Source organism: Pongo pygmaeus, chromosome 9, assembly GCF_028885625.2.
Source record: "Pongo pygmaeus isolate AG05252 chromosome 9, NHGRI_mPonPyg2-v2.0_pri, whole genome shotgun sequence".
NCBI lineage: Eukaryota > Metazoa > Chordata > Mammalia > Primates > Hominidae > Pongo > Pongo pygmaeus.
Genome location: NC_072382.2, coordinates 10927090 through 11047560, shown reverse-complemented (window position 1 = coordinate 11047560; position 120471 = coordinate 10927090). Strand labels below are relative to the sequence as shown.

The 120471-nt window shown below is 45.1% G+C and overlaps 2 protein-coding genes across 5 annotated transcripts; one reads left to right on the top strand and one right to left on the bottom strand.

The window, feature by feature from the left end:
• Positions 1 to 6485: 6485 nt before the first annotated feature.
• Positions 6486 to 85293, top strand: RTN3 (reticulon 3). Of its 3 annotated transcripts, XM_054441265.2 has the most exons (9): positions 6619 to 6938; positions 29954 to 30010; positions 43809 to 46139; positions 75413 to 75620; positions 77955 to 78093; positions 78518 to 78587; positions 79121 to 79167; positions 81553 to 81611; positions 83529 to 85293. In XM_054441265.2, the coding sequence occupies exons 1-9, from the start codon at positions 6797 to 6799 to the stop codon at positions 83572 to 83574; spliced, it is 3099 nt and encodes a 1032-aa protein (XP_054297240.1). In that variant the 5' UTR covers positions 6619 to 6796; the 3' UTR covers positions 83575 to 85293. The 3 variants fall into 3 exon arrangements, with proteins under 3 accessions (XP_054297241.1, XP_054297243.1, XP_054297240.1); XM_054441268.2 differs by lacking the exon at positions 43809 to 46139 and having other exon boundaries at positions 6612 to 6938; XM_054441266.2 differs by lacking the exons at positions 29954 to 30010; positions 43809 to 46139 and having other exon boundaries at positions 6486 to 6938.
• A 1-nt stretch (position 85294) lies between these two features.
• Positions 85295 to 94578, bottom strand: ZFTA (zinc finger translocation associated). 2 transcript variants are annotated; one of them, XM_054441269.2, is made up of 5 exons: positions 93846 to 94578; positions 91179 to 91676; positions 90228 to 90614; positions 89407 to 89958; positions 85295 to 89238 (listed from the first exon to the last, which is right to left on the bottom strand). In XM_054441269.2, exons 1-5 carry the CDS (start codon positions 93982 to 93984, stop codon positions 88790 to 88792), a joined length of 2025 nt encoding a protein of 674 aa, XP_054297244.2. In that variant the 5' UTR covers positions 93985 to 94578; the 3' UTR covers positions 85295 to 88789. The 2 variants fall into 2 exon arrangements, with proteins under 2 accessions (XP_054297244.2, XP_063527829.1); XM_063671759.1 differs by lacking the exon at positions 90228 to 90614.
• Between the last annotated feature and the right edge of the window lie 25893 nt (positions 94579 to 120471).

Genomic DNA, 120471 nt, shown 5'->3' with positions numbered 1-120471 from the left:
GGGCTCCATGGCTCACGCCTGTAATCCCAGCACTTTGGGAGGCCGAGGCGGGCACATCACGAGGTCAGGAGATCAAGACCATCCTGGCTAACACGGTGAAACCCATTCTCTACTAAAAACACAAAAAATTAGCCGGGCGTGGTGGTGGGCGCCTGTAGTCCCAGCTACTTGGGAGGTTGAGGCAGGAGAATGGCGTGAAGCCAGGAGGCAGAGCTTGCAGTGAGCTGAGATCGCGCCATTGCACTCCAGCCTGGGCGACAGAGCGTGACTCCATGTCAAAAAAAAAAAAAAAAAGAAAATCCTAATAGTAGCTACCTATATGTGTATAGAGGAGTGGAAGGAGTTAGTGATAAAACTTTATAATATATATATTCCTGAATATTTGTGTACCTATATATGAATGATCTGTGACTACAAAAAATTTTTTTTGAGGTAGAGTTTCACTCTGTCGCCCAGGCTGGAGTGCAGTGGCGCAATCTTGGCTCACTGCAACTTTTGCCTCCCAGGTTAAAGCAAGTCTCCTGCCTCAGCCTTCTGAGTAGCTGGGACAACAGGCATGTGCCACCATGCTTGGCTAATTTTTTCGTATTTTTAGTAGAGACAGGGTTTCACCATGTTAGGCAGGCTGGTCTCCAACTCCTGACCTCAGGCAGTCTGCCTACCTCGGCCTCCCAAAGTGCTGGGATTACAGGTGTGAGCCACTGCGCCCGGTCTTCAACTGTTTTAAATTAAAATATATAATTTAAAAAATTTAAAAATAAAATAAAATATATATAATTTTTTCTAAAAGTCAAGAAAATATAGGGTAATTAGATGGCTTAGAAGTTAAACTGGGAAATTATCTGTATAGGCCGAGCGCAGTGGCTCATGCCTGTAATCCCAGCACTTTGGGAGGCTGAGGTGGGCCAATCACCAGAGGTCAGGAGTTCAAGAACAGCCTGGCCAACATGGTGAAACCCCATTTCTAGTAAAAATATAAAAATTAGCTGGGCTTGGTAGCGTGCACCTGTAATCCTAGCCCGTGGGGAGGCTGATGCAGGAGAATCGCTTGAACTCAGGAGGCGGAGGTTGCAGTGAGCTGAGATCATGCCATTGCACTCCAGTGTGGGCGACAAGAGCAAAACTCCGTCTCAAAAATAAAGAAATTATCTGTATAAAATACCAGTCCTGGCCAGGCGCGGTGGCTCATGCCTGTAATCTCAGCACTTTGGGAGGCCGAGGCAGGTGGATCACCTGAGGTCAGGAGTTCAAGACCAGCCTGACCAACATGGAGAAACCCTGTCTCTACTAAAAATACAAAATTAACCGGGTGTAGTGGCGCATGCCTGTAGTCCCAGCTACTCCGGAGGCTGAGGCAAGGAGAATCGCTTGAACTCGGGAGGCAGAGGTTGTGGTGAGCCAAGATCGCACCATTGCACTCTAGCCTGGACAACAAGAGCAAAACTCCATCTCAAAAAAAAAAAAACAAAAAATACCAGTCCTTACCATGTACTCACACACGCACACAAAAATACCAGTCCTATAAAGACAGGGCCAAAGAATAAGATACCTAGGACAGTGCCTCAGGTGTTCAAGGGAACTTCAGAGAAATGGCCATACTCCAGCGTGCTCTTTATTTTATTTTTCTTTCTTTTTTTTTTTTTTTGAGATGGAGTCTTGCTCTGTTGCCCAGGCTGGAGTGCAGTGGCGCAATCTCAGCTCACTGCAAGCTCTGCCTCCCGGGTTCACACCATTCTCCTGCCTCAGCCTCCTGAGTAGCTGGGACTACAGGTGCCCGCCACTAAGCCCGGCTAATTTTTTGTATTTCTAGTAGAGACAGGGTTTCACTGTGTTAGCCAGGATGGTCTCAATCTCCTGACCTCATGATCCGCCCACCTCGGCCTCCCAAGTGCTGGGATTACAGGTGTGAGCCACCGCGCCTGGAGTTATTTTATTTTTCAAGATGAGGTCTCGCTATATTGTCCAGGCTGGTCTTGAACTCTTGGGCTCAAGCCATCCTCCTGCCCTGGCCTCTCAAAGTACAGGGATTACAGAGGTGAGCCACCGTGCCAGCCAGGGAGCACTTTAAAAATTCCATCTTGGGCCGGGTGCGGTGGCTCACGCCTGTAATCCCAGGACTTTGGGAGGCTGAGGCAGGCAGATCATGAGGTCAGGAGTTCAAGACCAGCCTGGCCAATATGGTGAAACCTCGTCTCTACTAAAAATATAAAAATTAGCCGGGCATGGTGGCACGGGCCTGTAGTCCCAGCTACTCGGGAGGCTGAGGCAGAAGAATCACTTGAACCCAGGAGGCGGAGGATGCAGTCAGCTGAGGTCATGCCACTGCACTCCAGCCTGGGTGACAGAGTGAGACTCCATCTCAAAAAAAAAAAAAAAAAAAAATCCCATCTTGGACAAAAAAAAGAAAAAAAAAATCCCACCTGAGCCATTTCCCACCAAAAACTTCCACTCAATCCCCATTATTCTTAAGACAAAGCCTCAGTTCTTTAGTTCAATACTACTGCTTCTCCACACACTGGCCCCAACATATCTTTCTCATTTTAGATGTTATCCCTATATCTTCCCTCCTGTCCTAATTCAAGCCTTCAGCTCCAGCCAATTTGGTCTAACCAACACCCAAGACACCTTATACACGCTCACACGTCTGAGGCTTCAGCCACCACATATGGCTGTGCAGTCTGAGTGTTACACCAAGACAGCTTGTGGAGACGGGCAAGAGGGGATCAAATCTAGGTGAGGTTCTGCTAGACAAATCAGCATGGAACTGTATCATGGGCGGGGCTGGGAGAAAGAGGTTCTTTTTTTGCGATTCATCTGCCCAGAAGAGTACTTTTTTTGTATACAAGCAACCCCTGTGTTTGCTTCATACCATCCTTTTCTGCTTTTAATGACTTCCTTACAACTCCAAACACCTATCTAACTTTGAACATCTTCATAAAACCTCCTGGCCGGGCGCGGTGGCTCACGCCTGTAATCCCAGCACTTTGGGAGGCCGAGGCAGGCAGATCACGAGGTCAGGACATCGAGACCATCCTGGCTAACACAGTGAAACCCTGTCTCTACTAAAAATACAAAAAATTAGCCAGGCATGGTGGCACGCACCCGTAGTCCCAGCTACTCGGGAGGCTGAGGCAGGAGAATCACGTAAACCTGGGAGGCAGAGGTTGCAGTGAGCCGAGATCGCACCACTGCACTCCAGCCTGGGTGACAGAAAAAAAAAAAAAAACAAAAACCTCCCTAAGCCACTATAACTTCATGGTAATTCCTTCCCCTCATTTTTTTTGTTTTTGTTTTTGTTTTTGTTTTTTGAGGTGGAGTCTCACTGTGTTGCCCATGCTGGAGTGCAGTGGCATGATCTCGGCTCATTGCAACCTCTGCCACCCAGACTCAGGCGATTCTCATGCCTCAGCCTCCCGAGTAGCTGGGATTACAGGTGCACACCACCATGCCTGGGTAATTTTGTATTTTCAGTAAAGATGGGGTTTCTCCATGTTGGCCAGACTAGTCTCAAACTTTTGACCTCAGGTGATCCGCCTACCTTGCCCTCCCAAAGTGCTGGGATTACAAGCCTTTTCTCTTTTTTTTTTTTTTTTTTTTTTTTTTTGAGACAGAGTCTCGCTCTTGTTGCCCAGGCTGGAGTGCAATGGTACGATCTCGGCTCACCGCAACCTCTGCCTCCTGGGTTCAAGCGATTCTCCTGCCTCAGCCTCCCCAGTAGCTGGGATTACAGGCATGCACCACCACGCCTGGCTAATTTTTGTATTTTTAGTAGAGACAGGGTTTCTCCATGTTGGTCAGGCTGGTCTCGAACTCCCGACCTCAGGTGATCTGCCCAGCTCAGCCTCCCAAAGTGCTGGAATTACAGGCATGAGCCACTGCGCCTGGCCCCCCTCTTTTAAATTCATTTAATTTACTTGCCATCTAATCAAAGCACTATGATTTTATGGTATTTGGGGTTATTTTTAGTTGCTATTTAATTTATATTATTTAACTTTATGTGAGTATGTTTTTTGTCCTAACTAGCTTGTAAGCTCCTTGAAGACAAGACTAACATATTTTGGAGGTCTCTTCAAAATTCCCAGGATTGTATTATACACACAGCACATGATCAATACACATTCATAGAACTGGCCTGGCATAGTGGCTCACGCCTATAATTCCAAGCATGGGAAACTGAGGCAGGAGGATCACCCAAGGTCAGGAGTTCAAGACCACCCTGGCCAACATGGTGAAACCCCGCCTCTACTAAAAATACAAAAATTAGCCGGACTTGGAGGCACGTGCCTGTAATTCCAGCTACTCAGGAGGCTGAGCCAGGAGAACTGCTTGAACCCGGGAGGCGGAGGTTGCAGTGAGCAAAGATCGCACTACAGCACTCCAGCCTGGGCAATAGAGCAAGACTTCATCTCAAAAAAAAAAAAATTTCCGAAGGGTCTAAAAAGACCAGTAAGACCACGTGCATATCTTGCTTTTTAACTTGTCTGCTGCTACATATTAAGAAAATGGACTTCCTTCCAGCTGGAGTCCCCAGATTGTAGCAAGTGCTGTCAGAGTTAGGTACTAGCATCATTTATTTCCTTATCTAGCACCTAATAATGTAGATTTTTGTTTGTTTGTTTTGTTTTAAGGAGCGGAGCATTTAATAGACAAGAAGGAAGGAAGAAGAAAACAGCTCCCCTAATAATGTAGATTTTTTAAAAAACATATGCACGTATCAGAATGGGTAGATAACTGGCTTGGTTATCACATCTGCTATTATTTCCCTTTGCCATCCAAGAGACAGTTTGCTGCATTATCAGCTGATGCTGTAAGTGCCAGGGTAAGACATTAGCCACAAAGTTATTTTGGGAAATATTTTTCTATGCCTTTTTCAGAGCATTGCAAAGGCCAGGAGTCATCCTCCCACCCTCTGGGGCTTTACCTGACCTTAAAAACTCAAGGGCAGATGTAAGATGTAGTACACAGCTTGTTCTAGAAGATTTCCACTGGTCAGATCGCCTTTCCCCTCAGTGGCAGCTTGGCTGACCACCTCCTGCTTCATGAGGTTGCATCTTTACAGGATCTGCTGATCCTGCAATTGTACTTTGGGTCATCGATTGCTGCTTTAGCAATAACAGTCTACAGCCTTGATTTTTATTATTTCCAGGATACAGTCCTCTTTTTTTTTTTTTTTCTGACGGAGTTTTGCTCTTTCACCCAGGCTGGAGTGCAATGGTGTGATCTCGGCTCACTGCAACCTCTGCCTCCCGGATTCAAGCAATTCTCCTGCCTCAGCCTCCCAGGTAGTTGGGATTACAGGTGCCTGCCACCACGCCCAGCTAATTTTTGTATTTTTAGTAGAGACAGGGTTTCACCACGTTGGCCAGGCTGTTCTTGAACTCCTGACATCAGGTGATCCACCTGCCTCGGCCTCCCAAAGTGCTGGGATTACAGGTGTGAGCCACCGCGCCCAGCCAACAGTCCTCCTTTAACAAAGACTATGCACCTTTCCAATATTTTGACCAGATGTAGGGAGAAGGCTTTGAATTTGGCAATCCAGCCCAGGACAAGCAAAAAATGAACAAAATCCAATTTACGCTAGAAATCTGGTTTTAAATACATGTTCTACTAAGGACCCCTTTTAGTCTACGAATAAAATTCAATTACGTGTATTTTGTGCCTTATTCTGATTTTTTTTTAACTTTTTTTTTTTTTTTTTTTTTTTAAGGCAGGAAGGTTCTCGCTGTGTGGCCCAGGCTGGACTCCAACTCCTGGGCTGAAGTGATCCTCCCTTCTCTGCCGTAGCAGAGACTACGGGCCTCTGCCACTGACTGCGGCCTTATTTTGAATTTTTAATATCTAATTTTATCATCCCCCATAATCACAGCCAACATTTTCTTATCTCCTGGCTCTTCTTCATCAGCTCAGCCTTTTTTTTTCCCCCTCTAAAATATGTCGTCTCTATCTGACAGTCTATTTGGAGGAAAAGAAAACCTTAAGACCCAAGGTGGACCCTTCTCTGGCAACAGTAACGAGATAAGAATACGAAGCAGATTCCGCGACTGCATTGCAATGTGATTGGAATGAGTAATCGTTTTTCATTCTGTATAGCATCTTTCTCCACCTACCAAATGGGGGGCCGTGCCATCTCTGCCTCTCGGTGAGGAGATATTACGACACAGCCAGAGAGATTCACAAAGCACCTTGCAGAGTGGGCCTACTCTACACTCTGGTTTTCACTTTTTATTGGAGTCACAGGTGGGAATGCATCAAACAAAAGATATAGGCTCTGGAATGTATGGGAAAGAGAGTTTCCATGGGCTAATGGAAGCCCAAAGAAATTTCTACCGTTAAAATACATAATCTGCCGACCCTAAAACATTCACATAAAGGGTAGGAGGGAATACTACCCAGCAGCTCCCCCGATTCGGCCGCAGTCGTGGGCGGGGATTGGGGCTTTGGGTACGCCCTTTGCGTCTGGTCCCCAAGGGACGCTCCCCAACCCTCCGCGCGCGAAGCGCCGCGTGAGGCCCGTTTTGCCCCTCCTTCCCTGCAAGAGCGCAGAGCAGCGGTTCTTGCGCCTGCGCCCTGCGCCGCTGCGCGCTTTGGCACCCGCTCGGAGCCCTTTGTGCGCATGCGCGCTCGCGCTCCCGCCCTCTCGCTGCGCTCGGCTGAGTCGGTCAGTCTGTCGGAGTCTGTCCTCGGAGCAGGCGGAGTAAAGGGACTTGAGCGAGCCAGTTGCCGGATTATTCTATTTCCCCTCCCTCTCTCCCGCCCCGTATCTTTTCACCTTTCTCCCACCCTCGCTCGCGTAGCCATGGCGGAGCCGTCGGCGGCCACTCAGTCCCCTTCCATCTCCTCGTCGTCCTCCGGAGCCGAGCCGTCCGCGCCCGGCGGCGGCGGGAGCCCAGGAGCCTGCCCCGCCCTGGGGACGAAGAGCTGCAGCTCCTCCTGTGCGGGTAAGGCGCGCGGGGAGCCCCCGCCCTGGGAAGGAGGGCGAGCGGTGGCCTGGGGGCTGGGGGGATTAAGAGGCGAGGCGGGAGGAGGGCGAATTACCCTCAACTACTGACGGCTTCAGCCCCCCGGGGACGAGCGTTTGGAAAATGGGCGAAGGGGAAGGGGAACCTAAGGTTGTGCAGGCGGCGAGGAAATAGCGGGGTGTGAGGAAAACAGGTTGGGGGCGGGGAGATAGTCTAGTGGGCGTTAACGCCAAGACTGGGCAGGTGGGGAAAAATACCAGCTCGTGGGATAAAATGGAGAGTTGCTCGATGCATATGGTGAACCTGGGTGATTTAGTGGAGGATGAGAGAGATTGAGAGGATACGGGCAGGTGGGTGGTGGGAGAAGCAATTTGTTACGATTTTTGAGGGGATGGTGGTGAAAGGGTTGCACTGCAGGTTTGCAGACAGGTATTGACATAATCAAGCATTCATGATAGTCCTCCAAAATATTTTTGGCTGCCCATGGGGAAGATGAGGAAGTTTAATGGAAGCATTGTAGCCCGTTTTTTTGTTTGTTTGTTTGTTTTCTTTTTATTGTTTTCGGCTAGACTCCATGAATGCCGGATTTTTCTGAGGCTCCGAGGTAGAAGGAGGCGTGATGAGAATAGCTCAGGGAAGATTTGGGAGGGAGCTGCTGATGGTCCAAGATGGATCCGTGGCTGCATCTGCAACAGCCTGCTCTTCCCTGGCCCTGCGTGGGGGTGGGGACACGCAATCAGTCGCTTATATTCTAGAAAATACAGTCATGCTAAGCTATCAACATGTTTTGATTTCATGTTTTCTGTGGGTTACTATTGATCGAAGTATAACAAAGGGGGGTGTTTACTGCAGAAAGGGGGAGGGGGAGAACATTCAGACAAAGCAAGGGCTGGTTGAGTCCCCTTCTCCCATCTCTGTGAAAGACTAAGAGCGAAGCTGCAGACCTCCTTTAGTTTCCATTGTATACACGTCTGCCTGCTGGTGGGAGCTGCCTGGCAAGCTCCCCTTATGCAGAAATCTGCAGTGCAGATGCCTTCTTAAGGGGGGGGAAAAAACCCACCATAGGCAGGTGGTAGTTCTTAAAGGAACGGAGTCTTTGAAGGGAAAAAAAAATGCGTTTTGTCAAAGGCAGGGCCGTAAATTCGGGAGAGTAGAGATAATTTTGCTCTCTATTTAGTTATGTTAAAGGATTTTGATAATTTTTTTTAATGTTTCGTTGTCTCCTTTGGCAGAATCTTGGGTTCTAAAGAAAAAATTTCTGATCTTAGCCTTAAATGTATTATTCTCTACGTGTTTTTCTAACAGTGAATTTTCACCTGTCTGAGAGCTTTGGAGCCCTGTTGGATTTTTCAGTGTGGTTATGGCTATTTCAGTAGAAACAGGCAGTATCAGGAAGCTTTTGCAGATAAAAGAATGAGGCAGCAAATTTAGAACCTTGTCCCCTTTAAACCACCAACCGTTTTTCCAAATTTTTGTGTTCTGGGCTAAGGTCCAGATGAATAGCGACTTCCTTATAACTTAGCAACTTGATCTTTTTGCTTTAATCACTTGTCATTGCTTACTGTTTGGTAGGCCCTTTTGTACGTACCTTTTGGGTTTTCTTGATTTTTCATTTTTGATTCAGACCTAGTTTTAGAAACTTGGCTCTGTAAGCTCAAGATAAGATAGATGTTAAGTGTTGAAGAGTCATTCTAGTTAGCAGATTTGAAAATTTAGTCCTAGTTTATTTGTAACTAAATGGTGAAATCATTTGAGATTCACCTTTTTCATTCTTTTAATGCACTTATGGAAGAACTGGCCTAGTAGGCCAATGAAATAAGAGTATTTTCTTCACAGACACACAGGCATACCGCAGCCTAATTGGCACCTAAATTGGCAATACGAATTTAATGATATAACATATTTCTGTTTGGCTTACCTTTTTTTATGTCATCTACCCTTGTCACAAGTTTTATCTATTTATTGTGTATTTTTTGCACTTCTCTTTATGATAGTGGAAAAGGTGCTGAAATTATGTGTTTTGTCGAAAGTAGTAGAATTTATATCGTGAAGTGCTGTTCCAAGTACATGAGTTTGCATTACATTTTCCGAATAATATTAAATGCCGCAGTTTCCACTCGTTATTTATTTCTCTTTTCTGTTCTTTCTTTTTTTTTTGAGACAAGGTCTTGCTCTGTCACAGACTGGAGTGCAGTGGAGCCATCTTGGCTCACTGCAACCTCCACCTCCGGGGTTCAAATGATTCTCATGCTTCAGCCACCCGAGTAGCTGGGATTACAGGCGTGCGCCACCACACCTGGTTAATTTTCTTTTTTTTTTTTTTTTTGAGACGGAGTCTCGCTCTGTCGCCCAGGCTGGAGTGCAGTGGTGCAATCTCAGCTCACTGCAACCTCCGTCTCCCGGGTTCATGCCATTCTCCTGCCTCAGCCTCCCAGTAGCTGGGACTACAGGTGCCCGCCACCACACCCAGCTAATTTTTTGTATTTTTAGTAGAGACGGGGTTTCACACTGTTAGCCAGGATGGTCTTGATCTCCTGACCTCGTGATCTGCCCACCTCGGCCTCCCAAAATGCTGGGAATACAGGCATAAGCCACCACACCCGGCCCACACCTGGTTAATTTTTATATCTTTGATAGAGATGGGGTTTTGCCATGTTGGCCAGGCTGGTCTCAAACTCCTGGCCTCATGTGATCTGCCCTCCTCGGCGTCCCAAAGTGCTGGGATTATAGGTGTGAGCCACCGTGACCAGCTTTACCCATTATTTCTTAGTGAAATTTTATTACAGAATTTGTATTTCTTAGATGTGCGGTAGACACGTATCACTATTAGCACTTAAAACAGTGATATATAGTAGTACTTGGTAAGTATTTGTTGAATAAATTATCAAATTTACGAGCTAGAAAGGCACACTTGAGAAATAAACTAAAGAGAGACTCTTTTCGGAGTCTTGCTCTGTAGCCCAGGCTGGAGTGCAGTGGTGTGATCTTGGCTCACTGCAACCTCTGTCTCCTGGGCTCAAGCCATTCTCCCACCTTAGCCTCCTGAGTAGGTGGGATTACAGATGTGCACCACCACGCCCAGATAATTTTTGTACTTTTAGTAGATATGGGGTTTTGCCATGTTGGCCAGGCTGGTCTTGAACTCCTGACCTCAAGTGATCCGCCCGCCTCGGCCTCCCAAGGTGTTGGGATTACAGGCATGAGCCATTGAGCCTGGCCGAGAGACTTCTATCTTAAATGCTTATCCATTGCAAATGTGCATTCATATTGTCTAAAAAGCACTAATACAGTTTTGGTGGGCCCAATGCAAGATCCTCATTTGTCGGGTCACTACTTGAACATAAAAGTTTACCTTAAGATACTGCAATGTGGGGCCGGGCATACTAGCTCACGCCTGTAATCCCAGCACTTTAGGAGGCTGAGGTGGGTGGATCACCTGAGGTCAGGAGTTTGAGACCAGCCTGACCAACATGGTGGAACCCTGTCTCTACTAAAAAATACAAAAATTAGCCGGGCACAGCGACGGGCACCTGTAGTCTCAGCTACTCGGGAGGCTGAGACAGGAAAATCACTTGAACCCAGGAGGCGGGGGTTGCAGTGAGCTGAGATCACACCATTGCACTCCAGCCTAGACGACACAGCAAGACTCCATCTCAAAAAAAAAAAAAAGGTACTGCAATGTGTTGTAATCATTTTTATTGCAGAAGCCTTTCCTCTTTGCAGGATGTTTTTCTTCATGTCACAAAGGAAGTGTCTCAGGCTTTTGCATCATGAAAATAAGGTGAAGTTTGTTATTCCAAAATTTAACTTATTTAAAATGTAGATGCTAAAAAATTACCTTGTTTAAAAAAAATCTGCACGTGTTACTGTCATCCTCCAGCTTCATGTTCTTTCACCAAGCTCCTCTTGGTTTTGGAGACTTGTCTTGGTTTTAGTTAAAGAAAAGTAAGTGATTGCTTGGTGTCCTACAGAAAACAATTTTGTCTTGACCGACCTGTCCAGTAATGAATTTTAGAAGTGTTAGTTACTGCATACAGGTCAAGAATGAGTGATGGCACTCTGTACTTTAGTGCCTTAGGTTCTAATGCAGCCAGCAATGTAGTATGCTTAGAGATGGGGATCAGGGGTCAGGATGGCTTCCCAGATTTCTGCCTTTCAAGGAAACTGAAGATATCAGAGGCAAAAATTTGAGGTTGAGGTAAAAGAGACTGAAATATTCAGTGTTCATTTCAGAGCAACAGTTGCCTTTATTAGGCCTCAAGTATAGAGATACGTCTATCATCTGAACTTTAAAAGTACTTTAATAGTTTGCTTGATGACACGATGTTGAAATTCTGTAACTTGGCCGGGCACAGTGGCTCACGCCTGTAATCCTAGCACTTTGGGAGGCTGAGGCAGGCGGATCACGAGGTCAGGAGATCAAGACCATTCTGGCTAACATGGTGAAACCCTGTCTCTACTAAAAATACAAAAAATTAGCCGGGTGTGGTGGCAGGCGCCTGTAGTCCCAGCTACTCAGGAGGCTGAGGCAGGAGAATGGCGTGAAGCCAGGAGGCGGAGCTTGCAGTGAGCCGAGATTGCACCACTGCACTCCGGCCTGGGGGACAGAGCGAGACTCCGTCTCCAAAAAAAAAAAGAGAACAAATTCTATAACTTGCTAGAGACTGCTTTTTATTGTTGTTACGAAAGTTGGCTGAGTCTGGTGGCTCACACCTGTAATCCCAGCACTTTGGGAGGCTGAGGTGGGTGGCTTGCTTGAGCTCACGAGTTTGAGACCAGCCCTGACAATAATGGTGAAACCCCATCTCTACAAAAAGACAAAAGAGCAAGAATTAGCTGGGCATGGTGATGTGAGCCTGTGGTCCCAGCCACTTAGGAGACTGAGGTGGGAGGATGGCTTGAGCTGGGGGCAGAGGTTGCAGTAAGCTGAGATTGTGCCATTGCACTCCAGCCTGGGTGACTGAGCCAGAACTTGTCTTAAAAAAAGAAAAGAAAAGGAAAAAAGAAAATCATGATGCCAAAATAAAACTACATTTTATATTGTTTGTTCATAGAAATTAGCTCAAAGCAAAAACAGCTTGGGCAATTTTTTGAAAAAGGTTTTGCTTTAATATTTCTTTCCTCACTCATGAAACTTAGTTGTTCTGTGTACTTTTTATGGTTTCATTTTCACACTTTGTTCTAACATATTAATCAAATGTGAATATGTAATTTGTGTTTTGAGTTAACTCTTAAATAAAAAGGAATGTGGCCGCCTGTCCAACACTGACATCATTTGAGTGTTACATTCATGTCAGATTATCAGTGGCAGTGTAACGTGTTAAAACACAGACTTGAGCTCCAGGAATGCCTAGATTTCAATCCTGGCCCTGTCTCTTAATAATTATGTGATCTCTTGCAAGTCCTGAGCCTCAGTTTCCTTAACTTGGAAATTGGGATAATAGTATCTACCTTGGAGTTGGTATGAAAATTAAACACAATTTGGCTGGGTGTGGTGGCCCACACCTGTAATCACAGCACTTTGGGAGGCCAAGGCGGGCGGATCACCTGAGGTCAGGAGTTCGAGACCAGCCTGGCTAACATGGTGAAACCCTGCCTCTATTAAAGATACAAAAAATTAGCTGGGCATAATCCTGTAATCCCAGCTACTCAGGAGGCTGAGGCAGGAGAATCACTTGAACCCAGGAGGTGGAGGTTGCAGTGAGCCAAGATAGCACCATTGCACTCCAGCCTGAGCAACAGGGTGAGACTCCATCTAAAAAAAAAAAAGTAAACACATTTATAGGGCTTAACACAGTGTCTTGCCTGTAGTAAATAACTGTACCATTAATGTGAAGAAATGAAATATAGATCAACAATGTGACCTAGACACATTTGCTTTGTACCCTTAAATCCTGACCTTTATTAAATAACAATACCTAATGTTTGACAAATCCATTTGTAGGTTACAAACTACTTGCACATATTAATAGATACAACATAGCAGTTCAAGTACAAATGAGAAATCTGTCTTCCTCACAATCAAAGACTATTGTTATGCCTTTTTTCCCTTCCCACATGTGAGTCAGTTGTTTCAGTTTGTCGCCCTTCACATTAATGTCATAAAGCTGCCACCCGCTTCCACTAAGGTGGTCTGTTAAAGAGGTAGAGGGAGGAGCCAAGATGTTTCCCAGGAGGCTTGGCATGAATCAATATGCTTAAATACTTATGCAGATTCTGACTAATAAATGTTGTTATGATACGTTAGGAAACCCCGTTCAGCACAGAAGCAAGCATACAGGAGGCAGCAAGAATGGTCATGTCAATATGGCCTGCAAATGCCTGCTGACTTGGATTGTTTTTATTCTCCAAGAATAAGAAGTGGGTTTTTTTGCTTTTTTTTGGTTTTTTTTTTTTTTTTTTATGAGACGGAGTCTCGCTCTGTCGCCCAGGCGGGAGTGCAGTGGCGTGATCTCAGCTCACTGCAAGCTCCGCCTCCCGGGTTCATGTCATTTTCCTGCCTCAGCCTCCCGAGTAGCTGGGACTACAAGTGCCCACCACCACGCCTGGCTAATTTTTTGTATTTTTAGTAGAGATGGGGTTTCACTGTGTTAGCCAGGATGGTCTTGATCTCCTGACCTCGTGATCCGCCCGCCTCGGCCTCCCAAAGTGCTGGGATTACAGGCGTGAGCCACCGCGCCTGGCCAAGAAGTTTTTTTAATGCTGTTTTTGTTTATTGTCAAATTCACAAGTAATGGAACCACTCTGATCAAATTAAACAACCAGTCTACGTACATTTAGTAGGTGCACCTTTACCCTAAATTGGCATTTCTAAGGGGTTATCAAGTGGCTGGTAAGAACCTCAGTGTTTTTATTCTTGGTGTTTTAAAGATGGGCTGAAAATAAAAACCAATATTACTGCTTTTATCAAATTCTCCTGTGAGGAAATAATATATTTATCCTGATATAGGAGTTACCTGTCTAGTCCTGTGCATGTTTCAAGCCTTGTAAAATGAAGTTTGGTCATGAAGGAATTGGTGACGTCTTGTTGAAGGGAAAAGGGAAAGTTGAGCTTTCCAATTTTGTTTGAGCCAAGAGTATATTTTGCAGAAAGACACTTCACTTTACCCATAATCCTAGAATTTACCATTTTTGTAATTCTGAACAGAATTACAAAGGCTTCATTAAGTAAGTAGGTTTTCTAATACAAATGTGCATATTTGTTGTGTGCACTTAGCTTATAGTTTGTGTTAACTTTATTGTTGATGATGAATTTGGCCTCCTAAAGTATACAAACTTGTGAAAAATTCATCAATTTTGTAGTATAACTTTTTCTCTTAATTTAGCTAATCCTCTCTGTATTGTTCTAATTTTGGTATATGTGCTGCTGAAGTAAGCACTCATAGTAAAACTTTTTAGACAAAAATTAGCAGGTCGATATTTTGTTCTTATAATTGACTTATTCAGAAGTTGTCCGGAAAACTGACTTAACCTTCTATTCTGCTCATTTATGACAGCTACTAGTTGTAGAGTTATTTTGGATCATAGGGTATGGTGTTGATGTTTTGAAAGAAATGTGTGTGTTAAATAAGTTTAGCTGTAATCAGTATTGCTTGTGATTGCATCATTGAAGTCTTCTGGGCATCTGTGAGTTTTGTAAGACATGTTACTCTGTGATATTGCAACCTCAGAGAGAATCTCTTTAAATACTGTAACAGGGTTTGCATTTCCATTTTATGTATGGGAGAAGATTATCAGCAAGTGGCCTGCTCTTGTGATTTTTTTTTTTAATTTCAAAGCACTATTCTTACCTGTTTTCTCCAATCAACTGATTTATTATCTCCTATAACCATATCATCGTAACCTAACGAGAGGAGACAGTGAGCTTATCAGCAAGTGGCTCACTCTTGTGATTTTTGATTTTTTTTTTTTTTTTAATTTCAAAGAACTATTTTTTTGAGACAGAGTCCCCCTCTGTCGCTCAGGCTGGAGTGCAGTGGTGGGATCTCTGCTCACTGCAACCTCCGCCCCCCGGGTTCAAGCGATTCTCCTGCCTCAGCCCCCTGAGTAGCTGGGATTGCAGGCTTGTACCACCATGCCCAGCTAATTTTTGTATTTTTAGTAGAGATGGGGTTTCGCCCTGTTGGTCAGGCTGGTCCTGAACTCCTGACCTCAGGTGAACTGCCCCCTCTTGGCCTCCCACAGTGCTGGGATTACAGGTGTGAGCCACCACGCCCAGCCTCAAAGAATTATTCTTACCTGTTTTCTCCAATCAACTGATTTATTATCTCCTGTAACCATATCATCGTAACTTAACCAGAGGAGACAGTGAGCTTTTTGACGTGTTCCTCATTGGTAGCTTGCCCTTCAAGATATATGGAAGGACATTCTGGAAAACCTTTTGTTATGAAAATTTTGTCCTGTTATTTGAACATATTTCAATGGAGGGCATTGTCTTTATTTTACGTATGAGATAGAAGTACTTGATTTTCATGATATCTTACATTTGTGTACTGCTTTATGATTTAAGTTGTGCCCATATGTTACCTTAATTCAACAACTGAGCATACATGAAAGCTCTTTGGACAGAAAGGTAAATAAAATATAGATCATTCCTCTAGAGGCCATATTCGATAGAGGAAAGACTTGTATTATGTTTATCTGTGAGGTAGACAGGTAGCGATATAACCCCCTTCTTACAGATGGGGACTCAGGCACAGAGAGTTTAATGCCCACGCTTTAAGATTTGAAGCAACATGTAGTAAAAGTGGCTCAGTTACCCTTTTGAATTCAGTGATCAGTTTAATTTAAAAGCTTTAATTTCTAGCTCCATGGTTCTTAAGCCAGGTGCCTTTTTATTTCACTGCTCTACAGAAACTTTTCTAGTCAAGTTCACCAGATATTTTCCACATTGTTAAATTCAGTGGTCACTTCTCCATCCTCCTCTTAACATGCTTTCACAACAGCTTTTGACATAATTGATTATTCTCTTCTTGAAATGCTTTTTTAATTTGTCTTCTCACTCTCACTGGCATTTTATCCTCTGTCTCCATAAAATTCACCATTTTAAGGTGGGTTTTAGTGTATGCACAAGGTTGTACAGCTATCTCCATTATCTAATTCCAGAACATTTTTATTACCCCAAAGAGAAACCCCATATCTGTTAGCAGTCATTCACTGTTCTTCCCTCCCCTCAATTCTCTGACAACTATTAATCTACTCTCTGACTCTGTGGATTTCCTTATTCTTGAGATTTAATATTGCTAATTCTTTTTTTTTTTTTTTTTTGAGATGGAGTCTCACTCTGTCACCCAGGGTGGAGTGCAATGGCACGATCTCTGCTCACTGCACCGTCTGCCTCCTGGGTTCAAGCAATTCTCCTGCCTCAGCCTCCCAAGTAGCTGGGATTATAGGCATGTGCCACCATGCCCAGCTAATTTTTGTATTTTTAGTAGAGGCAGGGTTTCACCATGTTGGTCAGGCTGGTCTCGAACTCCTGACCTCAGGAGATCCACCCTCCTTGGCCTCCTAAAGTGCTGGGATTACAGGTGTGAGCCACTGTGTCCGACCTAATTATTTTTATTTTTGTAGAGACGAGGTCTCACTATGTTGCCTAGGCTGGTATTGAACTCCTGGGCTCAAGCGATCCTCCTGCCTTAGCCTCTCAAAGTGCTGGGATTGTAGGCATAAGCCACAGTGCCTGTCCCAATCTTTCCTTTTAAGTTTGTTCTTCTCAATCTCAATAAATGGCCATTCTGTTCTTTCCTTCTTTTGCTCAAATCAAAAACCTTGGATTTTTTATCATTGATTCCTTTCTATCCCTCATACAAGCCGTCAGCAAATGCTCTTGATTCTACCTTCAAAAAGATACCCAAAGTCTGACCAGTTCTGTCAATCTCCATTGCTACCAGCTTGGTCCAGGCTAGCTCTCTTGGATTATTGTAGATGCCTCCTATCTGGTCTCCCTGCTTTCTCCCTTGCCTCTCTTCAGTCCATTTTCCACACAGCAGCTGGTGTAAGCCTGTGAAAATGCAAGCTGGATCATGTCACTTATGGGCAAAGTGCTACAGTGGCTTCCTGTTACACTCCGTAAATGCTGATATCCTCAGAAGACTTATTAATGAATACCGTGTGATATCTGGCCTCAACCTCCCCCTTTCTCACCTGGCTTCAGCCATACTGGCCTCCTTGTCTCACTCTGTCGCCCAGGCTGGAGTGCAGTGGCGCGATCTTGGCTCACTTCAACCTCTGCCTCCCAGGTTCAAGCAATCCTCTCACCTCAGCCTCCCAAGTAGCTGGTATTACAGGTGCGTACCTCCATGCCTGGCTGATTTTTGTATTGTTAGTAGAGACGGGATTTCACCATGTTGGTCAGACTGGTTTTGAACTCCTGACCTCAAGTCATCCATCAACCTCGGCCTCCAAAAGTGCTGGGATTACAGGCATGAGCCACTGTGCCCAGGTTTCCTTGTTCTTTACACCAGAAATAACCCTCTACCTCGGGGTTTTATTTGCTGTTCACTCTGCCTAGAATGCTCTTCTTTCATTGCAGTAGACGCAGTGTTTATGTCCCCACCCCTGCAATCCGGCCAAATCATATGTTAAAACCTAACCCCCTGGCCGGGCGCGGTGGCTCATGCCTGTAATCCCAGCACTTTGGGAGGCTGAGGCAGGCAGATCATGAGGTCAGGAGATGGAGACCATCGTGGCTAACATGGTGAAACCCTGTCTCTACTAAAAATACAAAAAAAAATTAGCTGGGCGTGGTGGCACGCGCCTGTAGTTCCAGCTACTCGGGAGACTGAGGCAAGAGAATCGCTTGAACCTGGGAGGCGGAGGTTGCAGTGAGCCGAGATCGTGCCACTGCACTCCAGCCTGGGTGACAGAGCGAGACTCCGTCTCAAAAAAAAAAAAAAAAAACACCTTCAGAAGGAAGAAATGTTTTATAGACCACTTTGGTTTTCTTTTTTGCATGTCATGTGGCAGTTAGTACTTTTTAATGGGAACAACTTGACCAAATTTGTCACAGTTTGTCACAGAATTTTGAGACCTATTAAAAAAGTTCAATGAGAAAGAAAAAAAGAGAGAGATGGGGTCTCACCATATTGCCCATGCTGGTCTTGATTGAATTCCTTGGCTTCTCGATGTGCTGGAATTACAGGCATAAGCCACCATGCCCAGCTTCCTTATTGGTTTTGTCCAGCAACTAAAACAAGCCCTTGGCTCATAAGAGGTGTTCAATAAATATTTATGGGAAGAATGAGTGGAGAAACTCTTCCCAGAAAAACATGCATATTAACAAAGTATTGTGGCCAGATGCAGTGGCTCACGCCTGTAATCCCAGCACTTTAGGAGGCTGAGGCGGGTGGATCACCTGAGGTCAGGAGTTCGAGACCAGCCTTCACCTGAGGTCAGGAGTTCGAGACCAGCCTGACCAACATGGAGAAAACTCGTCTCTACTAAAAATACAAAATTAGCCGGGCATGGTGGCACATGCTTATAATCCCAGCTATTTGGGAAGGCTGAGGCAGGGGAATCGCTTGAACCTGGGAGGTGGAGGTTGTGGTAAGCCGAGATCGCGCCATTGTACTCCAGCCTGGGCAACAAGAGCAAAACTCCATCTCAAAAAAAAAAAAAAGTATTGCATAGTTTTCACAGGGTTCATGAACTGCTGTCAAATTCATTCATAAACTTCAGGTTAAGAACATTTGGTTTTTGAAAGTCAAATTGTAAACTTTGTTACATGCTTATAATTTGTAATTTCTATAAGATCTCTATGGAAATGGATGTATCCATTTAAGTGCTGAGGAGAGAGTTTTCCTGTAAGCCCATAAAACTATATCTGTAATAAAAATATGTTTAAGGTTAGCCTCTTTTATTTCTTCTGGACTGTAGGTATTTTCTGCTAATGACTTTAATCCAGAAAAACATCTTTTCATAACCACTTGAATGCCACATTCTGGCATATTAGAAAGAGACTCTGGCCGGGCACAGTGGCTCATGTCTGTAATCTCAGCACTTTGGGAGGCCAAGATGGGAGGATTGCTTGAGCCCAGGAGTTTGAAACCAGCCTGCACAACATAATGAAACCCCATCTCTACAAAAATTAAAAATAATCTGGGTGTGGTGGTACATGCCTGTAGTCCCAGCTCCTTAGGAGGCTGAGGTGGGAGTATCACTTGGGCCCTCAAGGTCGAGGCTTCAGTGATTGCACTACCACTGCACTCCATCCTGGGCAACAGAAGACAGAAGACCCTTTCTCAAAAAAAAAAAAAAAAAGAAGGCTGGGGTATTAAGATATATTTGTAACCAGTTTATTAATTAATTGTGGTTTTTTTTGTTTTGTTTTTTTTTTTTTTGGAAATGGAATTTTGCTCTTGTTGCCCAGGCTGGAGTGCAATGGCGTGATCTCGGCTCACTGCAACCTCTGCCTCCCGGGTTCAATCAATTCTCCTGCCTCAGCCTCCCAAGTAGCTGAGATTACAGGCATGCGCCACCACGTCCGGCTAATTTTGTATTTTTAGTAGAGACTGGGTTTCTCCATGTTGGTCAGGCTGCTCTTGAACTCCTAACCTCAGGTGATCCTCCTGCTTTGGCCTCCCAAAGTGCTGGGATTACAGGTGTGAGCCACCGTGCCTGGCCTTTTAATTTACTTTTAAGACAAGGCATGGCTCTGTCACCCAGGCTGGAGTGCAGTAGCATGATATCGGCTCACTACAATGTCCATGTCCTAGGTTCAAGCCGTCCTCCCACCTCAGCCTCCCAAGTAGCTGGGACTATAGGCGTGGCTATTTTTTGTATTTTTCTAGAGACGAGGTTTCACCATGTTGCCCAGGCTGATCTTGACCTCATAAGCTCAAGTGATCCTCCCACCTCAGCCTCCCAACATGCTGGGATCACAGGAGTGAGCCACCGCGCCCAACCTTTAACCAATTTCATATCTGCGTAGTCCATTTTGTTTCTGTCAGGCTTTCTAATTTTCTTTTGCAACAAGACTTCTGCTTTGTTCTTCCTCTTAGATTGCATATGCATTTACTCTAATAAATGGTACAAAGAAAGCTTTCCAACTCTTTTTAGTGATGTAACAGAAGAATGGGCATCTTGGAAATTAGCACTGTTTTGACGTATATGAGAGGGAACTGCTGTCTTAGTAACTACTACATTAATAAGACGAATGTCCAGTTACTAGTTACTACTCAGTCTAGTTTTGAAACAACAAGCTAAATCTAAAAATCTCTTAAGAGTTTGGGTTTCAACAAACATTTATGAAGTTCCTGTAATATTCAAACCTCCATATTTCATGACTTCTGCTATATGCTGGTCAACCTGAAAGATACGAAGATATGTAAGAGGGCTTTAACCCTCAGGTGCTTCCAGTCAGTTTGTAATTATTTTCCGACAATAAATAAATTGAATTATTTCATTAGATATTCTGAGAACTAAGACATTAATAATTTTTTTTCTTTTTTTTCCCCTGAAATTCCTGAGCTTCAACTAGTTGGTCTGTTTTTATAGTAGTTATGTTAGCTATAAATGAATAAATAAAAATCAGCCTGCCAGTTTGTGTAGATTCTCCCCTTGAGGAGGTGGAGCTTAACTCCTCCACCACTTAGGGGTGGATGATGAGCTTAATGACTTGTTTCCACAGAGTACAGTGTGGAAGGGTGGGGAGAAGTACTGCTTCCTCCACCCAGGTGGAGAATCCTAGCAAGTACATCCTCTGCCAGTGATCAGGTTAATATCATCAGATGATAAGTCATGTTGATAGTCTGTACTCTTGATATGCTGTGATGAGCATGGCCCTTGGTATTCTTCCCGAAAAGCCATCACTCCAGTCTAACCATGAGAAAAACATCTGACAAACTCAAATTGAGGGACATTCTGTAAAGTATCTGACCAGAGTCTTATTAAAACTGTCAAGAGAAGACTGAGAAGCTGACAGTCCAGAAAAGGCTAAGGAGACATGATGACAAAATGTGATATGGTATCCTGGATAGGATCTTGGGAAGAGAAAAGGGGCATTAGGGAAAAATTAAAGGGGATCAAGAAAGAAGGACAGAGTGAGACCTTCCTTCTCTAAAAAATAATAAATCATAAGTAAAAATTACCTTTGTAATATTCTTTTTTATTAGAATACGATGAACATCTCTTAGTGTCAATAAATTCCCATCTACAACCCAATTGTTAATGACTGTTATCCTATTGTTTGGATATACGAAACTTAGTCTAATTATTAGACCTTTGTTAAGTTTCCTTTAAAAAAAAAAAACCTATTTTAAAGAATATTGTGATGAGGCCGGGCTTGGTGGTTCATGCCTGTAATCCTAGCACTTTGGGAGGCTTAGGCGGACAGATCTCGAGGTCAGGAGCAACATGGTGAAATCCCGTCTCTACTGAAAATACAAAAATTAGCCAGACGTGATGGTGCGCACCTGTGATCCTAGCTACTCAGGAGGCTGAGGCAGAAGAATCACTTGAACCTGGGAGGTGGAGGTTGCAGTGAGCCGAGATCACACCACTGCGCTCCAACCTGGGCAACAGCACAAGACTCTGTCTCAAAAGGAAAAAAAAAAAGAATATTGTGATGAAGCCAGGTGCGGTGGCTCATACCTGTAATCCCAGCACTTTGGGAGGCTAAGGTAGGAGGATGGCTTGAGCCCAGGAGTTCAAGACCAGCTTGGACAACATAGTGGGACCCTGTCACTATTTTTTTCTTTTTGAGACGGAGTCTTGCTCTGTCGCTCACATTGGAGTACAGTGGTACCATCTTGGCCAACTGCAACCTCTGCCTCCTGGGTTCAAGCAATTCTCCTGCCTCAGCCTCCCAAGTAGCTGGGATTACAGGTGCCTTCCTCCACACCCAGCTAATTTTTGTATTTTTAGTAGAGACAGGGTTTCACCATGGTTGGCCAGGCTGGTCTCAAACTCCTGACCTCAGGTGATCCACCCTCCTTGGCCTCCCACAGTGCTGGGATTACAGGCTTGAGCCACCACGCCTGGCCCTTGTTGCTATTTTCTTTCTTTTTTTTTTTTTTTTTTTTTTTTTTGAGATGGAGTCTTGCTCTGTTGCCCAGGCTGGAGTGCAGTGGCACGATCTTGGCTCACGGCAAGCTCCGCCTCCCGGGTTCACGCCATTCTCCTGCCTCAGCCTCCCGAGTAGCTGGGACTACAGGCGCCCGCCACCACACCCGACTAATTTTTTGTATTTTTAGTAGAGATGGGGTTTCACCGTGTTAGCCGAGATGGTCTTGATCTCCTGACCTTGTGATCTGCCCATCTCGGCCTCCCAAAGTGCTGGGATTACAGGCGTGAGCCACCGCGCCCAGCCCCCTGTTGCTATTTTAAGAAAATTTTAAAAATAAGAATATTGTGATGAATAATCTTATAGCCACATATTTGCACGAATGACTGGTTATTTATTGGAATTAGATTTTCAGCAGGTCCACTTATGCTTTTTTTTATTTTTATTTTTTTTGAGATAGAGCCTCGCTCTGTCGCCCAGGCTGGGGTGCAGTGGTTCCATGTCAGCTCACTGCAACCTCCACGTCCCAGATTCAAGCAATTCTCCTGCCTCAGCCTCCCAAGTCAAGTAGCTGGGATATGTGCCACCACACCCAGCTTATTATTATTAGTATTATTAGTATTATTATTATTTTGAGACAAAGTTTCACTCTTGTACCCCAGGCTGGAGTGCAATGGCGCGATATTGGCTCACTGCAACCTCTGCCTCCTGGGTCCAAGCAATTCTCCTGCCTTGGCCTACCGAGTAGCTGGGATTACATGCACCTGCCACCACGCCTGGCTAATTTTTGTATTTTTAGTAGAGACGGGGTTTCACTATGTTGGCCAGGCTGTTCTTGAACTCCTTCCCTCAGGTGATCTGCCCGCCTCGGCCTCCCAAAGTGCTGGCATTACAGGTGAGAGCCACCGCGCCCGTCCCACCTGTGCTTTTTCAATCCCATATCTTCTAGCAATTTTGTGGGCTTTGTTCCAGAAAAAATTGTTTCTTTTTTATGTATTTTCAGACTTTTTTCTTCTATTGGCTCCTTTGTGTCTCTCTGTAAATATACTTGTCATTTTCATTTCTAAAAAACTTTCTCTCAACATTGCCTCTCCCTATAGCTGCTGCCCAGTTTTTAGTTCTTCCCTTTATCACCTGTATTTCCCATACTTTTTGTTTTCAGTGTTTTTTAAACTTACCTTCACTCCTCAGTCTTCAGTGTCTGTTCCCTCCCCCTCTACCACTCTCATTTTAGTCATCAATGCCAAATTAATTTCTGTGACCCTTTTCATAGTCTTTTTTTTTTTTCTTTAAGATAGTGTCTCACTCTGTTGCCCAGGTGCCGTGGCTCAATCTCAGCTCACTGCAACCTCCGCCTCCTGGGCTCAAGTGATCCTTTCAGCTCAGCCCCCCCAAGTAGCTGGGACTACAGGAGCAAGCCAGCATGCCTGGTTAATTTTTGTATTTTTTTGTAGAGATGGGATTTCACCATGTTGCCCAGGCTGGTCTTAAACTCCTGAGGTCAAGCCATCCACCTGCTTCAGCCTCCCAAAGTGCTGGGATTACAGGCATCAGCTACTGCGTCTGATCGTTTTTCATAGTCTTAATTTAGCCATTCAGTGGCTTTGACTCTTAACCATTCTCTGAAGCATTCTCCAAATGGCACCATTTTTTCCTTTCTTGACTTCTTTCTGTTTTCTTCACCAGTCCTTCTTTCTTGATCCCCTTTAAATATACATATTTTAAAATTTCTCTTCATGCCATCTGGTAAGGTCAACTGGACAGTCTCAGCATACCTGGGAAACTTAACATGATCTAAGATCACTGGGGAACCATTGACTCCAGATACTGTCTTGTACATGAGGCAAGGCTGGGAGAGGTTGTTCTGACTGACTGCTAGCACCTGCTCCCGAGCTCCTACCACTGGCCCCTTTAAATATTGAGATACCTCAAGATTCTTTCGTAAAACTTCTGTATTTCTTCCTGGATGAAGGTATTCACTGCAGTGATGTCAGTTCTCACCCAAATGTTAATTCCCAGATCTTTATCTATAGCATTTACCTCTCCTGAGCCTGTCTCTATTACTGAACTGCCTGTTCAACAGTTGCTACTTATATATGCCTTAGGCAACTTTTTTTATATTGAAAGTTAATGATATAAGGGATTCCTGGCCGGGCACAGTGGCTCATGCCTGTAATCCAAACACTTTGGGAGGCCAAGGTGGGCGGGTCACTTTAGGTCAGGAGTTTGAGACCAGCCTGCCAACGTGGTGAAACCCCACTAAAAATACAAAACCCCTGCTAAAAATACAAAAATTAGCCGTGTGTGGTGGCGTGCACCTGTAATCCCAGCTACACGGGAGGCTGAGGCATGAGAATCAGTTGAACCTGGGAGGCAGAGGTTGCAGTGAGCCGAAATCACACCACTGTACTCTAGCCTGGGCGGGCAACAGAGCTGAGACTCCTTCTCAAAAAAAAAAAGAATTCCTTCTGTGTTCCCAACCATGGCATTTCATTTAGTCCCTCAGTGATCTTTTACTTCTCCAGTCTTCAACATCCAGGCAGATGGTCTCAAGACCTGTCTTCTCTCTTGTCAGCAGTCCTCTCATTCCCATCCTATCCTCACTGCCTTAGTGCGAGCCCTTATCTCTTGCCAAGATTATGCAGTACCTTTTCAGTTCAGTCCATGCTCTACCCTGCTGCCAGAGTTCTTTCTAAAACACGTGATATTGTCACACCCTTACTTAAAAAGCTTCAGTGATTCCTTATTACACAAAGGATATAATCCAGATTACATGGCATTTAAAGCCATTTGGAATCTGGCCAATTGTTCCTTCTCCCCAGAATGCCTTTGCCTTCCTTGTTCACCTCATGAACTTAGATCTTTAAGACCAAGTTTACCACCTCTTCTGAAACATTCTTAATTTACCATAGTGGCTGTCTCTGCTGCATTCCCACAACTCATACAGTTTTACTGGTGCATATTTGATTTTCAGCTACTTGTGGGCACTGTTTTACCAGCACTAACACAGGTCCCGGACTTCGCCACTTAATGAAAATGGTTTCATTAATGGCATTTGAGGATTAAGATCATTCTGGGGTTTAGTTCCCTGTGACAGAAATACAGAATATGAATACAATGTGGTTTTGTAAGTTAGAAACCTCATGGAATATTGTTCCAGCCATTACCAGTTATCTGTGTTCTGCATCTGCATAACAATTTGCATGTTGAAATTTTCCATTAGGAGGGAGTGGTGTTAGGTGAAGGTGAAAAGGCAAACAGCTGTCATGTTCATAGGCTCTTTTTTGGCATTGGGCTTGAAGCATTTGGTTTTTCAGGTTTGTTGGGATTTAAACTCATCATTGGCAGAGATTTAATGTTGATAGTAAATGCATATAGAAATGGATCCATCTGGAAACATAGAGATAGGAAAACATGATTCTTTTACTTTTTTTTTTTTTTTTTTTTTTAGGTAAGGTCTCACTGTTGCCCAGGCTGGAGTACAGTGGTGTGATCATGGTTCACTGCAGCCTCAGCTTCCTGGCCTCAAATAATCCTCTCACCTCAGCCTTCCAAGTAGCTGGGACTACAGGCTTATGCCACCACACCCAGCTAATTTTTTTTTTTTTTTTTTTTAATTTTTTGTGGAGACAGGATCTCACCGTGTTGCCTAGGCTGGTCTTGAGCTCCTGGGCGCAAGCGGTCCACCTGCCTCAGCCTTCCAAAGTGCGGGGATTACAGGCGTGAGCCACCTCACCTGACCTGTTTCCCTGCCCCCATCCTTTTTTTTTTTTTTTGAGACGGGATCTCACTTTGTCACCCAGGCTGGAGTGCAGTGGCATGATCTCAGCTCACTGCAACTCCCCTGTCCTAGGCTCAAATGGTCCTTCCACCTCAGCCTCCTGAGAAGTAAAGGATTAATTGAAATTTGTTATTTTTTGTTTGCTCTTCTTCATTGGTCACTGTGTATCCTGATAAGAATTTTCAGGCCAGGCTTGGTGGCTCACACCTGTAATCCCAGCACTTTGGGAGGCTGAGGCAGGCGGATCACGAGGTCAGGACATCGAGACCATCCTGGCCAACATGGTGAAATCCTGTCTCTACTGAAATACAAAAAATTAGCCAGGTGTGGTGGTGCGCGCCTGTAGTCCCAGCTACTCAGGAGGCTGAGGCAGGAGAATTGCTTGAACCCAGGAGGCGGAGGTTGCAGTGAGCCAAGATTGCGCCACTGCCCTCCATCCTGGCGACAGAGCGAGACTCCTTCTCAAAAAAAAAAAAAAAAAAAAAAGAATTTTCAGCTTTTAGTGCTCATATATAATTTGTTTCTTACATTACTTCTCTTCCAAAGTTTTATACTTTCTAAACCCTTGCTGTTTGAAGTATTGATATCGTTTTGTTGTTTTTTTCCTGATATCAGATGTACAGCTCTTTTCCAGAATGTCATATAGTTGGACTGGGCCAGTATGTTGCCCTTTCAGACTGGCTTCTTTCACAGACCAATAAGCATTTAAGGTTCCTTCATGTCTTTGTGTGTCTTGATAGCTCATTCTAGAATATGTGTTAACGTCTTCTCAATTTCTAAATTTAATCAGCTAAAAAGTCCCATATCTTATTTAAATCATCTACATAAAGTATAATGAAACTCAGGGTATGAGCCAGAGAGTAAAATTTATCTCTATTTGTGAACAATTCTGCAGGCTTTATAGGAAACAAGGTGCCGGAGACCCCTCAGTTTCTGGGGAGGCTTCAGGAAGCTTCCAATCATGCAGAAGACACAGGGGGCGCAGGCACGTCACATGGCAAAAACAGGAGCAAGAGAGCTACCCTTGATTAAAGTATCACTTAGACCTGGGTGTGGTGGCTCATGCTTGTAATCTCAGCACTTTGGGAGGCTGAGTGGGAGGACTGCTTGAGCCCAGGAGTTCAAGACCAGCCTAAGCAACATGGCAACACCTGTCTCCAGAAAAAAATAAAAAATTATCTGGGCTTAGTGGTGTGCACCTGTAGTCAGTGCTACTCAGGAGGCTGAGGCAGGAAAGATCACTTGAGCCCAGGAGGTCAAGGATGCAGTAAGCTGTGATCGTGTCAGTGCACTGGGCAGCAGAAACTTTGTCTCAAAAATAAATAAGGAAAGGACAATTTTTTAATTTGTAGGAGTAAATGTGATACTTCATTTTCATATAATTAAAAAGCAGCTTTATATTTGAAACTAAATAGTTTTCATGAATTAGTACTTATAGTTATATCCCAGTCCTTTAAAGCAATCTTCTAGCTTAAATATATTTCTAATATTTGTGAAAACATTTTTATAATTGCAAGATAAAAGGGAGTTCATATGTAAAGTTCAGTATTCAGGGACAATTTTGGAGGGTTTTGTTTTTCACATGGCTTTTTTATTCTTTTTTCATCATTTTTATTGAAAAAGTCATTTTATGTTCTTAGTGTGTGGTTTTTTTTGTGTGTTTTTGGTTTTGGTTTTTTTTTGTTTGTTTTGTTTTTTCTGAGACAGAGTCTCGCCCTGTCGCCCAGGCTGGAGTGCAATGGCGTGATCTCAGCTCACTGCAACCTTTGCCACCCGGGTTGAAGTGATTCTCCTGCCTCAGCCTTTGGAGTAGGTGAGATTGCAGGCACGTGCTACCACGCCCAGCTAATTTTTTGTATCTTTAGTAGAGACAGGGTTTCACCATGTTGGCCAGGCTGGTCTCGAACTCATGACCTCATAATCCATCGGCCTCTGCCTCCCAAAGTGCTGGGATTACAGGCGTGAGCCACTGCGCCCAGCCGTCCCTTTGTTACTTAACAAATGGGAGCACACTGCTTTTTAAGCACACTGCACTTTGCTTTTTTTTTTTTTTTTTTTTTTTTTGAGACAGAGTCTTGGTCTGTTGCCCAGGCTGGAGTGCAATGGCGTGATCTCAGCTCACTGCAAACTCCAGCTCCCGGGTTCACGCCATTGTCCTGCCTCAGCCTCTTGAGTAGCTGGGACTACAGGTGCCTGCCACCACGCCCAGCTATTTTTTTGTATTTTTAGTAGAGACGGGGTTTCACCGTGTTAGCCAGGATGGTCTCGATCTCCTGACCTCGTGATCCGCCTTCCTCGGCCTCCCAAAGTGCTGGGATTACAGGTGTGAGCCACTGCGCCTGGCCTGCACTTTGTTTTTGAAGTTTAATTCGTAGATGGACTATGTCTACGTATACACTTAGCCCACCTTATCTCAGGTTGTACATCTGTGGATTCAACCAGTTGTGGATCAAAAATATATTTTTAAAAAACAACAATAAAAAAACACAATTTTAAAAAACAATACAGTGTAACAACTATTTACATAGCATTTACGTTGTATTAGGTGTCTAAAGAATACTTAAAGTATAAGGGATGATGTGTGTAGGTTATATGCAAATACTATGCCATTTTATACATAGGACTTGAGCATCTTCAGATTTTGGTGATGGGGGGTGGTGGTTTTAGAACCAGTCCCCCTCAGATACCAGGGTATAGCTGTACCTCATTCTTTTTCATGGCAGCAAGTATTTCATAGTTTGCATGTAACTTTAAAAAAAAATAACCTTAGGGGCCATGCTAGTCTTCTGTGTATCCCTCCAGTTTTAGTATATGTGTTGCCAAAGCAAGTGATAGGTGTAACTTTAGAGTATTCCTAATATTTATGACCAGAGCTTTTATGAATATCTCCATACACATTTTTTTTTCTTTTTTTTTTTCGAGACGGAGTCTTGCTCTGTCTCCCAGGCTGGAGTGCAGTGGCGCGATCTCGGCTCACTGCAAACTCTGCCTCCTGGGTTCACGCCATTCTCCTGCCTTAGCCTCCCCAGTAGCTGGGACTACATGCGCCCACCATCACCCCTGGCTAATTTTTTGTATTTTTCATAGAGACGGGGTTTCACTGTGTTAGCCAGGATGGTCTTGATCTCCTGACCTCGTGATCCGCCTGCCTCAGCCTCCCAAAGTGCTGGTCTTACAGGCATGAGCCACCACGCCTGGCAACACATATCTTTGTACATGTATGCAAATATGTCCATAGTATATATTCTTAGAAGTGTAACTGTAGAGTTAGTATTGTGCAGGGGGACCGGGAGGAGAATATGTGCATTTTAAATTTTGATACATGTTGCTGAATTAGAGGAGTATAATTTTATTTTATTTATTTATTTATTTTTTTTTTTTGAGAAGGAGTCTTACTCTGTTGCCCAGGCTGGAGTGCAGTGGCAGGATCTTGGCTCACTGCAAACTCTGCCTCCCAGGTTCAAGTGATTCTCCTGCCTCAGCTTCTTGAGTAGCTGGGATTACAGGCATGTGCCACCACGCCCAGCTAATTTTTGTATTTTTAGTAGAGACGGGGTTTCGCCATGTTGGCCGGGCTGGTTTCGAACTCCTGACCTCAGGTGATCCACCTGCCTCAGCTTCCCGAAGTGCTGGTATTACAGATGTGAGCCACCGCACCCAGCCTAGAGGAGTATAATTTTAGAAGATAGATTTCTCATGTAGTCCTGTTTTCCCCATGGATAAATTGTGATTTTTAAAAAAATATTTAGGGTCAACCGCATATTTGCCAATTAGATATTTTTAAATGCTTGTATTAGTGACTTAACTCCTCAAAATGCATCCAGGAATGGTTAAAAGCAAATATTAATTAGTATTCAGATACTTATTTTCCCCTTCCCACACAGAGTAGCAGAGCAGCAGCATCTGTGCTTGAGGTTGTGCTTAATGTAAAATGCTAGGTGTTCCTCTTTTCTTTTTTTGAAGGTGAGAATGTTTGGCTAAAAAAAAAAAAAAATTGAATGGATTAACTTTTAGAAATGCGTCTTGAAAATAAAATAAGGTTTTGCTACCAGGTGAGTGAAAACAATAATTGGAAATAAAGATTTGAGTTTTCCTCCTTGTTAAACCCAATGAAATTATGATGCTTGGCTCTTCCTCCCCATCAAAAAGAAAGTTAAAGTTAAAATTCCTGTGTGAGGTTGTCATATTCTCATGCTGTATATTTTCTTTCAGATTCCTTTGTTTCTTCCTCTTCCTCTCAGCCTGTATCCCTATTTTCGACCTCACAAGGCAAGTCTGTAATTTTTTTGTGTGCATTGGTAAAAGAAAAATGTTGAGAAAGAGGCTGTAACTGGGGATACGAGGCACAAGTCTTCTATTGTCCCAAATCCCCTAAAATAAAAACTAATTACAAGCTGATTCTTTCTATTTAGCAGTTTCCAGTGGGTTTCGTGTAATGGTTAATAAAGTAAAATGAGGCTGGGTGGACCCTGTAACATAGCATAAACTTCAGGAGTAGTTTTGAGTATTTCTTTAAAATTAAAAACTTGCCCACCAGAATTTGGAGCAGATAGAATTGTGGCTCAGAGGCCAGGTGCAGTTGCTCACACCTGTAATCTCAGCACTTTGGGAGGCAAAGGCGGGCAGATCACTTGAACTCATGAGTTTGAGACCAGCCTGGGCAACATGGTGAAACCCTGTGTCTACAAAAAATATCCAGGCATTGGTGGTGCATGCCTATAGTCCCAGCTACTCAGGAGGCTGAGGTGGGAGGATTGCTTGAGCCCAGGGGCTGGAGGTTGCAGTGAGCGATGATCGTGCCACTGCACTCCCCCCTGGGTGACAGAGCAAGACCTTGTGTCACCACCAACAGCAACAAAATTGTGGCTCAGAAAACACCCAACCCCTAGAATGCATTTAATATATTGATTTGGAGCTATGAAACTGGTTTAGAGAGGTAGCAGATTGGAAAAACAGTATAAAAGTGTGCTTCCACTGAACTAGAAAAATACCAGCCTAGCTAGGGTATTTTGAAGTGAATTTATCTGAGACACGTCATAAAAGCTAGGCTAGTTCCAAATTGCCTACGAACATTGAACAAGTCAGTTATGTGACTTTTGGCAAGCAAGGCTTCTTGTCCTAGAGATTGAGATGTGGCTTTGTTTTGTTTTGTTTTGTTTTGTTTTTAACCTGTCAATCTGTAGGGAAGGGAATCAGTTTGTGGAGGTAACATTGCCAAGAAGCTGAAAGAGAGGGTACTATGTGCTTCATCAATTTATACTAATAATAAAGTATTATTTCATTTGCGCTGTTTTTACTAGACCCAAATATAGGTCAATTGAGAACCTTTATTTTAAAAGAGGAAAAAGTAATTAAAATCACTAGATAGATTGATAGATTTAAGAAGTCTTGTGCAAACAGTTTGTTGTTGCAGGTGGAGTTCTCTAGCTGCAAAAGACTTTTACCTTATATGAATAAAAACATAATGGGATTTAAAAAAAATTAGTAAAACTTTTGCCGGGTTAAATCTGCTTCTTAGGAAACATGGTAGGGAATTTTTTTTTTAATTTAATTTGTTGTTGTTGTTTTTGAGATAGGGTCTCACTCTGTCACCCTGGCTGAAGGGCAATGGCACATTCATAGTTCACTGCAGCCTCAATCTCCTGAGTTCAAGTGATCCCCCACCTCAGCTTTCTGAGTAGCTGGGACTATAGGCACATGCCACCATGCCCTGCTAATTTTTTAATTTTTATTTCATAGAGACATTTTGCTATGTTGCCCAGGCTGGTCTCAAACTCCTGGGCTCAGCCAGTCCTTCCACCTCAGTCATCCACAGTGCTGGGATTATAAACATGAGACACCACCACACCTGGCCAACAATTTGTTTTAATTTAAACTGATGACATTAGAACCCCCAGTTCCTTTATAATGTGCCTCATTGTGTGAATTTGGATATTTTGTGGGCCAAATAATGACCTCTGAAATTAACATGTTTACGTTAAAAGATAGAAATTTTGTTAATGTTAGAAAGTAACTCAAACATATGAAGTAGTTATATTGTTCTTGACATTTGGAACTTGACAATATTTTTATTTTTAAGGTTTTTTTTTCTCATGAGAAACTTAATAATTTAAGCAAATAGGTATTAAATTATTCTACTGTGGAAGAAAAATATGGTATAAATAGAACAAATAATTATTTCCTCTTGTAAGTATTTCAGATCTTTAAGAATACATTCTAACCTTAAGTCACTATTTTTTTTCTTTTTTCTTTTTTTTTTTTTTGAGATGGAGTCTTACTCTGTCGCCCAGGCTGGAGTGCATTGGTGTGATCTCAGCTCAGTGCAACCTCCACCCAAGAATCGCTCAAGCAATTCTCTTGCCTCAGCCTCCTGAGTAGCTGGGATTACAGGCGTGCACCACCACGCCCAGCTAATTTTTGCAACAGCTAATTGTTGACCAGGCTGTTCTCAAACTCCTGACCTCAAGTGATTCGCCTGCCTTGGCCTCCCAAAGTGCTGGCATTACAGGCATGAGTCACGTCACCAGGCCGAGTCACTTTTTTCATATAGAAAAGGGATAGTTGATACTCTGAACGGTGTAACAGGGTAACCCATGGCTAACATACCTAATGTATGACGTTGAAAAGATAACTGTCATAGCTTTAAAAATTATTTTAATCCCTGGTTAACAAAATTTACATGTACACTCAAGTAGAAGGGAGGTAAATAAAAAGGATTTAAATTAAAAATGAATGTTTTAATAGGCTTCAGTTTCACAGTGTGTATTAGAATTTGTAAGACAGCATATACTTATTCTTCGTTTTTGCCTACAAAAATTTTTTTTGACCAATGTAGATTGAGAGTAGTGTTATTGTAAAAAGGTAATTAAGAATGCCCTATCTGACTGTGCGCGGTGGCTCACACCTGTAATCCTAGCACTTTAGGAGGCTGAGGCAGGTAGATCGCCTGACGTCAGGAGTTTGAGACCAGCCTGGCCAACATGGCAAAACCCCATCTCTACTAAAAATACAAAAATTAGCCAGATGTGGTGGCAGGCATCTGTAATCCCAGCTACTCGGGAGGCTGAGGCAGGAGAATCACTTGAACCCGGGGGACAGAGGTTTGCGGTGAGCCAAGATCACGCCATTCATTGCGCTCCAGCTTGGACGAAAGAGCAAAACTCCGTCTCAAAAACAAAACAAAACAAAAGAATGCCCTATCCTCGAATGGGTTTCATTTAACCTCTATTAGTAGCATTTTCTCCTGCAACAAACAAATAAACAAAACACATGATGGAAAAGTAGCCCAGTGGGGCCCTACGTCATTGGCAGTCTAGAGGTTAGCCTGTTCAGTTGTTTGAGGGAACACCTTGGCAGATGATTAGGTGTTTTCTAGGGTAGCCAAGACTGGTAGCTTCCAGTCTGCCTTAGTAAAAATAAGGGAAGAGGAAGCTGTTGATATATAGTTGGCTAACTGTATTAAAACCCTGGATGGGAGATGAGGGCTCTGGGAGCAGTCCACTTCCACACAGGCCTTTGAAAGTGACGCTGCCACCAGCATGCACCTTGAGTCCGTCACTGACACTAACCCAACTAATTTCTTTGGCTTCATATACCTTAGCTATCTAGCCTTAGGGAAGTTGTGGCTATTTTTATATACCCCAATCATATTAAGCAATATGTAGTAATAATAGGACTTAAAAAATAGAGACAAGGTCTCACTAGGTTGCCCAGGCTGAACTCCTGAGCACAAGCGATCCTCCCACCTCGGCTTCCCAAAGTGCTGGGATTACAGGCATGAGCCACCATACCTGGCCTAAATAGGACATTTTAAGATTTAAGAATGACTTTTTTTTTTAATCCTGAAATACATATGTATCATTATTGGGTGTCAGGTAGATGCATGTATAAAAAATGTCATTGATTCAGACTGAGTTAAAGGCAGTTAAAGTTTTTAAAAGTAAATTTTGTGATATTTACTAAGTTGTACTGCTTTGAGAATACAGCTACATAAGCTAGGAAGTTAAACTTTTGATATGAATAGGTTTCTAGTTAGAATGTCAGTGGAATAATCAGTTCCTTCTTCAATAAGTTGTACCCCTGAGTAGTCCTTGTCCTTGCAGTCTTTTGCTTATGGTTTCCTTTTTCTATCAAGCAACAATTATATTTCAGCCTAATCCCTGAGAGTTTCAAAATAGTGGATTACATTTTAATGTTTTCCTGTACTTCATAAAACATACAAAGATATTGACAGAAGTATAGATGTAGTATGTGGCTAATTTTTATTGAACTTTAACTATGCCCAGTAAACTACATGAATCATCTCATTTAATCTTCATAAGCAGTTGTATGAAGGGAAGGGACTAGCTCTTTTACCAATTGAAATGACTTGAAAATGGTGAAATCACTTGCTCAAGGTAACACAGCAAGTAAGTGATAGATGGAGGATGCCAAAGCCGTGGTCATAACTGCTGTACCTATAATAAAGATGATCAAATAAACTAGCTGTATTTTAGGGTTTAGACTTCTTTTTAGAGATGGCATTTTGAAGTTAATATTAAAATCATGACAGCAGAAGAGGCAGATACCATTGTTATGACCATATTATCACTATTAGTAATATAATTTAGTATCATCTGGGGTATATGCTCCCTCCAACAAAATCAAAATCAAAATTTTGTTTTACTTTTCAAAACCTTTGAGAGTGGAAGCTACAAAATACTGTTTCTTTAGAAAACATTGGAAGAAAAATAGGTGAAAATGAGATTGGAAAGAGAGGATCCATCCACCATGCCGCATTGGAAGCACATTTGCATCAATGAACGCTTGCATTCAATTTGACTAATGCAGTAGGCATCTGGAATAGGAAGTTACAACCCTGAACTTTGGGGGCAAGCATTGAGGAAAAAATAAATTTGCCAGTTACAGCCTTTTTTTAAAAAAAAAAACAATAACAAAACAAAAGAAAAACATTTTTCTTTGTACAAAAGAGACGTTTTGTTTAGGATCTAGCTTGGCTGCAGAATGTCTGCTGGCTAACTTCCTATTTTGATGCTGTGGCTGAAAGTTGTTGATACTGTTTTGCACGAATTTGTCTTCTTGTTTTGTGAACATGAGAAAATTCAAGTGTAGGAAAACCTATACCTGAATATTTCAAACCTCCCTCAAATGAATATGCATAGTATGGATATGAAAAAGTAAGTTAGTGGCTACTACAGGCTGGCACCCATTCTTCACTGATGTATATAGTTATTCCATGTTATAGATATCCTTTTAGTAAAAAGTAATGAATTTCTTAGGTAAGTGGGTAATTAATCACATGGTAACTATAACCTAATTTTAAACTATTTACTCTTTTTAGGAAGAACTCTCTGATATGGGATATAACATTCCTTATTCCTTAATTATAGATCACATTTTGTTTTTAGTAATTAAGTTATAAGTACTTGAATAGATGAGTACTAAATCTTTACTTTATCTCAGAGACACTTTGGGGAAAAAGAAGCAGAATAAACAGTATATGAAGGGTTTTCAATTCAAATGTATTTACTCATAAGTATTTTTTGTTGGTTGTTTCTTTGTTTTTTAAGAGATGTGGTCTCACTGTGTTTCCCAAGATGGTCTCAAACTCCTGGACTCAAGCAATCTTCCTGCCTCAGCCTCCTGAGTAGCTGGGACTACAGGCGGGCACCACTGTGCCCAGTCTTAGACATTGTGGTTTTTTTTTTAAAATCATGTTGTTTTAAACTCCCCATCTTGCTCTGAAAGATAAAATACTCTAGGCATAAAAGAGAGAAATTTCTTCCTCAATTCCCATACCAGATTTTCTAGTCAGATGTGTTTTTTTCCTTATTCCAATAAAAATGCAGAATTACTGTACTTTAGAATTAGTATATGGAAGTGTCTAAAGTAGGCATGGGAAGACCGCTCCTGCTGTATGCCTTGCTACTGTTAAGTTGTGCAAGCCCATCTGTGTGAGGAGAAGCCATGACAGTGGCTCCTCCTGTGGGATTTTTATGGGACTAGAGCTCTGAAGTATGGCCCTTATCTTTCTGCTCTCCAACACATACCAAATGTATTAAGGCTGTGGTTCTGAAACCAGGTTCGTTGCCTGGGAAACTTGTAGTACAGATTCCTGAGCTCTGTCCTCCTTAGGAAGTTCTGAAGCAGTAAATCAGAGATAAAGCCCATGAAGAACTAGTAGTTGCTCTTAAGTTTGAGAGGGATTGTGAAAAATTGTGCTAAAGGCTGTCTTTGTGCTCGGTTATTAAATTGTTCAGCTGGTTGTACATTGAACTAAAATATGCTTTGACCCTGCTGGTGGTAAAGATCATTTGTGAAACATTTTGTTCAGGAAAATTTATTGGCTGGGTGTGGTGGCTCATGTCTGTAATCCCAGCACTTGTGGGAGGCCGAGGCGGGTGGATCACTTGAGGTCGGGAGTTTGAGACAAGCCTGGCTGACATGGCAAAACCCCATCTCTGCTAAAAATACAAAAATTAGTTGGGCATGGTGGTGCACGCTTCTAGTCCCAGCTACTTAGGAGGCTGGGGCATGAGAATCACTTGAACCAGGGAGGTGGAGGTTGCAGTGAGCTGACATCAGGCCACTGCACTCCAGCCTGGTCGACAGAGTGAGACTGAGACTGTCTCCAAAAAAAAGGAAAAGTTATTTATCTTTCAGCGTTGGCTTAGAATTTCTTATATGTTGAGTTCTCTTGTGGGGTTTTTGGTTTTGTTTTTTGGGTTTTTTGTTTGTTTGTTTTTTGTTTTTTTTTCTGAGACAGGGTCTCACTCTATTGCCCAGGCTGGAGTGCAGTGGGTCAATTAGGGCTCACTGCAGCCTCAACTTTCCAGGCTCAAGCAATCCTCCCACCTTAGCTTCCTGAGTAGCTGGAACCACAGGCATGTGCCACCACACCAAGCTAATTTAAAACAAATTTTTTTTTTTTTGAGACGGAGTTTTCGTTCTTGTTGCCCAGGCTGGAATGCAATGGCGCGATCTCAGCTCACCACAACCTCTGCCTCCCGGGTTCAAGTGATTCTCCTGCCTCAGCCTCCTGAGTAGCTGGAATTGCAGGCATGCACCACCACTCCCGGCTAGTTTTGTATTTTTAGTAGAGATGGGTTTTCTCCATGTTGGTTAGGCTGGTCTCGAGCTCCCAACCTCAGGTGATCCACCTGCCTCAGCATCCTAAAGTGCTGGGATTACAGGCGTGAGCCACCGCGCTGGGCCCTATAATTTTTTATAGAGAAGGGATCTGTCTCATTATTTTGCCCAGGCTCGTCTAACTCCTGGGCTCAAGCAATTCTCCCACCTGGGCCTCCCAGAGTGTTGACATTACTGGCATGAGCCACTATGCCAGGCTGGGCTCTCAAGCATCTTTATCTGCATAGAACCTAGCACATTTCTTGGGATACCATAGGCATTTGGTTTGTACCAACGTATTCAGACGTTGTATCACCTAAGATTTTGAAGTAGATAAAAGCTCTTTGAATTATTTTCCTTAATATGTGAATGGTAGGAGGGAAAGTGTCTAAAGCTCTACATGAGGATTTTCTGTATTATATACCAGATGAAGGTGGTTACAGTTTGCCAATATGCCTTTTCTCTCCCCTAATAAAAAGGCATGTGGTCTGGAGTCTCTATGTCAAGAGAGTTTTTTGAGAATGTGGTGTTTGGGGACATTTATTGGGGATTTACTAAGTGGCAGATAATACTGTGAACATGTATAACTCATTTAATCCTCATAGCAGTTCTAAAGTTAGGTGCTTTAATTTTCCCGTTTTGATGAGATTGGATTAAGCAGTTTACTCAAGGCCACACGAGTAGTAATTGTGATTAAAGGACTTTGATTTTTTTTTTTTTTTTTTTTTTTTGAGATGGAGTCTCACACTGTTGTCTGGGCTAGAGTGCAGTGGTGTGATCTTGGCTCTCTGCAATTTCCACCTCCTGGGTTCAAGCGATTCTCCTGCCTCAGCCTCCCGAGTAGCTGGGATTATAGGCATGCGCCACCACACTCGGCTAATTTTTTTGTATTTTTAGTAGAGATGGGGTTCTCCATGTTGGTCCAGCTGGTCTTGAACTCCTGACCTCGTGATCAGGACCAGCTCGGCCCCCAAAGTGCTGGGATTAAATAGGTGTGAGCCACCGTATCTGGCCGACTTCGAATTTTTTAATAAGAATTTTTTGGCCGGGCACAGTGGCTCACACCTGTAATCCCAGCACTTTGAGAGGCCGAGGCGGGCAGATCACCTGAGGTCGGGAGTTCCAGACCAGCCTGACCAACATGGAGAAACCCCGTCTCTACTAAAAATACAAAATTAGCTAGGCGTGTTGGCGCATGCCTGTAATCCCAGCTACTCCGGAGGCTGAGGCAGGAGAATCGCTTGAACCCAGGACGCAGAGGTTGCGGTGAGCCAAGGTCACACCATTGCACTCCAGCCTGGGCAAAAAGAGTGAAATTCCATCTCTCAAAAAAAAAAAAAAAAAAGAATTTTTTATTTGGGTCTAAAAATTTAGAATTTAGAATATGACTACCAACTTAATTTCTTAGTCTTTGTTTCAGATAATATATCTCAGTGGAGTATTCAGAGTTTAAGAAGATGAGTAATCATGGAGCTGAGTACTTGATAAGTTTGAGAACATGTTCATGATCATTGTGGGGATATGACATTTTTTACCTCTTACCATATATCGACTCTCACCCACCCCCCATTTTTTGAAACAAGGTCTTGCCCTGTCACCCAGGGTGGAGTGCATGGCTCACTGCAGCCTCGACCTCCTGGGCTCAAGCAGTCCTCCCACTTCAGCCTCCCAAGTAGTCAGGACCACAGGTGTATGCCACCATGCTTGGCTAATTGTTTAATTTTTTTGTAGAGATGGGGTCACATTGTGTTGCTCAGGCTGGTCTCGAACTCCTGGGCTCAAGCTGTGTCCCTACCTTGGCTTCTCAAAGTGCTAGGATTACAGGCATGAGCCACCACACCCAGCTGATTCCCTTTTTAGTAAATCTACTAGATCTATGACCTTATTTGTTAATAATTAGAGTAGCACCATGTTTTTAAGTGATTAGAACTCTTGAAAATGAATATCCACACTAAATTCCATTATAGCAAAGAACTAATTTAGAAAATGTTCATAATGAGAGTTTTAGTGGCTATTTGTTTTGAGTAATGTTGAAAGGCTCTTGGAGTGCGTGTGAAGGGATGAATCTTTTGAGAAAAGAAAGGTAGTAGACATTTTCTGAGACATAAAATAATCCAGATTTATTCCACCAGACAGCTTTACAGTGTATAGTATTTTAAGAGCTAACTGCCTTCAGATTCACTGGACTTTTCTGTCCTTTTGCCAGGTACTGACTTGGGCAACAGCAGTGACTACAAGTGCCAAACTGACCAATTGGAAGAGTCTTTGCTTATCGGAGCTGTTCTAAAAGGCTTATTAGTTTTTGGTCTTCATTCTATTTAATGTTTTCATGCCTTTATAAACTTTTTACTTCCAGCCCAGTTTTTCCCATTGTCTTGGTACAGGTCAGCTGTGTCCAAGTTTGTTAGGGTTTCAGCTAGCCAAAAATGGTCTTTTCATTTGCTGAAATTCTAAACAAAATAATTAAAGCACAGATGATGATGCTACCTTATTTTTCTACATGTGAGAAAGCTTGATTGATAATAATGATTAGCGCCTGCATCTCACAATCACTGAGAAATGAATGCAGCACTGAGCTCTGTTTACCCTCTAAGCTTGCCCCCGGAAAACAATTATACCCTAAATAGTAAGTTATAATATTTTTATTAGGGAACATTATTAGAGGTTTTTTTAATATATCTCATAGCCATGTCATTAAATAATCTTTTTTCTTTTTTCCTTTTCTTTTTCTTTTTTTCCTTTTTCTCTTCTTTTCTCTTCTCTTCTCTTTTCTCTTCTCTTCTTTCTCACTCCGTCACCCAAGCTGGAGTGCAGTGGCATGACCATGGCTCACTGCAGCCTTGACCTCCCAGACTCAAGCGATTGTCCCACTCCAGCCTCCCAAGTGACTGGGACTACAGGCACGTGCCACCATGCAGGGCTAATTTTTCTATTTTTTGTAGGGGTGGGGTCTTACCATGTTGCCCAGGCTGATCTTGACCTCTTGGACTCAAGCAATCTTCCCTCCTCTGCCTCCCAAATTTCTAAGATACAGGCATGAGCCACCACACCCAGCCTAAAGAATCTTTAATGTTTGAAGTCTGTCAGGCTATCATGGTGCTCAGCAGAGGACATGTTAGTATTCTGAGAATAGGACTTCTAACTGTATCTTTAGTTTTACCTAAGATTATTCTACATCTAACTTGGAACTTTTGGAGTACTAAAGGTTCAAGGAAGTTAAGAGAAAAGCAAAGCTTGATAAACTGACCAGTTTGTGTCCTGCTAAAGCATAGACAGTTTTACCATGCTCTTCCCAGTGACGTGAATATTCTTCGGTTAGCATTCAATTTGGTTGCTTTCTTTTTTTTTTAGTCAAGCACCATCACCACTATATCATTGTCATCATTTTGCTTATTGATTTTGCTTATTGTCTGCCTTCCCCTCTGTGTTGTAAGCTCCATAAAGGCAAGAAATTTTTTCTGTTTTATTCACTGCTTTAAGCCCAGTTTCTAAAACAGTGTCTGGCACGTGGTAGGCACTCAATAAATACCTGTTGAATTATTACTAATTTATTTTGTAGACTTTCATCTGTAAGATGACAGATCTGAATCATCTGAAATCTCCCTCTCCATAAAACATATAAGCTGGCTGGGCGCAGTGGCTCATGCCTGTAATCCTAGTACTTTGGGAGGCTGAGACGAGCAGATTGCTTGAGCTCAGGAGTTCGAGACCAGCCTGGGCAATGTGGTGAAACCACGTCCCTACTAAAAATACAAAAAGTTTGCCAGGCATGGTGGTGCAGGCCTGTAATCCCAGCTACTCCGGAGGCTGAGTCAGGAAAATCGCTTGAATCTGGGAGGCGGAGGTTGCAGTGAGCCAAGATTGCACCATTGCACTCCAGCCTGGGCAACAGAACTAGACTCTGTCTAAAAAAAACACACAAAAAACATATAAGCTGAACCTTCCCTGTGGGGTGGAGTCAGTTTGACTCACCTCAGAGTTGTTTGAAGAGAGAGGTTCCCAAACAGTTTTACCATAACCTTAGTTCACTGAATGTTTTCTGGTAGAAACACTGACTAGTAAGTTCAGTAACAATGCATGGCTCAGATTGTGGAATATTTCTGATTTCAATGTAATCTGTAGTACTTTACACTTCAGATTTTTGAACCTTTTAACCTACAATACTGGGCTTCATTTCTGTTATGCCCTAATCTAGTCATTCATGCTGAATTATCCATACTATATAATGGTAGATGCAAACCATGTTTACTAAATTAGAACTACATTTGAGTTACAGTTTACTTCAAGTGTTTTGTTTTGGTAATATAGCTTTGCCACCAAGCTTTAACAGTTTTCCTTCAATGTACAAAGACTTTTTATTCTAATAACCAGATTACAGTTATACTATTTCTAAAGCTCAGCTCTTATTACATCAAGTTTCAGTGATGTGTTGAAGTAGGGGAACTTCATATGGCATTTCAAAACATTTTCATAATACTGGAATTTTATTTATTGTAGTAAAATATTTTTGTCTTTAATAAAATAATTTTGAATGAAGTCATAATTTTGCTTTTATCTGGTATTTGGATGTTTACATGAAAAAGGGAACATAAGCTGAATAAAGGTAATCCCAAAAGAACTTCTCTGTCACATTTTCCCAGTTACTCATTCATGCTCAAGGCATTGCTGTCCTGAGCCTACTTAGGTCTCAGCTGACCAAGCTGAATCTTTGATTCACTTATTTGGGGCTATTTATTTAAGACCCACTTTATCCCAGCTCCAAAGATACAACAGTATGCAAGAAAGACAGTGCCTAGGGTGGGCGTGGTGGCTCATGCCTATAATCCCAGCACTTTGGGATGCCGAGGTGGGCAGGTTGCTTGAGCCCAGTAGTTTGAGACCAACCTGGCAATGTAGCGAGGCACCATGTCTGTAGAAAGTTTAAAAATTAGGCCAGGCGCGGTGGCTCATGCCTGTATTCCCAGCTCTTTGGGAGGCCAAGACAGGTGGATCACGAGGTCAGGAGATTGAGATCATTCTGGCTAAAATGGTGAAACCCCGTCTCTACTAAAAATACAAAAATAAAATCAGCCGGGCGTGGTGGCGGGTGCCTGTAGTCCCAGCTACTTGGGAGACTGAGGCAGGAGAATGACGCGAACCCGGGAGGCGGAGCTTGCAGTGAGCGGAGATCGCGCCACTGCACTCCAGCCTGGGTGACAGAGCAAGACTCTGTCTCAAAAAAACAAAAAAAAAAAAAGAAAAGAAAGTTTAAAAATTAGCCAGGTGTGGTGGCATGTGCCTGTGGTCCCAGCTACTTGGGAGGCTGAGGTGGGAGGATAGCTTGAGGCCAGTAGGTCAAGGCTGCCGTGAGCCACAGTTGTACCATTTGCACTCCAGCCTGGAGGACAGAGGAAGACCCTGTCTCAAATACAAACAAACAAGTGAAGTAAGAAAGCACCAGCCCTTGGGATATTTGTTTTGATCCTTTTCCCCAGTAAAAACTTGTTAGCGTGGGAAGTTAGAAAACAGTGTGGTAGATTGATGGCTACTACGGTATTAACTGATAAGACTTAACATATTACTTTGAGAAGGATATTTTCTATTTTAAAAGTAATTCTGGAGTTAACTCTGTCTTTTTTTTTTTTTTTTTTTGAGACAGAGTTTCACTCTTATTGCCCAGGCTGGGGTGCGATGGCGCGACCTCAGCTCACTGCAATCAATGTGTGCCTCCTGGGTTCAAAGGATTCTCCTGCCTCAGCCTCCCGAGTAGCTGGGATTACAGGTGCCTGCCACCACGCTCGGCTAATTTTTTTGTATTTTTTAGTAGAGACGAGGTTTCACCATTTTGGTCAGGCTGGTCTTGAACTCCTGACCTCAGGTGAGCCACTGCGCCCAGCCAAGTTAACTCTGTCTTAACCAAAGAAATCAATTTGCACAGTACAATATTGATTTAAATGACAAGTTAGTACAAGAGATTTTGGAGGGGCCAGGCGTAGCGGTTCACACCTGTAATCCCAGCACTTTGGGAGGCCAAGGCGGGTGGATCACTTGAGGTCAGGAGTTAGAGACCAGCCTGGCCAACATGGTGAAACCCCATCTCTTCTAAAAATACAAAAATTAGCTGGGCTTGATGGTGCCTGCCTGTAGTCCTAGCTACTTGAGAGGCTGAGGCAGGAGAATGGCTTGAACCTGGGAGTTGGAGTTTGCAGTGAGCTGAGATGGCGCCATTGCACTTCAGCCTGGGCAACAAGAAAAAGACTCCATATCAAAAAAAAAAAAAAAGATTTTGGAGGGGGGTCCACCTTTTTCAGTACCCTTTAGTTTAGAACATCACAGCTATTTATTTGTACGTGGGACAGATTCTTCCTGTAGATAGAACAGAATAATTCTAGTCTCATTTTTCAGATTCAGGAAGAGTCCATTGCATCTCCTAAAAATCAGAAAAGTCTGGCCACTTGTTTTTTTCCTTCTCAGATTGTGAGACCAACAGTGGATTTATAGAGGCAGTCTGTGCTCTGAATTGTTCAGCTTACAGATTGAAGTCTATCAACCCTTTGTAGTATCAGGTTATTTGTTTTGTATAAATTATTTTGCTTTTGTTGATTAGCTCTACCAAAAGAATAAAAAACCTCCCAAGGTTTCTCAATCTTACCGCCCTTCTTTATGCCTTCTTTGTACAATGGAAAAGTAGACCAAAAGTATTTGTCATGAAAATTTTTTGTCATTTGCAGTTTGTGGCATGATATGGCTTTTCTGTTTCACTGTTGGCAGTTTTATGCATGTCCTGTAGGATAACTTGATCGTTTTGTTACATATTTATGTGTGTATATATACATCCTGTGTGTGTGTATATATATATATTTATGTAATTTAAAAAATAAAAAGCATGCTGCTTGGCTTGGCTAGCTAATGTGTAATTGTACCTGGTAAACAACTTTTTTCTTTGAAATTCTGATCATAGAGGGATTGAGCTCTCTTTGCTCTGATGAGCCATCTTCAGAAATTATGACTTCTTCCTTTCTTTCATCTTCTGAAATACGTAACACTGGCTTTACAATACTACATGGAGAAAAAAGCAATGTGTTAGGGAGCCAGCCTATTTTAGCCAAAGAAGGAAAAGACCACTTGGATCTTCTAGATATGAAAAAGATGGAAAAGCCTCAGGGGACCAGCAACAACTTATCAGACTCTCCAGTTTCTCTTGCAGCAGAAGTTCATTGTGACCGTCCTTCTATTCCAGCCAGTTTCCCAGAGCATCCTGCTTTTCTCGCAAAGAAAATTGGTCAAGTGGAAGAGCAAATAGTTAAACAGACCAAGAACCCAAATGAGGTATCAAGTAGGGAGGCTAAAACTGCATTGGATGCTGATGACAGATTCACTTTGCTAACAGCCCAGAAACCACCTGCTGAGTACTCTAAGGTGGAAGGCATTTATACATATTCTTTGTCCCCATCCAAAGTTTCAGGAGATGATGTTATTGAAAAGGATTCCCCTGAATCACCATTTGAAGTAATTATTGACAAAGCAGCATTTGACAAAGAATTTAAAGACTCATATAAGGAGAGCACAGATGATTTTGGTAGCTGGTCTGTGCACACTGATAGAGAATCATCCGAAGACATTTCAGAGACTAATGACAAGCTTTTTCCACTGAGAAATAAAGAGGCAGGACGTTACCCAATGTCTGCATTGCTCAGTAGGCAGTTTTCACACACAAATGCAGCACTGGAAGAGGTGTCCAGATGCGTGAATGATATGCATAACTTTACTAACGAAATACTGACTTGGGATCTGGTTCCCCAAGTGAAACAACAGACCGATAAGTCTTCTGACTGCATCAGAAAAACTACAGGACTTGACATGAGTGAATATAATTCAGAAATTCCAGTTGTAAATCTTAAAACTAGCACTCATCAGAAAATTCCTGTATGTTCTATTAATGGGAGCACTCCCATCACTAAATCAACAGGTGATGGGACAGAAGCATCTCTCCTGCAAGAAAATGCTATCACTGGAAAACCTGTACCTGACTCTTTGAATTCCACAAAAGAATTCAGTATCAAAGGTGTGCAAGGCAATATGCAGAAACAGGATGACACACTTGCAGAATTACCTGGATCTCCACCTGAGAAATGTGACTCTTTGGGTTCTGGAGTGGCCACAGTGAAAGTGGTTTTACCTGATGATCACCTGAAAGATGAAATGAACTGGCAGAGCTCTGCATTGGGAGAAATCACAGAAGCTGATAGTTCTGGTGAGTCTGATGACACAGTAATAGAGGACATCACAGCAGATACATCATTTGAAAATAACAAAATTCAGGCTGAAAAACCTGTTTCCATTCCAAATGCTGTTGTAAAAACAGGTGAAAGAGAAATCAAAGAGATTCCCAGTTGTAAGAGAGAAGAAAAAACATCTAAAAACTTTGAAGAATTGGTTAGTGACTCTGAGCCGCATCAAGATCAGCCTGATATTCTTGGAAGGAGTCCAGCTAATGAGGCAGCATGTTCAAAAGTACCCGATATGAATGTCTCCTTAGAAGATGTGAGTGAAGTTGCTCCTGAAAAACCTGTTACTACTGAGAACCCCAAACTTCCTTCAACAGTGTCTCCAAATGTTTTTAATGAGACAGAATTCTCATTAAATGTGACAACATCTGCCTATTTGGAGTCATTACATGGGAAAAATGTTAAACATATAGATGATTCCTCCCCAGAGGACCTGATAGCAGCCTTTACAGAAACCAGAGATAAAGGAATAGTAGATAGTGAAGGAAATGCTTTTGAAGCAATATCAGAGAAGATGACAGACTTTAAAACAACTTCTCCTGTAGAAGTCTTACGTGAAAATGAGTCCGGTGGTTCTGAAATTAAAGACATTGGAAGCAAATACAGTGAACAAAGCAAAGAAACAAATGGAAGTGAGCCTCTAGGTGTTTTCCCTACCCAAGGTACTCCAGTAGCATCTCTCGACTTAGAACAAGAACAGCTCACAATTAAGGCTCTTAAAGAATTAGGTGAAAGACAGGTTGAGAAGTCAACTTCTGCACGGCGTGATGCAGAATTGCCTTCTGAAGAAGCACTGAAGCAAACTTTCACATTTGCTCCAGAATCTTGGCCACAGGGATCATATGACATCCTAGAACGTAATGTCAAGAATGGATCTGATCTTGGGATTTCCCAAAAGCCCACCACTATCAGAGAAACTACTAGGGTAGATGCTGTTTCCAGCCTTAGCAAGACTGAATTGGTAAAAAAGCATGTCCTAGCAAGACTTCTGACAGACTTCTCAGGTAACCATTTATATTAGAATACTGCATGTGGTTAATTCTGTGATCGATTACTTATCAGCGTGCCATTTATGTTAGAGTCTGATTTATACCTACAAAATTATGGCTAGAATACAAATGTAATATACTGTATGATGGGAAAGGCAGATTCTTCTACTGTCTTTTTTTTAAGTGATTGCTTGATTTGGTTTCCTTAATACCAATATTTCCCAAAGCAGTAGACCACTTGGTAACATTAATCTTCCCCTAAAAATTTTTTCTATGCTCGCCGGGTGCGGTGGCTCACACCTGTAATCCCAGCACTTGGGGAGCCGAGACGGGCGGATCACAAGGTCAGGAGATCGAGACCATCCTGGCTAACACGGTGAAACCCCGTCTCTACTAAAAATACAGAAAAATTAGCCAGACGTGGTGGCGGGCGCCTGTAGTCCCAGCTACTCGGGAGGCTGAGGCAGGAGAATGGTGTGAACCCGGGAGGCAGAGCTTGCAGTGAGACAGGATCGCGCCAGTACACTCCAGCCTGGGCGACAGAGTGAGACTCTGTCTCAAAAAAAAAAAAAAAAAAAAAAAAAATTTTTCTGTGCTCCAGTTATATTTCAAGGTACTTCTTTTCTTATAGGTTGGCTCTAGGGTGATATTAGGTGAGAACCTAATATCATCAGGTTCCTACTTGTTTACAAAGCTTGTTTTTAAATCTCCATAATAGTCATACTTTTTAGCACTTGGATTTTTTGATATGTGCCTTGTGGAATCTTAGCAATCAAAGATAAAGGAATTCCTGCTGGGAAAGATAGTAAATGAAACTTTTAATTAATGTGATCATATACTATAGAGATTTTATGCCCTGAAAGTAGGTAACCAGTATTGTAGTACTATTTTGTGAGTAATGCTTAGGAGAACTCATGCATTCTTCTACTTTCTATCTTACTGAATGTTCTTCAGACCAAAACTCATTATTAGATGGTACCAGAAACCCCTTCTCTTGTCTTTTATCTATTTCAAATGATCACTTTTCTAGCAAGTGGCTTTCAGTTAGATTACTGCAAATGCTGTCTATTCTGGGATCTTGGAAAGTACAAGAAAAAAAAAAGGATCTTTCAAACCTCTCTACAAGGGACCCCCATCCTTTAATGTAATACCAAGTTTTACATCTACTGTATGGTCAGTGTTAGGTGCTATGTAGAGGTCTGTGGTTTTTAACCTATTTGATTATAGATCTTTTTTTCAAATGAAATCATACACAGAGTTGTAGTATTTACAAGAAAATTAGGTTTTTGTTAGGCTAAATGTATTTTGTGTTTGATTATACTATTTACGTTTTATAAAGGCATTTTCTTACTGGAGACTGTAGGTAGATTTATCTTTTTAAGTTTTAATATTTAAAATAGATAAATTGTACTTAACCTTACAATGGTATTGTGAGGATTAAATATGAAAATGCAGGTAATACAGTGCCTAGCACATAGTAAATATTCAGTCAGATTTAGCACCAAATAAAGGATATGCTACATAATAAGTACTGGATAATTATTTGTTGAATGAATGATATGAATTATTTCACTAACAATTATCAGTGAAGACATTGAGGCTTTTTGATAAACCAAAAATTTTGAATTACCAATTAAGGATAGCTCTTATACTCTAGTATTTGAAGCTCACTGAATTTGGATTAAAGAGTACTAGGTTCTAATTCTTGCTGTGCTGTGCCTAGAAGTGTGACTTTGAGCAAGTAACTTACATAACCTTTCGGGGGCCTCAGTTTTAGTATCTGTAAAGTGAGGATGTGAAGTGAAGTAGATGGTCTTCAATTATCATTTCAATAATATGATTCTCTGGCTCTGGTACATTCTAGGTTTCTTCCTGAGTTGTCATAATTCTTACAGGTAGTAACTTTTGAGTAATAAGGCATATAGGAATTATGCTACAAGAACTCCAGTGTCTAATTCTGGCAAATTCCTGTTTTAGCATGACCTTAGATGACTAGTCTAATTGGTTCAGCATCTTCCTTCGTTAATGTGATGATCATTATTTTGCCCTGCTTTGTTTTTTGCAGTAAATAAAGTGCTGTGTAAATGCTAATTATTAGTGATTATCAACTGAATTATTTAATCTAGCGTGAGAGATGAAAAGGGCTATGGAAGTTCAGGATATTTGTCACTGACCAAATTCTATGATTAGTGTATATTTTTAGATGATAATTAAAGAAGACTGGTATTCTTTAGACCAAGAAGTTTAAAGTCCTTTCTTGCAGCTTTCAAAAGTGAAAACCTTTTAAAATTGTCTTATTTATGAATAAATCTTTAAAAATGTAATCCATTTCATTGCAGTGAAATAAATAAAAAAAAATATAAACCATTTCAGTAAAACGCATCAGTGTCTATTTTTATTTATCTTTTTTTTTTCTTTTTTTTTAATTTTTTGAAACAGAGTCTCAGACTCTGTTGCCCAGGCTGGAGTGCAGTGGCGCGATCTTGGCTCACTGCAACCTCTGCCTCCAGGGTTCAAGCGACTCTCCTGCCTCAGCCTCCCGAGTAGCTGGGATTACAGGCGTGTGCCACCATGCCCATCTAATTTTTTGTATTTTTACTAGAGATGGGGTTTCACCATGTTGGCCAGGCTGGTCTCTCAAACTCCTGGCCTCAAGTGATCCGCCTGCGTTGGCCTCTCAAAGTGCTGGGATTTACAGGCCTGAGCCACCACACACAGCCAATTGTCTAGTTTTAAATACATGTATCTGCATATTCTTCCTTTCTAAGATAAAAACAGTGCTTTAATTATATTCTGCCTAAAGTTGTTTGGGAAAATAGGCAGAAGAAACAATGAAAGAATTACTGGTTTTCTGTTTGTTTTTGCTATTTTATGGTATATTACATAACAACTTGTAATGAAGCCTTTATCATATTATAGTTGGTTACTGAGTAATTAAGTTATGATAGACTCTCATAGTTTGGGGAAGAAAATCAGATCCGTGCCTCTCACATACCTAGTGTAGTGAAGATAGTTTTTTGTGTTTTAGTATCCAGATTGGCAGGATGCAAGGAAATAAGCATATAGTTTGGTGAAGTACATGTAAATTGTTACAGCCTTTCTGGAAGGCGGTTGGCAATATGTAACAGACCTAGAATTGCCCTAGCAATCTTGTTTTTAGGAATTTATTCTTTTTTTATTTTTTTTTTTTTTTGAGACAGAGTCTCGCTCTGTCACCCAGGCGGGAGTGTGGTGGTGCAATCTTGGCTCACTGCGAGCTCTGCCTCCCGGGTTCACGCCATTCTCCTGCCTCAGCCTCCTGAGTAGCTGGGACTACAGGTGCCTGCTACCACGCCCGGCTAATTTTTTGTATTTTTTAGTACAGACGGGGTTTCACCATGTTAGCCAGGATGGTCTCGATCACCTGACCTCGTGATCCGCCCACCTCGGCCTCCCAAAGTGCTGGGATTACAGACGTGAGCTACCGTGCCTGGCCCTTTTTTTTTTTTTTTTTTTTTTTTTTTTTTTTTTTTTTTTTAAAGACAGAGTCTCACTCTGTTGCCCAGGCTGGAGTGCAATGGCACGATCTCGGGCCACTGCAACCTCCACCTCCCGAGTCCAAGCGATTCTCCTGCCTCAGTCTCCCGAGTAGCTGGGATTACAGGTTCCTGCCACCACGCCCGACTAATTTTTTGTATTGTTAGTAAAGACGGAGTTTCACTATGTTGGCCAGGCTGGTCTCGAACTCCTGACCTCGTGATCCGCCCGCCTCGGCTTCCCAAAGTACTGAGATTACAGGTGTGAGCCACGGCACCCAGCTGGAATTTATCCTTTTTTAAAAATATGCAAAAATAACTACACAGATGTTCGTTATAGCGCTGTTTATGATAGTGGCAGATATCTCAGTGTCTTAACAATTAGAGATTCGTTGAGTATATTATGGTATAATTGTGCAATCGAATATTACACAATCATTGAAGTTGTTAAAGTTTTTTTTTTTTTAAGACATGGAAAAATATAGAAAAGTACAAAGGCAGCCTACACCCATATCTTCTCTGTATGTAGAATTAATTTATGTTAATTGTTAGCATTGGTAGTCATATTTGCTTCCAAACTGAAGGACTCTTTGATTATCACCTGGCCACTCCCTCCATCTCCCCTTCCCCAGACTAACACCGTCATGGACCTGGTACATCCTTCCAGTTTATTTTAAATAAATGTGTTTGTATCGTTTTGTGCTTTTTAACCATTCATTCATGTTATCATGTTTGTTGTATAACTTTTTCCATTCAACATTAGGTTTTTAAACTTCTTTCATGTTGGAATTTATATAATTTATTCATTTTAACAGCTATGTAGTAATCCATTGTATGAATATATTATTTTCTTTTGATAAGGATTTAGATTCTTTCCTATTTTTGACTATTATAGACAGTGCTGAAGTTAACGTTCTTTTTTTTTTTTTTTTTTTTTACTTTTACTTTTTCTTTTTTGAAATGGAGTTTCGCTCTGTTGCCCAGGCTGGAGTGCAGTGATGCAATCTCCACTCACTGCAAGCTCCGCTTCCTGGGTTCATGCCATTCTCCCGCCTCAGCCTCCTGAGTAGCTGGGACTACAGGCGCCCGCTACCACGCCCAGCTAATTTTATTTTTGTATTTTTAGTAGAGTCGGGGTTTCACCGTGTTAGCCAGTATGGTCTCAATCTCCTGACCTCGTGATCTGCCCGCCTTGGCCTCCCAAAGTGCTGGGATTACAGGCGTGAGCCACCGCGCCCGGCCTGAAGTTAATGTTGTTATACTTGTCTGTTTTTACACATATGTGAATATTTCTCCAGTGTTAGGGTGCTACTGCTTACCAGTTTTACTTCTAGCTCTGTGCCTTATTTTTCTAGTTACTGTCAAAGTTAGTGTCTTCTGTTATGTAAAAATGTTCGTAATTTATTAGTAAAAACTACATTGTTGAGCACCCTGCAGATGGTGGGTGCTAACTGGAATGAAAAGAGTTACAAAACAAGGGATACAAAATAATTCCTATCTTGGTATCATTTAAAGTGAATCTATGGCTAGAAAGATTCCATAAAGAAAAAAAAATGAATCTATATACCTACATATACAAGGAATCTGAAGTAATTTTTAAAAGCAATGTCAGAATGGTTTTCTTTTCTTATGGCCAAGTAGTCTTTTACTGGACCTGACCTTCCTGAATATAACTGGACAAAATTTTTAAAAAACAAAGACCTGAACGCACTGGAGGATGAACGGGAGCAGTCAGATTCTGAAAGAGAGTTGACACATGTAAGAAGAGACAGCATGAAATTAGTTTTTTATTTTTATTGCTTTTAGCTAGAGGACAGGCTGAAGTGGGCACCTGACAGGTTGGCTCAAACCTTCATAGAAAACCTAAGCAGTGGACGGAATTTGGGTCAGCCACAACCATTGAGTCAGTGGAATGTAACGGGAGGAGGAATCTTGGAAAGGAGAGATCCAGAGAGTGACAGCCTAAAATTCTGCAGATAAAATAAACTGTGTTTAAGCCTCTGTTTAGTTGTGAACCACACTTAACGCACAGAAGATTGTAAGCAGCACAGTTAGAGATGAAAGAAGTGAACTGGGCCGGGTGCAGTGGCCCACACCTGTAATCCCAGCACTTTGGGAGGCCAAGGCGGGTGGATCACGAGCTCAGGAGTTCAAGACCAGCCTGGCCAAGCTGGTGAAACCCCGTCTCTACTAAAAATACAAAAATTAGCCGGGCATGTTGGCAGGCGCCTGTAATCCCACCTACTCGGGTGGCTGAGGCAGGAGAATCGCTTGAACCCCGGGGCTGGAGGTTGCAGTGAGCCAAGATTGCGCCATTGCACTACAGCCTGGGTGACAGAGTGAGACTCCGTCTCAAAAAAAAAAAAAAAAAAAAAAGAAGAAGTGAACTGAGTTTGTAGTTTGAAGGCTAGGCACAGTGGCTCATGCCTGTAATCCCAGCACTTCAGGAGGCTGAAGCAGGTGGATCACTTGAGCCCAAGAATTCAAGGCCAGCCTGGGCAGCATGGTGAAACCCCATCTCTACTAAAAAATACAAAATTAAGCCAGGCGTGGTGGCCTGTGCCTGTAGTCCCTGAGCCCAGGGAGGTCAGGGGTGCAGATCACACCACTGCACTCCAGCCTGGGTGACAGAGTAAGACTCTGTCTTGAAAAAAAAAGTTTGCAGTTTGAATCTAACCAAATTTATTACATGCTAAAACAAAAGTAATGAAACTCTCCAGAGGAATAGAACACAGTCTGGAATTTGTACAGCATAATATTCACAATGTCCAGGATATAATCCAAAACTACATGTTTTAAGAACCAAGAAATTATAACTCAGTCTGAAGAAAAAGAGACAGTCGATAGAAACTAACTGCATATGTTGGAATTAGGAGTCAGGGGTTTTAAGGGTTTTCATTTTAATCACTCAGAGAAGTAAAGGGAGATATTCTTGTATTGAATAAAAAAGAAAATCTCAATCTAGAAATGGAAACAAAAAAGAGTCAGATGGGAATTCTAGAACTGTAAAATATAACCACTGAAATTAAAATTCACCAGGTGACCTTAACAGCAAAATGGAGATGACAGGGGAAGAAGCTGGTGAACTTGATAGAATACTAAAGAACAGAAAGAAAACATGTTTTTTAAAAGTATCACCAGAGCTTCAGAACCCTGTGGGACAATATCAAAAGACCTAACTTTGGCCAAGCACAGTGGCTCACGCCTGTAATCCCACCACTTCAGCACTTAGGGAGGCCGAGGCAGGAGGATCACTTGAGCCCAGGAATGCGAGACCTGCAAAACCTACCTTTTATAATTGGAGTCCTAGCAGGAGAGGAAAGTGAGAGACTGGAGAAGGACATATTTAAAGATAAAATGGCCGAAATTTTCTTAAATTTTATGAAAGGCACATTTACTGATGAAAGACGCTCATCAAATACCACCTACTAGGATAATTACAAAGAAAACCATACCTTGGTGTATGTGTCGGGGTCCCCAAGATAAACATCAGGGCCAGTGATTTGCTAGAAGGACCCATAGGACTCATAAACTGTAAACTAGCAGTTAATGGTTTATTACAGCAAAAGGACATAGATTAGAATTGGCCAGAGGAAAAGACACACGGGATAAAATCTAGGAGAGAACAGATGCAAGCTTCCAGGTGTTGAATGGAGTCATACAGGGATGTACTTAATTCTTTTACAGTGATGCATGATAAAATGTGCAAAGTATTCCCAACCAAGGAAGCTCTTTCAGTCTTTGGTGTCTAGCACGGCATGCAGTGCCCATATGACTGAGCTCAGCTACTCAGACCCCAGATCCCCCAGAGCAAAAACATGTACTGGCAATAAATCATATTGTTAGGATAAATTTATCTGATACAGCATGGCCTAAGACCTCAGGCATGCAAAAATACTTATCAAGCAGAATATTCAAAAGGCTCAGAGGCCATCTCCAAGGAGCCAGCAAAGGGCTAGTCCTGAAGACAGACCTTTCTTTGGCATGTACAGGGCTTGGCATTTTAGGCCTGCTGAGTTTTAACCCTTTCCTCTACAGTATATCATAGTCAAGTTGCTGAAAACCAAAAATAAGGAGAAAATCTTGAAAGCAGCTAGAGAAGAGGCCGGGCGCGGTGGCTCACGCCTGTAATCCCAGCACTTTGGGAGGCCGAGACAGGTGGGTCACAAGGTCAGGAGTTGGAGACCAGCCTGACCAACATGGTGAAACCCCATCTCTACTAAAAATACAAAAATTAGCTGGGCATGGCGGTGCACACCTGTAATCCCAGCTACCCGGGAGGCTGAGGCAAGAGAATCACTTGAATCCAGGAGGCGGAGGTTGCAGTGAGCCAGGATTACGCCACTGCACTACAGCCTGGGCGACAGAGCGAGACTCCGTCTCAAAAAAAAAAAAAAAAAAACGAAAGTAGCTAGAGAAGAATGACACAGGGAAATGACAATTATAATTAGAGCTTACTTCTTACTAGAAACCACAGAGGCTAAAAGGCAGTGGAGTAACGTCTTTTAAAGTGCCCAACAGGGAAAAAAAACCTGTCAACCCAGGTTTGTGTATTCAGAAAAAAAAAAAAAAAAACCCTGCAAGATTAAAAGACAAGACATTTTTAGATAAAAGAAAACTAAAAGAATTCTACCAGAAGACCTGCACTACAAGAAATGCTAAAGGAAGTTTTTCAGATTAAAGGAAAGTGATACCAAATAAAAACTCAGACCTTTAGGAAGGAATGAAGAGAATTGGAAGTGGTAAACACCTGGGTGAATATGAAAGGCTTATTTTTTTCTTCTTAATTTCTTAAAATATATAGGGTTGCTTAAAGCAAAAATTGTAATAACGTGTAGAGGTTATGATGTTTATTTCTTATGACAATTATAACAGAAAAAAACAAGAGTATATGGACTTGTACTATAGCAAAGGTTTCTGCCTTTTTTGTTTTGTTTTGGAGACAGGCTCTGGCTCTGTGGCTTTGTATCTCAGGCTGGAGTGCAGTGGTGCAATCATGACTCACTGCAACCTAGACCTCCTGGGCTCAAGCAATCCTCGTGCCTCAGCCTCACATGTACCCAGGACCACAGGTGCATGCCACCACACCTAGCTAATTTTTTTATTTTTTTAGTAGAGACAGAGTCTCATTATGTTGCCAACACTGGCATTGATCTCCTGGGCTCAAGTAATCCTCCCACCTTGGCCTCCCAAAATGCTGGGATTGTAGGCATGAGCCACTATGCCCAGCCTGTTTCTACATTTTTAATGTAATGGTACTATAAATATATGTATATATATTTGGAGACAGGGTCTCACTCTGTCACCCAGGCTGTAGTGCAGTGAGTGGCATGAACACGGCTCACTGTACCTCAACCTCCCAGGCTCAAGCAATCCTCCCACTTCACCTTTTTGGGACTATAGGTATATGCCACAATGCCCAACTAGTTTTTAAATTAATTTTATTTTTATTTATTTTTTGAGACAGTCTCACTCTGTCACCCAGGCTGGAGTGCAGTGGCGTGATCTCAGCTCACTGCAACCTCTGCCTTCCGAGTGCAAGGGATTCTCCTCCCTCAGCCTCCCAAGTAGCTGGGATTACAGGCACTCACAACCACGCCTGGCTTATTTTTGTATTTTTAGTAGAGATGAGGTTTCACCATGTTTGCCAGGCTGGTCTCAAACTCCTGACCTCTAGCGATCCACCCTCCTTGGGCTCCCAAAGTGCTGGGATCGTAGGCGTGAGCCACCGCACTTGGCCAAAAGATGTTATTTAAATATAAAGACACAGGTTGAAAGTAAATGGATGGAAAAGATACCCCAAAAAATTTATAAATGTATGCCATGCAAAAAGCATAAGAAGATGAAAGCTTTTACCAGAAATAAATAAGGGACATCTTATCATGATAAAAGATATCAGGAAGTCTTGACAGTTATGAGTGTGTATGTGCCTAATAGTAGCTTCAAAATACACAAAGCAAAAATTGACAGAATTGGCTGGGCAATGGCCCATGCCTGTAACCCCAACATTTTGGGAGGCCAAAGTGAGAAGATCACTTGAGGCTAGTTTGAGACCAGCCCGGGCAACATAACCCATAACGCAACATAACCTTACCCTGGAGTTTTTTTATAGAGACCCCATCTCTACAAAAATTCAAAAATTAACTGGTTTGGTGGCATGCATCTGTAGTCCCAGCTACTCAGGAGGCTGAGGCGGAGGATTGCTTGAGCCTAGGAGGTGGAGGCTGCAGTGAACCATGATCACACCACTGCACTCCAGCCTGGTGACAGAGTGAGACCCTGTCTCCCAAAAAGGCAGAATTAAGGAGAGATATTGGCAATCTGTAATAATAATTGGAAAATTTAATACCTCTTTCTCAGCAGTTAACTAGACACACACATGTATCTGAAGAGTACAATCAACAAATTTGACTTAAATGGTGTTTATAGAACACTACTCCCTACAGTAGCAGAATACACATTATTTTACAAGTGTATAAGGTATGCATTCATCAGTATCGATAATATACTACTAGGCCCACAAAACAACTCAGCAAATTTCAAAGGATTTTTTATTTATTTATTTATTGGAGACACAGTTTCACTCTGCCTCGCAGGCTGGTGTGCAGTGGTGCTATCTCAGCTCACTGCAACCTCCGCCTCCCGGGTTCAAATGATTATTGTGCCTCAACTTCCCGAGTAGCTGTGATCACAGGCGTGCACAACCACGCCCAGCTAATTTTTGTATTTTAAGTAGAGACAGGATTTCACCATGTTTGCCAGGTTGGTCTCGAACTCCCAACCTCAAGTGATCTGCCCACCTTGGCCTCCCAAAGTACTGGGATTACAGGCGTGAGCCACTGTGCCCGGCCAAATTTCAAAGGATTTAAATCATACAAAATATGTTCTAAGGCCATAATGAATTTAAGCTTTAAATTAATGAAGATATCTGTGATGAAGACAACAATAAGATATCTAGGAAAATTCCCAAATATTTGGAAATTAAGCAAGACACTTTTACCTAATCTATAGATCAAAGAAGAAATCACAAGAAAAATATTAAGTGATTTAAACTGAATCACTTAAACTGAACAATGAAAATAAATCAAACTTGTGGAATACAGTGCTGAGAGGGAAATGTATATAGCTTTATTTGTTTTATTTTTTATTTTTTATTTTTTTGAGATGGAGTCTCACTGTCACCAGGCTGGAGTGCAGTGGCACAATCCCGGCTCACTGCAACCTCTGCTTCCCGGGTTCAAGCGATTCTGCTGCCTCAGCCTCCCGAGTAGCTGGGATTACAGGCGTGTGCCACTACGCCCAGCTAATTTTTGTAGTTTTAATAGAGATGGGGTTTCACCATGTTGGCCAGGATGGTCTCGATCTCTTGACCTTGTGATCCGCCCGCGTTGGCCTCCCAAAGTGCAGGGAGCCACCGTGCCCGGCCAGGTATATAGCTTTAAATGCTTATATTGGAAAAGACAAAAAATCTAAAACAGTGATCTAAGGTTCGAACTTGAAAATCTAGAAAAAAAAGAGCAAAGTAAACCCAGTAAGTAGAAAGAAAGAAGAAAAGAGCTGAAATCAATGGAATCAAAGAACAAACAATAGAAAAAATTAACAAAGCCAAAATTTGGTACCTGAAAAGTTCAACAAAATTATTTTTTATTTTTTTGGAAACGGGGTCTTGCTCAGTCACCCAGACCGAAGTGCAGTAGCATGATCATAGCTCACTGTAATCTCAAACTCCTGGGCTTCAGCGATCCTCCTGCCTCAGCCAAGTAGCTAGGACTACAGGCAAGCATCTAGGACTACAGGCATGCACTATCACACTTTATTAATTTTTTAAAACTTTTTGTAGAAATGGGGTCTCATTATGTTGCTCGCACTGGTCTCGAACTCCTGGCCTCAAGTGATCCTCCCACCTTGGCCTCCTAAAGCACTGGGATTATAGGTGTGAGCCACTTTTGGCCAAAATTATTTCTTGACTGGACAAGAAAAAAAAAACACAGATTACCAATATCAAGCATGAAAAAAGGGTTTTCCATTCAGATCCTACAGATATTAAAAGAACAGTAGATTATTATGAACAATTTTATGCCAACAGATTTATCAACTTAGAGAAATGGACAAAATCCTTGAAAAATACTACTTAACGCTAACACAATTTATATGAAAGAAATTAAATTCAGTATCAAAACTCTTTCCACAAAGAAATTCCAGGCCCAGAGGTTTCCCTGGAGAATTCTTCGAAGCATTTAAGGAAAAAGGAGAGGAGAATACTTCCCAATTTATGAACTAGTATATATGTCATATATAATACATATGTATAGAGTAATACCAAAACTGGACAAAGACATGGCAAACACAATTATAGACTAATATTCTTCATGAACGTAAATGAAAAATCCTTCAGAAGATATTAGCAGATCATACCAGCAACATATAAAATAATGCATCATGGCTAAGTAGGGTTTGTTACAGGATATACAGGATACAAGGTTGTTTTAAGATTAAATAATCAGGGCTGGGCTCAGTGGCTCACGCCTATAATCCTAGCACTTTGGGAGGCCGAGGCAGGTGGATCACTTGAGGTTAAGAGTTCAAAACCAGCCTGGCCAACATGGTGAAACCCTATCTCTACTAAAAATACGAACAAAAAAGTCTGGGCGCAGTGGCTCACGCCTGTAATCCCAGCACTTTGGGAGGACCGAGGCAGGCACATCATGAGGTCAGGAGGGAGGACCGAGGCGGGCACATCATGAGGTCAGGAGATCGAGACCATCCTGGCTAACACAGTGAAACCCCGTCTCTACTAAAAACACAAAAAATTACCCGGGCGTGGTGGCACGCACCTGTAGTCCCGGCTACTTGGGAGGCTGAGGCAGGAGAATCGCTTGAACTCGGGAGGTAAAGGTTGCAGTAAGCCGAGGTTGCACCACTGCACTCCAGCCTGGGCAACAGAGACTCTATCTCAGAATAAAAAAAAAAAAGATTGGGTAATCAGTATAATTCACCACATTAACAATGAAGAAAAACTGTGGCATAAGTTCAGTTCATAAAAAGTGTTTGAAAATGTTTGGCTGAGTGCAGTGGCTCATTCCTGTAATCTCAACCCTCTTGAGCCTAGGAGTTCAAGACCAGCCTAGACAACAAAATGAGACCCTGTCTCTACCAACCCCCCCAAAAAAGAAAAGGAAAAGAAAAATTAGCTGGGTGTGGTGGTGGTGGTGTGTGTCTGTAGTCCCAGCTACTCGGGAGGCTGAGGCAGGAGGATTGCTTGGACCCAGGAGGTTGAGGCTGGAGTGAGCCATGACTGTACAGCTGCACTCCAGCCTGGGTGACAGAACAAGACCTTGCCTCAAAAAAAAAAAAAAAAAAAAAAAACCACATATGTATATATGCATATACACGCAGACACACATACATATACACACACATTCAGTGAGATCCTGTTTCTAAAATTTTTAAATAAAAAGTTCGATATCCTTTTCTGATAGAATTTTCTACAAACAAGGAATAGAAGGTAATCCCCCTCAGTCTAATAAACAGCATCTGTTGAAAACTACAGCTGATGTCTTCCTTAATACTGAAATGCTGAACACTTTCCCCTGAAGATTGGGTACAATGTTCACTCTCACCATTTGTATACAACATCATACTGGAGGTCGCTTTGGGAGGCCGAGGTGGGCAGTTCATTTGAGGTCAGGAGTTTGAGACCAGCCTCACCAACATGGTGAAACCCCCATCTCTACTAAAAATACAAAAATTAGCCAGGTGTGGTAGTGCACACTTGTAATCCCAGTACTCAGGAGGCTGAGGGAGGAGAATCCCTTGAACTCAACAGGCAAAGCTTGCAGTGAGCCGAGATCACACCACTGCACTCCAGCCTGGGTAACAAATCAAGACTGTCTCAAACAAAAATAGCCAGGCACAGTGGCTGACGACTGTAATGCCAGTACTTTGGGAGGCCGAGGTGGGCGGATCACTTGAGGTCAGGAGTTCGAGACCAGCCTGGCCAACATGGTGAAACCTCTACTAAAAATACAAAAATTAGCCAGGCATGGCAGCGCACGCCTGTAATCCCGGCTATTCAGGAGGCTGAGGCAGGAGAATCGCTTAAACCCAGGAGGCGGAGGTTGCAATGAGCCGAGTTCGCGCTACTGCACTGCAGCCTGGGTGATAGAGGGAGTCTCTGTCTCAAAAAACACACACACACACACACCCCCCCCCATACTGGAGGTCTTAGCCACTGAATTCTGGCAATAAATGGAAATACAAGGAATCAGGATTGGAAAGGAAGAAGTTAAACTTTCTTCATTTGCAGATGACATGATTGTTTACATAGAAAATCCTAAGAAATCCACAAAATAACTATTAGGATTAATAAGTGAATTTAGGATTGCAGGATAGATATTAGGTTGATAAAACTCAATTTTGTTGTTATATATTAATAGCAAAATTTGACAATTTAAAAAAAACTTTTTTTGAGACAGTCTCTCTCTGTCGCCCACGCTGGAGTGCAGTGGCACGATCTCTGCTCACAGTAACCTCCACCTCTAGCTGAGACTGCAAGTGTGCACCACCATACTTGGCTAATTTTTGTAATTTTAGTAGAGACAGGGTCTCATCTTGTTGCCCAGGCTGGTCTGGAACTCCTGACCTCCAGTGATCTGCCCACCTCAGCCTCCCAAAGTGCTGGGATTACAAGGTGTGAGCCACAATGCCTGACCTAGAAAATTAATTTTTTTAAATAAATAGTTCCATTTATAATAGCACCAAAAGCATAAAATACTTGGAATAAATTTAACCAAAAAAGCACTTAAGACCTCAATACTAAAAGCTACCAAACACTGCAGAGAGAAGCTAAAGAATGACTAAGAGGAGAGAAGTGCTATGTTCATGAATTGGAAGACTCAGTGTTGTTAAGATGTCAGTCCTACTCACACTGATCTATGGATTCAAGACAATTCAAAGTCCCAGATTCTAACCTTTCTTTCTCTCTCTCTCTTTCTTTCTTTCTTTCTTTCTTTCAACCCCTGCTTCCTGGGCTCAAGCCATCCTCCCATCTCAGCCTCCTGAGTAGCTAGGATTGCAGGCATTTGCCACCACACCAAGCTAATTTTTGTATTTTTAGTAAAGATGGAGTTTTGCCATGTTGCCCAGGTTGGTCTTGAACTCATTGGCCCAAGCATTCTGCCCAATTTGGCTTCCCAAAGTGCTGGGATTACCAGTGTGAGCTAAAGCGCCTGGCCAATTCTAACATTTCTGTGGAAATACACAGAGCAAAGAACAAAATTGGAGAACTTGGAACATTTATTTAAAGACATTATAAAACTCCAGTAATAAAGATAGTATGGTACTGACGAGTCTACAAGTAAAGAAACAGAGAACCCAGAAATAACAAATTAGCACAAATTTAGCAACTTAAATTTATTATCTCATAGTTTTCATGGATCAGCATTCTAGGCATGGGCTAGCTGATCCTCCTGCTTAGGGCCTCACCAGGGTTGTGATACCATCTGAGACTCAGGGACCTCTTTCTTTCCAAGCTGGCTGGTTGTTGACAGAATTCAGTTCCTGGAAGTTGTAGAATGAGATACCCACTTTCTTTCTCCCTGGATGTCAGCTGGGGAGATCATGCTTAGCTCCTGGAAGCTGCCTGCAGGTCCTAACCTCATGGCCCTCTCACAACATGGTAGCTTGCTTCTTCGAAGCTATCAGGAGAATCTTATACAGTCAGTCCTCTGCATCCACAGGTTCCGCATCCTTGGGTTCAACCAACCTCGGATTGAAAATACAAAAGAAAAAACAATAAAAAATAATATAAAGGCTGGGCATGGTGGCTCATGCCTGTAATCCCAGCACTTTAGGAGGCTGAGGCAGGCGGATCACCTGAGGTAGGAGTTCAAGACCAGTCTGGCCAACATGGTGAAACCGCATCTCTAGTAAAAATACAAAAAATTAGCTGGATGTGGTGGCACACACCTGTAGTCCCAGCTACTCGGGAGGCTGAGGCGGTAGAATCACTTGAACCTGGGAGGCGGAGGTTGCAGTGAACCAAGATTGTGCCAGTGCACTCCAGCCTGGACGACAGAGACTCCATCTCAAAAATTTTAAAAAATAAAGTATCCAAATGGATATGTCTAGGTTATATGCAAATACCATGCTATTTTATATAAGGGACTTGGGCTTCCATGGATTTTTATATCCTTGGGGATCCTAGAACCAGTCCCCTTCAGATACTGAGGAATGACTGTTTATATAACTCAAATGCAAAAACTAGAGTGACTATCCCATCATATTCACAGATTCTGTCCACATTTAGGGGCAGGGGAAAATGTTATACAAGGCATGTACAACAAGGGGCAAGAGTCTTGGAAGCCATCATAGAATCCTTTTTTTTTTTTCCCCCTGTGATAGGGTCTTGCTCTGTTCCTAGGCCAGAGTGCAGTTTTGCAGTCCTAGCTCACTGCTGCCTCCTGGGCTCAAGGGATCCCCCTACCTCAGCCCCCTGAGTAGCTGGGACTACGGGTATATGCCGCCATGCCCGGCTCCATCTTAGAATTCCGCCTGCCACAATTCTAACTTCACATGATATGCAGAAATTAAAATGAATTAGATCTCTGAACATAAAAACTAAAACCAAAAAACTTATCCAAGAATGCATAGGAAAATATCTTCATGACATAGGGTAGGCAAAGATTTCTTAGGTAAAATGCACTAACCATAAAATTAAAGATTGATGGCCGGGCACAGTGGCTCATGCCTGTAATCCCAGCACTTTGGGAGGCTAAGGTGGGTAGATCACTTGAAGCCAGGAGTTTGAGACCAGCCTGGCCAACATGGTGAAACCCCATCTCTACTAAAAATACAAAAATTAACCAGGTGTGGCGACGGGTACGCGTAGCCCCAGCTGCTAAGGAGACTGAGGCAAGAGAATTGCTTGAACCCAGGAGGCGGAGGTTGCAGTGAGCTGAAATCATGCTACTGCACTCCAGCCTGCTCAACAGAATGAGACTCTGTCTCCAAAAAAAAAAAAAAAAAAAAAAAGAAAAAAAAAGAAAAATACTCTTTAGGTAACTAAGGTCAAAAGTTCACATTTTTAGATCCATACTATTCACCTGGAGAGGGGTAGACAATGCCATTTTGTTTTCTGTTTTATAAATCTGAAATTGAGGGCAAAGGGGATGGTAGGTTATTTTAATGAACAAACAACTATTTTTTCTGAGAGTGTGAGATGAACGTTAGTTTGAAACAGATTCCTACATGTTTCTCTGGCCTGCTGCCAGACTCATCTACGGCCAAAAGTATGTGTGTCTGTCTTTGACAGTGACAGCTTTGTATTCTGTCAGTGATCTTTCTGTGCCTTTTGAGGGGGTGGATTTCTTTGATTAAGGATAAATCTGTAGCAGAGCAGACTCAACCCATTTCAGCAGCCACAAAATTTGGGCCTGAGTTTACAAACACATCACCTCATGTCTCTTGCAACTCAAAAGTGGCTTCATTTATTATAACTATTAATGTGAAAGTAACCAAAGAAAAGAAATAATCTATGTAAAAATGTCTGCATCTTTATCTTTACATAAATTGTTTATATTAAAAAGCTTAACTGTTTCCCCTTTATTCACAGTTTCCTTTTTGAGGTTATAAAGCGTGGCCTTTTTTTTTTCCTTTTAGTTATTTCATGCATGTTTGAGTGTTCTTAGAGATGTGTTATAGACAAATTTTAAGAAATTGTTGCAAGGAAGATGGAATGAATTGGAGATTTATTTGTTCTTAAAAAATGAAGTAGCTGGGTTCAGTGATTCACACCTTTAATTCCAGCATTTTGGGAGGCCAAGGAGGGCAGATTGCTTGAGCCCAAGAGTTTAAGACCAGCGTGGGCAACAAACTGAGAGACCCCCATCTGTACAAAAAATTTAAAAAATTAGCCAGGCATGGTGGCATGCACCTGTAGTCCCATCTACTTGGGAGGCTGAGGCAGGAGGATCACCTGAGCTCGGGAAGTCGAGGCTACAGTGAGCTGTAGTCACACCAGCCTGGGTGACAGAGTGAGACTCTGTCTTTAAAATAAAAAAAAGAAGAAGAAAGTGAAGCTGACAGACTACTAAACCTTGAAATTTCTTTCACATTTATTCCTTTTCAGAATAAGTATTTGAACAGCTCTTCTTTTCTACCTTTGAGGTGTATACTTGGGAGAATAAAGTCAATTGACTTTTGGAAATGGCTAGTTAGAATCAAAGCAAGAGCTTTCCCCAAATTCGATAATAAAATTAATGGGTTTGTGCCTGCTGGAAATGGCACGAGACTGATTTCCTTTTTCCTTAGCCTGAGATTACCATTGGATGTGTTAGTGCCCTCTTCAGGTGTAACATGGGTACTGCAGCCAACGTCCTTAAATAACAGGGGCAAGAAATAGATACTTTAATAAAACTTTAAAATAAATACCTTATTTTAAAGTTTTTAAAATAAAAGTAATATGGCCACATTACAAAAGATTTGGAAAATAAAAAGAAGGAATCACTCATAATTCCACCAGCAACATAAACACTCTTGGTACAGACATTCCTTGTCAGATGTTTCATCTGTCGTTAGCAAAATAATATAACTGAAAAATTAGTGATTTTACTTATGTAATGAATCATGAAAAGAGAAAAAAGTAAGGTCCTTTAAATGAAAAGAGAAATTAAGTGGTATGATATTAAAGATAAAGTTATAACCTGAAAAGTAAGGGAACATTGACTTCGTTCTTTTGAGAATTTTTGGCTTTTTATTTTTCCAGTACCTTTTGAACTAGCTTGGGTCACTTCCCTGTAGGACTTTAGGAAGAGACTAGCCAAGGCTTCATTCTGTCTCTATAAGGTTGTGTACTAGTGTGGCAGTTCGTTAACCCATTGCGTCACAATTCTCTTGTTTTAGATCACCCAAGATACACATAGCACACCCAAAGAAAAGGACATTCCCTGTCTGTATCAGTGGCTCTCTCCAGTAGTGATTCTCTACCTGACACATACCAGAATCAAGCAATAATTTGTCCATAGCTTTATAAAGGTGACATGCACCATCAGGAGTCAGGATCTACTCCCCATCCCACGTCCTTTGTCCCATCTCACACGCAGCTGAGAGTCACCGACTTGGACAGTCTTCTCTAAAGAGTCTGCTCATAGAAGGTAAATTTAAGACATAAAAATGTTGAAGACTCTTAATCAAAAGAATTTAGTTTTTTCTGATAGATTCAAAAAGATAGACTTTAACCTGCCCTGATGTTTGAGTGTAGTTGATGAGGGAGAAGGAAGAGTGAACCCTATTTCTGTATTTGTCTTGGGTTTCTGGGTGGATGGTAGAACTATTTTCTGATCAGGGAAGAGTGTCAGTCAGAAATGCTGTTTTCTTTGATGTGTGGAATTTGAGGGGTCGAGATGCCTCAAAGTGATCTCTTCTGTTTCTGTAGCTTCAAATTACCACCTACATGTTGATAACTCCCAAATCTATACTATATGTTGGTCTGGTCTGCCCCATAGGTGATGTATCATACTGCCTCTATCTCCTGGTCCTCTGTCTCCATATATCATTTACACACCAATCTATTTAATCATAATTCTGATAGTGTAGCACTTTTTTGTAGAAAAGTTTATATGGAAGTTTGATACATAAAATAGATTTGGTTAATAAGGCCCCTTCTAACCTCCCCATCTTAGTTTCTTTTTTTTTTTTTTTTTTGAGACGGAGTCTCATTCTGTCACCCAGGCTGGAGTGCAGTGGCACGATCTCGGCTCACTGCAACCTCCGCCTCCCAGGTTCAAGCGATTCTCCTGCCTCAGTCTCCCAAGTAGCTGGGACTACAGGTGCCTGCCACCATGCCTGGCTAATTTTTGTGGGTTTTTTGTACTTTTAGCACAGACAGGGTTTCACTATGTTGACCTGGCTGATCTCAAACTCCTGACCTCGTGATCCATCTGCCTCGGCCTCCTAAAGTGCTGGGATAACAGGCATGAGCCACCGCGCCAGGCCTTTTTTTTTCTTTTAATAGAGACAGGGTCTCACTATGTTGCCCAGGCTGGTCTCAAACTCTTGGAATTCAAGCGATCCTCCAGCCTCCACTTCCCAAAGTGCTGGGATTACAGTCATGAGCCACCTCTAATTTTTTTGTATGTTACTGGCAACAAAGAGGAAAGGAAAAAATCTTGTTGCTCTATAGCTAACTTTAACTTCAATTCTTAAATTTTCTGTTACAATTGTAGCAGAGGTTGGCAGTCAAATGAATAATAATAGCTGACATTGTGTTACTATCTAATCAACAGTATTCTGAGCACTTCTACACATTAATCCACTTAATCCTGGCAACATCTCTATGAAGTTGATCTTGTATTATCCTGTTTTACAAATGAGGAGCCCAATGCACAGAGAGATTGTCTTGTCCAAAATCACACAGCTAGCAAATGGAAGAGGATCAAACCCAGGCATTCTGGAGCCAGAGTCATTTCTGTGCTGTACTAACTCTAAAGCTGGGGATAAAGTATTTTACTAGGTAGGGATCCGTGGCCAAGTGGAAGCCAGGAACCATTAAGGGGTGAAATAATCTTTATTTTATTTTATTTATATTTATTTATTTATTTATTTATTCATTTATTTATTTATTTATTTATTTATTGAGATGGAGTTTCGCTCTTGTCGCCCAGGCTGCAGTGCAGTGACTTGATCTTGGCTCACTGCAACCTCCGCTTCCCGGGTTCAATCGATTCTTGTGCCTCAGCCTCCTGAATAGCTGGGGCTACAGGCTTGTGCCACCACGCCTGGCTAATTTTGTATTTTTAGTAGAGAGGGGGTTTCACCATGTTGGCCAGGCTGGTCCCAAATTCCTGACCTTAAGTGATTCACCCACTTCAGCTTCCCAAAGTGCTGGGATTACAGGCGTGAGCCACCGTACCCAGCATTTATTTATTTTTTTTGAGACAGCGTCTCGTTCTGTTGCCCAGGCTGGAATGCAATGGCATGATCTTGGCTCACTGCAACCTCTGCCTCCCGGGTTCAAGTGATTCTACTGCCTCAGCCTCCCCAGAAGCTGAAACTACGGGTATGCACCACCATGCCCAGCTAACTTTTGTGTTTTTAGTAGAGATGGGGTTTTGCCGTGTTGGCCAGGCTGGTCTCAAACTTGTGACCTCAGGTGATCTTCCCGCCTCAGCCTCCCAAAGGGCTGGGATTACAGGCATGAGCCACTGCGCTTGGCCTGAAATAATCTTTAAACATCTCTTAATGCACAATTGTCTATTTCTGGATTTTCTATACCATTCTATTGCTCTATTATCTTTCGGCCAGTACTATAGTATCTTGATAATGGTAGCTTTATATTTAAAATCAGGTTGTGTTAATCTTCTAACTTTATTTTTCAAAATTGTTTTGGCTCTTCTAGGTTCTTTTTTTTTTTTTTTTTTTTTTGAGACAGAGTCTCGCTCTTGTCGCCCAGGCTGGAGTGCAGTGGTGCGATCTCGGCTCACTGCAAGCTCCACCTCCCGGGTTCACGCCGTTCTCCTGCCTCAGCCTCCCAAGTAGCTGAGACTGCAGGCACCCGCCACCACGCTGCCTAATTTTTTGTATTTTTAGTAGAGATGGGGTTTCACCATGTTAGCCAGGATGGTCTTGATGTCCTGACCTCGTGATCCGCCTGCCTCGGCCTCCCAAAGTGCTGGGATTACAGTCATGAGCCACAGCGCCTGGCCCTAGTAGCTTTTTTTTAAATAGATTCCATCAGATTTTCCACAAAGGCAATCGTGCCATTTGTGAATAAGGACAGTTTTACTACTTTCCAATGTGAATGCCTATTTGTTTTTCTTTTCTTTTCTTTTCTTTTTTTTTTTTTTGACAGAGTTTCACTCTTTTGCCCAGGCTGGAGTGAAGTGGCACGACCTCAGCTCACTGCAACCTCTGCCTCCTGGCTTCAAGCGATTCTCCTGCTTCAGCCTCCTGAGCAGCTGGGATTACAGTAGCATGCCACGACACCCAGCTAATCTTTTTTTTTTTTTTTTCTGAGATGGAGTCTTACACTGTCGCCCAGGTTGGAGTGCAGTGGCATGATCTCAGCTCATTGCAACCACGCCTTCTGGGTTCAAGTGATGCTCCTGCCTCAGCCTCCTGAGTAGCTGGGATTACAGGCGCCCACCACCATGCCCGGCAATGTTTTTGTTTGTTTATTTTTTTAAGACAGAGTCTTGCTCTGTTGCTCAGGCTGGAGTGTAGTGGCGCAGTCTCGGCACTGCAACCTCCGTCTCCCAGGTTCAAGTGATCCTCTGGCCTCAGCCCCGCTAGTAGCTGGGATTACAGGCACGCACCACCATGCCCAGCTAATTTTTATATTTTTAGTAGAGACAGGGTTTTGCCATGTTGGCCAGGCTGTTCTTGAACTCCTGACCTCAGGTGATCCACTCGCCTCAGCCTCCCAAAGTGCTGGGATTACCAGTGTGAGCCACCGCACCTGGCCTTTTTTTTGTATTTTCAGTAGAGATGGTGTTTCACCATGTTGGCCAGGCAGGTCTTGAACTCCTGACCTCAGGTGATCCACCCGCCTCGGCCTCCCAAAGTGCTAAGATTACAGGCATAAGCCACCGTGCCTTGCCCTACGCCCAGCATTTTTAGTAGAGACAGGGTTTCACTATGTTGGCCAGGCTGGTCTCGAACCCCTGACCTCAGGTGATCCACCTGCCTTGGCCTCCCAAAATGCTAGGATTAAAGGCGTGAGCCACCGCACCCAGCCTGTTTTTCTTGACTTACTGAACTGGCTAGAACCTTTAATACAGTGTTAAACAGGAATAGAGGCAGAGAGAACTTCTTGCCTTCTTTCAGTAAGTATGATGTTTGCTGTAAGTTACTAGTAGATTCCCTTTATCAAGTTGAGGGATTTCCCTTCCCTAGTTTCCTGAGATTTTAAAATGAGGAATGAATGTTGGATTTTCCCAAATGCTTTTTTTCTGTATCATATGGTTTTTCTTTTTTAGTTGTTAATATGGTGAATTATGAAATTCTTCCTTGGTGGAATTATTTAAAATGGAGAATTATTTTGATTATTGAATGTTAAGCCAATCCTGTATTTTTTCAAAAGAAACACCTCAGTCATGATGTAGTAGTATTGTGTTTATTTATTGTTGTGTTTGGTTTGCTAAATTTTTGTTAAGAATTTTTGCAGGCTGGGCACAAATGTCAAGTGGCTCATGCCTACAATCCCAGCACTTTGGGAGGCTGAGGCGGGCGGATCATCTGAGGTCAGGAGTTGAAGACCAGCCTGGCCAACATGGTGAAACCCCGTCTCTACTAAAGATACAAAAAATTAGCTGGGCTTGGTGGTGCGCGCCTGTAATCCCAGCTACTCGGGAAGCTGAGGCAGGAGAATTGCTTGAACCTGGGAGGCAGAGGTTGCAATGAGCCGAGATCTCACTATTGCACTCCAGCCTGGGCAACACACTGAGACTCCATCTCAAAACACAAACAAAAACTTGATGAAGGAAGATAAAGGTGGGAAAGGGGCCGGATACGGTGGCTCATGCCTGTAATTCCAGTGCTTTGGGAGGCCGAGGCGGGCGGATCACGAGGTCAGATTACAAAAAATTAACCAAGAGTGGTGGCAGGCGCCTGTAATGTCAGCTACTCGAAGGCTGAGGTGGGAGAATCGCTTGAACCTGGGAGGCGGAGATTGCAGTGAGCCGAGACCACACCATTGCACTCGAACCTGGTGACAGAGCGAGACTGTCTCAAAAAAAAAAAAAGTGGGAAAGGAAGGAAAGATAACACATTAAAAAATAAATAATTTCCTGTTTTAAAAAGTAGTTATGCATTGATTACCAGTGGGATGCACTCTGAGAAACATGTCATTAGGTGATTTCATCATTGAGCAAATACCATAGCTAACTTACATAAACCTAAAAGGTATACTACTACATACCTATGCAATATGGTATCATCTATCACTCCTAGGCCACAAATCCATACAGCATGTTACACTATATTGGATACTGTAGGCAGTGTGGTACAGTGCTTAGTATTTGTACATCTAAACATTAAAAAAATACAGTAAAAATACAATATTCTAATCTTATGGGACTACAGTCATGTATGTGGTGCCTTGTTGTCCACATGTCATTTAGTGCATAACTGTACTAAGCCGGAACAGGTACATGAAAATAAAATAGAATGAAAAGAAAGTTTCTGGCCAGGCGCAGTGGCTTACGCCTGTAATCCCAGCACTTTGGGAGGTCGAGGCGGGTGGATCACAAGGTCAGGAGATCGAGACCATCCTAGCTAACATGGTGAAACCCCGTCTCTACTAAAAATACAAAAAATTAGCCAGGCATGGTGGCAGGCACCTGTAGTCCCAGCTACTCGGGAGGCTGAGGCAGGAGAATGGCATGAACCCAGGAGGCGGAGCTTGCAGTGAGCCAAGATCGCACCACTGCACTCCAGCCTGGGCGACAGAGCAAGACTCCGTCTCAAAAAAAAAAAAAAAAAAAAAGGAAAGTTTCTGCCGGTCGCTGTGGCTCATGCCTGTAAATCCCAGTACTTTGGGAGGCCAAGGCCAGTGGACAGTGGATTGCTTGAGCCCATGAGTTTGAGACCAACATGGGCAACGTGACAAAACCCTGTCTCTACAAAAAATAGAAAAATCAACCGGGCATGGTGGTGCGTGCCTATAGTCCTAGCTACTTGGGATGCTGAGATGGGAGGATGGCTTGAGCCCAGGAGGCAGAGGTTGCAATGGGCCAAGATTGTGCCACTGCACTCCAACCTGGGCGATACAGCCAGACCTTGTCTAAGAAAAGAAAAGAAAATATCATGGACGCAAACCATGCAGCCTCTTGCTGGTTATGAAATACACACTAGAACTAGTGTAAGTCTAGTGGCTTCATATTTTAAACTATTGGCAACTGCCTCATTTCTCACTTTTTCTTCGTATTTTTCATCGTCTTCTCCCCCAAGGTATTAGAGAGGGAAAAGTTTCCAAAAACCATGCCAGTTTCCTTCCTTTGGTGTTCTATACTTGGAATCCTTAGTCTTATGTGGTCAATAGAGTCATGTGCAAAAACTCGACTAGTTTAAGGGGAATTATTAGGAAATAAATGGTTTTGCTGTCTTTTGGTCATTAGCTTGGCCCCATGTTTAAGCATCCAGTAGCAACTGTGAAGAGCCTGCTACAAATAAAGTGGTAGGTGCTCTGAAGAAAAATAAAGCTGTTAAAGGGAATAGAAGGTGATGAAGGCAGGGGCTGTTAGACAGGCTGGTCAGTGTCTGAAGAAGTAGCCCTGTACTGAGACCTGAAAAGTAAAGAAGCAAGCCATGGGGAGTTGGGGAAGAGCATTCCAGACAGAGACTTGATGTGTTGAACCATCTTTTCCAAGCTCTTCCTCTGTTATCCTCTCTTCAGTCACTATGTCCCCTTTCTATCCCAGACCATAATTCCACCATTTATCTTAAGGCTGAGCCCAGGACCTATATTATTATGCAGGTTGTTTACTGCACACATCTAGGAGCACTGTTTACATTTGTTATCTTTGTAGGTTTGAATATTTCTTATGAGTTTTCCAGCAGATGGCAGTAACAACTTTTTCTAATTTGCACAAAGGTCTGTTTTGAGATGGAGTCTCACTGTTTCACCCAGGCTGGAATGCAAAGATGCGATCTTGGCTCACTGCAACCTCCGCCTCCCAGGTTCAAGCGATTCTCCTGCCTCAACCTTCCGAGTAGCTGGGAGTACAGGCACGTGCCACCATGCCTGGCTAATTTTTGTATTTTTAGTAGAGACAGGGTTTCACCATGTTGGCCAGGCTGGTTTCGAACTCCTAACTGCAAGTGATCCACCCACCTTGGCCTCCCAAAGTGCTGGGATTACAGGAGTGACCCACCGCACCCGGCCTAAAGGTGTAGACACTTCTGATTTGCATCTAGGCACGTGTCGTCTTTATCCCTTTTCCTTCTCTGATACATCAAGGTCCTTTTCTCTCTGGGTCCCAGCCTTATTCTCGAAGTTTTCTCTTCCTGTCTTTCAAATATTTTGAATGTATAGAAGAATTACAATTGTGCTACAAGGAACTCCCGTATAATCTTCACTCTAGTTCACCAGTTGTTAACATTTGGCCACATATGCGTTATCACCCCCTCCCTCTCAGTATAGATAGATGTTTTTTTCCTGAACCACTTGAGAGCTGATTGCAAACGTTCTGCCTCTTTACCCCTACTTTGGAGTGTGTTTCCATTGAACAAAACATCTTTGTTTGTTTTACATAACCAACGAAAGTTATTGTTAAGGAAATTTTGCTTTTTGTTTTTTGCTTTTTTTTGAGATGGAGTCTTGCTCTGTTGCCCAGGCTAGAGTGCAGTGGCGCGATCTTGGCTCACTGCAAGCTCTGCCTCCCGGGTCCATGCCATTCTCCTGCCTCAGCCTCCCGAGTAGCTGGGACTACGGGCACCTGCCACCACGCCCGGCGAATGTTTTGTATTTTTAGTAGAGACGGGGTTTCACCGTGTTAGCCAGGATGGTCTCAGTCTCCTGACCTCGTGATGTGCCTGCCTCGGCCTCCCAAAGTGCTGAGATTATTATAGGCGTGAGGCACCGCGCCTGGCTGTTAAGGAAATTTAACAGTAATTTAGCAAATTAAACATTGATAACAGTACTTTTGTCAATTACATAGTCCACATCTAAATTTTGTCAGTTGTACCAATGATGTCTTTATAACCGTGTTTACCCCTTTTCCAGAGTCCAGTCTAGGATCACACTTTGTGCCTCATCCTGTCTCCTTACTCTCCTTTAATCTGAGAATTAAGATTAAAAGAAGTAAGTTCCTCAGCCTTTCTCTTTCACACCACTGACATTTTTGAAGACTACAGGCCAGTTGTTTTGTAGAATATTTCTCAATCTGGGTTGGTCTGGTGTTTTCTGATTAGATGCAGGTTACATGTTTTGGGCAGGAATACCATAGAAGTGATGTTGTGTCTTTCTCAGTGTGTGTACTATGTCTGGAGGCATATGGTATCTGTTTATTCTACTACTGATGACGTCGGCCCTCTAAGCCTTCTGTTTTGAAACTGTTCTTGTAGTTATATGAACTCTAACATGTATATACTTGAATTCTGACTATAGGAATTCTCCTACTTATAGGAATTCACTCTTAAGTAGGCAGCATTCTATTAAGTTCTTCTGTTCAATCTCTTAGTTCATCAAGTGAGCCTGAGTTACCTCTCAATTCTTTCCCTCCTTTGCAGCATCACTATCTGGGACTCTGGGGTTCCCATCAGGAGTCAGAATACCTTCCCTTTCTCCTAGTAAGTTGCATCCCTTAGCCAGACTCTTTGAACCAGTGATTACTTCTTATATACAATCAGCATATTTTTAGTGTTTTATTGGTTTCAAGTTAAGGTTCTTTGGCTCTAGGAAGGTTAGTCTTCAAAGAAACGGTTTCAGAAGAGAGCTGTGTAGCTGAATGTGGGGAAGAACTAGGTACCCGCAAGACAACTTGAATCACACCCAGGTTCATTTTATCCCAAATCAGTCTTTTCAGCTAACCTTATTTGAATTATGGTTAAAGTATTTACTGCATGTCATTTACAGTGTCTTAGCCTTCTTTATTCCTTAAACTCTAGGAAGTAGATTTCATTTTCTTCATTCTTCAGATGAGGAAATGGAGGCTTGGAAAGGTTAAAGTAATATAGTGAGAAATTACCAGGACTCAAACTCATGTCTCTCCAACTCCAAAGCCCTTGCTCTTTTTTAAGAGCAGATAGTGGCTGGGAGGAAAGTCCTCTAGCTATTCATGGGGAAATTAGCCTTCATAGATAGAAATGCAAAAGGTAATGGCAGCCACGTGCAGAGGCTTATGCCTGTAATCCCAAAACTTTGGGATGCCGAGGCGGGCAGATCACTAGAGGTCAGGAGTTTGAGACCAGCCTGGCCAATACGGTGAAACCCTGACTTTGTCTCAAAAAAAAAAAAAAAAGTAACGTCACTGCTAGATTGGAGGTGATTGCCGGCAGCTGCCACTCAGAGAGTTGGAGGTGTCTTTAAACCAGGACCATCCTGGGCAACTGGATCTTACAGTTGAGGACTTCCAAACTGGGAAAATCGAAATACTTCTACTTAAACTCATTTCCTGACATAATTATTAATAGTGTCCCACTCACTTTTTTTTTAAACAGTCTCATTCTGTCACCCAGGCTGGAGTGCAGTGGCACGATATTGGCTCACTGCAACCTCCGTCTCCCAGGTTCAAGTGATTTCTTGTGCCTCAGCCTCCCGAGTAGCTGAGATTACAAGCGTGCACCATCACGCCCAGGTATTTTTTGTATTTTTAGTAGAGACAGGGGTCTTACCATGTTGGCCAGTCTGGTCTTGAGCTCCTGGCCTCAAGTGATCCGCCTGCCTCGGCCTCCCAAAGTGCAGGGATTACAGGCGTGAGCCCCTGCGCCCTGCCAGCCCCACTCACTTTTCTTTTTCTTTTTTTTTTTTTTGAGACGGAGTTTCACTCTGTCACCCAGGCTGGAATGCAATGGCGTGATCTCGGCTCACTGCAGCCTCCGCTTCCTAGGTTCAAGCGATTCTCCTACCTCAGCCTCCTGAGTAGCTGGGACTACATGCACGTACCACCATGCCCAGCTAATTTTTGTATTTTAGTAGAGACTGGCTTTTCACCATGTTGGCCAGATTGGTCTCGAACTCCTGACCTCAGGTGATCCACCCGCCTTGTCCTCCCAAAGTGCTAGGATTACAGGCGTGAGCCACCATGCCCGGCCCCCACTCACTTTTTTTAAGAGTACTGCGGCTTGGCGAGGCATGGTGGCTCATGCCTGTAATCACAGCACTGTGGGAGGCCACAGCAGGAGGATTGCTTGAAGCCAGGAGTTCGAGACTAGCCTGGCAACATATTGAGACCCTGTCTCTACAAAAAGATAAAAAGTACCTGGACATGTTGGCACATACCTGTAGTCCTAGCTACTCAGAGGCTGAGGTAGGAGGTTTGCTTGAATCCAGGAGTTAAAGGCTGCAGTGAGTAATGATAGTGCCACTGCTCTCCAGCCCGGGTGACAGAGTGAGACGCTGTCTCAAAAAAGGGAGGAGGAGGTATTGTGGCTTGGATAATTATATGGTCCCCTATACATAATCCTTCCTGAATTCTTTTCAGATTAACATCGAGACTGGTGTTTCTTTGTAACTAGCACTAATAGTGCATGGTCTATTTTTATTTACCACTTTCTTTGCCCCTGCCCCAATTTATACACTGGGACAAAATTAGCTTTGGTTTTATAGTCTGTTCACCCGACTAATTTATAGGCCTGGTTTGCATAATTTAGTTAACAGCAAGATTTTGCCACACCTGCTTTATCATCCTTTCTGCCAAAATATTTAAGGTAAATGGCACTTTACCCCAGTGTATTTCCATAGCTGAAATAAGCTCTTAAATTTTTATAATCCTATCCTGAAACCTAATCAGTGTAGCAGAAGAACCTTTTGCCTCGTGAGTTATCACCCCTGACATAATTTGATTTTCATTTATAAGATTCTCTTAGAACCAGGTACAGTGGCACACACCTGTAGTCCAGCTACTCAGGAGGTGAAGGCAGGAGGATCACTTGAGCCCAGAGTTCCAGGCCAGCCTGGGCAACATAGTGAGACCCCATCTCTTTAAAAAAACAAAACCAGATTATCTTAAAGTGGGGCATACCTGTATTTGTGTGCTAATGTGAGGCTTCACAGTCATGCAAGACATAGTAGCTGTGGATGTTTCTTATAACTTATATTCCCTTTTCTTTTGTCAGTGCACGATCTGATTTTCTGGAGAGATGTGAAGAAGACTGGGTTTGTCTTTGGCACCACGCTGATCATGCTGCTTTCCCTGGCAGCTTTCAGTGTCATCAGTGTGGTTTCTTACCTCATCCTGGCTCTTCTCTCTGTCACCATCAGCTTCAGGATCTACAAGTCCGTCATCCAAGCTGTACAGAAGTCAGAAGAAGGCCATCCATTCAAGTGAGTTGAAGTCTTAAAAGCAACATTCTACATTTTAGTGGAAGGGTTCACTGAAGCTGATAGGTCTAAAACTCAGACCTGACTAAAAATCAAGAATTATGGGGCCTAATGCAGCTGATTGGTGGCATGAAGCATCCCCTAGAGACCTTGAAATCACCTTAAGAAGTGGCCAAGTTAGAAGCCAAGAACTTTTTGACAAATTAGAGGTTCATACTTGAAGTTCAAAGAGGGAGTCCTTGAAGGGAGTCCTTCAAAGAAGACTCTAAATTCTTTTTTTTTTTTTTTTTTTTTTTTTTTGAGACAGATATTGCTCTTGTTGCCCAGGCTGGAGTACAGTGGCGCGATCTCAGCTTACCACAACCTCTGCCTCCCAGGTGCAAGCGATTCTCCTGCCTCAGCCTCCTGAGTAGCTGGGATTACAGGCATGCGCCACTATGCCCAGCTAATTTTGTATTTTTACTAGATACGGGGTTTCTCCATGTTGGTCAGGCTGGTCTCGAACTTCTGACCTCGGGTGATCCGCCCGCCTCAGCCTCCCAAAGTGCTGTTTTTTTTTGTTTTTTGTTTTGTTTTGTTTTTGAGACAAGGGTCTCGCTCTGTCGCCCAGGCTGGAGTGCAGTGGTGCGATCTCGGCTCACTGCAAGCTCCTCCTCCTGGGTTCATGCCATTCTCCTGCCTCAGCCTCCCGAGTAGCTGGGACTACAGGTGCCCACCATCATGCCCGGCTAATTTTTTTGTATTTTTAGTAGAGACAGGGTTTCACCATGTTCGGCAGGATGGTCTCGAACTCCTGACCTTGTGATCTGCCCGCCTTGGCCTCCCAAAGTGCTGGGATTACAGGTGTGAGCCACCGTGCCCGACCGTAATTTTTGTATTTTTAGTAGAGACAGGGTTTTACCATATTGGTCAGGCTGTTCTCGAACTCCTGACCTCGTGATCCACCTGCCTCGGCCTCCCAAAGTGCTGGGATTACAGGCATGAGCCACTGCACCTGGCGACTCTAAATTCTTGAGCAGGGCAGGGAAAGCACAGCACCTAGAGCAGCGCTCGGTTAGATGGGGTTCCGAGTGCATGTTTAATCCCCCACATAGGTAAGACTTGACATGACTTTCAAATCTTGTTGAGTCTGTGCTTTGGTAATATCAGAACTCAGTGTTTTCATTCTTGGTTTATTACTGATTTCCTCCTTATCTCTTACTAGTTTTCTTAACGCTGGAGGTCTTAATGAAGTCAGTAGATCTTCTGACTACATTTCTAGTATACAATTTCTAGCTTTTTTTATTGTGCTGTAACTTTAACAAATGTTTTCTTCACACTTCCCTCTTGAAAATCTTACCCCATAAACAATGTTGACTTTAACGTGAGCAAATGACAGTTTTTTGAAAGCTCTTTTTTCATAGAGAAGGAGACCCTGCTGTGACCTCTCAGGACTACAACAGAATAGGTTTCTGGCCGCACCTGTGCTCCTTGTATTTTCTCTTGGTGGAAATAGAAGGAATAACTTACAACTATATGTGGCATTAAAAATTTTATTGCAGTTCAGGCGCGGTGACTTACGCATATAGTCCTAGCACTTTGGGAAGCTGAGGTAGGCAGACTGCTTGAGGTCAGGAGTTCAAGACTAGCCTGGCCAACATGGTGAAACCTCGTCTTTACTAAAAATATGAAAATTAGCCGGGCGAGGTGGCAGGTGCCTGTAATCCCAGCTATTCAGGAGGCTGAGGCAGGAGAATATCTTGAACCCGGGAGGTGGAGTTTGCAGTGAGCCAAGATTGTACCATTGCACTCCAACCTGGGCAACTGAGCAAAACACCATCTCAGAAAAAAAACTGCTAAAAAAAAAAAACCCAGTACCCTGTTTTTATGTGTTCTGGGCTCTTAATTACAAATACAAATGTGGTTTTCCAAAATGTTTTTAAAAAAAAAAAAACAGCAAAATTTTAGCATAAACAAAATATAGTTTTAGAAACTTCAGGATATGTTAATGTTAAAACTGCTAAAAAAAAAAAAAAAGTACCTTGTTTTTATGTGTTCTGGGCTCTTATTTATAAATGGATTCACCTTCATGAATATCCAGTGAGGTAGTAAAAGTGACACAGAACATAGGTCAGTTCTTTACTGTGCTTGACCGTCCCATGCTTTGCAGACATCTGGCATTTTTGCCTCTGCCCACTAAATGACAGTGTGTCTCCACCCCACCTGACGACAACAAAAAAATGCTCCTACAGGTTCTAAAATGCACCCTGGGAACCAATTTTACATTCTCGGTAACTACTATGCTAACAAAATCTTCTTCCATGTCAAATGTATGACTGTTGTTTCTTCTTCTGGAAGAGCCTACCTGGACGTAGACATTACTCTGTCCTCGGAAGCTTTCCATAATTACATGAATGCTGCCATGGTGCACATCAACAGGGCCCTGAAACTCATTATTCGTCTCTTTCTGGTAGAAGATCTGGTTGACTCCTTGAAGGTTAGTTGTTTCTGCAGCTCTTGGTGGTGAAACAGAAAAAGCTAAGACTGGGTTATAATTTGGAGGAAAAACAGTACATAGGATTTTATCAGACAAAAATGAACGTATGCTTAGCTCAGTCATTCTGTAATGGGATAGGAGTCACTAGAGAAAGGTATAGCCTTCTGCTGGGGAACAAACATCAGAAGAGAGGTGATATAATTGGCAGCAGTGCAGTTTCAGTCTTTGGACCTCAGAAAACTACAGACTTCATTCACATACCTTCAAATGTATAACACAAGTAGGGAACCTTCATTTGGAAATTATCCATGTCACACATCACTAAATTTATGCAGACTTAATTAGCTGGAGGAGAATGACATCAGTTAATGTGAATTTTGCCTTATGGTTATTCCTGCTTAACTTTTGATATTGGCCTTCACAGCTGGCTGTCTTCATGTGGCTGATGACCTATGTTGGTGCTGTTTTTAACGGAATCACCCTTCTAATTCTTGGTAAGGTGGCAAGGAGAATGTGCCCACGCTCTTTGAAGTAGTTTGTAAGAATAAGAGTGAAGAGAATGCCCAGCATGGCTCTACTCATTCTTCAATGCCCAGTCTTGACCCATAGAGACCTGGGAGTTGGCACTGGAGGAACCGGAGTTTGTGGTCACAGGTTTATGAAATGGTCTCAGTTATAAATTAAGAAATATCAAAACAGCTGGAAGTAAAGGACAGTCGTCTAGATTTGGTTTACATATGGGGATCTTATTTACAGAAACCATTTTGGTAATTTGGAAATTGTTATTTGTGGTACAAAGAAGGTAGCCTGTATACCTGAAGAGGTTTTTTTTGTTTTGTTTTTTGTTTTGTTTTAACACTACTTTAAATTAGCTGTCTTAATTGGGAGTGCTAACCAGGATTTCTCATTTTGAGGAATGCCTGTGTTTTCCTGTATTTTGTGAGGAAAAATGTATATGTTACTCTGAGTCTTAAGATGTGACTGTCTCTCATATACACTTGCCATGTCCCATGATTCTGTCTTACAGCTGAACTGCTCATTTTCAGTGTCCCGATTGTCTATGAGAAGTACAAGGTAAGCATTTATCTGTTCCAAATCAAATGTGCCAGTTGATGTATGAGTAGTTGTAGTTCATTTTTGAGACATTGAATGTTCAGAGCAGTCTTTTTATAACTATTTCTACAATCTAATTTTATGAGTCAAGTGCCTATAAGAAACTGGTGGCAGTAGTTTCCTCCAAGGAGAGAAACTGGATATTTAGGAGAGAGATGACTGGGAAAGAGAAACTTCCTTTTTATACTTGTGTGCCTTTTGAGTTTTTAATCATGTGGGTGTATTTTCTATGCAAAAGTAATAAGTTGAAAAAATGATTAGGCCAGGGGTGGTGGCTTGTGCCTGTAATCCCAGCACTTTGGGATGCTTAAGTGGGAGAATCCCTTGAGCCCAGGAGCTCAAGACCAGCCTGGGCAACCTGGCAAAACCTTGTCTCTAAAAAAAATAGCCAGATGCAGTGGCCTGCACCTGTAGTCTAAGACAGGAGAATCTACTTGAGCCCGGGTGGCAGAGGTTGCAGTGAGCCGAGATCATGCCGTTGCACTCCAGCCTGGGTGATGGGAGTGAAACCCTGTCTCAAAAAGGCCAGGAGCAGTGGCTCATGCCTATAATCCTAACACTTTGGGGGGCCAAGGCAGGCAGATCACTTGAGGTCAGGAGTTCGAGACCAGCCTGGCCAACATGGTAAAACTTCATCTCTACTAAAAATATAAAAATTAGCCCAGTGTGGGGCCGGGCACGGTGGCTCACACCTGTAATCCCAGCACTTTGGGAGGCCGAGGCGGGCGGATCACGAGGTCAGGAGATTGAGACCATCCTGGCTAACACAGTGAAACCCCATCTCTACTAAAAATACAAAAAATTAGCCGGGTGGTCCCAGCTGCTTGGTGGGCGCCTGTGGTCCCATCTGCTTAGGAGGCTGAGGCAGGAGAATTGCTTAAACCTGGGAGGCAGAGGTTGCAGTGAACCGAGATTGCGCCACTGCACTCCAACCTGGGTGACAGAGCAAGACTCCATCTCAAAAAAAAAAAAACGCTTAGATGGGAGATTGAGACCACGGTAAAACCCCGTCTCTACTAAAAATACAAAAAATTAGCCAGGCGTGGTGGCAGGCGCCTGTAGTCCCAGCTACTCAGAGAGGCTGAGGCAGGAGAATGGTGTGAACCTGGGAGGTGGAGCTTGCAGTGAGCCGAGATCGCGCCACCGCATTCCAGCCTGGGCAACAGAGGGAGAGTCCGTCTCAAAAAAAAAAATGCTTAGATGAATAAAAGCCGGGTGTCCAAAAGGAAACTTTAAACTCTAGGTTATTCAGGTAATCCATCAGTGTGAAGAGGTGTTTGCATTGTTGGATGATGTGTACCAAGTATACTAAATGCTATGAGATTATTCTTTATGGATTAAGTCATCCATCAAGAGACTTTTTGGCTTTTTGGTATTAAGTGAATTAGTGTTACACAAGAGCCATAACATATTTATGATGACAGAAAATAGATTAGACACACAGTTTCTAGTAATTGGAAACTGTTATATACTCCAGTGTCTCTAAAGAAAATACTTACCAAGTAAGACTTAACCTCTGCAAAAGATGAGTGATTTTTTAACAAAATGTCGGGTGTTTATGGTGTAATTTGGATTCTAAAACCAGAGGTTTTAAAAATACTTTTAAGGCTGGGTGTGGTGGCTCATGTCTGTAATCCCAGCACTTTGGGAGGCCGAGGCAGGTGGATTGCCTGAGGTTGGGAGTTCAAGACCAGCCTGACCAACATGAAGAAACCCTGTCTCTACTAAAAATACAAAATTAGCCAGGCATGGTGGCGCATGCCTGTAATCCCAGCTACTTGGGAGGCTGAGGCAGGAGAATTGCTTAAACCCAGGAGGTGGAGGTTTCGGTGAGCCGAGATCACACCATTGCACTCCAGCCTGGACAACAAGAACAAAACTCCGTCTCAAAAAAAAAAAAAAAAAAAAAAAAAGGCTGAGCACAGTGGCTCATGCCTGTAATCCCAGCACTTTGGGAGGCCGAGGTGGGTGGATCACGAGGTCAGGAGATCAAGACCCATCCTGGCTAACACAGTGAAACCCCGTCTCTACTAAAAATATAAAAAATTAGCCGGGTGTGGTGGCGGGCACCCGTAGTCCCAGCTACTCGGGAGGCTGAGGCAGGAGAATGGCGTGAACCCGGGAGGTGGAGCTTGCAGTGAGCCAAGATAGCGCCACTGCACTCCAGCCTGGGTGAGAGCGAGGCTCCGTCTCACAAACAAAAAACTTTTAAAAACTGGGTATTTGCATTTTCTAGACTGGTCAGTAGTGTTTAAAAAATGGTTAAACTAGACAAAAGAGCAGTGCCTTCAGGAAAATTGGTGATCTGTATGTTACCACAACTGAATTTATTTTCCTTCCTTAAAGACCCAGATTGATCACTATGTTGGCATCGCCCGAGATCAGACGAAGTCAATTGTTGAAAAGTAAGTACATTTAGAGACCACATCATCATGAGGTATGCTTCCTTCCCCCCAATTATCTTTAGTCCCTTGTACAAAATGCTGATGCCAAAGAAAGTAATTTTCATTTTGATAAAATCCTTAGTTGATAGTTTCATTTTACTAGAAATTATTATAGCTGCTTCTGTAAAAAGGAAAAAAAATCCTTTATATCTTTTTTGGCCCTGCCTTCTGGACCTTTGTATCTTAGATTAAAAATTATCAACAGGCCAGGCATTTTGACTCACACCTGTAATGCCAGTGCCTTGGGAGGCCGAGACAGGAGGATTGCTTGAGCCCAGGAGTTCAAGACCAGCCTGGGCAACATAGCTAGGCCTTGTCTCTACCAAGAATAAAAAATTAGCTGTGCATGGTAACACGTGCCTTTAGTCTCAGCTACTGGAGAGGCTGAGACAAGAGGATCAATGGAAAAAAAAAGATCAGTGGAATTTTTTGGAGACAGGGTCTTGCTCTGTCACCCAGGCTGAAGTGCAGCCTCGACCTCCTGGGCTCAGGTGATCCTCCCACCTCAGCTTCTCCAGTAACAAGGACCATAGACTACTCTGCCTTTTTGAACTGGCTTTTAAATGTTCTTGGTTGCAGGCTGGGCACGGTGGATCACGAGGTCAGGAGTTCAAGACCAGCCTGGCCAACATAGTGAAACCCCATCTCTACTAAAAATACAAAAATTAGCCAGGTGTGGTGGCATGCAACTTTAGTCCCAGCTACTCGGGAGGCTGAGGAGGGAGAATCGCTTGAACCTGGGAGGCGAGGTTGCAGTGAGCAGAGACCATGCCATTGCACTCCAGCCTGGGTGACAGTGAGACTCCGTCTCAAAAAAAAACAAAAAGTTATTGGTTGCTTCCCCACCTTCATTTATTTTCACATGTATCCCTCTCAGAAACAAAAGTTCTAGTAAATAAGTAACTTAAGGATCAAAGTTGTCCTTTCTAAGATTGCCAAATCTCTGTTCCTATTTTTTTAAACCAATTAATAATTAAATCAGGAAATAAAATATTGACAAACATCTTTATGACTCCCTATATCAAAGAGTTGTTTCTTCTTTTTACTTTTTTCCCCCATACCTAGAGGGCAATTTTTTTTTTCTTTTTTCTTTTTGCTTTTTAGAGGCAGGGTCTCACTCTGTCACCCAGGTTGAAGTGCAGTGGCACAAACTGAAAGCTCACTGCAGCCTTGACCTCCCTTGCCCCAAGTGATCCTCCCACCCCAACCTCCTGAGTAGCTGACACTACAGGCATGTGCCATGCCCTGGCAAATTTTTTATTTTTTATAGAGATGGGGGTCTCACTATGTTGCCCAGGCCAGGCTTAAACTTCTGGCCTCAAGTGATCCTCCCACCTTGGCCTCACAAAGTGCTGAGATTACAGGCATGAGCCCTGCTTTTATTTTGAATTATTCATAGCAAATACTGTGAACCCAACGCTTTGAATTTGTCAACATTTTTCTTTTTTTTTTTTTTTTTTTTGAGATGGAGTCTCGCTGTCACCCAGGCTGGAGTGCAGTGGTGCGATCTCTGCTCACTGCAGCCTCCACCTCCCGGGTTCAAGTGATTATCCTGGATTCACCTGCCTCAGCCTCCTGAGTAGATGGGATTACAGGTGCACACCAACGCGCCTGGCTAACTTTTGCATTTTTTAGTAGGGACAGGGTTTCACCATATTGGCCAGGCTGGTCTTCAACTCCTGACCTCATGATCTGCCTGCCTCGGACTCCCAAAGTGCTGGGATTACACGCGTGAGCCACCGCGCCCAGCCGGGAGAATGCGTTTCACATTGCTTATGCAAGTCCAGGACTGTCCTCTAGCATCACAGTTAAAATAAAAACCTAGAGCAAATGCTAATGTTTTCACTTTCTTTCTTTTTCCCCTCCTTTTCTCAATAGGATCCAAGCAAAACTCCCTGGAATCGCCAAAAAAAAGGCAGAATAAGTACATGGAAACCAGAAATGCAACAGTTACTAAAACACCATTTAATAGTTATAACGTCGTTACTTGTACTATGAAGGAACATACTCAGTGTCAGCTTGAGCCTGCATTCCAAGCTTTTTTTTTAAATTTGGTGTTTTCTCCCATCCTTTCCCTTTAACCCTCAGTATCAAGCACAAAAATTGATGGACTGATAAAAGAACTATCTTAGAACTCAGAAGAAGAAAGAAAGAATCAAATTCATAGGATAAGTCAATACCTTAATGGTGGTGGAGCCTTTACCTGTAGCTTGAAAGGGGAAAGATTGGAGGTAAAAGAGAAAATGAAAGAACACCTCTGGGTCCTTCTATCCAGTTTTCAGCACTAGTCTTACTCAGCTATCCATTATAGTTTTGCCCTTAAGTTAAGAAGTAATGATTAACTTATGAAAAAATTATTTGGGGACAGGAGTGTGGTACCTTCCTTGGTTTTTTTTTTGCAGCCCTCAAATCCTATCTTCCTGCCCCCCAGTGTGAGCAGCTGATACTCCTTTAATGATTTAACTTTCAACTTGATGAATAACTTACAGGTGATAGTGATAATTCCTGATTCCAAGAATGCCATCTGATAAAAAAGAATAGAAATGGAAAGTGGGACTGAGAGGGAGTCAGCAGGAATGCTGTGGTGGCCGCCACTCCCTCTGCCACTATCCCCGGGGAAGGAAAGGCTCCGCCATTTGGGAAAGTGGTTTCTATGTCATTGGACACCAGTTGTGAGCGTTAGTTTGAGAACTCGTTCCCGAATGTGCTTTCCTCCCTGTCCCCTGCCCACCTCACCGTAAGTTTAATAAATATGGTTGTACTTTTCTTATTATAAAATAAATGTCTGTAACTGCTGTACACTGCTGTAAACTCGTTAGAGAAAAAAATAACCTGCATGTGGGCTCCTCAGTTATTGAGTTATTGTGATCCTATCTCAGTCTGTGGGGGGAACATTCTCAAGAGGTGAAATACAAAAAGCCTTTTTTCTTGATCTTTTCCCAGTTGTTCTTTTCTCGATCTTTTCCCAAGATTCAAATCTCCAATTCCCATTTGGGGGCAAGGTTTTTTCTTCACCTTCAATATGAAAATTCAGCGAACTTGAAAGAAAAATCATCTGTGAGTTCCTTCAGGTTCTCACTCATAGTCATGATCCTTCAGAGGGAATATGCACTGGCGAGTTTAAAGTAAGGGCTATGATATTTGATGGTCCCAAAGTATGGCAGCTGCAAAAAGTAGTGGAAGGAAATTGTCTTTCTACGTGTTTTGGGAAAATTAGTTAGGAATTTGGATGGGTAAAAGGTACCCTTGCCTTACTCCATCTTATTTTCTTAGCCCCCTTTGAGTGTTTTAACTGGTTTCATGTCCTAGTAGGAAGTGCATTCTCCATCCTCATCCTCTGCCCTCCCAGGAAGTCAGTGATTGTCTTTTTGGGCTTCCCCTCCAAAGGACCTTCTGCAGTGGAAGCACCACATCCAGTTCTTTTCTTTTGTTGCTGCTGTGTTTAGATAATTGAAGAGATCTTTGTGCCACACAGGATTTTTTTTTTTTTTAAGAAAAACCTATAGATGAAAAATTACTAATGAAACTGTGTGTACGTGTCTGTGCGTGCAGCATAAAAATACAGTCGCACCTAAGGAGCTTGAGTCTTGGTTCCTGTAAAATTGCAAATTGATGTGGTATTAATAAAAAAAACACACAATGACTGTGGCATCATTCTGCTAACTTTATTCTTTATACACAGTTTGGGTAGAGTAAGAACCAAACACTGCTTCCACTCCCCCTATCCTCACTCCACTTTGGGGACTTTAAAAAGTGACTAATAGTTGGTACTCGTAAGGATTCCCAAGACTGCAGAATTTAGTTGTAGACCATAACTGTGCATTTGATCTCTGAAAGAAAATAAGAGACCCTCTAAGAGGTGGTGACCTTAGAAGAATGAGGAGGGGTCAGGGGGTCTTTTACCCCAGTTCAGCCTCACACCAGCCTGGGAGATTTTCCTGCCTGCAACGTAAAGCAGCCTGTAAATTACATATAGCCACAATACACTTAAATTGAGTCACTCACCGTGGAAAATGGGAACTAAATACATCATCAGGTCTTCATTGAAAGAACTTGAGTGGTCACCAGTGATTAGCTCTTCTCCTAAACTAAGGCTGCTGTGACTCTTAAGCTGGCTTTTAAGAATGTATTCAACATACCTCTTAGAAAACTTAGGCTGAAATATTTTTTAAATGACTGATGCAAACAATTTCACAAATACGCATACAAATGTTTGAATAATGTCACTAAGTAACATGGTATATAAATATGTATTCAGAGTAACATTTACATATTGGCCATAATAGCAAGCATACCATTAACAAAAAGAAAAAAAAATCATGAAGAGACTTCACCTGTTCATGTCAGAATCCCAAGGCAAGGAGGCACACCTAGGCAAGAGGGCCAACTCAACTTGCAACCTCTAACCTGTGAGGCCATAACTTCCATCAAAGCAGGAATCACTGAAATCACTACCGCAGCCCTTCCCCTTCACTGGTGCCCAGCACTTCAGCTGCATCAAGATCAATGGAGGGCTCATGAAAACAGATTGCTAGGCCCCAACAAAGTTTCTGATTCAGTAACCCTGGGGTATGGCCCAAGAATTTTTATTTCTAGCAGATTCCTAAGGTGATGCTGCTGGTCTCAGGGACACACTTTGAGAACCACTGGTGTGTTTGGGGCTGTCTCAGTCAGTACAGATGTCCACTCTCCTGAGGCCTCTCCCTGCCTATGGGGGGGGGGGACCTCTCCTAACCCCTCTGCCCTGGCTTATCTGAACTTTGGCAGTGGGCTTGAGTGATTATAAATTGGTTGCCCCAATTTACCTACTGTTTTTGAGTGGGCAGAGTAAAAAAAGTGGTGTTAATACTCTGGATCCGAAAAAATGCATGAAGGAAAGTAAAAGAACGGCAGTGCACAGCCTGGTGCCCTCCATAATCTCCGTTCTCAAGCTTTTAATACTGTCTCAAAAACCGTAGAGGTTCAAACTTACTGAGAATTTACTTTTCAGTTAATTGACAACCCATTCAGGATCTTCCTGAATCCCTGGACACAGAGCACAACACAGAGCACAAAGCCCCCTGCCGAGGCGGCCTTGGGCCCTGCAGCAGCCGCCCCACCTCTGGAGTTCTGCTGGGGAGGGGAAGGGCGATTGGATGGCGCCTTCCAGCTGAGGCCCTGCAGAGCTCAGTGTGCTCATCCCAAGGCAGTGTGCAGGGCTTTGCCACCTTCAGGAGTCAACAGATCCACCGTGGTGGCCTGCATTGTCCAGCATGTCAATCCTTCGGCAGGCCTGACAAATTTTAATAACTGACCAGCGAATTGGGAAGCAGCGTGCTATCGTGCAAAGAACACTGAGTCGGGAGCTAGGATTTTCATTCTAGTTCTTGTACTGTCCCTACCTGGCTGTGTGATCATTTTGGTTCCTGGGCTCCAATTTAGCTATCTGTGAAGGTGAGGAGGGTGGTACTAGTGATCTCCAGGGCCCTTTCCAATTCTGACAATCCTGAATTATATAAAAATGCTATAAAATCCGTGGTATAAAATCCAACTCCCAAACAGGAAGAGTCAAGGGAACTGGGCCTGAGGCACTTGAACCTTGGGCTCTGGCCTGGGGGTCAGGGATGAGAAGAGGGGCCTCCTCTTTGCTCTCTGCCTTCCCACCCCGAGGCAGGGGCTGGACCCCGCTGCCAGGGCATCTCTTCCTCCAGACCCAACCCTCAAGTTCCACCCACTAGCCTCCCCGCCCCGACTTTAGGACCGCGGGAACTGTTCCTGCAGCAGCCTGGCTTTGTGAAGAGCAGACAGTAGGGCCCGGAGTCTCCCAGCGGGAGTAACATCAGCACAGCTTGTTGGGGTCCTCCCGTCCCCGCCTCTGCCCTCGCTCCTCCTTCCTTCAGGTCCTCCCTCCACCACCTCACAGCTTATCTCTGATACGCATAATAAATAAGACATTTGCACATAAGGGTGACTGGGTCAGCTCTGTCCCCGCCCCTCCCCCTTTCATATAAAAGCATTAAATACAGTTTCAAAATAAAATACAAAGAGCAAAAAAGGGCCTGATCTCGGGGCCACCTGTTCTCCACAGGAGAATGAATCTACACATCCCTCTCGGACCTGCCTGGGAGATCGCGGGGCCCCATCCCTGCCCCACAGGGCCTGGGGCTGCCACGGGGAAAAGAGGCTGAGGCCCGGCCCCAGGCCCTGCGGGTTGAGAACGGACACCGCATCCACCGCGGACAAAGAGGGATGGGGATGGGACGGGAATCGAAGGCTGACTGCCGGGACCGCCTGTGCCCCGGGCTCCCACGGACTTGGTGGCGCCTGACTCTGAGTTTAGGGGTAAGCAGGGGCCCTCGGGGCAAAAGGAGCAAAGGAAAAAAGTGCTAATCCCTTTACAAGATCTGCCCTGGAGGGCGTGGCAGCGGCCTGGGAGGAGGGTGGGGCCGCCGGGCGCACGGTTCTCACTGAGCCTGCCGGGGAGGTAAGCGCAGCTGGTCCAGCCCGGGCCCCGGGCGCATAGCCCCGCCCTCGGTCCAACGCGCCTTCCCACCCCGGGAAGGCTCCCGAGCCCCGCGGCCCAACCTCCCGCTGGAAGCCCCAGTCCGCAGCCGGGGCCTCCGAGAGGCCGAGAATCCCAATTAGGGAAGGGCAGCCAGCAGCCCCCAAGCCGGGAGCCGTGCCTGCCAGCGTGCAAGGCTGCAGGGAACTGGGCCCCCAGCCAGGGCCAGGGCCAAGGCCAGAGCCAGAGCCCGCACGGCCCCCCTTCAGCCCTAATACTGAGTGACGGCGCCCCCAGTCCCGGCCTGCGGAGGATCCCCTCGCGGGGTGCGGCCGGGAGCGCTCGGCGCTAACACGTGGAGGCCGCTTTGCATTCTCGGAAAACGTGGGCCCTGCGCGGGGAGGGCAGGGCTCCGGGCCGATGGGAGAGTGCGCTTCCCGCAGCGCACCGACTGGCTCAGGGACCCAAGTGGCACCGCGCGGACGCCGGTGGCCCCACCCGATCCCCCGTCTCCGCCCGGCCCGGCCAGCGGGGGGCGCGGCCGCGGGAAGCGCTAACACCGGACGCGAGGGTCTCCCAGCCGGAGGGCCGGGCGAGCACAGGGCGGGGCGGGGCGGGGCCGATACGACCCGACCCGACCCGGGGGCCCGCTAGGCCGCTACGCCCGACACACAGCGCCAGACTTGAGGTCCGCGCCGCCGTCACGCGGCGCCGGGGCAGGCGGCCCGAAGCCCTCGTGGCCGTAGCAGCGCAGCGCCGCCTCCTCGTAGGCCTCCAGGATGGTCTGGCGCTCCTCAGGCGTGAAGTCCATGGAGAAAGGGTGCACCTGCAGGATGTGGCGCTTGATGGTGCTCACCTTGAGCGTGGCCAGCGCGCCCCCGCACACCATACACACCAGGCCGCGCCGGCTGCCGTCGTAGTCCATCAGGTACTCGCCCCGCCAGCGCGGCTGGTAGTTCCGCCGCTGCTCCCGGCTGCGGGGCGGGGGCGGCGGCGGGGGAGGCGGTGGCGGCAAGGCGAGTCCCCTAGGCTCCTGGCCGTCCTCTTCGTCCTCCTCTTCTTCGGCGGGCCGCTCCAAAGGAGCTCCAGGGGACAGCGGAACGTCGCCTAGGGAGGGACAAAGGACCGCATTGGCGACGGCGGGGGACAGCGGGCTGGGCCCCGCGTCTCATCTCCGGTCACCCCATCTTTGCCCTTCTATCCCATCCTCCAGTCCCTTCTGCCCCAGCGGCTGCCCGGCTCTCCCTCTCCGCCTGCTCTGGCCCCACCGCTCACCCCACTCCTCCTCCTCCTCCTCTGGCTCCTCCTCCTCGTCCCCTCCCCTCTCCTCGGAGGCTGCGGCAGTGCCGGGGCCCTGGGGGGACTCGGGTTGGGGCAGCCCCAGGGCCAGCAGGTGGGCGGCCTTCTCGCTCCACTCCCGGGCGATGAGGGCCTGGACGGGCCCGCCGAGGCGCGTGGAGCCCGGGTGGCGCCGGCGGATGTGGCGCTCGATGGTGCTCATCTTGAGCGAGGCCAGCGCGCCCCCGCACACCCCGCACACCAGGCCGCGCCGGCCGCCGTCCAGCTCCATGAGATACTCCAGCCGCCAGCGCTCCTGGGGGTGGCGGCGGTGGGCGCGGCCCCGTGGCGACCGGCCCGGGACCCCAGCCCTCTCGCCCTCGCCCTCCTCCAGCTCCTCCTCCTCCTCTGCGGGCCCGGGCCTCTCAGGGACCCAGCCAGCCTCTTCCTTTACGTCTGGGGGGCTGAGATCCTGAGAGGAGGGGGCTCCAGCAGCGGAGGCCGAGTCCCGGCTCTTTCCGGTCAGGTCCTGGGGGGCGAGGTCATCGCCTGTTGGGGAAGGGGTGAGGGAGAGGGGCTCAGCCTGCTGGCTGGGTTGCCCTTGCCCACGCAGAGGGGTCCATCCTGGCTCCTCACCCCAGCCCCAAGCTAGAGGCCCCAGTCTGTCTCTGTCTGGGGGAAGGGGGAGTATATGTGTGTGGAGCGCCAGCTCCTGGCCTTCAGCCCTCAGCCCTAAGTCCCTGCCTCCCAGTTTTGGCCACAGACCCCACTTCAGAGCCCCAATATGAGGGGGTCTCAGCCTGGGATGCGCCTCGCACCTGGTGGGGACTGGGTGAGCTCTGATAGCGCCTCGGGCTGGCCCCCCCAGGCCTGCAGCAGGGCACTGCGCTGGGGGCCGCTGAGCCCCAGGGAGCCAGGGTGCACCTCCAGCACGTGGGCACGGATGTCGTCCAGGTGCAGGCTGGGCAGTGCCCGGCCACAGGCCATGCACACCAGCCGGTTCCCCCGCGGGTCATAGTCCATGAGACACTCGGCCCGGAACCAGTTCTGCAGGGACTCCTTCAGCCTCCTCTCCAGGCGCCGGGCCCCCAGCCCCCTGCTGCCCCCGGCCCTCCGGGAGGCTGAGAGGCGCAGACGCCGAGCCCGGGGTGCCACTGGGCCCCCTCGCCGCTGGCGCCGGCAGCCCCCACCAGCTGGGGCTTTGCCTGAAAGGGTTGGAGGGAAGGAACTGAGACGCTGGCCCCACGGGAGCACACCCACTACAGCCAGTTCTCCCACAAGCCTCTCACTCACTTGGGCCCCAGGCCTAACCTTTGCCCTTCTCTTCCTCTCTCCTGAAATCCTAACTCCCTAAACCTCCCTAAACCGTCCTCTGCTAGCACTTCAAGCACCACCCACACCTCCCCCAGACTGGAGTCTAGCCCTGTCCCTGGCCTTCACCGTCAGCCCACACCTCTCCAGCACCCTCCCCCTTCCCTCACCCACCCCAGCCAGGCCTCCCCACTCCAAGCCTTTCCACTGCCTGTCACCCGACCTCTCTCCTTGATACTTCAAAAACCACAGAATGTACAAGCTGCCGTGGACATCAGAGACCCTCTCACCCCACTGTCCTTCCCCCACCTTTGTATAATAAGGGCAATAAACAGACCCCACCCAGAGGAGGAGCAGTGCCTTGCTCAAGAACACCAGCTCCTTGGCAGAGCAGCTGGCCCACTGTGCCCCACTGGCCACCCAGGCCCCTGCCTGTACAGAAGCTGCATTTGCATTACCTGGGCCCTTGGGCGGGCAAGCTGGGACACCGGGCCCCTCCTCCTCCTCCTCTTCTTCCTCCTCCTCCTCCTCCTCAGCCCCCTGGACCCCCAGGCCCTCGGCCTCTCCGCAGGCCCCCAGCCCCAGGTGTGCATCCCAGCTGTTGCTGATGACTTCCTTCTCCCGGGGACTCCAATGCAAGGAGTAGGGGTGCTTTTGGCGGATGTGGCGCTTGATGGTGCTGAGCTTGAGGGTGGCCAGGGAGCTGCCGCACACCATGCACACCATGCCGTGCCGGGCAGGGTTGAAGTCCATCAGGTACTCCAGCCGCCAGTGGTCGTGGTAGTAGCGCCGGTGGTCACGGCCAGGGATGCGGCTCTTTCCAGGCCTGGAGGCCCGGGCCTCACAGTGGTCTGAATATTTCCTGCCTGAAGATGCTGGTCCCCTGGCCCTGGAGGAGGGCAGGGGGGCACTCCCCCAGGACCCCAAGGCACCCCCTTCCAGCTGAAGATCTTGCCCTGAAGAAGGGGAAAGGGAGACAGTTTTTCAATCTCTGATTTCCAGGGAAAGAGGCGAGGGCTTCAATGGTGAGCCCTGAGAAAGGGAGCTGGGGGAGGGGGTGTTAAGAGCAATAAAAGGGATGGTAGGAGAAGCGGGAGCCAAAACATTAGCCCTTTACAAAGGGCAAGGACCCTTTAAGAGGAGATCAAGAACAAAAGGACGCAGGGCACTGTGGAAATAGCTCTGACTTTTTAAAAAATAAGGTGAGGGCCAAGGAGCCAACCAGCTCTGTAAGGTGCCCTTTCTGGACAAGAGCCGTAGGGAGAAAGCCAGGAGAGCAGCAGGCCAGGGCGGTTCCAGCCGGAGCAGAGCAGGCAGTGGGGCCAGACAAACAAAGGGGGCATCTGTCTGCAGCCAGGGCTGCACACGGGACCCACCCGCCTGGGGCCCCCGCCAGGAGGGCCCCACCCACAGGTCTTCTCCCTTTTTCCAGTAATGCTTCAAATACAGCTTCCTGAGACTCCCATTTTGGGGATGGGCTAGACACTCTCAGTTCCCCAAATCTAGGCCCCCACATGGGAGGGATCCCCAAGACAAAGCTGCCAACATCTCCAGGGAAAGGAGTTTCTGAGACTGAAACTTCTCCAGATTCTGGAGGAGCCAATGACCCTGTAAAGGGATGGCAGCAGGGCCACCAGAGTGGCAACTAATGACACTGCGGCAGGGAGTGGCCACCATCCACTGAAGCCCATTAAGTCCTTCTGGGGCTTTATTTGCTGCTCTGGCAGGGAGCCGGCCACTGCCCAGCAGTCAAAAGGGCTGGGCACTGGAGAGGCCCCACTAACCCAATGGTGTTCCCTGTGCCAGACACCCACCCAGAGCAGTCCCCTACCCTCCCTACAGTTCCCACCCCTCTTGATTTAGAAAAATGGTCTCCTGGGCACACAGGCAGGTTCTGGTCATTCTCCCAGTGGAGAATCACAGGGTTGGGAAAACAAAAGACAGGATCAGAAAGGGCTCCTGTCGCCCTTGTGGAAGTTTTTTTGTTTGTTTTAGTTTTTATTTAAGTAGAGCCATAAAATCCACTGGCTTCGGAGTCATAGGCCTGGGTTCAAGTGCTGGCTTCACTGGTAACTTGCTCTGTGACCTTTGATAGGTCATGTCCGCCCTCTGGGCCTGAGCTTCTTTGTCTGCAAAGACACTGGCTAGCTGGCTGGTCTCTAAGCATCCTTCCAGCGCTGGATCCAGGCTAGTCTAAGGTGGATTGGCCCTTTAAGAGCCGAAAAAGGGGGAGGAGCCGAGGTTCTTTAAAAACAAAAGGAGATGGGGCGTTTCTGGGAGGGGAGAGACCGGGAGGGGAGCGTGGAGATTCGGGCTGCGTCTCCCTGGCCTGGAGGAAACCTTCAAGGGTCTTAAGGCGTGACCCTGCAGCCGGGAAATGAGTAAACAGTCTCCTTTAAGAGCGAACGAGGAGAACTGGTTGGTTCCGCTAGAGCTGACAAATTAGGGCAAAAAAAAATTCTGAAAAGAAGGGAAGGGAGAATGCACCGGCCGGAGGGGTGTCTGCCTTTGTGGGAGAACCCATCGTTTTAAAAACTGCCCGCGGTGGGAAAAGACGTGGGGGCCCCCGGGGCGCAAGCGATGCACTTTCCTAGGGAGAATGTGGGAGAAAAGAAAAAGGGTACATGTCTCTCACAAGGCCACGAGACGAGAGGAGCAGCCGATTTAAAACAGCAGAGTTCGGAGCTGAGCTCAGCTCCGCTGGGGAAAAGCCCCCGAAGGGGACCCAGGGTCTGGGCGGACTTTTAAGAGACAGCCCGATTAGGGAGACCAACCTGGGAGTCTGAAAAAGAAAGGGGCGGGGGCTGCAAGTCCACCAGCCTCGCTCCGTGGCGCCCTGCCCCGTGGGGCCCCTCGGGCCTGGCCCCCAAGGCGGGGCGCTGCGGGCGGCCGCGGGGCCCTTTAAGGGGGAGGCGAGCCGCCCGAGCCCCGCGGGCCGACCCCGGGAGCTGGGCGGGGGGCTCCCCCGCCAGCCCTGCAGCCGCGCTCCGCGCCCACCAGGTGGCGCCCCCGACCGCCCTGCCCGCGTCCCCCGCTTTGTTCGGCGGCGGAGAGGGGCCCCGAGCCGCAGCCCTCCCTTCCCCCACGCCGGGGCCCCCGCCTGGGCCGCCGGCCCCAGCTCTTACCGCCTTCGTCTTCCTCCGGCTCCGCGCTGCCGCTCGATCCGGCGGGCGGCAGCCGTCGGCTCCGTGCCGAGGCCACTGCTGGCCCGGGGCCGCCCTTGCCGCCGCTGCTCCGGCTCCGGTGGTCCCCGCCGGGCTCCATGCGCTGCGCTGCGGAGCGGGGCCCCGGGGCGGCGGGGCTCGGGGCCGCGGGGCCGGCGGCAGCCCGCGCGGAGCGCTCGCTGCGCGGGCCCCCTGGGCGCGGGGCGCATGCACGGGGCGGCCGGCCGCACGGACGGCAGGCTGCTCGCTCGGCGGCGCGGGCTGGACCGGGGTGGGGATTCCTGTCTGGGGCCCCTGGGGCTCCTTTAAGGGCTCCTGGGTAAATTTAAAGGGGCCGCGCGCTATTTCCTCCTGCCAGCTCGCGGGGGGCTGGGGGGAAAGGCGGGAGGCAACGAGCCCAGCCGAGGCTCAGCAGCCTGCGCCAGCTCCGGACGCTAGGGGCACGGACCTCGCCGCCCCCGCGGGCCAGCACCGCCGTCTCCGGGGCTCCGGTCCCGGCTCCCAAAGGGTCACTGAGGTGGCGAGGGGCGCCCGCGTCCGCTGCGACGCGCTTCCACCCGGGCTCCGCTCGCGGCCACCGCCCCCTCGGGGCATCTCAGCGCCGGGAGCGCCCGCTGGGGAGGCCGGGGTCCCTGCCCGGGGCTGCCTCCCGCCGCGCAAGCGGGTCGCGAGCTCGGTGCGGGCCCCGGAGCGGCCGCTACTGGCAGGGGCCCCAGATGGCTGCGGCCCCGCCGAGAGGGTGGAGCCGTGGGGGCGGCCGCGCCCCCTCCCGCGGGAGCCGCCCGGGAGCGCTGAGAGCTCGGGCTTCTCATGGGAGGGGCGGACAAGGGAGGCTCCCCCGAGCCAGCCAGGGGTGGGGGCGGCGGCCGCAGTGACTCGGGCTGGGGAGAGGGGCGCACAGCAGACCCGCAGAGAGCCGGCTGCGCCGGGGCCCGACGCTGCGGGGCGGAGGTGGCCCCAGGATGGAAGCCGGGAGGAGAGGGCGTGCGCGGCGGTGACTCAGGATCCTGCCCCCGCAGGCCTGGGGGTGCCTGACGAGGCCCTTGACGCAGCCCCAGACCCCCGGCCCGGCCCCAGGAAGCGAAGAATGCTGGCCCCGGGCGGGGTGTCGGGCACCTGGAGAGGCGCGTTACCACGGCTCGGAAGCTCTGGGCGGACCCTGGCTGCGGGTCCCGGGGCGCCCCCGGTCCCCCAGCTCCGGAGAAGCGGAGCGCAGGGAGCGGGAGAGGCAGCCAGGGCGCAGCAGCCTGGGGTCCTCCTGTGAGGACCGGCGGGAGGAGCAGGTGCTCGCTTTGCCTGAGGTTGGGCGCCCACAACAAAGGCGATTCCTGGAGATCCAAATTACAGGGTGCGGGAGGCCTGCGGGGTCTTCTTGTCTGGAGGCGGGTTTTGTTCCCTGCACTGGGGAGTTACCCAGCGGTCGCCGATGGCAGTTCGTCCGCTTGTCACCACCTACTGTGTGCCCGCATGCTTTCAGACGCTGGACACACAGCACTGAAGAAAATGGGCAAGACTGATACTGCCTGTGACTTTCCTTCTCAGAGGCACCCACAGCCTCTGAAGAGGAAACCGCTCCAGCCTTTCGGGAGCCATGGGAATTAAATTACTTGGAACACAGGAAACCTGTCCCCGAAGTGCTTGTGAGGAGGGGACAAGAATTAAGATTTCTTAAATGCCTCTGGGCTCTGTCGCCGCGGAGATGTCCCGTCTCTTCCTCAGCCCCCATGTTGACGTGCTTGAGACTCCACCTTGGGTAAACTGAGTCTCCGTTTCACAGCTCTGCTCTCTTCGCGGCAGGCCCTGCGCTCAGGGGGGCGGGGGGGGGGGTTGCACTTCCTCTCACCCACTGGGGTCAGAGGCCCTGATGCTGATGGGTGCCACGCAGAGCCCTGAGATGGGGGATTCCTTCATTCATTATGTCCCTCACCTGTGCCAGGCCCGGGAACACAAAGGGAAAGTGAGACAGAGACCTGGGCTTCACGCACTTCTAAGTAGTATGGTTTAAAAAAAAAGAAGAAAGAAAGGAAAAGAAGCTAAAAGAGCCTAATGTCCTAAAATGAAGCCTGTTCTTCTGGGGCCAAGGGCCCTTGTGCTTTATTCTAGTTTAGTTGCTCACTCCACAGAGAACCAATGCTGAGGGCCAACCCCTGTGAGACTCTGGTGTCTGTCCTTCCAGTGCTGTGTGTGTATAAAAAGGGTAATTTTATTACCAGAAGAAAGGTATCAAAGCCACCTGGAGCCACCTTCAACAACCTCTGCCCTCCCCTTCCCACCCACATTCTGCACGACCTCAGGAACGGCTGCACGCTCGGCAGTTCTAAAAGTTTCCCACTCACTACTTGATCCTCGCAGCAGCCCCGTGAAGCTGGAACTTTGTTGTCGGGATGAAGAAATGGAGACTCAGAGAGTCAAGAGCCTTGCACAAGGCCATTCATTTATTTATGCACTTCTTTTCTTGTTCAGAAAGCAGTCATAAGTGATGAGAACGGGGCTGGGGGTGCAGAGACTTAAGAATAACATAATGCAGTGGGGGGTACCCCCCAACCCCACTGGGGGAAGAGGAAACCAATGGCAGTGAGTCAGGGCCACAGTCTCACTTTCTCAGGCCTTAGGTGTTTTTGTCTTCATGAGGTATCTTCCTCTATTTAAAAAAAAATAAAAATTTAAATAATTCAGTAGATTTTCATGGGCCCTATGCATTTATTTTTTTGATGTGAGGAAAAAAACACATTTTCTTTGACCCTTACATTTTTTTCATCTAATTTTAAAATAAAACATTTTCATGAGCCCCTAAAAATACCTTGCACTCTAGGCACCAGTGCCTCCGTTGCCCTGCGTCCCCGGCACTGATTGCAGTAGAGGGTGATAAGCACCAAGGAAGAGGGAAGCCCCGGGAATGGTCACCCAACTGGGGAAGACTTCCTAAGGAGGGCATTGTTTAAACCAAGACTAGACAGACCAGGAGGTATTGCCAGAAGGAGAAAGGGAACAAGGGTTTCCCGGCAGAGGCTGGGGAAACTCTGGATGAAGGAGGGTTTCAGGTGGGAGAGGCAGAAGAGGAAATAGAAATTGGCAGGGACTAGAGCCTTAGGTGCCACCTGGAGAGTCTCAGTTTGTCCTGAAGGTACTGGGAATGCTGGGAATTGTGGACAATTATGGAGGCAGCTGGGAGAACGCTAGGGAGAGGGACAGCAACAAAGACTCATGTCAAGGCGGCAGCCCCAGGGCCAATGGAGAGGAGGCAAAAGATTTGAGCAGCCACAGCACATCATGGTGTAAACTTCACTGCATTGAGGAAGAAGAGAAGGAAGAGGCGGTGGCAACTGGAGGATGAATACCAGCTGAGTGAGGAGGAGGAGGAGAAGGAGGAGGAGGAGGGAGGAGGAGGAGGGAGGAGGAGAAGGAGGAGGAGAAGGAGGAGGAGGAGGAGGAGGAGGCAACTGGAGGATGAATACCAGCTGAGTGAGGAGGAGGAGGAGGAGGAGGAGGAGGAGGAGGAGGAGGAGAAGGAGGAGGAGGAGGAGGAGGAGGAGGAGGAGAAGGAGGAGGAGGCAACTGGAGGATGAATACCAGCTGAGTGAAGAGGAAGAGGACGGAGGGGGGGAGAAGGAGGAGGGCAAGAAGGAGGAGGAAGGGGAGGCAACTGGAGGATGAGTACCAGCAGAGCCAGGAGAAAGGATACCTCTTCTCACCAAGGGGCTATTTCTTACCTAAGTGATATACCTAAAAGTTGCCTATGCCTGGGGCAGGGATCAGGAGTGTTGAGGGCTAGTAGTGGTTCTAGCTTGAGCATATCAAGAAGATAGAATTACAGGACGTGGTGCCTGCTTGAATGTGATGATCCAGGAAAGGCCCTGCTAACTCCCAAGTATCTGGATTGAGAGGATGGGGCTATAAAAAGAAAAGTAGATTTGGAGGTAGAAAATGAGGTTACAGGCCGGGCGCAGTGGCTCACACCTATTACAGCACTTTGGGAGGCTGAGGTGGGTGGATCACCTGAGGTTGGGAGTTCAAGACCAGCCTGACCAACCTAGTGAAACCCCATCTCTACTAAAAATACAAAAATTAGCTGGGCATGGTGGCGCGGGCCTGTAATCCCAGCTACTCGGGAGGCTGAGGCAGGAGAATCACTCGAATCCGGGAGGTGGAGGTTGCAGTGAGCTGTGATTGCGCCATTGCCCTCCAGCCTGGGCGACAAGAGTGAAATTCCGTCTCAAAAAAAAAAAAAGAAAAGAAAAGAAAATGAGGTCACAACCTGGGAACTTTAGAGCCCATTTCAAACCCAGAACTCCTGATTTTTACACCTTACCTCTTCCATTCTCTAACTCAGATTCACTTAGTCCCCTGTATGGTGTCTCCAGCCAGCCCTAGAATTTCTAAGGTTGTTGGTCCCAGCCTGCAAGGGCCAGCGTCCCCCAGTGGGGCAGCCTTCTCCTAGTGCTTCAGTGGCTCCTTGGGCAGGTCCCGTTAAAGGAAGGGCCACTGACAACAAAAACGGAGGAACTGTGAATTGTGTTCCCAAAGGAAGGTTTTTAAGGAGGTAAAACATTAACCTTCCTAGACCCAAATTTGTGACAAATTCTGGATTCTACTTTTCAGAACTAAAAAAAAAAAATGCTGGTTCTAAAAGTAGCCTTCAACATTCTCCAGAGAGCAGACCCAAACTCCTTCAAAAAACTAAGATCAGTCATATAGGCTGTAATGTTAAAGGAACTTCCTATGTAGATTGTAAATTAAATCATCCCTTGTAAAATCCCAAAGGAATTTCAAACTTAAGGATTATATCCAGGTCTAAGCCAAAACCTTGAGCTTTGAATGTGTGTGTTGAGGGGAGAGAGTGTGGAATTTTATTTTATTTAATTAATTAATGTTTTTTTTGAGATGGAGTTTTGCTTTTGTCGCCCAGGCTGGAGTGCAATGGCTCACTGCAACCTCTGCCTCCCAGGTTCAAGCGATTCTCCTGCCTCAGCCTCCCGAGTAGCTGGGATTACAGGCACCCGCTACCACACCCAGCTAATTTTTGTATTTTTAGTAGAGACGGGGTTTCACCATGTTGGCCAGGCTGGTCTCGAACTCCTGACTTCAGGTGATCTGCCCTCTTTGGCCTCCCAAAGTGCTGGGATTACAGGCGTGAGCCACTGCGCCTGGCCTAATGTTTGTATTTTTGCAGACATGAGGTGTCACCATGTTGCCCATGCTGGTCTCAAACTCCTGAGCTCAGGCGATCCTCCCACCTCGACCTCCCAGAGTTCTGGGATTACAAGCATGAACCACTACGCCCGGCTTCTTTGTTTTTAAAATTGGGGTAAGAACACTTAACATGAAATCTATCCTCTAAACAAGCTTTTAAATGTACAGTGCGCTATTGTTGACCATAGGTACTAGGTTCTACAGCAGATCTCTAGAGCCTATTCATCTTATTTAACTAAAACTTTATGCTCATTGGCCAGGCGTGGTGGATCACGCCCATAATCCCAGCTATGGGAGGCTAAAAAGGGCGGATCACCTGAGATCAGGAGTTTGAGACGAGGCTGACCAACATGGTGAAACCCCTGTCTCTACTAAAAATACAAAAATTAGTCAGGCATGGTGACACACGCCTGTAGTCCCAGCTACCCAGGAAGCTGAGGCAGGAGAATCGCTTGAACCCGGGAGGCAGAGGTTACAGTGAGCCAAGATTGTGCCACTGCACTCCAGCCTAGGTAACAGAATGAGACCCCGTCTCAAAAAACAAAACAAAACAAAATAAAAAAATCTAGGCCGGGCGGGGTGGCTCACGCCTGTAATCCCAGCATTTTGGGAGGCCGAGGTGGGCGGATCACAAGGTCAGGAGATCGAGACCATCCTGGCTAACATGATGAAACCCCGTCCCTACTAAAAATACAAAAAATTAGCTGGGCGTGGTGGTGGGCGCCTGTAGTCCCAGCTACTCGGGAGGCTGAGGCAGGAGAATGGTGTGAACCTGGGAGGCAGAGCCTGCAGTGAGCCGAGATCGTACCACCACACTCCAGCCTGGGCGACAGAGCGAGACTCCGTCTCAAAAACAAAAAAAACCTCTATGCTCATTGATTAGTAACCCCTCTTTCCTCCTATCCCCAGCCCCTATCAACCATCCTTCCACAGTTTGATTCTATGAATTTGAATTAAAAAAAAAATTTTTTTTTAAATTCAGGATCTTGCTGTGCAATCCAGGCTGGAGTGCCATGGCACAATCATAGCTCTCTGTAACCTCGAATTCCTGGTCTCAAGGGATCCTTCCGCCTCAGCCTCCTGAATAACTAGGCCTACAGGCACCCACTACCACACCTAGCTAATTTTTTAATTTTTTTGTTGAGATGGGGGTCTCCTCACTATCTTGCCCAGGCTGGTTTCGAACCCCATGCCTCAAGCAATCTTCCTGCCTCAGCCTCCCAAAGTGTTGGGATTACAGTTGTGAGCCACCATGCCCAGTCAAATTTGACTATTTTAGAAACTTCATATCCCTGAAATCATGCAGTGTTTGTCTTTCTGTGACTGGCTTATTTCACTTAGCATAATTTCCTCAAGATTCATCCATGTTGTCACATGTTGAAAAATTTCCTTCTATTTTAAGGCTGGATAAGATTCCATTGTATGTATACAAAGCATTTTCTTCATTCATCTGTTGGTGGACATTTAGGCTGTCTCCACATCTTGACTATTATGAATAAACATAGAAGTGCTAATATATCTCTGACATCTTATTTGAAGTCTTCTGGATAAATGCCCAGAAGTGAGATTTACAGTGGCTATACCATTTCTCATTCCTAACCAACAGTGTTCAAGGGTTCCGACTTCCCCACATCCGTACAAACAGTGATTGTCCTCTACAGTGAAGCACTCTGAATGCCTCAGCTATGCAAACCATTTACTGGGGTGACCTGGTCAATGAGAAAATACAGGATAGCCGGCCGGGAGCGGTAGCTCATGCCTGTAATCCCAGCATTTTGGGATGCTGAGGCAGGTGGATCACTTGAGGTCAGGAGTTTGAGAACAGCCTGGCCAACATGGTGAAAACCTGTCTCTACTAAAAATTAGCTGGGCGTGGTGGCTGGCACCTGTAATCCCAGCTACTTGGGAAGCTGAGGCAGGAGAATGGCTTGAACCCGGGAGGCGGAGGTTGCAATGAGCCGAGATCACACCATTGCACTCCAACCTGGGCTACGTAGTGAGACTCCACCTCAAAAAAAAAAAAAAAACCACAGGATAGTCTTCTTGGCCCTACCTGCTGGTGCCAATGGAAGGATAATTCTTAGGGCCAGGGCACAAGTGGCCTGAGTTCCCCCTGCCAGTGTGGAAAACCACAGATGCATTGGACGGTGCTTCTCAGAGCCAGCCTTGGATGCTGGCTGCTGCTGGCTCCCCAATTCCTGGTTTTGGGGACCTCTAAGATGACCCCAATGTCCTAACCCCTCCACCCCACTGAAGAGGGACGGTCCCATAATGGTCCAACTCTTTGACAAGACCATGAGCAGGGATGAAGAACAAGGGGTAGCTGACCAACAAGGCCTTCATTCCTGTCCCTCTTTATTAAAAAAAAAAAATTTTTTTTTATTAAAAAAAAAAAACATAGACACAGAATCTCCCTATGTTGTCGAGGCTGGTCTCAAACTCCTGGGCTCAAGTGATTCTCCAGCCTTGGCCTCTGATGTGGTTTGGCTGTGTCCCCACCCAAATCTCACCTTGAATTATAATCCCACATGTTGAGGGTGAGGCCAGGTGGAGATAATTGAATCATGGGGGGCAGTTTCCCCAATATTGTTCTCGTGGTAGTGAATAAGTCTCACAAGATCCGATGGTTTTATAAATGGGAGTTACTCTGCACAAGCTCTCTTGTCTGCCACCATGTAAGACGTGACTTTGCTCCTTATTCGCCTTCTGCCCTGATTTTGAGGCATCCCCAGCCATGTGGAACTGTGGGTCAATTAAACTTCTTTCCTTTATAAATTACCCAGTCTTGGGTATGTCTTTATGAGCAGCATGAGAACAGACTAATACAGCCTCCCAAAGTGCTGGGACTACAGGTATGAGCCACCACACCCAGCCTATCCCTCTTTAAATGTGTCAAAAGTGTACATTTTGTATTTCTGTCCCCTTTCCATAACCTCAGAGTATTCCAGTGGCTGCTTACTGTTTTATCAATCCCCTCAGACTGAGTCAGCACCCTTTTATTTTTGGAGACAGGGTCTCACTCTGTTTCCCAGGCTACTAGAGTGCAGTGGCACAATCTCAGCTCACTGCAACCTCTACCTCCTGGGTTCAAGCAATTCTCCTGCCTCAGCCTCCCGAGTAGCTGGGACTACAGGCATGTGCCACCACACCTGGCTAATTTTTTGAATTTTTAGTAGAGGTGGGGTTTCACCATGTTGGCCAGGCTGGTCTTGAACTCCTGACCTCAAGTGATCCGCCTGCCTCGGCCTCCCAAAGTGCTGGGATTATAGGCATGAGCCACTGCACCCAGCCAAATCAGCACACTTTTGATAATAAATGATTAAAAATAAAAATAAAACTGGCTTAAATGTTTAAAGCGGGAGAGGGTGTATTGGTTCATGGGACTGAAAATTAAAAAATGATCTTCAGATGTGGCTTGATGCGAAGTTCAAGCAGTGTCCCCGTGATCTTAATGTCTGTCTGTCTGTCTCTCTTCATCTTTACCCTGCTCCCCTGTTTGTTGGCTGTCCTTTTGGAAAGGTCTTTCTACAGGATGAACCCCAGCACCTCCAGACTCACAACCTGACAACTGTAAGGCTCACAGAAAAGAAAGAGATCTTCTCTCCTCCAACAATGTGAACAAAATCCCAGGTCTAAATCTCACTGGATCACATTGGATCATGAGCCTATCCTTCAACCAGTTACTGAAACTAAACTCATGGGATATGCCGTTCACTCAAGCCTGGATCAGAGGCCCGCTCCTGGAGGAGTCAGGACTCCCAACCATGTGGACTAAGGGTGCTTGCTATAAAGAAAAACTGGATGGAGTTAACATGCGAAGTAATGCTGAACAGCAGAAAGAACAGAAGTCTAGTCACTCATGTTGAGAACATATTACCATTCCAATTAATAGCAAGACACAGTAACAGGAGTGAGGCACATCTTAGGGGTTGGCTCTTCCATTCTATCCCTTCACAGCCCTGTAGGAAATGGCTCTCCTCTGCTCTCTGCCCAGCTCTCCAAGGGCTGTCCCCAAGATCGACCCCTCCCGACCCAGAATGGGGCCCACAGCAGCCACCTTTCCTCCAAACATTCCAGCCCAAAAGCCTACAGTTGCCTACCCAGTAAGAGTGGTCACTCTGACCCATGAAAGACCAGTCAGATCTCTCTCCTGACACTCTTTTTGGGGGATTTCATAGACAGCCAAATGATCTCTGAGACTGACTTGAAACTGCACAAATCTATCATGAAGAATAGAAGCAAGAGGCCAGGCGGGTGGCTCACGCCTGTAATCCCAGCACTTTGGGAGGCCGAGGCGGGTGGATCACGAGGTCAGGAGTTCAAGACTAGCCTGGCCAAGATGGTGAAACCCTGTCTCTACTAAAAATACAAAAAATTGACCAGGCGTGGTGGCGGGTGCCTGTAATCCCAGCTACTCGGGAGGCTGAGGCAGGAGAATCTCTTGAACTCGGAGGGCGGAGGTTGCAGTGAGCTGAGATTATGCCACTGCACTGCAGCCTGGGCAACAGAGTGAGACTCTTTCTCAAAAAAAAAAAGAAAAAAGAAAAAAGCTATAGGGTCCTATAATTCATACAGAAAAAGACAAATACAGTAAAAAAAAAAAAAAAACCAGGCGAGGCACAGTGGCTCACGCCTGTAATCCTAGCACTTTGGGAGGCCGAGGCGGGCAGATCACGAGGTCAGGAGATCAAGACCATCCTGGTTAACATGGTGAAACCCCGTCTCTACTAAAAATACAAAAAATTAGCTGGGTGTGGTGGCGGGCACCTGTAGTCCCAGCTACTCGGGAGGCTGAGGCAGGAGAATGCCGTGAGCCCGGGAGGCAGAGCTTGCGGTAAGCCAGGATACGCCACTGCACTCCAGCCTGGGCGACAGAGAGAGACTCTATCTCAAAAAAAAAAAAAAAGGTCAAGAGCTAGCAAGAAGCAATTCATACCCCAGGAAAAACATGTGGCTGGCAAATAAAAGCTCAACTTTACTTGCATTCAAGGAACTGCCACTGCAAGATATGGTTAATCATCCATCTGATTGGCAAAGATGTAAAAGGTTGATATGATCAGGGAAGGTATGGGGATAGGGGAACACACAGCTGGGAATCTGTCTAGTAGGGCCACAGTGGAAGGTAACTTGGCCAATTCTATTTAAATCTGAAAATGCACATACTCCTAAATGCATTGTGATATCCTGGATTGATCTTGGATCAGAAAAGAACATTAATGAAAAGACGAGTGTTATGAAAATAAATTGTGTCCCAGATAATTCATATGTTGAAGCCCTAACTCCCAATGCAACTGTATTTAGAGACAGGGCATTCATGGAACTAATTAAAGTTAAATGAGGTCATAACAGTGGAGCCCCGCCAGGTGCAGTGGCTTACGCCTGTCATCCCAGCACTTTGGGAGGCCAAGGCGGGTGGATCACCTGAGGTCAGGACTTTGAGACCAGCCTGGCCAATGTGGCAAAACCCTATCTCTACTAAAAATACAAAAAAATTAGCTGGGTGTGATGGTGTGTGCCTGTAATCCCAGCTACTCTGGAGGCTGAGGCAGGAGAATCGCTTGAACCCGAGAGGTGGAGGTTGCAGTGAGCTGAGATTGTGCCACTGCACTGCAGCCTGGGTGACAGAGTGAGACTCAGTCTCAAAAAAAAAAAGAGTGGAGCTCTAATCTAACAGGACTTGTGTCCTTACAAGAATGAGAAGAGACGGCCGGGCACAGTGGCTCACGCCTATAATCCCAGCACTCCAGCACTTTGGGAGGCCCAGGCAGGCAGATCACGAGGTCAGGAGATTGAGACCATCCTGGCTAACACGGTGAAACCCCATCTCTACTAAAAATACAAAAAATTAGCCGGGCATGGTGGCGGGTGCCTGTAGTCCCAGCTACTTGGGAGGCTGAGGCAGGAGAATGGCGTGAACCTGAGAGGCGGAGCTTGCAGTGAGCCGAGATCACTCCATTGAACTCCAGCCTGGGAGACAGAGCGAGACTCCATATCAAAAAAAAGAAAAGAAAAGAATGGGAAGATGGGAAGAGACAACAGATAACAACAGATATCTCTCTCTCTCCTCCAGCACAGAAGAAAAGCTACGTGAGGATACAGTCAGAAGGTGGCCATCAAGGAAGGCCACACCAGAAATAAACCCTGATGACACCTTGATCTTAGACTTCCAGCTTCCAAAATGCATTTTGGATACATGTAAGAAAATGTACATGTGAGAAATGTGCATGTATGTTTGTATATGTACAAAATACACATGAGAAAATGCATTTCTGTTGTTTAAGCCAACCAGTCTGTGGTATTCTGTTATATTCAGTCAGAAGGTGGCCAGCAAGGAAGGCCACACCAGAAATAAACCCTGATGACACCTTGATCTTAGACTTCCAGCTTCCAAAATGCATTTTGGATACATGTAAGAAAATGTACATGTGAGAAATGTGCATGTATGTTTGTATATGTACAAAATACACATGAGAAAATGCATTTCTGTTGTTTAAGTCAACCAGTCTGTGGTATTCTGTTATAGCAGCCTGAGAAGACTAATACAACGAGTGGAATGCAAATAAAGTCTGGGATCTGCTAATACAGGTTGAATATCCCTTATCTGAAATGCTTAGGACCAGAAGTACTTTGGATTTCAGATTTTTTTAGATTTTGGAACAATTGCATATACATAATGAGATATCTTGAGGATGGAACCCACTGAAGTCTAAACATAAAATTCATCTAAGGCCAGGTGTGGTGGCTAACACCTGTAATCACAGCACTTTGGAAGGCCAAGGCAGGAGGATCACCTGAAGTCAGGAGTTCGAGACCAGCCTGGCCAACATAGCAAAACCTCGTCTCTACTAAAAATACAAAAATTAGTCAGGTATAGTGGCACACACCTGTGATCCCAGCTACTCGGGAGGCTGAAGCAGGAGAATCGCTTGAACCTGGGAGGCAGAGGTTGCTGTGAGCCGAGATCATTCCACTGCACTCCAGACTGGGCGACAGACTGAGACTCCATCTCAGAAAAAAAAAAAAAGGGAAATTCATCTATGTTTCATATACACCTTATACACATAGCCTGAAGGTAATTTTATTTTCCCCTTGGAAACGCTGAATAAACTGTGTGTTGTGTGCCTGTGTCTTGATTGCAACCCATCACATAAGGTCAGGTATGGAATTTTTCACTTGTGGTGTCATGTTGGTGCTCAAAAAGTTTCAGATTCTGGAGCATTTCAGATTTTGGATTAAGGTTGCCCAACCCGTAGTAATATAAAAATGTTGCTTTCTTAGTCTTGATAAATACACCATGATTATGTAAGATGATAACATTAGGGAAGAGTGGGTAAGGGGTATATGAGAACTCTTTGTACTATCTTTGTAACTTTTCTTTTTTTTTTTTTCTTTCTTTTCTTTTTTTTTTTTTTTTGAGACAGAGTCTTGCTCTGTCATCCAGGCTGGAGTGCAGTGGCACGATCTCAGCTCACTGCAACCTCCACCTCCCAGGTTCAAGCAATTCTCCTGCCTCAGCCTCTTGAGTAGCTGGGATTACAGGCACCTGCCACCACACCCAGCTAATTTTTGTATTTTTAGTAGAGATGGGGTTTCACTATGTTGGCCAGGCTTGTCTTGAACTCCTGACCTCAGGTGATCCACCCACCTCGATGTCCCAAAGTGCTGGAATTACAGGCATAAGCCACCGCGCCCAGCCTCTTATTTTTGTAACTTTTCTATAAATTTAAATTATTCCCAAATTTAAAAGTTTATTTACAAAATGCACATATGCTATCATCCAGCAACTGTACCCTGGAGAAAAACACATGCACAAGGACTCACGGACAAGGGTGTTCCCTGCAGCATGGCAGGTACTAATGACAACCTGGGAATTACCTAACGGTCCTTCAGTAGGGGAAAAGCTGAATAAACCAGGGTATATTTATTCTATAAATACTATGTGACAGTAAAAAAAAAAATAAGTAGAGGCCAGGAACAGTGACTCATGTCTGTAATCCCAGCACTTTAGGAGTCCAAGGAGGGAGGATCCCCTGAGGCCAGGCATTCAAGACTAGCCTGGGCAAAATAATGAGACCATGTCTCCATTTCGAAAAAATTAAAAATTGGCTGGGCACAGCGGCTCATGCCTGTAATCCCAGCACTATGGGAGGCCATGGTGGGTGGATCACCTGAAGTCAGGAGTTCGAGACCAGCCTGACCAATATGGTGAAACCCCATCTCTACTAAAAATACAAAAATTAGCTTAGCATGGTGGCACATGCCTATAATCTCAGCTACTTGGGAGGCTGAGGCAGGAGAATCGCTTGAACCCGGGAGGCGGAGGTTGCAGTGAGCTGAGATAATGCCATTACACTCCAGCCTGGGCAACAAGAGCAAAACTCCATCTCAAAAAAAAAAAATTAAAAATTAGCCAGACACTGTAGCATGCACCTGTAATCCCAGCTACTTGGGAAGCCAAGTTGGGAGGATCACTTGAGCCCAGGAGGTTGAGGCTGCAATGAGCCATGATCATGCCACTGTACTCCAGCCTGAGCAACAGAGCAAGATCCTGTCTCAAAAAAAAAAAAAAACTGTCACGGTATTTCATTAGGATGTATTTGGCCAATTCTTAGGAAAAAACCTTAGGAAAAAACGGGCATTTTTCTGATAAAAATAAATGTTTATCTCCCCACGTACACAATCTACGTCCAATTGCTTGGCACTCGTATGTGGCCTTCAGGAAGTTCTCTGAAGGGACAGCAGACTTCTAATGTCAAGTTCTCAGTAGTCAAAGGTTTGCCCAATGTTCAAAGCTGGCAGCAGCACAAGGGACATGGAAAACTCACAACCTAAGCTGCTGGGACATTTACGTCCTCTTTGGGGTTGTATTGACTTTATAACTGCCGGAGAATGTGAATCATCCCCACTGTGTCAAATCAACCACAAATGCCTCTAGATTCTAACTCCTAACCTGCACATCTTCTCTACTGGTTGCACTTCCAGAGCCAGACATTGCTCCCCACTCCATTTCATCAGCCTTCTCCTGTATCTCCCCATTCCATTCTTCTTCCCTGCAATCCATTCTCCACACAGCAACTAGAATGATCTTTTTTTATTCTTTTTCTTTTTTCTTTTTTTGAGATGGAGTCTTGCACTGTCGCCCGGGCTGGAGTGCAGTGACGCGATCTCGGCTCACTGCAGCCTCTGCCTCCCGGGTTCAAATGATTCTCCTGCCTCAGCCTCTCAAGTAGCTGGGACTACAGGCGCATGCCACCACGCCCAGCTAATTTTTTTGTAATTTTAGTAGAGACAGGGCTTCACTGTGTTCGCCAGGCTAGTCTCGAATTCCTGACCTCGTGATCCGCCCACCTCAGCCTCCCAAAGTGTTGGGATTACAAGCATGAGCCACCTCACCCGGCCCCTAGAATGATCTTTCTAAAGCAAATCTGATCTCATCCCTGCCCTGCTTAAAGCTGCCACCAGCTTCCTGTTGCTCTCAGAATCAGAATCTGTTCCTTTACAGCCCAGCTTACCCCTTCAGCCTCGTCTCCCACCACCAATACTTCAGCCCCTCTCAAGGGGGCAGCTTTGCACACACAGCTCCCTCTGCTCCTGGCTCAAGCCTTGTAATCACTTGAGCCTAGGAGGTTGAGGCTGCAGTGAGCCGTGATCTTGCTGCTGAACTCATGCCTGGGTGACAGAGTGAGACCCTGTCTTAACAACAACAACAAAGTAGCCTGATTGTTCCAGGGAAGAAGGATCTCAGGAGCTGAAAGAGCTGGCAGGATTCTAGGGAAGATGAGAAGAGATGACTATGAACACCTCCGAGGTCTTGACAGCAATGGGAAGGGTCTCTGGATTTTACTCAAGGTGAAGTTTGTCAAGCTCTGAAAAAGTTTAACAGTGGATCTGGGTGGTCAGAAAAGACTCCCCTAAGAAGGCCAGGGTAATAAAGAGATTTGAAGGCAGGACAGAGTTGAATCAAGTGATTTGAGGGTAGGGGAGAGGTCATTCCAGCATGCGGAAAGGGCCTGTGGTGAAAGGGAACAGATTGATACTAACAGGAAAGCAGCATAGATGAGGTATGGCTTAGACAAGGCCAAGCATTCAGGGCTTTTTAAAAAGGCTTTGGTCGGCCGGGCGCAGTGGCGCACGCCTGTAATCCTAGCACTTTGGGAGGCTGAGGCAGGCAGATCCGGAGGTCAGGAGATCGAGACCTTCCTGGCTAACATGGTGAAACCCCATCTCCACTAAAAATACAAAAAAATTAGCTGGGCGTGGTGGTGGGCACCTGTAGTCCCAGCTGCTGGGGAGGCTGAGGCAGGAGAATGGCGTGAACCCGGGAGACGGAGATTGCAGTGAGCTGAGATTGCGCCACTGCACTCCAGCCTGGGCGACAGAGCGAGACTCTGTCTCAAAAAAAAAAAAAAAAGGCTTTGGTCTTTATACTAAGAGCGATGGGAGGTAACTAAAGAGTGTGTGTGTGTGTGTGTGTGTGTGTGTGTATGTGTGTGTGTGCGCGCATGCGTGCGCATGGGTGCGTGCGTGTGTGGTGTGTGTGTGTGTGTGTAGAGATTACATTACCAGATTTTTATTTTGATAGAATAACTGTGGAAATATATTTCAGGGGGACAAAGAGTAGAGGCAGGAAGACTGATTAGAAGGCTATCGAATTGGACTATCAGAGAAAGAGAAGCTGCCAGGAACAGACAGTGGAGAAGGAAATGCAGAAAGGAGCAGATTTCAGAGTTACTGAGGAAGGAAGTTTAACAGAATAGGGGATGGACTAGGGGAGAAAAGGGGGTTCCAATGATGAGAATGAAGTTTTGAATTTGCATGAAAAGAAAGATAGTATTGCTACTCATTTAACTGAGGGACAGTAGAAGGGAAGTGGGCTTGGAGGAAGGGGTGTATCAGCTTGAGTAACAGACAGGGTGTATGTGTTACATTTGGCTGAAAGTAACAGAGGACAGAGGCTAAAATATAAAGCTCTTTGTTGTTTATGTAAGAAGTCCAGGGGTTGGAGGTCCCAGACTTAGTTCAAATTCTTCCCTCTTCAGCTCCATCATTTTTAGCTGGCTTTTAACTCTTGTGTTTGTTATCTCACGATCAAAAGCTGTATACCACAGCTCCAAATATGTGCTCATACCAGCATTCCAAGGAAGAAGAAAGAGACAAGGGCAAAAGTTCTTTCCTCCAGAGGCTCTGTCTTTTATCTGGGAATCAAACTCTTCCCTAGAAACTCCCCAGGAAATTTTCCCTTACCTCTCATTGGCCAGAACTGGTTGCATAGTCGTCTCTGGCTACAAAGGAAGCTAGAAATATTTGTATTCAGCATTTGACAACAGGAAAAGCAATTATCATTGGTAGTTTAACCATAGTTCATCCCCTGGGGTTGCGGGGGGAGCCTGTATTCCTAAAAATCAAGGGATTTCCACCTACTTCCTGTACCAAGCAGACATATATTGGCAGGATACAGGAGCTGGGAAGGGCTGGTGGGTCACAGTGAACTGAGCATACATAGGTACACTATCATTTGTGCATATCACCTCCATTTCTTTCTGGAAACACCAGCTTCATTTTTCCTTCTGGAATGATACCTCTTCTCACACTCAAACTAAGTGGTTTGGGTATAGCTGATCTCATCCCCCACACTGAGTTGACATATGACCCAGGTAGGGTTGCCAGATAAAACACAGGATGCATACTTGGGAATACAAATCCAAAAAAATTTATTCATTGTGTATCCGAAATTCAAATGTCCTGTATTTTTATGTGCTAAATCTGGCAACTCCACATCCAGGCCTATTAATAGGACATTAGATTGATTTGGAAAAGGCCATGAGTCCTAAGGTAGGCTGAGGAGAGTCATCCTTTGGACATCTGCTGGAGCTCTCTGGAAAGAGCCTGTCTCATTCTACTGGGGTTGCAAAGCTAGCGGAACATATGATCAGCTGCAGATATGGGCCCATGACCCAAATCTGGCCCATCAGAATACTATTTTCCCCAATTACAATGTTTGACTGATAGCTGGGCATATAACCCAACCCAAGCCAAGTCAGCAAGACTTGAGCATGGAGCTGGTGACAGAATTATTGGGCAGGAGAAATCTCTGTCCACGGGAGTTGCTGAGCTTGAGGAATGTAAGCCTGAAGCTGCTGGCGGACATCTCACCCCTGTGAGAGGAGGGTAGGCCTAAGAGTGAAGTCAGAAGAGAGAAAACCAGAAGCAAGAGATGGAAAGACAGACATTGAGTCTTCTCAATATCATTTTACCCTGAAGTCACCCTGACCCTGGGCTTATTGGTTAATTGAGCCAATAACTTTCCATTATGGCTTAAGCCAGTTTCGGTTGGGGTTCTGGCACTTGCCACCAAGATAGTCCTGATTAGGGAAGATCCCAGGTTCAATTTTACACACAGTAAATTTGAGGTACCTCAGAGTGGAGATATCAAGTTGGCTGATGCAAATGTGGGTCTAATCTAGAGGTTTAAATTGGTAACTCTCCTTTGTATAGATGGAAGTTGAATTCCCCATGCAAAAGCAGAAGATGGGTCTTCATTGAACATTTGATGAATAAATGAATGAAGGCATAAACAAATGAATACAACAGTCTGATTATTCCTTGGTAGCCCTTTAAACCAGAAGTGCTGGCTAGGCATGGTGGCTCAACCTGTAATCCCAGCACTTTGGGAGGCCGAGGCGGGTGGATCATTTGAGGTCAGGAGTTTGAGACCAGCCTGGACAACATAGTGAAACCCTGTCTCTACTAAAAATATAAAAATTATCTGGGCGTGGTGGTGCATGCCTGTAGTCCCAGCTACTCGGGAGGCTGAGGCAGGAGAATCGCTTGAACCTGGGAGGCGAACGTTGAAGTGAGCCGAGATCGCACCACTCTACTCTAGCCTGGGTGGCAGAGCAAGACTTGGTCTCAAAAAAAAAAAAAAACAACCAGAAGTGCTGACAAGTCCAGGTAGATGAGATAAATAGAATGAATACAGCTCAGGAAATCATTAGTGAACTGGCAGACCAACTTGAGTAACTTTCCCAGAAAGAAACAAAATACAAAAAATAGGAAAATATAAAATAAAAACTATAAGATGCAGAGGGTACAAGTAGAAGTAAAAATACCCAGATAATAAAATTTCAGAAAGACACACATAAAAATGGATAGAAAGGCCAGGCGCGGTGGCTCATGCCTGTAATCCCAGCACTTTGGGAGGCCAAGGTGGGTGGATCACCTGAGGTCAGGAGTTTGAGACCAGCCTGACCAACATGGCGAAACCCTGTCTCTACTAAAAATACAAAAAAATTAGCCAGGCTTAGTGGTGGGCACCCGTAGGCGGGCACCTGTAATCCCAGCTACTTGGGAAGCTGAGGCGGGAGAATCACTTGAACCGGGGAGATGGAGGTTGCAGTGAGCCAAGATTGCGCTACTGCACTCTAGCCTGGGTGACAGAGCAAGACTCCGTTTCAAAAAAAAAAAAAAAGAAAAAAAAATTGAAGAAATAACATGGCTGGGCATGGTGGCTTACACCTGTAATCCCAGCAGTTTGGGAGGCAGAGGCAGGTGGATCAACTGAGTTCGGCAGTTCGAGACAAGCCTGGCCAACGTGGTGAAACACTGTCTCCTAAAAATACAAAAATTGGCCGGGCTTGGTGGTGCATGCCTGTAATCCCAGTTACTCGGGAGGCTGAGGCAGGAAAATCACTTGAACCCAGGAGGTAGAGGCTGCAGTGAGCCGAGATTGCACCATTGCACTCCAGCCTGGGCAAAAAGAGTGAAACTCTGTCTCAAAAAAAAATGTTTTTGAAGAAATAATAAAAATAAAATGTATTACAATTTAGGAAAAGATCAAAAAGACTTCTGTTTCCTTTGAGGATATAGAAGTTTTTAGCAGGCCAATGATCCCATTGCAAAACAAAAAAATTTTAATCGCAAAAATCATCTTTTTTTTTTTTTTTTGAGATGGAGTCTCGCACTGTTGCCCAGGCTGGAGTGCAGTGGCATGATCTAGGCTCACTTAGCCTCTGCCTCCCAGGTTTAAGCGACTCTCGTGCCTCAGCCTCCGGAGCAGCTGGGATTACAAGTGCCCGCTATCATGCCTGGCTAATTTTTTGTATTTTTAGTAGAAACAGGGTTTCACTATGTTGGTCAGGCTGGTCTCGAACGCCTGACCTCATGATCCACCTGCCTCGGCCTCCCAAAGTGCTGGGATTACAGGCGTGAGCCACCACACCTGGCCACAAAAGAATCATCTTTTTTAAAGACAGTAGAGACTGTGAATACAACGAGAATGAAATGAATTAAAAATTTTTTTTTAATTTTTTGAGACAGAGTCTCACTCTGTCACCCAGGTTGGGGTGCAGTGGTATCATCTCGGCTCACTGCAACCTCCATCTCCCAGGTTCAAGCGATTCTCCTGCCTCAGCCTCCCTAGTAACTGGGATTACAGACGTGTGCCACCACACTTGGCTAATTTTTGTATTTTTAGTAGAGATGGGGTTTCGCCATGTTGGCCAGGCTGGTCTCGAACTCCTGACTTCAGGTGATCCACCCAACTCGGCCTTCCACAGTGCTGGGATTACAGGCGTGAGCCACTGTGCCCGACCTTTAAAATGTTTTTTTAAATCCCCTCAAAAAAAAATTCCAGAATGAATGAGCTGACCATCATTGGTCAAATTTTTTTCCTAGAGGCAATTCCCCCATTTTGGGCATAAAAGCTTAGTCCAGGCAAAGGGACTGTCCTGGTAAGAAGAGAAACCAGCAGAGCTTTCGGTGGTCATGAGGCAGTGGAAGCTCCTAGAAGCTCCTCAAAGGCAGAATGAAATCTTCTGTAGCCTCATAGTGTTCAGTAGACAAAGTCCCAAACATAGGACATTTGCCAGATTTTGAAGATACAATGGTCAAGAGGCAAAAGAGTGAGGCTCAAAACCTCTAAAAGGCAGAGGCTGGGTGAGGTGACTCACACCAGCAGTCGCAGCACTTGGGGAGGCTGAAGCACGAGAACCACTTGAAGCCAGAGTCTGAGACCATCCTGGGCAGCATAGCAAGACCCCATCTGTACAAAACAATTTTTAAAAATTATCTGGGCATGGTGGTGTACGCCTATAGCCCCAGCTACTCGGGAGTCTGAGGTGTGAGGATCAACGGGGCCCGGGAGTTCGAGATTGCAGTAAGTTATGTTCACACCACTGCACTTCAGCCTGGGTCACAGCACAAGACTTTGTCTCTAATAAATAAAAATAGGAGGCTAAGACAGGAGAATCGCTTGAACCTGGGAGGTGGAGGTTGCAGTGAGCCAAGATTGTGCTACTGCACTCCAGCCTGGGCGACAGAGGGAGACTCCATCTAAAAAATAAATAAATAAATAAACAAATAAAAATAAATAAATAAATAAATAAATAAATAAACAACAGAACAAAATCTCCCACAGTTTATAAGCTGAAGAGACAGACACCTTCCAGGCTCCCCTTCAAAAGCCCAGGAGGATCATGGCTGTGGAACAGGGATAAAACAGAAGTAGCCAGACTCATCCTAAATCCAGCTCAGTTCCTGACTGTATTGAGGTGATCAATTTCTAACTTTATTAACCTAAAAGAGTAAAAGTAGAACACTCTCCAGTGGAAGATAAAATCTTCTGTATGAAAGATAATGGTTCTTTGGATCAGGCATGTAAGAAGCTTGGAAGTTGTCACTCCATCCTGTTAATAAGTAAAAAGCTAAACAAGCTGAAAAATCAACAACGCTTCTTAGATCCATAAGAGAAGTGGAGTCACAGGGCAAACCACTGTCCTCAAAATTGGAGACACAGACAGGTGAATACAGAGAATCACCATTTACCCAAGCAGAAGCCTCTGACGGGGCCAGGCGCAGTGGCTCACGCCTATAATCCTAGCACTTTGGGGGGCCAAGGTGGGCGGATCACTTAAGTACAGGAGTTTGAGACCAGCCTGGCCAATATGGCAAAACCCTGTCTCTACTAAATATACAAAAATTAGCCAGGTGCGGTGGCACAATCCTGTAATCCCAGCCACTTGGGAGGCTAAGGCACGAGAATCACTTGAACCCGGGAAGCAGAGGTTGCAGTGAGCTGAGATCGTGCCACTGCACTCCCTCCTGGGCTACAGAGTGAGCCGGGGGCGGGGGGGAGGGGAGGGGAGGGAAGGGGACCGAGAAACCTCTGGGGGAACCAGTGCTGGAGAAGAAACCAAGAACTGCAATTGACAAAATGCAGGAGGTTCAGTGTGGACAAGCCTGAAAGTTAAAAACTCCAGGATGACCCCAGTCACAGGCAGGCCTCCACACCTTTGTGAGTTTTACCTCCAGGAGCTTGACCTGGTTTTCACAGTAAATATTGGAGAAAAATTCCCTCATGCTTCCAGCAGTGGGAGGGGAAAAGGAACCATTTTGAAATACACCAGAGCATTCTGTTCTCAACAAAGTCTGCCCTCAGGAGAAATCAGGGCCTAAGCTTCTGGGTTTTATCAGGGCTTAACTCAGCTGGGAGAAGGGAAGTACCCAACTCCAGACCCCTCTAACCTTCCCTGTGGGAGAGGAAAATACCCCAATCCAACCCACTGTACACATCCAGACCCACCTAAAGGTGGTGGGGAGACTAGCAGCATGTGTGAAGTCAACAGTCCAGAGGCACAGACTTACTGAAAGACGGCGACCTATTCACAGGACAATAGCAACCTTTACCACACTCCCCCATACCTTACCACCACTTTACAAAGGCCTGTTTTCAGCAGGTTCTTTTACCCAGTACATTATGTCCAGCTATCAAGAGAAAATTACAAGGCATGCTAAAAAGACAAAAAACAGAGTTTGAATAGACAGAACAAGCATCATAAGCAGACTCAGATATGGGAGATATTCAGAATTATTAGACCAGGAATTTAAAACAACGATGAATAATACGATGGCTTTCATGGATAAAGTCAACAGCGTGCAAGAACAGATGGACAGTGTAAGACAGGTGGAAATTCTACGAAAGAACCAAAAAGAAATACTAGAGATGGAAAACATGAGGACAGAAATGAAGAATGTGTTTGGCGGATTACTTAGTGGTACAGTAATCCACTGAACACAGCGAGGAAAGAATCTCTGCGCTTGAGGATATTTCAATAGAAACCTCAAAAACTAAAAAGCAAAGAGAAAAGAGACTTAAAAAAAACCCCTCAAAAACAGAACATCAAGAACTGTGGGAAATTATGAAAGCTGTAACGATGTGTACTGAGAATAGCAGAAGGAGAAGAAAAAGAGAAAGTAACAAAAGAAAAGACATATTTGAAACAACAATGACTAGTAATTTTTCAAAATTAATGTCAGACACCAAATCACATATTTAGAAAGGTCAGAAAACATCAAGCCGGATAAATGCCAAAATGACACCTAGCTGGGCGTGGTGGCTCATGCCTGTAATCCCAGCACTTTGGGAGGCTGAGGCAGGAGGATCACTTGAGGCCAGGAGTTCGAGAACAACCTGGGCAACAGAGAGACCCTGTCTCTACAAAAAAAATAAAAAAATTCTCTGGGTGTGGTGGCACCTGCCTGTGGTCTCAGCTACAGGGGAAGCTGAGGTGGGAGGATCGTTTGAGCCCCAGAGGTCAAGGCTACAGTGAGCCATGATTGTGCTACTGCACTCCAACCTGGGCATCAAAGCAAGATCCCATCTGTTAAAAAAAAAAAAAGGTTGGCACAGTGGTTCACACCTGTAACTTCAGCACTTTGGGAGGCCAAGGTGGGAGGCTCACTTGAACCCAGGAGCTCGAGGTCAGCCTGGGTAACATAGGGAGACTCCCTCTCTACAAAAAAATTAAAAAATAAACATAAAATAAATAAAACATAAAAATAAAAATTATCTGAGGGCAGTGGCATGTACCTGTAGTCCCAGCTACTCATGATTCTGAGGTAGGAAGGTCCCTTGAGCAAAGGAGGTTGAGGCTGCAGTGAGTTATGATCACACACTCCACTGCACTCCAGCCTGGGTGACACAGCAAGACCGTGAAGAAAGGAAAGAAAAGAAAAAAAGAAAGAGAGAGAAAGAAAGAAAGAGACAGAGAGGGAGGGAAGTAGGGAAGGAGGGAAGGAAGAAAGAAAGGGGAAAGGAAAGGGAAAGGGAGGGAAAGGGAAAAGGAGGGAAAGGGAAAGGGAGGGAAGGGAAAGGAAGGATCCAGAAAGAAGCCAGAGGAGAAGAAAAATACATTACCTATAGAAGAGCAAAGAATTACATCCAACTTCTCAGAAACCATGCAAACAGGAAAAGAGTGGAGTGAAATATTTTCTCAGGCAAACGAAATTGAGGGAATTTGTTGCCAGTGGTCCTACCTTGCAAGAAATGGTAAAAAGAGGTTCTTTGAAGAGAGGGACAATGGTATAGGTCAGAAATTTAAATCTACATAAAGACAGAAAGAGCGGCCAGGCGCAGTGGCTCACTTCTATAATCCTAGCACTTTGGGAGGCCGAGGCGGGCGGATCACCTGAGGTCAGGAGTTCGAGACCAGCCTGGCCAACATGGTGAAACCCCGTCTCTACTAAAAATGCAAAAAATTAGCTGAGCGTGGTGGCAGGAGCCTGTAATCCCAGCTACTCTGGAGGCTGAGGTAGGAGAGTTGCTTGAACCCAGGAGACGGAAGTTGTAGTGAGCCGAGATCGTGCCACTGCACTCCAGCCTGGGCAACCAGAGTGAGACGCCATCTCAAAAAAAAAAAAAAAAAAAAAAAAAAAAGAAAGAGCACTGAACAAGGACAAAGTAAAACAAAAACAGATAACAGTTGGTTTAAACTAATAATGATGTACTTATGTATGCATTTATTATGTACATAGACATATATTTATGTATATTGATGTATACATGAAATGAATGATGGCAATAATACAGGAATGAGAGAGAAGCATTGGGATTTTTTTTTTTGAGATGGAGTCTCGTTCTGTCACCCAGGCTGGAGTGCAGTGGCATGATCTCAGCTCACTGCAACCTCTGCCTCCCGGGTTCACGCCATTCTCCTGCCTCAGCCTCCCGAGTAGCTGGGACTACAGGCGCCCCCCACCACACCCGGATAATTTTTTGTATTTTTAGTAGAGACGGGGTTTCACCATGTTAGACAGGATGGTCTCAATCTCCTGATGTCGTGATCCGCCCGCCTCGGCCTCCCAAAGTGCTGGGATTACAGGCGTGAGCCACCGTGCCCGGCAGAATTGGGATTATTTTGTGATCATAAGGTACTCACATTCACTATGAAGCACTCTGTCACCTAGACTGGAGTGCAGTGGCACAATCTGGGATTACTGCAACCTCCACTTCCTAGGCTCAAATGATCCTCCCACCTCAGCCTCCTGAGTAGCTAGAACCACAAGCACACACCACCATGTTCAGCTAACTTTTCTGTTTTATTAAAATTTTTGGTAGAGAAGAGGTCTCACGGTATTGCCCAGGCTGGTCTCAAACTCTTAGACTGTAAACTCTTGTAAACTCTTGGACTCTAATTCTTAATGTGTATGCACCTAACAACTGGGATCAATGGCAAAAACTGGTACAACTCCAAGGACAAATAGATGAATCCACTATTACAGTTGGAGATTCCAATACCCCTTTATTAGAAATCGGCAGACTAAAACAAAAAACAAGAAAAAACAAGAGAGAAATGGGGCCGGGTGCGGTGGCTCACACCTGTAATCCCAACACTTTGGGAGGCCAAGGAGGGTGGATTGCCCAAGCTCAGGAGTTCGAGACCAGCCTGGGCAACACAGTGAAATCCTGTCTCTACTAAAATACAAAAAATTAACCGGGCATGGGCGTGTGCCTGTAGTCCCAGCTACTCAGAAGGTTTAGGCAGGAGAATTGCTTGAACTTGGGAGGCAGAGGTTGCAGTGAGCCGAGATCACGCCACTGCACTCCAGCCTGGGCAACACAGCGAGACTCCATCTTAAAAAAAAAAAAATGAGAGAGAGAAATGGGCAGGCTAGGCATGGTGGCTCATGCCTGTAATTTCAGCACTTTGGGAGGCTAAGGTAGGAGGATTACTTGAGCCCAGAAATTCAAGACCAGCCTGAGCAACATAAGGAGATCCTGTCTCTACAAAAAATTTGAAAATTGCCCAGGCATGGTGGTGCATGCCAATAGTCCCAGCTACCTGAGAGGCTGAGGTGGGAGAATGACTTGAGCCCAGGAGGTCAAGGCTGCAGTAAGCTGTGATCCAGCCTGGGTGACAGAGCAAGACCCTATCTTAAATAAGTAAATAAATAAATAAATAAATGGGCAGATACAGCAGGCAGAAAATCAGTAAGCATGCAGTGGAACTCAACAACCCTATCAATCAACTGTCTAAAATTGACATCTATAGATGACATCATTCAACAACCACAGAGTATACATTCTTCTCAAGTTCACGTGGAACATTAATCAAGATAGACCACATTCTGGGACATAAAACACATCTTTTTTTTTTTTTTTTTTTTTTTTAGACGGAATCTCGCTCTATTACCCAGGCTGGAGTGCAGTGGCTCGATCATGGCTCACTGCAAGCACTGACTCCGGGGTTCACGCCATTCTCCTGCCTCAGCCTCCCGAGTAGCTGGGACTACGGGCACCTGCCATCATGCCCAGCTGATTATTTTTTTTTGTATTTTTAGTAGAGATGGGGTTTCACTGTGTTAGCCAGGATGGTCTCGATCTCCTGACCTCATGATCTGCCCACCTTGGCCTCAAAGTGCTGGGATTACAGGCGTGAGCCACCGCGCCCGGCCAAAACACATCTTGATAATTTTTTTTTTTTGATGGTCTCCCTCTGTCGCCCAGGCTAGAGTGCAGTGGTGCAATCTCAGCTCCTTGCAACCTCCAACTCCTGGGTTCACGCGTTGCTCCTGCCTCAGCCTCCTGAGTAGCTGGAATTACAGGCACCTGCCACAATGCCCAGCTAATTTTTTGTATTTTTAGTAGAGACAAGCTTTCACCATGTTGCAGGCTGGGCCTCGAACTCCTGACCTCAGGTGATCCACCCACCTTGGCCTCCCAAAGTGCTGGGATTACATGCCTGGTTAATTTTTGTATTTTTAGTAGAGATGCAGTTTCACCATGTTGCCCAGGCTGGTCTCGAACTCCTGACCTCAAGTGATCTGCCTGCCTTGGCTTTGCAAAGTGCTGGAATTATGATATCTTGATAAACTTTTTTTTTTTTTTTTTTTTTTTGAGACAGAGTCTTGCTCTGTCACCAGGCTGGAGTGCAGTGGTGTAATCTTGGCTCACTGCAATCTCCGCCTCCTGAGTGCAAGCAATTCTCCTGCCTCAGCCTCCTGAGTAGCTGGGACTACAGGTGCATGCCACCACACCCAGCTAATTTTTGCATTTTTAGTACAGACGGGGTTTCACCATGTTGGCCAGGATGGTCTTGATCTCTTGACCTCAGTGATCCAC

Bases quoted from the DNA above. Each gene is read 5' to 3' on its own strand.
- ZFTA (XM_054441269.2), bottom strand. From the start codon at position 93,984: ATGGAGCCCGGCGGGGACCACCGGAGCCGGAGCAGCGGCGGCAAGGGC. The intron at 89,959-90,227 runs GTGCGAGGCGCA...CTTCCCCAACAG, and splicing joins GCTCACCCAGTCCCCACCAG to GCGATGACCTCGCCCCCCAG. The intron at 89,239-89,406 runs GTGAGCGGTGGG...GTCCCTCCCTAG, and splicing joins GGAGGAGGAGGAGGAGTGGG to GCGACGTTCCGCTGTCCCCT.
- RTN3 (XM_054441265.2), top strand. From the start codon at position 6,797: ATGGCGGAGCCGTCGGCGGCCACTCAGTCCCCTTCCATCTCCTCGTCG. The intron at 6,939-29,953 runs GTAAGGCGCGCG...ATTTTCTTTCAG, and splicing joins CTGCAGCTCCTCCTGTGCGG to ATTCCTTTGTTTCTTCCTCT. The intron at 81,612-83,528 runs GTAAGTACATTT...TTTTCTCAATAG, and splicing joins ACGAAGTCAATTGTTGAAAA to GATCCAAGCAAAACTCCCTG.